At 41.4% G+C, this 144,179-nt stretch overlaps 1 protein-coding gene and 1 non-coding gene across 4 annotated transcripts; both read left to right on the top strand.

Annotated features, from left to right (window-relative positions):
• The first annotated feature begins 26,402 nt into the window (after positions 1–26,402).
• On the top strand, positions 26,403–133,817 carry CCDC6 (coiled-coil domain containing 6). Of its 3 annotated transcripts, none has more exons than XM_042907482.1 (9): positions 26,406–26,902; positions 76,229–76,378; positions 94,208–94,336; positions 108,836–108,939; positions 110,771–110,931; positions 116,333–116,489; positions 117,816–117,916; positions 129,038–129,162; positions 130,202–133,817. In XM_042907482.1, the coding sequence occupies exons 1-9, from the start codon at positions 26,600–26,602 to the stop codon at positions 130,394–130,396; spliced, it is 1,425 nt and encodes a 474-aa protein (XP_042763416.1). In that variant the 5' UTR covers positions 26,406–26,599; the 3' UTR covers positions 130,397–133,817. The 3 variants fall into 3 exon arrangements, with proteins under 3 accessions (XP_042763418.1, XP_042763416.1, XP_042763417.1); XM_042907483.1 differs by lacking the exon at positions 26,406–26,902 and adding an exon at positions 74,961–75,181; XM_042907484.1 differs by lacking the exons at positions 129,038–129,162; positions 130,202–133,817 and adding an exon at positions 119,801–120,084 and having other exon boundaries at positions 26,403–26,902.
• Positions 125,242–125,345, top strand: LOC122202870. Its single transcript, XR_006194926.1, has one exon. It is a non-coding gene; the product is annotated as a U6 spliceosomal RNA (small nuclear RNA).
• Positions 133,818–144,179: the final 10,362 nt, after the last annotated feature.

Raw genomic sequence — 144,179 nt, 5'->3', positions numbered from 1 at the left:
GTGGAACTTTGCTATTCTGTCTGTTCTTCTGTTATGCTTGTTTTGAAACTAAGAATTTATTCCAGTGCAACTGATAAGGGAATAATTCAACCATAATGCAAATTTTGCGTTTGCTTATGTGTAATTTTGTCTGTGAAAACACTAGGTGAATGTAGAAAACTGTATCCAGCTGACATGCACTCTGAAACTGACTCATCACCAGTTTCTACAGAGGCCATGATTCTCACAGAGTATTGCCAGCCAATGACTAAGTGCAGCAGAGATCTAAGGCAGGCCCATTCCTAGGAGACCAGGGATTCCTTTGACATGTTACATTGGCTCAAGGATTCTCCATTGGCTTTGCTGAAAGTTTCTTAAAACTGTACTGATGTCTAAAACTTTTCCTACTGAAATTTCCTTCCTTCTTTCTCTACTCCACAAAGTTTGAACTTTGTATTGCACAGTCTAACAGTTCCCCTAGCCTCCTCTGGCTCCCTTCCCTCAGAGGTATTTTCCCCAATAAACCTGTTGTCCATCTAATCCTGTCTTCACATTTCCTTCTCAGGGTACCAAACCTAACACGGTGATCAATGGGGCTATTGATGAAGAAAAAAATTGCCCACGTATTGATAATTGTTGAAGGTAAGTGATGGGTATATCTGACTATCCACTATACTCTCAAACAAATAGGAAGTCCATTATACTACCTATTTTAAATCTTTCAAAACCTCCATTGTGAAAAGTTCAAAGTAAAATGAGGGAAGGAAGGATGGGAGGAAGGTGAGAGGGGAGGGAGGGAGAGAAAGGAGGAGGGAGTAGAGTAACGAACCTGGATAAGATGCCACTCAAACTCACCAGACCCTGCTTTGTGATTCTTGGCTTATCCTATGAGAATATGCATTTAAAATACGAACTGTGAAGCTTTCATTTTTGTGTATGTGGCCTTAATACTCATTACAGTCATCCTTTATTTCTCCCTCCCCCAAGTTCTTAGAAACCATGAATCTACTTTCTATCTCTATGGTTATCCTTATTCTGGACATTTTATAGAATTGGAATCATGTGTGCCTTTTATTATCTGACTTCTTTCAGTTAGCAAAATATTTTCAAGGTTCATCCGTGTCATAGCATGTCTCAGTATTTTATTCCTTTTAATGGCTGAATAATAGTCAATGTATGGATATACCACATTTATTTATTCATTCATCAGTTCATTGACATTTGGGTTGTTTTCAACTTTTTGACTATTATAAGTAATACTGCTATGAACGTCTGCATCCAATTTTCTATATGGACAGATGTTTTCAATTCTCTTGGATATATACCTAGAAATGAAATTGCTGGGTGACATAGTAACTCTATGTTTAACATTTTGAGAAACTTCCAACCTGTTTTCCAAAGTGGCTGCCAATTTTACAATCCAACCAGTGATGTATGAAGTTCCAATTTCTGCACTCCCTCAACAACACTTGATATGTCTGTTTTTGTTTATTTCTTTCTTAGTAGTGTAAAATACTATGTCACAATTTTGATTTGCAATTCCCTAATGACTAATGATAGTGAGCATTTTTCATGTGCTATTAGACATTTTTATATGTTCTTTAGAGATATATCTGTTCAAATCCTTTGCTCATATTACCCTCAGCCTGGCCCCATCTTTCCCACTTTAGGTTCCAACACTACACAGAGCTGCCACCCCACTCCCACAATACCTAAGCACCTGGAAGGTGAAGAGGGTAATAAACCACAAAGTTAGAAAGCCTGAGAAAAGCCAAGGTTGTACAACTCTCAAACAAGGAAACTGTAAGAAGGGCACAGTGATGGACACAGTGAGTGTGAGGTGGGCAACATTCCCTTGACATGGCCAAATGTATAAATACCTGGCTTCTTGGTCTCAATCACTGTCCAGGTTTGAGGCCAGCAGTGCCGTGGGCAGGCTTGGATTTCTATAGGGTCATGGGGCATCATCCACTATGTGATGGGCTCTACCAGGTTGGAGAGGCAGAGGGCCCATCTGGTTCAGGGTCTTGATGCCCTCACCAGGGCTTGGCTTCAGCAGCTTTGGCCTTGTCCTCCAGCTTACCTAGGAAATGCTCCTGGGACATGGAGTAGAAGGTATAACCACAAATAGCTAATACCAGGTCCCTGGTAACCACATCAGTCATGATATTCTAGTCTTCTGCCACTGGCGAGCTGCACTTGCTACCTGAATTACAGCTGAATCAGCTTCTCCCAAGTCATATGACATGCTGAGCTGGAGAAGCCTTCCAACTCTACATTTCCAGAGGGTCACCAGCAACCAGCACCGCCACATTGCCACTCTGCCCTTCTTCCTTTTGCTCATTTTTTAAGTTGAGTAATCCCCTTTTATTATTGATAGTAAGAGTTCTTTGCACATTCTAGATACATTCCATTATCAGATACATGATTTGCAAATATTTTCTCTCCTTATGTGGGAACTTGTATTTTTTGATGGTATTTTTTAAGGCATGAAACTTTCTAATTTTAATGAATTTCAGCTTTTCTACTTTTTTTTATGTCACTTGTGTATTTGTTGCCGTGTCTAAGAAACCAATGCCTAATCCAAATTCATGAAGATGTTCTCTTCAAGGAGCGTTATAGTTTTAGCCCTTATATTTAGGTCTGTGGCCCATTTTGAGTCAATTTTTCTATACGGTGTGAAGTAGGGGTCCAGCTTCATTCTTTTACCTATGGATATCCAGTTGTTTTAGCACCAGTTGTAGAAAACACAATTTTTTCCACATTGAATTGTCTTAGCATCCTTGTTGAAAACCAGCTATGTGTAAATATAAGTGTTTATTTCTGGACTCATAAATCTGTACTGTTAAGCTATACATCTATTTTTATGGCAGTATCATATTGTCTTTTTTTTTTTTTTTTTTTTTTTTGACAAAGAGAGAGACAGAGCATGAGAAGGGGAGGGGCAGAGAGAGAGAGATGGAAACACAGAATCTGAAGAGGTGGAAACACAGGCTCCAAGCTGTCAGCACAGAGTCCAAGGTGGGACTCAAACTCGTGAACTGCGAGATCATGACCTGAGCCAAAGTCAGCCGCTCAACTGACTGAGCCACCCAGGCATCCCTCATATTGTCTTGATTAATATAATTTTGCAGTAAGTTTGAAATTGGGAAATGTAACTGCTCCAAATTTGTTTTTCTTTTCAATATTGCTTTGGTATTCTGGATCCCTTGCATTTCCACATTAATTTTATGGTTACCTGGACAATTTCTATGGAAGAGAGAGCTGGGATTATGTTCGGCATCACATTGAATATGTAGATCAATTTGGGGAATATTGCCCAATATTGTCTTCTAATAGAATGATATCTTTCCATTTACATAGGTCTTCTTTAAGTTCTTTCAATAATGTCTTATAGTTTTAGTGTATAAGTTTTGTTCTTCTTTTGTTAAATTTATTCCTGATTATTTATTCTTTTTGATGCTATTGGAAATTTTATTAGTTTCATTTTTGGATTGTTCATTACTAGATTGTTCATTACTATATAGAAATACGATTGATTTTTTTAATGTTTATTTATTTTTGAGAGATAGAGACAGGGAGAGACAAAGAGAGACAGCATGGGGTGGGACAGAGAGAGAGGGAGACAGAGACTCTGAAGCAGGCTCCATGCTATTGGCACAGACCCCAGTGTGAGGCTCGAACCCACAAACCATGAGATCATGACCTGAGCTGAAACCAAGAGTTGGACGCTCAACTGAATGAGCCACCTAGGTGTCCCACAATTGATTTTTATATATTGATGTAGAATTCTGCAAATGTACTGAACTTATTAGTTCTGATAATTTATTAGTGGACACTTTTCTATATAAGAGCATGTCACCTGTGAATAGACATGTTTTTACTTCTTTCTTTCCAATCCAGATGCATTTTATTGCTTGTTCTTACCTGATTGCTCTGGCTAGTGCCTCTGGTATGATGTTTCTGAGTCAGTGTGAATGAACCTGTGTGGACTGGGAGGCTCTGCTTTAGCCTTTAGTTTAGTTGTGTTTGTCTGGGCTCAACTGGATTGGGTATCTCTTAGCACTGTAGAGATGCTCCAGACTCCAGATTGATTGCAAGTTGAATTTAGGCCCACTCCACATGTTTCCACATTCTGTTTGAACTTGCAGCTACCAATGATTGGTGAATCACAAGTGTGCAAGAGACCAAGCCCATACTATGAAAACACCTTTAAAGCCTCTGCTCATATTGTTGGGACAGGAAGTACATTCTGCTCATGGGGAGAGGACATTGTAAAGGTGAGTGGAAAAAGGGGTGAATGTATATTTTTATTAGAGAGGAATAAATAACTGGAACAGTAGGCCCAATTTTAAAAAATCTGGGCAGGGGCACCTGGGTGGCTCTGTCGGTTAAGCATCCAACTTTAGCTCAGGTCATGATCTCACAGTTCCCGAGTTCGAGCCCCACATCAGGCTCTGTGCTGATAGCTCAGAGCCTGGAGCCTGCTCCCAATTCTGTCTCCCTTTCTCTGTCCCTCCCCCACTCATGCTCTGTCTCTCTCTCTCTCAGAAATAAAGAAACATTAAAAAAATTTTTTTTTAAATCTGGGCATAAAGATGGAGTCAGGGACAGGTTAGAGAAAACTTATTAGATCCATAGAATTCTATTTTTCTCCTTATGTATTTTGCATGGGAAGTTTTTTTCAGATCTGCTATTTAATCAAATTAGTTCATTCATTCATTCAACAAATATTTACTGCTTCTCTCAGGTGGCTTCCTTCACAGCTCTCTCCTCACAGGTTCTGGGAATGACTTTCCTGCCTCTTCACATATAGGGGTGATAGGTTCCTGCACAAGACTTTGTGCACTGCCTTACACTCTGCCCACATCTCTGTAGTGTTTTTATTAAACTCTCCTCAGATTATCCTAATTTAAGATTGTTTTTTGCCAGAACCATGACTAATATATCTGCTAATAGTTTCCAATTAATAATGTCAAGGTAGTGGGACAGACTTCACTGCATTCTGGGGGATATGGACTGGGGGAGAAAAAAAGGGGTGCTTGGAAGTGGCCCTTGGTTCCCTCCCCTGGAAGCACTGAGGGAAGAGGCCTTGGCAAATGGTTTTCTTGCTGGCCACTTGTGGAGGTTTGGATTCAGGATTTGTTCCTAGTGTCCAAGACTTTGATAAGAAACTTACAGAGGTCAATGCTTACCTACAAATCTTGATAGAACAACTAAAGCTTTTTGATGACAAAATTCAAAACTGCAAAGATGATGAACAGAGAAAGAAAATTGAAACTCTCAAAGAAACAACAAATGAATTCACCCCAAAAGAAGGAGCAGGAAGAAACGACAGCCAGGAACTTAACCAACACAGATACAAGCAAGATTTCTGAGCCAGAATTTAGAATCATGATAATAAGAATACTGGCTGGAGTAAAAAATAGATTATAATCCCTTTCTGTGGAGATAAAAGAAGTAAAAGTTAGTCAGGATGAAATAAAAAATGCTATAACTGAGCTGCAATCACGGATGGATGCCACGGCAGCAAGGATGGATGAGGCAGAACAGAGAATCAGCTATATAGAGGACAAACTTATGGAGAATAATGAAGCAGAAAAAAAGAGGGAGATTAAGGCAAAAGAGCACGATTTAAGAATTAGAGAAATCAGTGACTCATTAAAAAAGAATGTCAGAATCATAGCGGTCCCAGAAGAGGAAGAAAGAGAAATAAGGGTAGAAGGGTTATGTGAGCAAATCATAGCAGGAAACTTTCCTAACCTGGGGAAAGACACAGACAACAAAATCCAGGAAGCACAGAGGACTCCCATTAGATTCAACAAAAACCGACCATCAACAGGCATATCATAGTCAAATTCACAAAATACTCAGGCAAGGAGAGAATCATGAAAGCAGCAAGGGAAAAAAAAGTCCTTAACATACAAAGGAAGACAGATCAGGTTTGCAGCAGACCTATCCACAGAAACTTGGCAGGCCAGAAAGGAGTGGCGGGATATATTCAATGTGCTCATCAGAAAAATATGCAGCCAAGAATTCTTTATCCAATAAGGTTGTCATTCAAAAAGAAGGAGAGATAAAAAGTTTTCTAGACAAACAAAAATTAAAGGAGTTTGTGACCACTAAACCAGCCCTAAGAGAAATTTTACAAGGACTCTCTGAGGGGAGAAAAGATGAAAATATTAAAAAAAAATAAATAAATGAAGACCAAAAGCAACAAAGATTACAAAGGACCAGAGAACACCACCAGAAACTCCCAACTCTACAAGCATCATAATGGCAATAAATTTATATCTTTCAGTACTCACTCTAAACATCAGTGGACTCAATGCTCCAATCAAAAGACATAGGGTAACAGAAAACAAGATCCATCTATATGCTGTTTATAAGGGACCCACTTTAGACCTAAAGACACCTTCAGATTGGAAGTAAAGGGATGGAGAACCATCTATCATGCTAATGGTCAACAAAAGAAAGCCAGAGTAGCCATACTTATAGCAGACAATCTAGACTTTAAAATAAAGACTGTATCAAGAGATGCAGAAGGGCATTATATCATAATCAAGGGGTCTGACCACCAAGAAGACCTAACAATTGTAAACATGTATGCGCCAAATGTGAGAGCACCCAAATATATAAATCAATTAATCACAAACATAAAGAAACTCATTGATAGTAATACCATAATAGTAAGAGACTTCCACACCCCACTCACAACAATGGACAGATCATCAAATCAAAAAACCAACAAGGAAACAATGGCTTTGAATGACACACTGGACCAGATGGACTTAACAGATATATTCAGAACATTTCATCCTAAAGCAGCAGAATATACATTCTTCTCCAGTGTACATGGAACATTCTCCAGAATAAACCACATACTGGGACACAAATCAGCCCTCAGCAAGTACAAAAAGATTGAGATCATACTGTGCATATTTTCAGACCACAATACTATCAAACTAAAAATCAACAACAAGAAAAAATTTGGGAAGGTAACAAGTACTTGGAGACTGAAGAAGATCCCACTAAAAATGAATGGGCTAACCAAGAAGTTAAAGAGGAAATTAAAAAGTATATGGAAGCCAATGAAAATGATAACACTACAACCCAAACCTCTGGGATGCAGCAAAGGTGGTCATAAGAGGAAAGTATATGGCATTCCAGGCCTTCCTAAAGAAGGAAGAAAGAGGGGCGCCTGGGTGGCTCAGTTGGTTAAGCGGCCGACTTCGGCTCAGGTCACGATCTTGCGGTCCGTGAGTTCGAGCCCTGCGTCGGGCTCTGTGCTGACGGTCAGAGCCTGGAGCCTGTTTCAGATTCTGTGTCTCCCTCTCTCTGACCCTCCCCCGTTCATGCTCTGTCTCTCTCTGTCTCAAAAATAAATAAACGTTAAAAAAAATTAAAAAAAAAAAGAAGGAAGAAAGATCTCAGATATACAACCTAACCTTATGCCTTAAAGAGCTGGAAAAAGAACAGCAAATAAAACCCCAAACCAGCAGAAGACAGGGAATAAAAAAGATTAGAGCAGAAATTAATGCTATCAAACCAAAAAACAGTAGAACAGATCAATGAAACCAGAAGCTGGTTCTTTGAAAGAATTAACAAAATTGATAAACCACTAGCCAGTTTGATCAAGAAGAAAAAGGAAAGGACCCAAATAAGTAAAATCAAGAATGAAAGAGGAGAAATCACAACAAACACAACAGAAATAAAAACAATAATAAGAGAATATTATGAGTAATTATATGCCAATAAAATGGGCAATCTGGAAGAAATGGACAAATTCCTAGAAACATATACACTACCAAAACTGAAACAGGAAGAAATACAAAATTTGAACAGACCCATAATCAGTAAGGAAATCGAATTAGTAATAAAAAATCTGCCAAAAAAACAAGAGTCCAGGGCCAGACGACTTTCCAGGGGAATTCTACCAAACATTTAAGGAAGAGTTAACACCTATTCTCTTGAAGTTGTTCCAAAAAATAGAAATGGAAGGAAAACTTCCAAACTCTTTCCATGAAGCCAGCATTACCCTGATTCCAAAACCAGACAGAGACAACCCCAAAAAGGAGAACTATAGACCAATTTCCCTGATGAACATGGATGCAAAAATCCTCAACAAGATATTAGCCAACCGGATCCAACAATACATTAAAAAAATTATTTACCACGACCAAGTGGGATTCATCCCTGGGATGCAGGGCAGGTTCAATATCCGTAAAACAATTAACGTGATTCATCACATCAATAAAAGAAAGGACAAGAACCATATGATCCTCTCAATAGATGCAGAGAAAGCATTTGACAAAATACAGCATCTTTCTTGGTAAAAACCCTCAAGAAAGTAGGCATAGAAGGATCATACCTCGAGATGATAAAAGCCATATACGAGCGACCCAATGTTAATATCATACTCAATGGGGAAAAACTGAGAGCTTTCCCCCTAAGGTCAGGAACAAGACAGGGATATCCACTCTCACCACTGTTATTCAACATAGGATTGGAAGTCTTAGCCTCTGCAATCAGACAACACAAAGAAATAAAAGGCATCCAAATCAGCCAGGAGGAGGTCAAACTTTCACTCTTCGCAGATGACATGATACTCTATATGGGAAACCCAAAAGATCCCACCAAAACACTGCTAGAACTGATTCATGAATTCAGCAAAGTTGCAGGATATAAAATCAATGCACAGAAATTGGTTGCATTCCTATACACCAACAATGAAGTGACAGAAAGAGAAATCAAGAAATCGATCCCATTTACGGTTGCACCAAAAATCATAAAATACCTAGGAATAAATCTAACCAAAGGGGTGAAAAATCTATACACTGAAAACTATAGAAAGCTTATGAAAGAAACTGAACAAGACAAAAAAATGGAAAAAGATCCTATGCTCCTGGATAGGAAGAACAAATATTGTTAAAATGTCAATACTACTCAAAGCAATCTACATATTCAGTGCAATCCCTATCAAAATAACTAGTATTCTTCACAGAGCTAGAACAAATAATCCTAAAATTTGTATAGAACCAGAAAAGACCCCAAATAGCCAAAGCGATCTTGTAAAAAAAACCAAAAACAAAAACAAAGCAGGAGGCATCACAATCCCGGACTTCAAGCTATACTACAAAGCTGTATCCATCAAGACAGTATGGTACTGGCACAAGAACAGACACTCAGATCAATGGAACTGAATAGAGAACCCACAAATGGACCCACAAACGTATGGCCAACTCATCTTTGATAAAGCAGAAAAGAATACCCAATGGAATAGAGACAGTCTCTTCAGCAAGTGGTGCTGGGAAAACTGGACAGTGACATGCAGAAGAATGAACCTGGACCACTTTCTTACACCATACACAAAAATAAACTAAAAATGGATGAAAGACCTAAATGTAAGACAGGAAACCATCAAAATCCTCGAGGAGAAAGCAGGCAAAAACCTCTTTGACGTTGGCCGCTGCATCTTCTTACTCAACACGTCTCCAGAGGCAAGGGAAACAAAAGCTAAAATGAACTACTGGGACCTCATCAAGATAAAAAGCTTTTGCACAGCGAAGTAAACAATCAGCAAAACTAAAAGGCAACCGACAGAATGGGAGAAGATATTTGCAAACGATGTATCAGAAAAGGGTTACTATCCAAAATCTATAAAGAACTTCTCAAACTCAACACCCAAAAAATAAATAATCCAGTGAAGAAATGGGCAAAAGGCATGAATAGACACTTCTCCAAAGAAGACATCCAACTGTCTTCTTTGTCAGATGGCCAACTGACACATGAAAATATGCTCAACATCACTCATCATCAGGGAAACACAAATCAAAACCACAATGAGATACCACCTCGTACCTGTCAGAATGGCTAACATTAACAACTCAGGCAACAACAGATGTTGGCAAGGATGCGGAGAAAGAGGATCCCTTTTGCATTGTTGGTGGGAATGCAAGCTCCTCCAGCCACTCTGGAAAACAGTATGGAGGTTCCTCAAAAAACTAAAAATAGAACTACCCTATGACTCAGCAATTGCACTAATAGGCATTTATCAACAGGATACAGGTATGCTGTTTCTAAGGGACACATGCACCCCCATGTTTACAGCAGCACTATCAATAATAGCCAAAGTATGGAAAGAGCCCAAATGTCCATCGATGGATGAATGGATAAAGAAGATGTGATACACACACACACACACACACACACACATACACACACACACACACACACACACACAATTGAGTATATATGAAAAAGAATGAAATCTGGCCATTTGCAACTATGTGGATAGAACTGGAGAGTATTATGCTAAGTGAAATTAGTCAGAGAAAGACAAATATCATATGACTTCACTCATATGAGGACTTTAAGAGACAATACAGATGAACATAAAGGACGGGAAGCAAAAATAATATAAAAACTGGGAGGAGGACAAAACATAAGGGACTGTTAAATATGGAGAACAAACAGAGGGTTACTGGAGGGGTTGCGGGAGGAAGGATGGGCTAAATGGGTAAGAGGCACTAAGGAATCTACTCCTAAAATCATTGTTGCATTATATGCTAACTAATTTGGATGTAAATTAAAAAATAAAATTAAATTAATAAAGAAAAATAATGCCAATGTAGTTACTAATAATAAGACTACTTCATATGAAGTTTCACAATTATTTTACTTCTTTTTGTCCTAACAATATATTCCTCCAGGTATATAGCCAAAATATAGTGCTTAATTTTTTAAATCTTTTAATATTTTTGAGAGAGAGAGCATGCACATAGGTTGGGTAGGGGCAGAGGGAGAAAGAGAATCCTAAGCAGGTTCCCCGCTCAGCTTGAAGCCTGATGTGGGGCTCGATCTCAGGACTGTGAGACCATGACCACAGTCCAAATCAAGAGACAGATGCTTAACTGTGCTACCCAGATGACCCCAAAATATAGCATTTTTATTGCTGCCATAATATATTGCCACAAATATAGCAGCTTAAAATAACACAAATTTCTCATCTCACAGTTCTGTAGGTCACAAGTCCAATTTGGTTTAGCTGGTTTCTCTGCTCCAGGTTTCACAAGTCCAAAATCAAGATGTTGGCCAGCTTGGATTCCTATCTGGGGGCTCTGGAGAAGAAGATCCACTTCTAACCTCATCCAGTTGTTGCACAAATCAGTTCCTTGTGACTGTAGAATTGAGGTACCCATTCTTTTGCTGGCTGTGGGCATTAGGCCGCTTTTAGCTTCCTGAAGCCTCTATTTACTTTGTGTGCCTGTGTCTCTCTATCTCAGTGCCAACAAAAATATGCTGAATCCTTGTCATTCTTGGAATCTCTCTGACATCCCTTTCAGCTCTTCTGTTTCCACCCAGACAAAGTTCTTCAGTTTAGGGGGTTGTGTGATTATACTGGACCCAGATAATCCAGGATAATTTCCCTATTATAAAGTCCATAATGTTCATCACACCCACAGTCTCTTTAGCCATTATAGTGTAACCTCTTCACAGGCTTCAGATATTAAAGTGAGGACATCTTCAAGGGGCTGTTGTTCTGCCTTCCATATATAGACATTTAAAGGTTCTCTTGTTGTGCCACCAGTTTGATATATAATTAAGATTATTTATTTTGGGGGGCACCTGTGTGGCTCAACTGGTTAAGCATCTGACTCTTGATTTGGCTCACGTAGTGATTTCATGGTTTGCGAGATCAAGCCCTGCATCGGGCTCTGCACTGACAGCACAGAGCCTGCTTAGGATTCTCTCTCTCCCTCTCTCTCTGCCACTTCCCTGCTTGTGCTTTCTCTCACTCTCAAGAGAAATAAACATTTTAAAAAAGGTTATTTTTTTACTTAGTTTTTTTTTAAACTTTTGGTTTCAAAATAATTTTAGACTTACAGAAGGGTTGTAGGGAGAGTCTAGAGGGTTTCTGTATTCCTTTGTGTGAATTAGTTTTTGATTTTTAGCAATTCTTTTTTAAAAAATTAAAACATTTTGTTTTGTTAGTTATACAAAGCATTTACATGTTTCCAAAGTCAAAATGATATAACCAGGTACATTACAAGATGTGGTTTTAATACCATCTCATCTTCCCGTGTTTTTTCTTCCCTTTAAGATCTCCTCCCCTGGGGCGCCTGGGTGGCTCAGTTGGTTAAGCATCCAACTCTTGATTTCAGTTCACGTCATGATCTCATGGTGGTGAGATGGAGCCCCGCATGAGCCTTGGGGATTCAGTCCCTCCTAGTCCCTCTGCCCCTCCCTCATTTTCATTCTCTCTCAAAAAAAAAAAAAAAAAATTAAAGAACGCCTCCTGTCTCTAATCTGGTAATACTCTGCATTGCTGTCACATCTCTCAGTCTTTCTTACCTGAGTTATTCTTCAGAGGCTCTTCCCTCTTTACTCCTAAGTCTTCCATCAGGAGATGGGAAAATGTAATGATGAAGCTTAGTTACATCTACTGCCCACATAGGGCAGAGTTTGGCAGAGGCTTCAGATGGAACATACATACAGGGTGTGTCCCTAATCACCAACCACTCACGTGTCCCTCCTTGAAATCATTGGATATCAATAAAACTGATCAGAATTACTTAAATGCACCATATTTACTATACTATGAAATTTCATCAATAGTACAACCTACCGTCAGTTTAATGACATTTTGAGGGAAATAAAAAGAACAATTCCACATGAAACAAACACATAGATTATAGGGTGCATCCCAGTTTCAAAAGTGTAAAGAGTGGATATAAAAACACACTTTAGAACCAGGAAATATAGTCCAAATCATTCCATAGTTAAATTAGATCCATCCTGTAAACTATCTTCTTTCTTACATTGGCATTCTTTTTCATTTTTTTTTTTTCAAATTTATCAGGGAGATACCACAGCCTGCATCTTTCTTGGAAATAGATACTATAATATTTTTAATTAAATACAGTTAATTGTTATTGTTCATGGTAGTTATTATCTATACTGTCTCTGTATACACTGAATTATTGAATTAGTAAACACTAAAGTAGGAGCCATTGCTTCTAGGAGAAATACAGATTTAGGTTCCTGTGAGCTTTTTGTCACAAAGTTTTCATCAACCTATCAGTATGTAATCTTATTTTATGTACGTATCTCTATAATGACACCTTATTTAATATATCTTGTTCATTCATTAACACTGAACTCACGGCCAACAGCCCTGTAACTCATACCCAAAAGCAGTTTATGTAACATGTTATTTTCTCCCTAAAGCACATCACAGCCTTATTGAGCTTAGGAACACTAAACAGTACCTCAGCACTACACTTGAGGGCCATTTAAATAGTGAAATTTTCAGCGGAAAGCACAAAAATGCAAAACATGAGGCACTAGACAGACCATGAGAGGGACACTTTATAGTATACAAGCTGAGACAGAAAGGTGGGGTGTTGTCTTGTTCTACCATAGCTGAGAACATGTGTACCAGGTGACTCAAATTTTCCACTTCTGCAATGTACCTCAACTGTACTACATGTATTGATTTGAGGGTTACAAATAAATTTTAGGGAGTAGACAAATAGACAAATATGGAATCCACAAATAATAATGATCAATTGTATTTGAAACACACAGAAAAGTATTAAAACAGCCTGCCATGCACAATCCAGCCTTGTCACATCTCAACATTTTGTTACATTGGCATCCAATTAAAAAAAAATAATGTTTATTTAGTTTTGGGAGAGAGAGTGTGTGAGAGGTTCAAGAGGGACAGGGAGAGAGGGAGACAGAGGATCTGTAGTGGGCTCTGTGCTGACAGCAGAAAGCCCAATGTGGGGCTTGAGCTCATGAACATCAAAATCATGATCTGAACCAAAGTCAGATGCTTAACCAACTGAGGCACCCAGGCTCAGTATATATATTTTTATACACTTAGTTTTTTAGTATATGTGCTACTGAAGCAAGCACTATATACTTCGGTTTTAAAGAAATAAAACATTATAGGGGTACCTGGGTGGCTCAGTTGGTTGAACATCCAGCTCTTGAGTTCGGCTCAGGTCATGATCCCAGGGGTTGTGGGATCAAGCCCTGCATCAGGCTCTGTACTTACAGCATGGAGCCCACTTAGGGTTCTCTCTTTTCCTCTCTCTTTGCCTCTCCCCCGCTCGTGGTCATGCTTTCTCTCTCTCAAAATAAATTTATAAACTTTTTAAAAAAAAGAAATAAAACTTTACAAAGTTGAAGCCCTTTTTTATCTTCTCTCCCTTTCTAGAGGCAATCTTGAAATTGGTGTTTATCTTGAAATTGGTGTTTATCAATATACATGTCTTTATATATTTAGTATATGTGCAAGTACTCACAAATGATCATTGTTTTGCCTACTTTTAAATTGTATTATATGTACTATGTTTCTGCTGTTTGTTTTGTTTCCTCTTTACAGGTTTTTTAGAATTATCTGTGTTGATACATATTGTTCTAGAGAATTTATTTTTCTAGCTGTATAGAATTAGTTTATCTGTCCACTGTCCTATTGATGAACATTTATTTGTTCCTATATTTTGCTGTTTCATATGATTCTGCAAATATTCTTGTTACTTTCATGTACTTAGTGTACATGTGTGGTTGTTTTCCAGAATGCATACTAAAGAATTGGTGGATTATAAGAAATATGCATTTTCAGTTTTATTGATATTACTAGATTGTTCTTCAGTTTACCATTCTATCAACAATGAATAAGAGAAGAGCGTTCTCATTGCTTAATTTTTTGCCTACATATGCTATTGTTAGATTTTTAAATTATTATTATTTCTTTAACTTTTAATTTTTTTTGAGAGAGAGACAGAGTGGGGAGCCATGGAGGGTAAGAGAGGGACAAGAATCCTAAGCAGGCTCCAGGCTCTGAGCTGTCAGCACAGAGCCCAATGCGGGGCTCGAACTCACAAACTGCAAGATCACAACCTGAACTGAAGTTGGACGCTTAACCACTGAGCCACCCGGGCTCCCCTAAATTATTATTTTAGAGAAAAACAGAGTGTGAGTGGGGGAGAGAGGCAGAGGGAAAGAGAGAGAGAATCTTAAGCAGGCTCCACACTCAGTGCAGAGCCTGATGCAGGGCTCGATCCCACAACCCCTAGGATCATGATCTGAGCCAAAATCAAGAGCTGGATGCTCAACCAACTGAGACATGCAGGTGCCCCACTACTGTTAGATTTAAATTTTGTTGCCAATTTGAAACCTATGCGAGGGTACTTCATAGTGGTATCATTTTGTATTTCAGTAGTAAAAGTGATCATTTTGTCAGTTGTTTATTGACAATTTGATTTTCTACTTCTGTTGAATTGTCTGATTAATATGGTTTGCCTTTTTTTCTTTCTTTTTTTTTTTTGTGCAATGTTTATTTATTTTATTTTATTTTTTTTTTTAAATTTTTTTTTTTCAACGTTTTTTATTTATTTTTGGGACAGAGAGAGACAGAGCATGAACGGGGGAGGGGCAGAGAGAGAGGGAGACACAGAATCGGAAACAGGCTCCAGGCTCCGAGCCATCAGCCCAGAGCCTGACGCGGGGCTCGAACTCACGGACCGCGAGATCGTGACCTGGCTGAAGTCGGACGCTTAACCGACTGCGCCACCCAGGCGCTCCTGTTTATTTATTTTTGAGAGAGTGAGACAGAGAGACAGAGCACGAGTTGGGGAGGAGCAGAGAGAGAAGGAGACACAGAATCTGAAGCAGAATCCAGGCTCTGAGCTATGAGTACAGAGCCCAACACGGGACTCGAGGTCAGCACAGAGACCAAGGCGGGGCTCGAACTCATGAACCTCATGAACGGCAGGATCATGGCCTGAGCAGAAGTTGGACACCTAATCGACTGAGCTACCTAGGCGCCGCCCCCCCCCCCCCCCCCGCCGCCTTTTAATGGACTGGTTTTTTTCTTATTCACATATAGGACTTGTTTATATAATGGATAATAATACTTTGTTAGTTATATGAGATGCAGGTATCTTTCCTGCTACATGTAGTCTTTTAGGGATCCAGGCTGACAGGGGATCAGCCACCTTGAATTCATGTTCTTTATGGTAGCCCTGGGGATTACCACTATGGTTAGTCATAAAACAGAAAAGCAAGGAGGATGGTGCTTAAATTTTTTATTTTTCATGTATGGCAGTGGCATATGTCACTTCCATTTGTATTCCACTCTGAGGAACACTGACCTATGCTCACACCCAGGGGCCAGGGAGGTTGGGAGACATTGATTGAGTACTTAAATAAGGAGAGAATAGTTTTGGTGAATAGTTAGCAGTCTAATAGCCTTTAACTGTTTTTTTTCTTTTTTCTTTTTCTTTTTACATGGCCCTTTATGGTTTTAGCATCAGGTTTATTGTCCTCATAAAATAGTTGTGAGTTATTTCCTTGTTTTTTTATTCTCTGGAACAGTTTGTGTAAGACAAGAATTATTTGTTCTCTGATTGTTTGGTAGCACTTTCTTATAAATCTTTCAGACCTCAGAGAAGAGTATTTTTTGGAGGAACATTTTAAACTTCTGATTCAATTTGCTCAATGGTTATATTTCAGGTTTTCTATTTGTTCTTGGCAAGTCATTTTTTTCATACAAAAATTGTATATTTTGCCTAAATTTTTTACTTCTTGACTTACAATTGCTTTTAGGTGTTTGCCCCTTATCTTTTTTCCTTGCTGAATCTTACTATTTGTTTATCTGGTGTTTTGCTACTTTAGCAGCATCCTACATTTTTGTAAGTAGATTTTAAATGATCATTGTTACAAATGTCTGTTAATTTTCGTATTTAATTCACTTCTGACCCACAATTAACTTAGAAACTATTTTAAATTTCTTAATATATATGTTATTTTAGTTGTATTTTATTAATAATTTATCATTTAATTGCATTATGATTGGAAAGCTTGATACTGATTCTTTGGCAAGGCAAGAAATCATGGCTGTTAGGAGTATATGTCTAGTAGGAATTGTGTATCAGGACAACCAAATAATCTTAGCTAATGGAAAAAGACTCTTCTTTACAAAAGAATGACAGCTGATACTGATATAGAAGAAATGGCAAAACTAGACAATTGCCATTTTGCAACCCTTCTAGAAATTACTGATTGAAACTAGGATCATCCACGGATGTTGAAACTATTAGGTTGTGATGATAGGAGACAAGATGACAATGAATCCATCGCCAAGATGCTCTGCCTGTTATTTGTTGGGAGGAAAAGATAAACCATAGCATTGCAATAGCAAACTGGATATCACCACTTTAACTCAGGGACTAATCTTAGCATCCATTTTTAGTCAACAGCCAGACATTATGTGCTTCCTGTATATGTTGCAGTGGGAAACACACAGCATCGCCAATGATGTATTCTTGCTAAGAATATTTAACCTGCACCTAAACAAGTTTTAGAGCTAAATTTTGGTATTTAGGAAACACAAAGGGCAGAGGGAAAAATTAAAACAATATCAAAAGAAAGAATTAGGCAAATCTAGAAGTGGGATATTCAAGTCTTCAGCATTTTAATGACATGAGAAAAGTAATGGAAGGGCTTTATTAAAATGAGACACTAAAGAGACAGAAAAATGCAATGCAATGGTGTGTGGTCTTTGATTAGATCTTGGTCTGAATAACACAATTGTAAAAGATGTGCTGGTGACAGTCAGGAAAATTATGATATCAACTGGGTACCAGGAGCATCTGGCTGGCTCAGGCAGCAGAGATGTGACTCTTGATCTTGGGGTCATGAGTTCAAGCCCCACAATGGGAGTAGAGCTTACCTGGAAATAATAAGGTACTGTATACTAGTAAGGGAATTACTGTTAATTTTATTGGTAATAATGATTGTATTGTGGTCATGCAGGAAAATTATTTGGAGTGAAACATTGTAATGTCTCTATTTTACTTCAAAATATCTAAACCTACCATTCTCTTCCTTAGCAAAGAAAAAGACAACTGTTCTGATTTATTTCCTACAGGATAAAATCCAAATTTATTCTTGTGACATGAAAAAAATAATGCTTCAAATCTGGTCACAATTTACATCTTTAGTCACTTGTTCTCATACAGCTCACGTTCTGGCCTCACTAAATGTTTTTGTTTTATACCATTAGCTATTTTTTCCTCATCAAAATGTCCTTTCCTTCCTTTCCCAAATAACTGAAAAAGTTGATTCCCACGTGTATGTGCACATTTGCATATGCATGCTCACCAAAACCAATGTAAGACATTTTTAACCCAAGTATTGGCCATTATAAATGTGTAAAATATAAACTGGAAGGAAACATATCTATCATGGAGAAGAGCCAGGGAATCAAACTGAGTTGTTAAGAGGGCTAACTATAAGTGTTCTCTGTCTTTTAGGAAAAAGAAAAATAGTAAAAGAAATATGACCAAATAGCAAAATTTATTAATTTATGGTGTTGAGAATTCATTCTTGTGTGTATCTTATAACATTTTCTCCCTAAGAGAAGGAAAGTGAATGTCTGCAGACTGCATTAGTTTGAACCCCAGTCTTCCAATTTATCATTTGATGATCTGGGACAATTTTCTTAATTTCTTTGAGCCTAAGTTTCTTCATCTTAAAAACAGGGCTAATCATAGTACCTATTTGAGTAGGGTTGTTGTGAGGATTAAACAAATTAATACATGTGAAGCACTGAAGTATTCAGCCAGCACCTGGCATGAGGTAAGCAGCTAGTAAATATGAGATACTGTGTGTTGAGACCTGCTTTGTGGCTTAGTTCCTTATCAGTTTTGGTAAACTGTGTGCCTGAATAAAATGCTTGCTTTATAATTATTGGGAACAGGTATACACACACATTTGACTGAGCTTGTTAATTATGTTCAGATCTTTCACATTCTTTGTAATTTTTCATTTGCTTAATCTTTCAATAGAGAGATGTGCTATGGTCACCTATGATGGATTTGTCAATTTATCCACATAATTCTGTTAGTTTTTAATACATACATTTGAGGCTATATTACTGGGCGCATGAAAATTGTAATTGTTTTGGGGCACCGAGTGGCTCAGTTGGTTAATCTGGCTCTTGATTTCAGCTCAGGTCATGATTTCACAGTTCTTAGGTTCGAGCCCCGCATCAGGCTCTGCGCTGACAGATTCTCTTGTTGGCTTGGGATTCTCTGTCTCCCTCGCTCTCTGCCCCTCTCCAATTCATGCTCTCTCTCTCTTTCTGAAAAATAAACATTCAAAAAAAATTTTTTTTAATTGTTTTATTTTTGTGGTTATTTGTTCCTTTAATTATGGGATGCCTACTTCCTTTTATATCTTGTAACACTTGATTTCTTTGAGGGGCCTATTTTAATATGGCTTCTTCAGTTTTCTTTTAATAGGTATTTGTAGAATATATCTTCATTCTTTTATTTTCAATTTTTTTAAGTTGTTGGCTTTAATGTCTTACAGGCTTATAAAAATATGATTGGATTTGTTTTTTTTATTCTGATTATCTCTGTGTTTCTATAGGTAAGTTCAATTACAGTTATTATGTTTCCTGATAAATTTCTACCATCTTTGTGTGTATGTGTGTGATTTCTATTTATACTGATTTTCTCTGGTTCTTTTCACCTTTTATTTATTTTTAAAATCTCCTTGTGGATTGAAGAAGTATTTGATGTTCTCCTTTGAACATTACAGTCTTTAGAATGCCTTAACTCCAATTCCTCTCTACCCATTTGTTGTTGTTTTCTAATATTTTAGTTCTCCTTAAAATAGTAATTATTATGATTATTGTTGGTTTTTAAACTCCCATTATTTATCATCATTATTTTTTATATTTATATAGTCAGTATTTGTTTAAATTTATCCACTTTCTTCCAAGTTTCTTTGCTCATGGTTCTTTCTTGTATCTTGCTACTTCTAGAAGAACATCTAGAAATTCTCTTCGTTAGTGGTAATACATTTGTCTTAAAATGTCTTTAATTTACTCTTATTCTTGAATAAGTATTATAGCTGTGAATACATTTCTAGTACAGCTATTTTCTCTTAGCCCTTTGATGTTATTACTGTATTGCCTTCTGGCTTCTATTATTGGTATTAAGAAATCTGCTGACACTCTAATTGTAGATAATTGTCCTTTCTAGATAGTTCTTGTTTTCTCTTTTCTCTCTGGTTTTACATAGAATTGTTTTAATTTTTTTGCACTTATTCTTCAGAGTTTTTACCAGCATATGTTTGAATTTCTCTTGCTATAGCTCTATTTTTATTTATCCTATTCCATTCTTTTTTTTTTTTTTTTTTTTAAGTAGGCTCCATGCCCAATGTGGGACTTAAACTCATGACTCTGAGATGAAGATTTGCACACTCTACCAACTGAGGCAGCCAGGGGCCCCTATCCTATTCCATTCTTATCTTACCTCCTGAATATGACCATTCATATTTGCTATCAATTATGGAAAGTTCTTAGCCATTATCACTTTAAATATTGCTTTTCTATTCTTTTGCTTTGTTTTCTAATTTCTGAATACCCCTTAGATGTGTATTGCACCTTGCTCTTCTAACTTCTGCTCTTATATCTCTGTGCTGCATTCTAATTTCCTCAGATCTATCTTCTACTTTGCTAATTCTTTCTTCAGCTGTGTCCAATCTGCTAATTAATTTACTCCTTGAGGGTTTTTAAAATTAATCACTTAATGAAATGAAAAACTGCTCACATGGCAGTTCAGGTGTTCCTAATTGAAAGAAGACAATGTTAACAGAATAAAAGCAATGATCAGATAAGGCCATTCCGTGTTGGTGTTTGGAACAAGACAGAAAGAAAGATACTCTGCAGCCATAAAAATAACTAAACATCCTACTATTTTTTTTAACAATTGTAAATATTTATTCACCCAACATGGAAGCACCCAAATACATAAAGCAACTGTTAACAAACATAAAGGAAGAAATTGATAGTGATACAATAAGAGTTGGGGTAAACATCCTACTCTTGATGAATATGAGTGACTACTGCTTTTTTCCAAATGATAACTCTAGCCCAACTTTCATACTCCTGTTTCTTAGATAAAAATTACCAAGATACTCAAGCACCAAATTTCATCCACTTTTTGACAGTATCTAATTCAGAACTGACACTTGCCTTCTTAAACCTTGCTTAGAATCACCCAGTTCAAGGACAAATCCTGTAATAAATCCCTCCCATAATTTCTGTGATGTACATTCTCCTTTATTGCAGCAAGCTAGATAAAGCTAGCTTTTTTGGCTGTAGATGTGTTCCTGGTCAACCTACTGAGCCACTCAGATGCCCTTATTTTTGCTAATTTTTATTTGAGAGGGATTATTTCTCTGTGTGTTTTATAATTTCCAGTTGTAACTCCATCTTCATTTTGAGTCTCTTTCCAGAGTAAATTTTTGTTGTTTCTGTCAGGTACACTGGAAATGCTACCATTTTTATGCCAATTTTTTTAATCAGTTTATTTTCTTGGTTGGATTTTACATAGAGTACAAACTCCCTTTTTAAGTATCTTTGATGATATTTGACAAATGCATACATTTGTGTAACCACTACCACAGTGAAACTATAGAACATTTCCATCACCCAAAAACTTCCCAAGCAAACCCAACTTTTAAGATACTATGTCAGTTTGGGGATTTTTGGACCATGTAGGTAGTATAAGTATACATGTGAAGTCCCTAACTTCATGAGGCTTAGGTTTAGAGATAACGTTTCCGAAGAGATTTTTTTTTTTTTAAACTCTGTATCTTCCTATTTGTCTTCCTGTTTGCTGGTAGGAAGACTTTCAGTGCAGTGTAGCTTTTTGACTATCTGGCATTTTGTAGGCATCTTAGTTACATCTTCCTTCCTGGTATGGCCACATGTCCTCATATTCTGTCTCTGATGGGTATTAAACTCGAACATTGTGATTAACAAGACCTACGATGCTGCTGTCCCAGTTTCAGCTGCCAGTTTACTACTCTGATTTATAGTGCCTCACTCTTCCCCTTTTTTGATTAATACATTTTGTTGAAGTGCAAGTTACATATGGTAAAGTACATAGATCATAAATAGCTCAATACCTTTTCACAAGAGAACATACCTATGTAACAAGTACCCAGAAAAAGAAAAAGAACATTGCTAGAAATCTTTTAGTATCCTTTCCAAACACTATCTCCTCCCAAAGAGTATCCTTATTCTGCCATCTAACCTCATAGATTAAGTTTGCACATTTTTGAACTTTATACAATTGCAATCATACAGCATATACTCTTTTGTGTCTGGCTTCCTTCACCAAGCAACTCATGTTGCTTCATTCATGTAGCTATAGTTTGCTCATTCACATTGCTGTATATTATTCCATTGCATGAATATAACAGGATTTATATTGTAGGTGGACATTTGGGTTATTTCTAGTTTTCCTCTTTGCTTTGGAGCCTGGGATTTCCCTTTACTTTTTTTCTAGTTCTGTATTTAGTACCATTTAAGAAGCATTTCTAGGTCAGCAATTCAATATGATCTGTGTCAAGACAAATTTTAGGTTTTGTAGGTTGTCAAATCTCCAGACATATAAATCATGTTTCATTTTTTGTTGAAATTCTTACTTGATTCTCATGTAATTTACTTTAGCTGATGACATATTTCTTTTGTCTGCCATTTGTATAAATGGTTTGTTTCCTTTGAACCAATAATGACTGAACACAAACAGGAGGCTAGAGATCATATATATAATTAATCTTGTAGTCATGGTCTCTTGCCAGGGTGGGATGCTGGATAGCAAGACTAGTTTGACATCAATTAGTGTAAAATATTGAAAAAGCCAATAGTATTAAGTGTGGATGTGGTTCTTTGGGTCCAAGATCTCCTGGTTAGTTGACACTGGAAATATGAGTTGAGAAGAAGGCTCTCTTCATGGCTCTGTGGTATGTAATCAACATGTTGCTAGAAAAGCCAGTCCAAAGTGGATCTGCTTTTGCCCTGCAAAAGTAATTGTTCTACTAGATTAGTGGTTCTCACTTTTGTCTCCAGGGGATATTTGGTAATGTCTGAAGACACTTTTGGTTAGCATGCTATTGGAATCTAGTGGGTGGAGGCCAGGGATGCTGCTAAACATCCTGCAGTGCACAGGACAACCCCCTCTGAACCCCAACCCGAACAAAGGATTTTCCAGATCCACGTGTCAGTAGTGCCAAGGTTATGAAGCCCTGAGCTAGACTCTGAGACCATAGATAGCCTCTAAATCAAAGCTATATTTCAATAAACAAGCTAAATTTCAATATCAACTACATTTCAAGAAATGATAACACCACAGTGGCTCATTATTCTATGATTCTATCCAAATTCTGGCACTCCGTAATAGCCATCTTATGCCTGGCTCATTCCAATTCTTTTCAAAACTGTAACAATGGAGGGGCGCCTGGGTGGCGCAGTCGGTTAAGCGTCCGACTTCAGCCAGGTCACCATCTCGCGGTCTGTGAGTTCGAGCCCCGCGTCAGGCTCTGGGCTGATGGCTCGGAGCCTGGAGCCTGTTTCAGATTCTGTGTCTCCCTCTCTCTCTGCCCCTCCCCCGTTCATGCTCTGTCTCTCTCTGTCCCAAAAATAAATAAAAAACGTTGAAAAAAAAAATTAAAAAAAAAAAAAAACACAAAACTGTAACAATGGAGACTGCAACCACCAAATCCATTCAGAGTTTGAATGAAATTACTAGTATGTGACAGTAATGTAACTAGATATGTACAGCAATTTATTTATAGCAATAAAAAATTAAACAAAAATTTCCCTATGATTTATGGCATTATTTTAGTTTTACTATTTGAAAGTTCAAGGCCATAGGGTAGATCAACTGCACAAATAGCATTAGACAAAGAAAGATTTTGACATTGTGCCTTGCAGTTAGACTATAAGGTATTTTTTCCTTTGTTGTTACATTTTGCAGCTTGACTTTAGGGCAAAGGTAAATTTCATTATTTCTCCAATGGAAGTGATTATCTAAATTTGTCTCTTCTTCCTCCAGGCAGCACACACTGCCATCTATTCTTCTGATTCATTTCCCCTAGATAGCTGAGAAGGAGTTTTATAATGATATTATTGGTTTTGTAACTAGTGTTTCCATTGTAATGCTATTACTGAACCAATGTTGTGATAAATGGTCTGTTTATAAGGGGAATCACTTTTACAAGAAGTAGAAAATTAGACACGCTTCTGCTTTGCAATAACAATAAAAACCACAGTGAAAAAATATTCCCCAGTTTATTCCCATCTGTATCAGCAGGGAAGCTTTAGAAGATGGCTTTCCCCCAAAGTCTTCTAAACACAATTACTGCCTACAAATACCATGTCAAAATGCAGTTTTCCTCCACATCCTATTCAAGACCAATACACTTTTAAGCTTATCATAATGTGGGCCCTTTAAGAAAGTCAGGCACTTTAAACCCCACCCCTATGCTGACTTGAAGGAGTCCGTCGGTCTTTCTGAAGCAGTTAGTTGGTGATAAAGCTAAGAGAGCCGACTTGCCCCTTGCTCTGCCTGGAAGGAATGTTTCTGTTGCAATAAGCTCTAAAAGTGGAAGTTTTAAGATAGTATGGGATAGGAAACAATAGGAACTTGTGAAGTATGGAAGCCAGACCTGCTCTAAGATTCTATCACGCTGCTGAATAAAGCGGAAAGAATGCTGTTAAATCTGAGTTTCTCCCTGTGGTGCTGCTCCCTGCGAGCTTTACTCTTCCATTTCACCCAGCAAGTGAGTTTTCCAGAAGCCGTTTCTAATTTAATGAGCTGCTGGTCTCATGTACCAGATCCCCAAAAAGAAAAGTGAGGGTGAGAAATAAGTTTCAATGAAAATTACACTGGATCACTTCTAACACTTTACATTGGCTATATTTCTTAAGAGCAAAGCCAATTCTTTTTCTTCTTTTCTCCTGCCACACCAACAACGACTAAATTCAGAAGTCCTTTAGCACTAAAAAATAACTAGGAGAAATCTGGGTGTTAATTGCAGTTGGCATTTCTCAGCTCTCTGCCAGAAGCAGCCATTTTGGTAAAAGATGATGTCATTTGGAACACTTGGGGTTTTAGTTTATTCCGAGGTACCAGTTTCCATTAGCCACAGAATAACAGCTTAATCATTAGATCAAATTTAGGTTTAAAGATAACAGAGGAGTAGGAATAAAAATCATTAAATTCCACCTCTTAATCCTTCATAGCACATTATAAACTTTTCCAAAAGTTCAAAGCAATAGAAAATTTTCACACCTTTTTTTTTTCTTTCCTGTTTTCTGTTTCCAAGTGTTTGTTCTTCCCTTGACTAAGCTTGGTAATAACTAGTCTGGTCAGTTTCACTTTCCAATTTTTATACATAAGTGAAAGCTGTTTTGTGTCAACAGTTTAAAGATGTTTAGAATCGTCTCACCTGCTGGGCGGATTTCCTGCAAGCCTTTCTTTGGGAGAGAAGAGGGGGAATAAAAGGTTATTTAGAATTTCTTATGCTTCAAAACTAGAACCCTGAATTAGATCACATCAGAGTAATTAATGCTTTATTTTTAACCTATTAAAGTTTTCTGGAAGTGGGCAAGAGGGTGATGGTTATGCTGTATTCCCACTTAATCATCATTATTTGTACAGCATAATGCTTTGTCTGCAGTTACCTTAGAAAACTGGCACTTAAAGAGATGGGTTTTAATCCACAGAAAGTGTTTCTTTTTTCTTTTTGGATTAGATAAACGCTAGTCTCTTAATCCTATTGCGTGACACGTCCTGGCACTGTTCTCAAGATGTGAAGAGAAAAAGAAAAGAAAGTTGCACCTTGTTTAAAGATTGAGCGCAGTGTGGTTTATGAGATTATTAGGAGGAGGAGCAAAGAGAGTGGCATGTCTCTTCCGCAAATTCTTAACGAGGTTAACCTGTGGCTGCTGTTGTTTCACCCTACTCGGGCTCCTGGCAGGGGAACTTTCTGTTCTCTTAGCGCTATCCTAGGCTTCCCAGTTGAGCTCTCCGAGAAGATAAAACTCAAAGGGCTGCGTGTATGTTTCAAACAGACAGAGGGAGACAGGAGCACACGCAGTCGGCGGAAGACGGGGCCACGGCCCCGCCACGGCCCGGCCACGGCTGAATGCGGGAGCCGGCGTGACCTTTCCACGTGTCCCCGACACCTGCGAGGCTAGCGGGGCACCGGGTTTCCTTTTCCCGGGAGCCGGCGCGAGCCCGGAAGAGGCTGGGCGTCTGGGGGCTTAGGTCGGGGGGCCGGGAGGCCCTCCTTCGGAACACGTGCGGCCAGCGCGCAGCTGGTGCGAGGGCTGACCTGGCCTTCCCGCCCCGGCTGGGCCCGCGAGTCCCTGGCCCGCCGGCAGGCGCCGGGAGGCGGGCCGCGGCGGTGGCGGCGGGCGGGACCCGGAGCTTTCGGCCAGCTCTTTAGGGCGGCCTAGCGAGCGCGCCAGGCCCGGCTGGAGCGAGCCCCAGTGCAGTACTGCCCGAGCCCGGGCGGGGTCTCTGTTCTCTGGCAGAGGAGGTCCCTTGGCAGCGGGAAGCTCCCTCTCTTTCTCTCGCCGCCGCTCGGAGTCTGCGCCCTGCTGCCAGGCGCCCAGCTCGGCGCTCCCCTGTGCTCGCCCGGCGCCCACTCATTCGCAGCCCGGCCTTCGTCGCCGCCGCCTCCCTGCTCCTCCTCCTCCTCCTCCTCCTCCTCCTCCTTTCCCCAGCCCGCCGCGGCCATGGCGGACAGCGCCAGCGAGAGCGACACGGACGGGGCGGGGGGCAACAGCAGCAGCTCGGCCGCCATGCAGTCGTCCTGCTCATCGACCTCGGGCGGCGGCGGTGGCGGTGGGGGAGGCGGCGGCGGTGGGAAGTCGGGGGGCATTGTCATCTCGCCGTTCCGCCTGGAGGAGCTCACCAACCGCCTGGCCTCGCTGCAGCAGGAGAACAAGGTGCTGAAGATCGAGCTGGAGACCTACAAACTCAAGTGCAAGGCGCTGCAGGAGGAAAACCGCGACCTGCGCAAAGCCAGCGTGACCATCGTGAGTTGCTCCCCCGGGGGGCGCGCCGCGGCGCCGACCTCCGCCCGCCTCCGGGAGAGGTTGCACCTGGACCGGGCAGCCCCCGAACTCCCCGAGCCTTCCGGGGACCTGCAGCGAGCACACTCTGCCAAGAACTGCTGGCCCCTGGAGGGTCGGGGAGAGGGAGGTGTCCCTTTGGGGCCACGCGAGTCTGGCCTCCCTCAGGGGTCAGGCCCCTCGCGGGGTGCGGGAGAAAGCTGCTGGGACAACCACCCACATTTTCTTTTCGCCACTGGGGAGGAGGCCCCTCCCGGGCAGTGCTGGAGACTGGTGGCGTGGCTGGGGGGCGGGGTGGGACTTTTTTTTTTTTTTTTTTTTTTTTTCCAGTCACAGCGTGCCTGAGGTGTACGTCCAGAATCTGGGGACCCCTAGGCTGTGGGAGAGGGAGGAAGCCGGATTAGGTTCCGGGGGCCTGCCTTAGGGTGCGGGGGTTGCGTAGCTGGGCTGGGCACTTCGCTGGCATCTGTACGGCGCTAGCTTGATCGCCCGGGGAGGGGGCGGGAGAGAGTGGCTGGGAATCCGGGAAGTGGAGTTTTCTGGCCAGGATTGAGAGGGAAGGGCGGGTACCGGAGCTGATGCTCCCACCTCCGTTGGAAGTCCTTTCCTTGGTTCGGGTTGAGTGTAGGGGGTGCCAGCGGCAGTGCACAGCCTGGAGAATGCAGCATCTTACACTAAACCTGGACAGAGTGAAGGGTGTGCAGCTTGGACAGGCTGAAACCGTGAAGGGTATCGACTGACTCCTTTTCCCTTGCGGAGGAGGATGTACGTGTGTTTGCTTCATTGGTGGTGGAGTGTCTAGGGATATTTAGCCTCTGAGTCCAGATACTTGATGAGAGAACAGACTGTTCTGTTTCCACCTGGCGCCCGAGGCTCACCCGAAGAGGGTAAGATTAGGTGTGTAGTCTCCCTCCTAGCGAAGCAGGCGGTTAGAAAGGCCACTATAGCCGTGATGAGGCGAAACATAACTGGAAAAAGTACACCGTGTGCTCTCACCTAATATCCCTGCCAGCTAGCCACATCATTAACATGCAGAATCCCCATACAGACAACTCTATTCATATCAAAACAGTTTCCCAGCCAGGAGCTGAGAAGAAAATGTCAAGAAATCAAGGGCATAAATTACCATAGAGTTGCTGCACCATAGCTGATGAGACTGAACCTTCAGATGGAGAAAAAAGCATGAATTTGGGAATGGATCAAAGATGACAGTCTGGAAATGAAACGGGGCAAGTTTAGGATGCCCCTGTGCCAGAAAAAGTCTTCAGCAGAGAAGTGAGTGTGTATGTGTGAGTGGGTGTGTATGCTCCCCCAGTGCTAGCTCATACATGGGACCTGGATGGCATTCTGAATTTGCTTTAGAAGCAGATTTCCACCAAAGTTTCAGTGTGATTGGCAGCCTAAATAGAAATTGATTATAGAAAGACACTTTGCATGCTCAAATCCAGTCCTGGTGAATGGAATGGGAACAACATTCACGCGTTTCCAGACTGTCAAGTTCTTGAAGTGCCCTTTTGGTTAGGAAGAGGGAGGAATTTGCAGAGGCAGCCACTTCCAAGCCTTCTCTAGCTTTCTTGGCCAAGAGAGAGGTCTCTGCTGAGTGGGGGTTTGAGAAGAGGGGGAAGTTGGTGGAAGCAGTTTATTTAAGGTTTGAGTTAGTAAATGAGAGGGTTAGTCTCTCGGAGAATGTGAACCATAGAAAGTAGTAAAACTTATATGAAACAGAATCTCTAGCCTCTTGTATACAGTGAGCAATTCAGGCTGTTTTTGTTTGTTTGGGAGAGAGGATTAGGGGTGGAGATACTGTGAAAGGGTATCTGTTTGACAGTTGACCGTATTATAAGTAGGTCTGTAAATTATACACAAACACGTTGGCTTCACATGGACAAATGTGTTCATTCCTGGTGCATAAGATCGGAGGCCTTCTGAACACTTGGTTTGAAGAGTGTGTGAGGTGGTAGCTTTATTTCTTAGCACTTACCCTCAGCTAAAACTGACACCCCACCAGATATACTTTGTGAAATGTGGCCGTACTGAGTAGAGTTTTAATATTGTTTTAGATGACAGCCTACAAGTACCTTTTGGTACTCAGTTCTTCTTTGATCTCTAATTCATACTTTCAAGGAAACAAAAATGCTTGTCGTTTACCTGGTTCCTTAGTATTTGACAGGTGTTATTAAGGCAAATGCAGAGAAGAGTTCTTTTAAGCTTTTGAGAATTTTGGACCCAGGTTGTGTTGAAGTGGGCTTGACCTCTCATGTATGCAATATGGGAGGAGAGATGTGTGTGACTATGTGAAATGGGTCTGTGGGTGTAAGGAGCCCATTGAACAATACTGTGTCGTAATTTCTGTCAAGGTTAAGCTGGACAACTCCTAACAACTCTAAGTTAAACATAGCCCTTATTAGTAGTTGCCTAGAAAGTTTGTGATAAGGCCTATATTCAATTCAATGAAGGCCTTGCTAGATTTTTCATATTTTAGTTAATTTAAAGGGAAGATGGTGTCCTAATCCTATTACTTGCTCTCCTGGTGCTTATTAGTTCCTTTACTTACAATATTAACTTTAATATTCTTGAGCACTAAAGGTGATTGTGAGTGTCTTTCCTTTTCCCTGCATATGTCCAGGAAGGTACACTGCTAATCAGCCACACTGTGGAAGAGTGTGGCTCTTTTTTTTTTTTTTTTTTTTTAGCAGCTTATTTTTTTAGAGTAGTTTTAGGTTTGCAGCAAAATTGAGGGGAAAGGGGGAAAGTACAGAGATTTCTCACATATTCCTTGTCCTTCCCCTCCCCCATTATCAACACTCTCCACCAGAGTGGTGCATTTGTTCCAACTGATGAACCAACTTTGACCCATCATAATCACCCAAAGTCCTTAGTTTACATTAGGGTTCATCTTGGTGTTTGTACATTCTGTGGGTTTGGACAAATGTATAATGACACATATCTACTATTGTAGTATCCTGCAGAGTAGACCAAGTACTTTAAAACTCCTCTGTGCTTTGCCTTCTCATCCCTCCCTAACCTAGCACCCACTGATTTTTTTTTTACTGTCTTCATAGTAATCCATTAACCTGTGAAGGACTTAGTTGTTTCCAAGTTTTGGCAATTAAGAGTAGAGCTGCACCAGACATCTGTGTGCAGGGCATTGTGTGGACAAAAGATTTCAGCTGTTTTGAGTAAATACCAAAGAGTGCAATTACTGGATTGTATGGTTAGAGTATTTTTGTTAAGCAGCGGCTCAATTGTCTTTCCAAAGTGGCTGTACCATGTTGCATTCCTACCAGGAGTGAGTGAGCATTCCTGTTGATCCACATACTTGTCAGCTTTTGCTGTTGTCATTGTTTTGGATTTTGGCCATTCTGATAGGTGTGTAGGTACCTCATTGTTGTGCCCTCTTTTAAAAACCAGTCCAAAGGCTAGTAGAAATCTTAACTAGTGATCATTTCTGTGTATTTTGGTATATAAATGCTTACTTGGATCAAGCTGCCTATTTAATAAAGGACTGGTTTCATGGGTCCCTGTTCTCAGCATCTGTATGATAAAGTTAAACATTATCTCTAGGGAAGAATCAACTGGATGAGGCCTTTCATCCGTGTGTCCAAGTGCCTGGTGCATCTGGGAGTCACGAGCTTGCCCCTAGTATGTTTCACTTGGGGCTTACGCGAAGAGTGGAATGTTTTGAGTGATTATCCAATTTCTCCCAGTAAATCAGCAGTGGAACCAGGATGCTGATTATAGCTCATAATTTCTTCTTTGGCGTGGAGAAAATACACAAAAAGCAAATGCTCAGTCAGTCTGTTGAATAGCTTTTATATGTTAGGCTAGATTTATCCTGCTTTTATTGTGGGTGAAAATGTAATTGGAGATGATCTGATTCATTGTAGTAAGAGGTGTCCAGCGGTGGTGGTCTCTGAGATGAGGAAGTGCTATAATGGGCGTTAGTTGGATGGTTTTACAGTTCTAGATGAGCTGCTAGTATTCTCAGTATAAGTGGAGCTTTCACCTGGCATGGCTGGTCTCTAAGGCGTATGCCTTTTCTAGACTGGTTCAGACCTAATAGCATGTGTCTGGTTTGAAAATAAAGGCCTAGTATTTGAGTATCTTTCTCTAACTATAAAGTTAGTTCTTTATTATAGAACTTTAGGGAAATACAGAAATACAAAGGAATTTTGAAGTTACAGTAGAAAAACAGGTTTGTATGGCATGATTAGAAAGCCTGGCTATTTTAAACATCAACAGTGTAATCGTTTCATTAACCAATAAAATCTTCCATATAGTAAATGTTGTGGATTTGGGGTTATTTACTCTGGAAGCTTAATACACTATTTTCCATTTTTAAGACTTCATTTTGGCAGACTCTGAAGCTGTCAGATTGACATTGCCCTTGTAAAGAGGTGTGGTGTATGTCTTTTTTTGTTGTTGTTAAAATTTTCCCCCCTTAGATTCTTAATGGAAAACACCCAGCTTTAGACAGAACTTTGAGAACGTCTGACCTCACAGTTAGGTCTAATTATACATGGTTCAGTTTTGTTACAAAGGCTGTATGGTTAGTTTTCTTCTGCAGTTGAAATTCTTCATGTTGATGTCTCTTCTGTTTCATAATGTAATTGTATTTGATTAAAAAAACCCAGAATGTTGGAGGAGATTGTGACAGTCTTTTGCAGTGTTCCTTTTGTTTTGCTGGGGTGGGAGAATCACCAGTACCTGGTTTGCAGTGACTCTTGTTCAAGACCAGAGACACTGGCCTACAGCAAAAATCTGAAACTAGTCATTGCCTGTTTAAAAACATTCAGTGGCTCTCCATTACCCTCTGGATCCAGGTAAACTTTCTGTGGTTTACCAGGCCCTTCTTGCTCTGGCCCCTGCTTGCTTCACACACCTACCCCTCAACGTCTAGAAGCTCTCACTTGGTTGAACTGCTAGTTGCTGGAATTTCAATAGGTCTCTCTGACTCCTCTGGGATAGACTTCCTGCCCTTAATCCTATCCCTGACTCCTCCCTTCCCTTCTACCTCGTAGATCCTAGTAGACTATACTACCTTTTCCACCCCCACCCCAGTGCGCATTGCCACTGCCTCTGTACCAGCCACACAGTGGGCTTTGTGCCCATTCATGTGCTCCCACAGGACCCATCTGTCACTCCCTCTACCACCCCATCACATAGGTGCCCCTCAGCAGGGGTATACATTCTTCCAGGGGCAGATTTTGCTTTGTTCACTCCCATTTCTCAGTGCCTGGCATGTGGTAGATACTCAAGGGTATGTTGAGTTGACTCAGGAGGCCCTGGGTAGTGCAGTGGTTGTTGTTTTGTGCCCATTCTGTCTTGACCTTGTACTAATAGGGTCATTCTCCTGCTGCATGTGTTCTGAACAACAGCACATATGGTCTTCGCAGGGGTTGGTTAAAGAGGCTAGATGGATGAATGAATACAGTGTATACTTTGGGGAACCATTACAATCAATGCAACCCAAGCTCTTGTTTTCTAAGGGTGGGTGAGGTTATAGGTTACCTTGTAGCTATATCTAGATGTTCAAGATACACTTCACCTCTGAAAGGGGGACAAAGTGTCTTCAGTTTCACCTTTCCAAGGATTTTTGAGCCAGGCTTTTAGGGGGAAAATGTGGTTCTGTTGGCATGTTCAGATTTACCACTTCAGTTTTGGTAATGGTGACCGATCATTTCAGTGTTTTCTCATGACTTTCGTTAGTTTTGAAATGCCCCACAGCTGCCTCTGGGAAACAGTGTGCTATCGTGCATCTCTGCAAGTACCCGTGACCTGAAGCTCTGTTTGGGGAAGTATCTGCAAAGGAGATTGGGAGACTTGGCTGAATCCTTGTAGATGTCCATGGGAGGCTTGCAGGGTGGAGTTGCAGGAGCTTGGTAATGGTGTCACACACAGTGTGCTTGCATTTCTTCTTAAATGCTTTGCAGTGATCGTTGCATTTACACCTAGAAATGCTCATCTGACCTTTTCAACTACAGCCAGGCTGAACCAGGAGTAACCTTCCTCTTCCTCTTTCCCTCCCATACTTCTTCCCTCAGTGGGTAGGTGTTGCTTTTTGTTTTCAATCACAATGCAGCTGCTTTTAGATAGATTGAATTATTGTCAAAGCTGGTGAAGTCAGTGTTCACAGGTTCAGTGTGTTCTTGCTTGGTGGTGGTTCAAATTTTTTGACAGGGAAACTAATGCTCTGGAAAATGTTTCTAATCATCAGGATCTCAGAGTGGTGTTAACTTGCAAACTCTTCCTTCCCCAATATTGTCAAATTTTCTTATCTTTCATGGGTGTGAAACTCACAGCTGTGAGTTTTATTTCAGTGTTCATTCCAGTAAATTACAAACCTTACTTTGCAGAGGTGTTCTCGTTTAGGTGAGAAGAATGTTCAAAAAAGACTAATTGTTTGATTTATGGTTTATTTAGAAATAACCACCCCCTTATTATTGGTCCCTAGCTCTAATGTATGGGGTACAGTTTAGTGATTAAAATTCTTTATAATACTTATTTAATGATGGGAAATTTTCTGTGATTTCTTTCTCCCTTTGCCTTGTCAGTAAGGCACAAAATGGTATGTGAGGAGTACAGCCTGAAAAATAGGCACGATTCAACCTCCCAGTACTTCTCGGAGTACTGGCCTCCTGGGTGCCAGTGCTCTGAAGCACTCAGAAGCAGTGTAAGGGCTTCTCTAGCAGCTTCCCAAGCATTACACTAGACTTGCCGTCAGCTTGGCCCTGGCTTGCTGATGTAGCGAACTCAGCAGAGGAACAGCCATTCCCTCTCCAGCACTTTCCAGTCCAGAGAGTGGTGAAGTGCAGGTGCAAGCAAGAAAGGAGGTTCAGCAGACTCTTGTAGGGGTTCCAGGGAGGGCTATGTCACCCTCTTTGTCTTGTTGAGTCCCTTCAAGGGAAATGATGTGCCCTCTTCACTCACAGTTTAATTAGCTTGTAGTTGGTTTTATAAGGCCAAGATGGGGAGAACGGGTTGCTCAGTTTGTCTATGTTGAGGTGGTACTGGGAGGTTTTTGTTTGTTTTTAATTTTTTTTTTTTTTTTTTTTTTTTTTTTTGTGGTGATTGAAAAGAAATGCCACTGATGTCTTAATTTTATAATTTGCATCTGCCGGTAGATTGAAATGATCTAGGTGGTTTTTCCTCTATTCCTGTTATTCCCTGAGGCCCACCCACATTCCTTTCATGGAATATTGTTGGATGGATCGAATTTCCTAAGTCTTTAATCCCAAACCATGTGAAAGTAAAGACTTCATACAGTAAAGTTAATTAGAGATACTAGTTTATGGGCAATTCCAAATTCCAGTTGTTTTTTTTTTTTTTTTTTTAAGCAGTGTTGATTGACGGGATAATCTTCCATGCATCTGTTCCAGATCAGACCAGCCTCCTGTGGGTGCCAGGTGTGTGTCCAGGGTGATCTGGCTAATACCCTCCAGGGCATCTCAGGGCACTTCGGATCAAATGAGGCCATTTGGTACTGAGGAGCAGAGTTAGGATATTTAGCCAGACATTGGTCATGATTCAAAAAAGTTTTCCATAGAAGGAAAGAGGAAAGTGACAGAGTGAAAACAACATGGAAGTCTGTATGAGCTAAAGAAAGTTCTTCGAAATCTAGTACCTGCAGTAGATGAAACACTTCATGTGTTGCTTTCCTAAGCAAAGAGTCTTTTTTGTGCAGTTGGCTTTTTGTGACTGAATTAGAAAGGTTAAAATAGTCTTGAGAAAAATAATTTATTTGGTGTTTAATTATAGAAAGAGCTTCTCAACTTGTGACATTATTTTCATGTAAGTGGTGATTGTTTTTCTGTTATCCTAATATAGCAACTCAAATAATAACTTTTATTCTATTGAGATTTTTGTTTTTGGTGGTTTTTTTTTTTTCCTTTTTTTTTTTTTTTTTTTTTGGTCTTCACTAGACAGGCCTTAATTTATCTAAACAAAGACATTTGCTGAGAGTCAAAACATTGTGTCTCTGCTTCATTTAGGAGCTTCTGATTATAGAAACACTAAAATTTGAGGAGAAAAAAATTGGCTAGATGCTTTTAACATCTTTGCTAACCAGAGTACAATTTAAACATATACACCATAGTGGCGCCTGGGTGGCGCAGTCGGGTAATCGTCTGACTTCAGCTCAGGTCATGATCTTGCAGTTTGTGAGTTTGAGCCCACTCAGGATCAGTGCTGACAGCAGGGAGCTTGCTTGGGGTTCTCTCTCTCCCTCTCTCTCTTTGCCCCTCCCCCCCATACACTTTTCAAAATAAATAAATAAACATTAAAAAAATACAGTAAAATATACACAACATTAAGTTACCAGTTTAACCATAAGTGTACAATCCAGTGGCATTAAGTGCATTCACAGTGTTGTGCAACCATCACCATTATCCATTTCCAGAACTTACTATCCCAAACAGAAACTGTCTCTATTAAATAATACCTCCTCATTTCCCTTTACCTCTAGGCCCTAATAACCTCTATTCTTAGTGACTTAAAAATTACTTTTAAAAATGTTTTAAAGGAAAAGTTTATAGTGATCTACAGAAGCAGCTAGCTGTTTTTTATTATCCTGGTGTTAAAGTTATGAATTGGGACTGAAAAGATTTTAAAGTGCTGTTATCTTTCTCCATCTCCAGTTTTTATTGTTATTGGGGCTTTTCCCTCATCGGGTTTTCTGTCATTCAGCAAACATGGATGGTACCCCAGCCCTGGGCTCAGCACTTTTTGTCCTACTTTGCATTTAGAGGAGGCACCCTCTCAAGAAGAACCTTGGGAGGGAGTAACCCACTGTCAGGGGACAGGACTTTGCCCTGACTCCTCATGAATCATGGGTGCTTTTTTTTTTTTTTTTTTTTTTTTTTAATTTAAATTTTGTATTTTTTAAAATTAATTAACTTTTAAAAAGATTTTATTTTTAAGTGATGTTTACACCCAGCGTGGGACTCAACCCTGAGATCAAGTCGCATGCTCCACCTACTGAACTACCCAGGCGCCCCTCTTTGTGTGTGTGTGTGTGTTGGAAGCATTTAATTTCCTTGATGGCATTTTGAATAGATCACGATTTAAGAAAGGTTGAAAAAACCCAAAAGATTGAAAAAATTAATTAACAATTCTTATTTACCAGCATTGCTCTATTTCCAAAGCAGATTGTGTTGCTGTGATAACAGCTAATATTCATGCAACACTTACTGTGGGGTTAGGTACTGTTGGGAGGGATCTGCTTGTATTTTCTTATTTAACCCTTAGCACCATCCTGTGGGGTCAGTACTGCTGTAATGCATCGCTATGCAGGTTTAGGCTCAGACAGGTTATATAACTTGCCAGCTTTCCAACGCAGGCCGCGGGTGGAGCGGGGGGCGGAATTTGAATGCAGGCCTGTCCTCAGAGCATAAGTGCAGGCTGCACAGCCTGGGGAGGGTGGGGTACAAGTCAATTTATGATCAGTTTTGTCTTTATTTTGTTGTGGGCGTTTTCCTCCTTGTTTTCTGCACTCCTGTTCCTTCAGTGAGAGCAGTCACGGCTGCCCTGTCACCACGGCAAATTCCCGGGATGCCAGGCCTAAGGGAGTGTTTCCAGGGTAGCAGCCTTGGAAGAGAAATGGTGATGGGAGGGGGCAGCCTGTGGCCTATCCAGGGAACCCTGGTAGGTTGCCCCTGTGCTTATAGCACAGCCATCTGGGCTCCCCTCTCCTCCCTCCCTTTGCTCCTGTCCCAGTCTGGAATCAGTCTCTTTGTACTTCTTTTATAACCTCTACTTAAAAATAGTCTGACAAGCGCAGTCATAGTGGATTTTTTTTCTTTTTTAAACAAACGTATTGATCACCTGCTGTATACTAGGCAATGTGCCATATATATCAGTGGGATGAGACAGCACTTGGGAAGTTGGTGAAGGGCCCCTGACTCAATCTGCAAGTGGGGACCGTAGTCCAGGTTGTGACTTTTAAGCTACAGCCTGAAGGATAAATGGAAGTTAATCTAGAGGAAGATGGGGGCAGAGGCGTGGCAAGACGGGCATTCCTCCCTGACTCAGAACCTGAGTGTTGGGGAAAGGAGGCAAACTGGGGAGGAGAGCAGGACCCTGCTAGGCAAGCCTGGTGGGTGCCATTTCTGGCTCCCATCCAGGAGCTGACTGCAGAAGGGGGGTGGGGAGGGGGCAGGGGAACAATAGGAACAGTTCTGTATTTTCATAATCTGCTCTGGCTGCTTAGTGCCGACATTTCTTCGTGTTTTCCTCCTAAGCTATTTGAAGGCACGTACTTTGTCATTTATCACCTGTGAGATGATCTGTCTTATTCCATGGTAGTAGCTACATGGTACTGTCTTTTACTGTGTGCCTGGTACATTTCAAAACACTTTTTGTGGGAACTCCTAGCAACCCTTTGCCATCTCCACGTCTCGGAGGAAGAAATGAGGTGTAGGTGTCAGTGACACCTTGAGGGTCACAGTAAGTGGTAGAACAGGGATTTGAACATAGGCAATCTGAGGGTACCTCACATGCGACTGGTGCAGAAAAGTTCTGCCATTTGAAGGATCATTTTTCCCACAGCCTTGACGCTGTAGGAGATGCTCCGTAAACTTTGTGGGATTTGTTTTGGGGGTGCCCAGGTTTTCATAAACTCTAATGGAGTATGACATGCTTACAGTGAAGTGCACAAGGTTTGAATGCACAAATTTATGCTCTATGAACTTAACAAATGAATTCACCAGTGTCATCATCACCCTGCTCAAGCTACATGCTATTATCATCATTTCCTTCACCATCCTCCCCTGTCCTCTGTTCTAGTCATCACACCCCAAAAAATAACCTTGCACTGACTTCTGTCACTGTAGATTTGTTTTGCTTATTTTTAAACTTCCCATAAGTGGTTTTATATGGAAGGTTTTTATTGTGTGTCTGGATTCTTTGCTTTGATATCCTAGTTTGTATATTTACTGATATTAAACAGTATCTCTGTTGTTGCATATAGAGGTAGGGTATTTTAAAGCTGTGCAGTATCCCCATTTTGTGTGTCTATGGAACTGTTCTGGCGTGTGCCCTCTGGGTCACCCCACCCCTTCCCTCAGCAGTGCTCACTGGGCAGTGGGAAAGGAGGGTGGCACACCAGAGGATGTGAGGCCCTGCGGGACGTGGCTCCCAGTCGTTGGAGGCTCCGGCCACCTTACTAGCTAAGTTACATTGCGTTCAGAGCCTGTGAACCTTGGTGGGCTTACTACCTTCTTTAGCATACCTCTATCCTACTGCTGTTGTAGGTGTGAAATGAGAGCATGCACATCAGAGTGTTTTGATAATTTGTGACCTAATATTCCTGTGGAATATGGTAGATTATTAGTACCCCCATACTTCCTATTGTTTTCCAAAATATATTTCAGAATCAAAACTTTTCTTCGTAAGATGGTGTTATCAAAATAACATTTGGAAAGCTGAGGGGGGAGGCGATTGAGGCCCCATGCCCTGAGCTGTCTGGAGGCCTTAAGTTGGGGAGCTCTGCATCCTGGCTTTTTAGGGCCTGTGTTTCTCTGGCAGTTTGGGATGCCTGGGAACCTGGCCGGTTTCCTAGGGTTTGGTGAGTCAGGAGTAAGCCAGCCTGTGTGGTGGCGTAAAAATAAAAGGAGAGCAAGAGGCAAACATGTTTCCTAAAAGAGATGCATTTTTCCTTGTAGGTCGGTTGTAGGGCTCTTTCCGTCATTTCTTGAAATAGGAGCCGACGTGTGCCTTTTCCTAGTTTTCTGTCTTTAGCACTGTGGGCAGCAGACAGTCAAAGCTTGCTTCTCTGTTTTGTGACTTCTGACCCTGTTTCAAGGGAGTGTGGATTCCAGAGGGTGGGCTTTGATGGCTGAGACACCAGTGCCACTCCTGTTTAGCTGCTGGTCTAAAGAACAGAAGCCAAAACATGAATGTCTTTGAAATTGACTGACTTTGCAGGTTTGCGGTTCCTGAATGATGAAGGACAGCTCCAGCTTGTGAGCCAGGACCAGTCTGTGGGAGGCCGGTAGTTTTCTGTCTGCAGGGGACTCCTCAAGTGACCTGTACTCTTTCTGTTGCCTCTGGATCTCTCTCTCTAGCAATAGAAATGGGACTTTTTGAAGGATGAAGGAACATGCTTTTCACCAGGGCACGGTTGTGGTTTTATTGTCCCAGTGTGAAGGCTTTTGGTATAATGGAAGGGGGGCAAGGAGGACAGTTGGTATAATTCAGGGACTCAGCCAGCATTGTAAATAAGTTAAAGTAAGCCTTCTTGAACCCAGGAAAGCCCTTACTACTTTTGCTGAGGAGGTGTGGCCATAAGCCAAGACTGTTGGAGTCTTTTGGTCTGTCTCAGTCCCCCTCCCAAAGTACTTTGAATGCCTTCCCATTCTTTTTCAGGTAAGGGAGATTAGCACTAATGACTTTAATCCTTTATTTGGTTCGCTCTTGCTCGGCCCAGAGCCTTGTAGCTCTGGGTCATTGGAATTTCTGTTGGGTGATGTGAAAAGGCAATTGGAATGCACTTGTTAGCCCACAGATGAAAACCATTTAGGCTTTGCCACACAGCACTGCCACAGTGTATTCTTTCTCTAGTTCTTACTTTCCTGTGGGTCCCACTGCTCACCTTTTTTCGTTTTTATGCTCTCAATTTTATGTGTTGCAGAACAGCATTCTCCGCTAGGCCATCTGTGTGGATTATCCCTCCTTTCAGTTTTATTCATAAGCTCCTTTGTTTTTCCACCCCAAGGTTCTTTGAGTGAACTTGATATAATGGAGAGAGATTTGGAAACCAGATAGGGTGGCCAGATTTGGCAAATAAAAACAGGATGAGGAACCATATTTGAATTTCAGATAAACAATGAATACTTTTTTAGTATATGTATGTTCCAAGTGTTGCATGGAACGAGGTATACTAAGAAATTATATGAAATGCAGATTTAATGACGCATCCTGTATTTTATCCAGCAGTCTTAAAACCCATAGGACTTAAAAATATCTCCATTTTGCTTCTTCCTGGTTCTGTGATCATTTGGCCTTTTACCTGACCCCAAAGACAACATGCCTTCTTTAAAAACAGATCATATTATCTTAGCTCTCAGGTTTGCCTCATGAATGAGGTGACTTCTGAAAGCCCTCAGGACACAGGCACCACGTGACTTCCTTTTCCCTCTTTGTCCAGTTATTATGGATTGGCCCATCTTCTTTTTCTTTCACAAAGCCAACCCAGTGCCCTTTCCTTAGTGTGGCTTGTCGGGGTTTTCAGGACCTCAGCCCTTCTTCTTCCTCAACTACTCTGTTTGCTTTCACTTTTTCTGCCCTTCCACATTTATTTGTTCCTGTCTGGAAGCCACCTTTGTGTGCATCAGGTGTCCCTTCTCTTTGGCCACGTGTTACCAATCCTCTCATTTCATTTTTCCTTTCCTTCTCAACCTGAGATGGCATGGGAAGAATGGGGCCTCTTGGCTTCTCACAGTTCCTGGGGCCAGGCGATGATCGCGTATTATTTTGGGGCCTCAGTCTTCTCCTGTTCCCTGGGAAGTCTTGTTTAGGATTCAGGGATGACTCACTGGCAGCCTGCGTGTGGCCCACAGCAAGTGGTTTAGCTTTGGAGATTTAGAAGACTTCTGAAAGAGAATGTGGTGGGACAGGCACGGATGCTCTGGTTGTCTTGGGCATCACTTCTGCTGCTTCTCACGCCTACAGCAGCTGCACTTGCTTATTTCCTTCCTGTTCCGAAGGTACTTGGATTGGAGACCCTGGAACTATGCTGTGGATAGTGACTGATGGCACTGTGCGCCCTGTTTAATTGAGTTAGCTCCAGAAACAAAGCCACAGGGCACAATCGTGCCACTTTACAGGCTGAGGGAGCTGAGGTCTGGGGTCAGTCAGCTCATAGGTGGGGGGGCCAGGACTTGGCAGCCTGCCCCTAGAGCCCCTGCTCTTAGCCACTGGGTTGTATTCCTGCAGCTATAAGGGTCTGTGAAAGTTCTTGTAGGAGCTGGGAACATAGCAGAGTTTTGTTTTTTAAATTCATAACCTTAGTCCTTGGCCTGTTGTCTGGGAAGTTGCTGTAATTCATGGGTGGTGAATCCGTAGAATCAGTTTCCTCTCAAAAGCATCCTTCTTTCTGTCCCTTAAAGATGTTTCTGAGAGTTTTCTTGTGACCTTCTTCTATCTTTTAAAAGATTATGAGGTATCCTTGGTGTTTATTTAACTCAGCCGATTTTGGATATCTACCAAGTGCTGGCTCTACGCTTGAGACGTCCTTTTAGGAGCACGGCGGGGTATGATGAATAACTGAGTGCCTGGCCCTGAGCTAAGGGCATCGAAGGGGCCTGCTGTGAAGAGGCTAAGAGGCTGGTAGGAGGGACTGGTGAGAAAGCAGCGACCATGGCACAGTCGAAGGAAGATGGCGAGTCACCCATGCAGGGCTCACACAGTAAAGAGGAAACCGAGTGGAATGAGAGGAAGCGGATGTAATCCAGGGCCTGGTTGCCCCAGTAGGGGAGCTGTAGAGAAGACCACTCCTTGGGGGTGCAGAGAGTTTGGAACAGCAGGATATCACTCCCATCCTCCTCTGGAGGACAGAGGGAGGAGGAAGTGTTATCAACCCAGGGGCAGGGGGCACCAAGAGAAAGCTGGAGCCAGCTGGGCCTTGAGACAGGAATGCTGCCTAGGGTGGATAAGAAGGGGAAGAACACCCCGATTCTCCCTTCTCCCAGCCTCCGGTCTCTTGCCAGTACCTCTGCCTGGCTGCACCCAGGGGCAGTTAGCTGGCTTCAGGGGACTGGGAGTTTCAGCCTTCAGAGGTCACCCCGTGCAGAGTGGGAGGAGGGCAGTGGGGATCTGGGGCCAGTCAGACCTGGGACTGGCTCAGGAAGAAATGAAAATGGACTGGCTATGTTTGGCCTGGGCTGTTGTCGAACACTTCACAGATGACAGAGTGTTGGCGGACTTGTAGGTTTTTATTTCCCCAGGAGGATGTGAGTGAAGGACATGCCAGGGAGATCTGCATGGACGGAGGCATGGCCGCTGGAAACCACAGGCTCCGCTTGCAGCCGCTCCTGCAGCTCTGAATGGCTGAATCGACACTTGCGGCCTTTCCTGTGTGTCTTTCTTGAGCCTCAGAAGCCCCTCTCCTAGAATGCTTTCTTGTGTGTTCATGTCGTCCTTTATGGCTGACATGAATTTTCTCACAGAGGAGAGACAGGTGGGGAGCTGACACCTTGAATATCCTCAAGACCAGCCGCTTCTGATAGAGCATGCGGCATTCAACAGTGGGAAACAGCTCGGGATGCCTGGCCAGCACCAGAAAGGAGTTCATGGCCAGTGGCAGTCCTGTCACGGGCCCCAGGGCTCTGATGAGGAGGCTGATGCCTTGGGAGGAAAAATAGCTGCTCAAGTTAGTGGCTTAGTGGCCTTGTCTCCCTGCTGAATGTCTGGCACTTGATCATGCTGTTAGAATACATTTCTCACATTCTCCTGCTGTGAAATTTGTTTTTATGATGTTAGAGGATTTTGTTTAAACTTTTATTATGGAAAATTTTAAGCATACACAAAAGGAAAATGAATTTGCAAACCATCCAGCTTGACCAATTATCAACATGTGGTCAGTCTTGAGATTGTTTCACCTATAAATAGTTGAGTTTGCATCGCTGATAAGGATTTATAACCACATACCATTATGTATCACATCTAAGAAAAAAAAGTATTTCCTGTAGTAAATTTGTGTTTGAAAGGTAAACAGGAGAGACTTTTCTGGAATCAAATGTGTTATCCTTGCTTCTCTGCTTTAAGCCTTTACCCCTGTGCCTTGAGCCTGCTAGCCCTAGATCTAAATCTCTTCCTGCTAAGTGTGCTGGCAGCTGGTATTGGGACCTTTTACCTGCTGCTCTGCTTCTTGGTGCTTAGTCCCCAAGCATCCCAATCATGTGTTCTGCTCTCAGGAAGGTATGCAGTCTGGCTTCCCAGCCCTCATGTTGCCCAGTGGTGTGGACTTCTGGTCACTGTCTGGTGTGTGTGCGGCAAGAATCACAGCTTTTGCAGGTCTGCTGCAAGGAGGTATGAAGTGAGGCGTCCTTTGCAGTCTTCCCTGGTTTTTCGCTAGGAAGTGTCTGATGAGCTTTCTGGAGAAATCATGCCTTAGGAAGATGGGCTGGCATCTAGGGCTTCTAGAAAGTCTGGTGTAGTGTCTTATGTGAAGCCATGCAGGGCTGGAGAGCACCAGACAGGAAGCTGTGGGCAGTGTGTGCAGACAGATGTCTTCTGGACAGGTAGAAAAATGAGCATCTTTGCCCAGAGTCTGCAGCTCTGAAATCTGCAGCTTGTGCAGCAGATACAGAATGGTGTTAACACGGTTATTTCATTTGAGCCTCACAGGAAGTCTGTGTGTGTAAGAGGGTGGTGGTGGTGGGGTAGTGGGAGTCTCAACTTAAAAATAAAGAATCAGGTGAAATGTGATTAAATTATTGGCCGTGCAGCAGTGCTGACAAATGGGATGGGCAGATAGCAGGGTAGATGGCCTGGGTTGTTAGCTCCTTGGCTGAAGTTTGGTGAAGGGAGTGAGTCTCCTTTTACCAGAAGTTATCCAAATGTGTGCTGGGCTCTGCAGGAGGGCCACTCCATGTGATAAGAGGCCTCAGTGGGGGCTGGTGCAGGGTGGCCAAGCCCTGGGCATAGAAAAAGAAGTGTGTGGAGTCCTGGCTGTTGAAATCACCTCCATGGGATGGTCTAGACAATTTTACCTTGCTCTTAATTTGCTTAAGTCAGCTAGTGTTTGAAGCGGGCTGCTGACCTGGGGGCTTGGGACTTCGTTTATTTTCAGAGCAGTGGCTCTCTGTTGGGATGCTCATCTGACCTCTCTAACTAGTAGCCTCTCACCTTCCAGTCTGTGGATTCCAGACTTTCCTCTCCAAATCACCTGGAGAATTTTAAAAGTTGTGATACCCAGGGTCCCATACTTCAGTGTCTGAGGATAGGAGCCAGGCATTAGTAATTTTAAAGATTCCCAGGTAATTCCAGAATTACCAGCAACAAAGTTTGGGAATCGTTGGTGTATACAATTGTGAGTAGATATTAATTTCACCTAAGGTTTGAAAAAGATGCTGCCATTAAAAATGTTCTTTTTCTCCCCCTGTTCTTTTTTTTTTTTTTTTTTTTTTTTTTTTTAGTGCTTATTTATTTTTGAGAGAGACAGACAGAATGCTAGTGGGTTAGGGGCAGAGAGAGAGGGAGACACAGAATCCAAAGCAGGCTCCAGGCTCTGAGCTGTCAGCACAGAGCCCGACGCGGGGCTCAAACTCACGAGCTGTGAGATCATGACCTGAGCTGAAGTTGGTTGCTCAACCGACTGAGCCACCCAGGTGCCCCTTCCCTGTTCTTTTTTTCGGCTTTCTTGAGACCTAATTGACAGAAAGCATTGTGTAAGTTTAAGGTGTACCTGTTGATTTGGTAGACTTCTAAATCGTGAAATGATTACCACCATGGCATTAGCTAATGTCTGTATCACGTCACATAATTACCTAAAAAATTCTAATTTTTTAATTGGCATTTTTTTTTTTTAATAGAAAGGCATCTCATGATATGCGCTCCCCTTCCCTTTTACACAAAAGGTGGTACAGATGATTTTTTGTTCTGTGCCTTTTCTCTGTTCTACCTAACTATATGTTGGAGAATTTTCCATAACAGTACATTCATTAACTTCTTCATTCTTTCTTACAGTTGCATTGTCATTCATTGTCTGGCTGTCTCTTGGGCATCCAGTTTGTTTTCAGTCTTTGGTCTCATGTTGTTACAGTAACCTTGAACATGGATCATTTTGCATATGGGTGAATGTATCTAAGAGGATACACTGCATTTGCTAATGCTTATCTAGTGCATCTTACGTACCAGCCACTCTCTTAAACCTTTTCCTTAAATTGGCTCAGTCCTCAAATTAGGCCTGTGAAGTAGCCAGTATTGTCTCCATTTTACAGATGAGGAAACTGAGGCTCACCAAGGATTAGGTAACTTGTCTAAAGTCCTAAACCAGAGAGGGGCAGAGCCAGAAATCACACCTGTGCAAAATGACTCCACTTTACAGTACTGAATTCCTGGGTAAATTCCCAGAAGTGATGTTGCTGCTTCAGATGTACTGTCGATGTGTAATAGAACAGATGTAGCCAAATCGCCCTTGATAGCGCTTGTACTCATTTACACTTCCATTAGTAGGATATGAGTGAGATAATGGTGGCCCCATACCATGCTTTTATCAAACCTGGATTTTGCTGGTCTGGGGAAAAATAGCATCTTGGTGCAGTCTGCATTTCTCTCAAGGGGATGGGTAAGCATATGCGTTTCTTTTTCTGCAAATGCCCACTTCACAGTTTTTAATTGTCTACTGGGGTGTTGGTCTTTCCCTTGGCCATTTTCTTAGCACTCCATATATTACAGGGACTTGACCTTTTTTCTAGTTTTGAGTAGGAAAAAAATTCCCCATTTTCATTTATCTTTTGACTTGGCTTTTGGCATTGGGTCTTTTTTTGTTTTTGTTTTTGTTTGCCACAGTGAAGTTTCTTTACGCTTTCTTAATGTCATAATGTACAGGAAAAATTACCTTTATGCTTTCTTAATGTTATAATCTACAGGAAATATTATTACCATATTAGGTAAAACTTTGCTGTGTATTTACTCCTTTGGAAAAAAGCGTAGGGTGGCTACTACTGTGTTTTTATTGAAATGGTAACATAGTGCATTTAAGAGAGATTCATGGGCGCCTGGCTGGCTCAGTCAGGAGAGTGTGCAACTTTTGATCTCAGAGTTGTAAGTTAGAGCCCCATGTGGTGTAGAGATTACTTAAAAAATTAAAATCTTAAAGAGAGATTCAGAAGAAATCCTAGAGGTAACAATGCTAGGTATTCTTTCAGATTGCATTCAATGACTTGAATTCATGGCTGAATATTAGGGGCACATCTCCTGGTATCCTTTTTCTCCCTTGTCTGTCTTTATACTATCACTTCATTTGTTGTCTACGATCTTGAATTACGATAAGTCTCCTGTGATGAATTGATCAGTTACTGAGTTGTTTGCATTTTGGGTATTATGAGGGTAGCCTTTCCTCTCTCCAGAACCTTCTTAAATGGACTTGTTTAATTGTCATTATTTCTCTCTCCTGGTTAGTTTCAGACTCTTTATCTGGTGGTTTTATTTTACTTTGCAGTATTTTCCATTTCCCCTACTTAAAGATAGGTTGAAAGCTCTGGACCTTAAATTGAATTTAACCTTCTTTCACATTTAGCCAGTCATTTTTGTTCATCTCATAAGTAATTCTGAGGATATTTTGTGTGCCAGGTACTGTGATAGGGTCTAGGGGACATTCCCTGCCTCTTGGGGCTTGTGTTCTAGCTGGGTGTGGGGTGGGGGTGAGGCAGAAGGGGATAGACATCAGACAACTAATTTCACATTGCACAGTTAAGACTGTGATAGATGCCTTGAAAGATAATGCAGGGGCACTTGGGTGGCTTAAGTTGGTCGAGTATCTGTCTGACTCCTGACTTGGACTCAAGTCATGATCTCGCAGTTTGTGAGTTCGAACCCCACATCAGGCTCTGTGAAGACAGTGCAGAGCCTACTTGGGATTTTCTCTTTCCCTTGCTCTGTCTTTCCCCTGCTCGCACACGTGCTCTCTTCTCTTGCTCTCTGTCAAAAGTAAATGAATAAACTTAAAAACAACAAAAAAAGAAACATGCATATGGTTTTCAGAGGATACAATCAGGAACTCGACTAGTTTAGGGCAGCCAGGGAGACCTTTTCTGTGGTGACATTTGGGCTGCTATTATATGAATGATAAATAAAAGTCAACCATGGAGAGGATTGGTAAAAACATGTTCTGGGCCAAGGGAACAGGCCATGCAAAAATCCTGATGGCCACAGAAGCATGGTAAGTTTGAGGAACTGAGAGATTGTGGTCAGGGTGCGATCTGGATGTGGCCTGAGGAAGGATCTGGAAGTAGGTGGGGCAGATTTTGACAGGGTTCATAGTCTGTCTTCTGATGCTACTGTGAATAAAACCTGAACCAGTGGTGAAATATGTAAGGCATCCATTTGAAGGGAAGAGACTTCCTTAGCTTTAGCTCTTGCCGTCTTCAAATTTTGGAGCTGAGAATACCTTAAATGCCATTTACTGCTAGTCTAATGCTTATTTTTTACAAATGATAGACCAGGGAAATGACTTATCCAAGTCCACAATGGAAGCCAGTAGTAGTGTCTGTCAGAACTTCAACCCAGGTCTCTTGGTTTGTAAACTGTTCTTTGTACTCTACACTTCCTCTTCTTTCAGAAAACACATGTTCTGACTAAAAACTGAAATGTGTTGTGATGGGTGGTTTTATTCTGATTTGTATGACAAATCTTATGAGGATATACAAATTAAATCAGTTGAGAATTTTGTTGAATAACATGTATTAAAAATGTCACACAAAAGAGGAGACTGTCTTCTAGAATGTGGGCTCTGCCGAGGCCACGTCCATGCTTCTCATCCTGCAGCTTCAGGACAACATTTAGTATCTAGAGCTTCTACTTCAAGGAGCAGTGCTGGCATAGGTGCTTTTAAGTTAGGAGTAGTCTTTATTCCAGTGACTATGCCATTCTAGAACTTTCTTCAGATGAATTAATTTGGTTTGCAAAAATACCATTTTAATCCATTCCTTTTTAGTTTTTCATTAGGATGTGTTTTTGCCAGTAGTCTTCATGTTTTAATATCCAAATATGGCAAAAAGATTTACTGCTTGTTCAGCAAACTTTCTGACTTGGTTGGAGGATTAGAGAAGGAATGAAGGTGGAGAATCTGTAGATACAGGACTAAATGTATCCAAAATGGATTTTTCCCTTCTGCCCCGGGTCACATTTTATTCTGTGCTCATTCTAGATGAAAGGTGAGTAGCCTGTTTTGTGCTTTCGTTGTACAAGGGAAGAAAAAAAGGCGGAGATGGCAGAGGGTATGTTCTCACATCTGTTAGAATCTTAGATCCTTAGGTGGTAGACTCTTCACATGTCCTCAGTGGTATTTCTTAGAATCTTAGAAATGTGTCGAGGATCCCTTTAATCTGTACACTGAAGGAGTCAGAGACTTTAGACATTCCTTATTGGAGCCTGTGCATTTTTGTGTTGTAACTGTCTCTGAAATGTCTCCTGTGCATATTTCAGACTTTGACTGCTTATGTTGGGGATGGAAAGAGAGCCTGGATGAAAAGGTGGATTCGCTCGTACTACCAGTGAGGTAGGCTAGAGGCTGGGGCCAGAGTGGAGGTTAAAGGTGAGTGGGGAGGATCAGTTAATATTAGAGTCTTGGACTGGGCCTCAGTAAGGGTCAGATGTAGGAAAATTCCCTTCCTTATGCAAGCATTAGTGCCTGGGGAGAGGAATGGAGAAGAATTGGGTTATCTAGGGTGTGGTCTGGGTCTGCAGAGGGCACCAGGAACCCCACCCCACAGGGCTTGCTTATATAGCAAGTTTGTAAGGTAGAGAGCTCTTCTGTGTTTCCTGCTCACGGCTGTTCTGTCTCTTTGCACTTGGTGGGTTTAAGTCTGTAGATGACGATAAGCAGGAACATCCTACTGGCATTTTCCCCAAAATGCGTCCTGTGTTCTTTCTTTATTCAGTCATTAAATAATACTAACTGCTCATCACTTGTCCCCAACCACTGAGCCTGCTTGCTGTTACTCTTTGTGGAGATCACCTGAGACTTCTGTTCCTCCAACATAAAATGCATACGTTGATCCATGTTAAAACTGAAAGACCTAGTTTTATGTTTTTTGGAAAGGTAGGTTTAAAACATGTAATTGGTGCATGTGGAATTCAAGCCATATTAAAATGAAAGGTAGTTTCTTTAAAAAAAAAAATTAAAAAAAAATTTTTAAATGTTTTATTCATTTTTTGAGAGAGAGACACAGAGCATGAGCTGGGGAGGGGCAGAGAGAGAGGGAGACACACAGTCTGAAGCAAGCTCCAGGCTGTCAGCACAGAGCCCGACCCCGGGCTTGAACTCGCGAACCGTGAGATCATGACCTAAGCTGAAGTCGGATGCTTAACTGACTGAGCCACCCAGGCGCCCCAGAGTAGGTAGTTTCTTATCCTTGACCCTGGTTTGTCTTCATAGATGTAACTACTGTTAATCTTTTCTTAGTTGTTAAGTGTTTTTCTGGATATCGTTTATGCACATAGTTTATGTGGGGCTATATTTGCTGAGCCCGTAAGAAAACATACAGCGGTGGGAACACATTGCATGTGTTCTTCTCTATCCTGCTTTTTCACCTAATGACATACCTCTCATTCTTTCAAACTGTTTTTGGAGTAGCACTAAAGACCTATCTTTGGCTAGCATAGATCACTCCCTTGGGTCATATAAGAAGGTGACAGTCTTTGTAAAATGGTGGGAAGTATTATGATTGTTCAAAGTTTGGGGCTCTCTGTTGAGGGTTTTGAACTCTAACAACAGTACATGACACTTTCTGGCATGTACTGTGTTCAGAGTCTATAGATCCGTTTTCTTAAGACAGGCTTTCCATTCCAGTCACCATCAGTTCACATGATAGGTCCTAGCCCACGTTCTCAAATCTGTTTTAGAAGTTTAAGAATAAAATGGATTTCCCCATGAAACACACAATCAATTGAGTTCACTCCACTTTCTGTAAGTAGAACCAATAAAAGGAACACAGGCTTTTAATACAGTCTCGTTGGACAAGATTTATAATTTGAGCAACCTTGCAATGGAATGTACTGATTAGTTAGATTTTTCCTATCATTCACCTGTGCTTCCATGAGTTCAGTTGATAGAATAGGGAAGAGTGAAGGGAAGAAAAGGGGAGCCGGGTTTCTAAATACAGAGCCTCGGGAAGGAGGTGACGGCTCCCACCAAGGCTGGTGCTGTTTCCAGTTTCACTCCTGGTACTTGTGTCATCTGCTACACCTGAGTGCATCTTAGTGTTTGACCCTTTCATCCTCTGCAGGGTATTGATGCCATTGTCTCACCTGGAAGTCACAAAAGGGGAGTTTATTTCTTTTCCTAGTTCCTTGTCGCCACCTTCCAGTATCACTTTGGACTTGTTGTACGTTTAGTCTTTTGCAGGACTGATAATGCTGTGTGGCTGTTGCAAAGACACGTGGTGTTTAACTCAAAGACTAGGGTGCTGAGGGGAGTTGTTAATACAGAGTAAGGAGATGAGAGAGTGGGCAGTGAACTCAACTGCTTACTTAAAAGTTGATGGGACCCTTTAGAATCCCTGTTACTGTGCTTTGGGAGTAACAATATATCCTCTTTTTTTCTTTTTCCTTCTGAATTAAAAAAAATTTTTTTTTTTTTCAGTTAAAATGTAGACAGATCAATGAGTACCCTTATACTCCTCACTTAACTTAAATTCACCAGTTTTTGGTGTCCTACAACTCACATGTCACACAAACCTCTCCCTGCCCCTCCTCCCCCCACCCCCTTTTGCCCAACCATCTGAGAGGAGGTTTCAGATATCAGGTCACTCCATTCCTGAGTATTCAGTGTGTATCTCAGGAACAGGGACATGGGAGGGCACATATTTTTGAGTGCTATCTGCCCTGTCACAGTGTTGCTTTTATGAGGACTCACGTAAGAAACTATTTTCTCATGTCTTATTACCAAGTAAAGTTCTTCAGTTTTGGGGCAGCAAACACTACTAGGCATCTAGGACACTCAGAGCTAAAATTTCAAAATGTAAAAAGACCTGTTGATGAGCACCTGTGTAACTTTTAGTTTTATTTGGCTGTTAGACTTTCTCTTTTTCCCCTCCGGCCATCCATGCTTCCTTCCCTTTTAAAATCTTACATATTTATGCGAAGAACCCCAGTAAATTTTGGAGTAAATCAGTGTATAAAAAGAAGCTCAGAGTGACTCTGCAGTTGCAGTAGACCTCAGCTGGCCCCGAAGAGAGGAGTGGGTCAGAGTTGTCTGACCTCGTTTTGCCCTTCTGGGACACCCAGACAGAGCAGGCGGAATTTCCCCCACGTGAAGCCCCAATACTTTCCTTTTTCTTTTGAATATGCTGCCTTGATGTTCATTTTAAAAGCATTTCATCTGTAGTCTTCCAGGCCGTGCTGCACTTGGGTGCACGCCTACCCCTCACAGAGGGCCCTGGCCTCACATTCTCTTAAGGGCAGCTCTGCCTCTCTAACCCAATGTGACCCTCGGTACCAGGGGTCATGGACATTGCTGGGAGGCAAGCACCCCTTAAACGGTTGTGTCTGTGAGAACAAAGGGAAGACCACAGAAAGGTATTGCTTGAATGGTACAGCACAGTTGGAGTGTTGAGGACAGAATTCGTGCTCTCTGAAATGGTAGATGTTGTGAGAAGTAGTGAGGAGAGAAGGCACGGGTGACTGGAAGAGCCTCATGAGACCCGAATGGGCCTAGAAGGCGAGAATGGGCAAGGAGGGGATAGTTAAAGGGAGGGCAGAAGCGGTCATCCGGACGTTGATCTGCTCTGTGCCATCCCCTCTGGTCATGTCAGAGATGACCCCTCCTCCCCAAGCTGTACAGAGATGATGCTGGGCAAAGCCTGGTAGGCAGGACATCCGCCTGGTTGAATTACCATGTACTGTGCACCAGGTGTGGCATCCTCTCCTGTGCCCTCAGAAGAACCCTATGGAGTGTAATCAGTTATCCTCATTTACAGCTGGACAGAGAGGCTTGGAGAGGTTGAGAACCTGGCCCGAATGGTGGGCATGTGCTACCTCTAGAGTCTCAGTTAAGTGGATGCTGCTCTCTGATATGCTGACACTTCATCCTTCCCCCGCCCCCCCTGCTTTTTTTTTTGAAACTCTTTTTGAATCCTAACTTGTTTAGTATGCGTGTGTGCTAAATGTAAGCTTGGTAAATTTCCACAGGTTGAAGGCACTTGTATAACTTGTGCCCAGATCAAGAAACAACATAACTAACACCCAGGACCCTGCTTTGCTCCCTGCAGTCACCATCCCTACAAGACTAACCCCTGTCCTGAGTTTGAATTCTGTTTAGCTGGACTCCTACAGTATGTGTTCCTTAGTGTTTGAGTCCTTTCCCCCAGCATTAATGTCTGTGAGATTCATCTATGCTGTTGATATCTTCTTTTCTGAAATGAGGTCTCAGGATCTAGAGTGTCTAGAAAAACCATTTATGCTACAGGGCTATACAATCCCGTGTGTGTGTGTAGTTTCAAAACTTGAAGATTTGGAAAGTGTAGTCTGTGAGGTGTCGTCCCAGTTTGCTTTGCCTTGAACTTGAGAAGAAAAAGCTGTCTGAATTTTCAGAGTCCTTGGTAGGAAAGATTCTGTTATTAATAATGAAATGCATTTCTGTATTTTTAAAAGAATGGAGTAAAACTCTTGATGGGATTAATGTTTCTGCCAGACACATTTTGTCTTGTGGATGTAATGTGCTTTTATGCAGTAGCTAGGATTCTGAAAAGTTTGTTAATGAAGTTAAATTTGGTGTTACCAAGATGTAAGCGTAGGTGGGAAAAGAAATTAGAAATTTTGCAAAATGGAATTTGTGCCCTTTAGCCAAAGACCAGCAGGAACACACCTGTCAAGGAACAGGTGAGTATATTACCCCTGGTGGTGAGAGAGAACATTGCCTGGGAGTGAGAGGGTGTTAGACCCTACTATAAGATTTGGGTTTTGGTTGGGTAATCTTGGGAGGGTCTGCAAAAGCACAGGTTCTCTCTAGATCGGGTGTTTTCAAAACGCGGGGGCACTTTTCTGATTGGCTGTGTCAGGAAATATTACCAGTGGAGAGGGCAGTTTAGAGTCGATGACAGCTGTAATTGGTAAAGAAGCTGGAGTCACTCATTTTATTTATTTATTTTTAATTTTTTTAATGTTTATTTATTTTTGAGAGACAGAGAGGGGCAGCATGAGCAAGGGAGGGGCAGAGAGAGAGGGAGACCCAGACTGTGAAGCAGGCTGCAGGCTCTGAGCTGTCAGCACAGAGCTCGATGTAGGCCTTGAACTCACAGGCCGTGAGATCATGAGCCAAAGTCGGATGCTCAACCGACGGAGCCACCCAGGTGCCCCTGCAGTCACTCATTTTAGCTGAGAGAGGGGGATGTTTGGCATCTTGTGGGCTTCACTGGGATCTTGTTTTGTCTCATTTTGTCATGGTCCCAGAGTGGCCTTGTTTGATGTGGATGTTCTGTGGGATTGTTTATCCTCCAGGAGAACAACATGACCTCACTGTGTCAGATGAGTTTGTAGTAATACAGAGATTTAGCTATGAGTGTCACACACCAGCTCCTGGATATCAGAGACTGATGCTTTTTTTTTTTTTTCTTTCTTTCTTTCTCAAGGAAAGTTTGTAGGTTTTGTTTTTCAGAAATCTGCACTTATAATAGGGGTGTTTTTAAAATAGGATTGACTTGGGGTGCCTGGGTGGCTCAGTTGGTTAAGTGTCTGACTTTGGCTTAGGTCATGATCTCACAGCTTGTGGGTTCGAGCCCTGCATCGGGCTCTATGCTGACAGCTTGGAGCCTGGAGCCTTTTTCTGATTCTGTGTCTCCCTCTCTCTCTGCCCCTCTCCTGCTCACGCTCTGTCTCTGTCTCTCAAAAATAAATAAATGTAAAAAAAAAAAAAAATAGGATTGACTTTCAGCAGATAACTTATTCCTTAAAATACTAAATAAGAATTCTGAACAGAAAGTGTATTTAGAACGTTACCCTTTAGATCCCTGTTTTCAAGCTGCTTAGGTGACTGGGGTTGCCCTGTGTGGACTGGTTTTTAGGGGTTTTAGGTAATCTTTGTGCAGTCACATGGCCCTTTGGCAATTGCTTAATCACACTTGACCCTTCTCTCCTTACCTGTTGAGTGAGGGTAATTATAACAGGGTCCCAAATTTATTAATGACCCCTTGTGATGTAATGGTTTGATCTCACAATGAGAAGGTATCTGCTAATTTGTACCGTACCTGCTTCTGAAAGAGATTTGCGGTGGCCAAGATGATGTGCAAAACTTTCTCTGAGCACTGTAGCCACATCTTTTCCTTTTCTTTCCCACAAAGAGAAACATTTTCTGGAAAGGGGTGGTCTTCATCTAAGAAAACTTCATCCGGGGATGCCCGGTGGAGGTACTGAAATATCTCATGTGATTGCTTTTTAAAGGAGGGTGAGCACAAGACTTGCACTTTGGTGAGCCCAGCATTCTGGTTAGGAAGAGTTAGGGGCTTGGATGTCACATTTTGGGTCACCTTAGACTCCTGACCCTGTCACAAGGACTAGGAATGGGACTTAACTAGCACATGCTTTTCTCATTTTCTTGTCTAACACAGCGTTTAACCTTCTGATTTCTGGCACCTTCTGTTTTGCTTCTTGAATGCTTATAAACGTAGCCTTATCTGTGAGCTGCAGCTGTGTATGAATGGAACAGAATGTGAAACTGGCTAGTGAGAATGGTGAGTTTTACCTTGCAGCGTCCCCCTGACAATAAAGAAAAGGACGGGAAAAAGATGAGGCGTGCTTGGATCAGTTGTCCAAGAGCTTCAAACCAATGCAAGTGGGTGAAAAAAAAAAGAGGAGCTAGGAAGTAGACACTTCTGCCAGGTGTGGCACTTCTTGTGCATGTTTTGGGATGCTGTCTAGTTTTGTTTTTGTTTAAATATATGGTCATTTATCCTATTGAAATGCTTTGAAATAGCATCTAAATCACGTAAGTATCCAGATTTAGTTATGAACACTCTTTTCCGATTCCTTAATCTCTATTCCTGTGTTAATAACTGTTCAGATTATTACAACCTTATAGTAGGTTTCACTATATGGCAAGTTCTGACCTTTTGTTTTCAGTACTGTCTGGCTGTTAGGATTTCCCTCCCACATGTCACACCCCTTAAATCCTGTGGGGATTTTAGGTTGGGGAGAATTTTTATCTTCTAAATCTCCTATATATCCATTTGTTAAGGTTTGTGTTTCTTTATTTTAACCCTCTGGTGACACTTTTAAAAATACTTGGTTTAGCATGTGCAGGCTTCAGTCTTTTTTCTTAGGTACCTTGTTCTTGCCAATGTGAGCAGGATTTTTTCTATTTTACATTCTCATATTTATGAATGATTTTGTTTTGTGTTTTTAATGTGTTGCTTGACCTCTAGTTACCTGCTAAACAGTTAGTTACTGGTTGGTTCTTTAGCACCTTCTAGGTGGATGTCATCTGGAATGACAGATTTCTAGTCCCTCCTTTTCTAGCATCTCACAGTGTCTTACCATAGAATTAGATCATACTCATTTTTTTTTAATGTTTTATTTATTTTTGAGAGAGACACAGAGTGCGAGTGGGGAAGGGGCAGAGAGGAGTCACAGAATCTGAAGCAGGCTCCAGGCTCTGAGCTGTCAGCACAGAGCCCGATGCAGGGCTCGAACTCACGGACCATGAGATCATGACCTGAGATGAAGTTGGACTCTTAACCAACTGAACCACCCAAGTGCCCCAGGTCATACTCATTTTTAACTTGACATGTTTGGCTATTTATACCTAGTAAACAGAAGAGACTACTAATTTAAACAGTGTTGGCCTCTTCATTCTTACTCCATGAGCCTTGTGGCCCTGGTCTGTCTCTCCTCTTGCCAGTTGGCTATGCATATTTTCTTGTACCTTTCCACTGCTGCATTTTTTTTTTTTTTAATAATAGAACAGGGTTCCCTAGCCCCACCCTGACCATATCGTAATCAAAGGAAAACTGACTTTATGCCATTTCCCACTTGCATGCTGGCCTTGGGAGCTAACCCTAACATAAGAAGCATCTCGGCCGTATTTCCTTTCTGTTTATTGCATTAGCTAGGACGTTCTGTACAACCTTGAATAATATTGATGATAGCAGGCATCCATCTCTTGTTCCCAGCTTTAATGGGAGTGCTTCTAGTACTTTATTCTTTTAAGAAAAAAATTTTTTTTGGGGCGCCTGGGTGGCGCAGTCGGTTAAGCGTCCGACTTCAGCCAGGTCACGATCTCGCGGTCCGTGAGTTCGAGCCCCGCGTCGGGCTCTGGGCTGATGGCTCGGAGCCTGGAGCCTGTTTCCGATTCTGTGTCTCCCTCTCTCTCTCTGCCCCTCCCCCGTTCATGCTCTGTCTCTCTCTGTCCCAAAAATAAATAAAAAACGTTGAAAAAAAAAATTAAAAAAAAAAAAAAAAAAAAAAAGAAAAAAAATTTTTTTAACGTTTATTTATTTTTGAGACAGAGACAGAGCATGAACGGGGGAGGGGCAGAGAGAGAGGGAGACACAGAATCTGAAGCAGGCTCCAGGCTCTGAGCCATCAGCCCAGAGCCCGACGCGGGTCTCGAACTCACGGACTGCGAGATCGTGACCTGAGTTGAAGTCGGACACTTAACCGACTGAGCCACCCAGGCGCCCTAGTACTTTATTCTTTTTTTTTTTCAACATTTTTTATTTATATTTGGGACAGAGAGAGACAGAGCATGAACGGGGGAGGGTCAGAGAGAGAGGGAGACACAGAATCGGAAGCAGGCTCCAGGCTCCGAGCCATCAGCCCAGAGCCTGACGCGGGGCTCGAACTCACGGACCGCGAGATCGTGACCTGGCTGAAGTCGGACGCTTAACCGACTGCGCCACCCAGGCGCCCCAGTACTTTATTCTTAAATATGGTGTCTGATGAAAGCTTTTGGTGGAAGCTTGGACATAGGATGTTGGCTTTGTTTTGTCTGTTCTCACGAGCTAGTGGAGTTTTGTCAAATGTTTTGCATCTGTTGAGATGATATTTACAAAACCTTAATGTAATGAAATACAATAATACATCATCTAATGTTGAACTAGCCTCTTACTCCTGGGATAAGCCCTTCTAGGTAATTTTTAAATTTTAATACATTACTGTATTCATATGCATTCTGCTAATATATTCAAGATATCTGCACGTGTATTACGTATAGGTGGCCTTTAGCTTTTTCTTGTACAGTTTTGGAAGCGGGGTCACTTTTGGGTAGCTTTCTTAGATTTTTTTGTTTGTTTTTAATAGGTATAGTTTGTATAACACAGCGCTTCCTGTCAAAAACATGTGGGGCTGGTATCCTTCCTAGGTAGAGGAGAGGCTTTAAAAAAAAATGCCATATTGGGAGAATAGTGGTGGCAAGTAGCCCATTCAGTGAGGCAGCTGGCATGTCACACATGAGTGGTGCTGCTTTGAAAGAAACAACAGGTCTGCACACATCTGTGTCTGTACGTGCACACTGCTCACGTACGTGCTTGTGATGGTGAAACTGCTCTTCAGGATTTTGTAGTAACCACTATTTTTTCAGGACTGCAGAACTTATTTGAGTATTCTGGTAGAAGTACAGAGTACGAAATTATGCCCAAATATCAATGTTCTTTGCATAGTATCATCAAACACATTCAGAATGCCCTGTGGCAGGCATGGAGTGGCCAGAGGTTTGGGCTGGGTCTGTTTCAGCCAGTTTGGTGCCTACATAGGTCTTAAAACATCAAATGGAATATAGGGGTTTCTGCCCTGACATGATATATGTGTTCCTGAAAGACTTTGCATTCTGCAAAATCACTAAAAATATTAGGGCTTGAGGGAACAATAGCGTTGGGGCAGACCCCTCAAACTGTGCAACGTTGTCACTGGAGAACTAAGCAGACCGTTTTTGTGCCTTGGAGAGCCTCAGTTGGATGTGGGGAGTAGAGTTCGGCATGTCAGCAACTTCCAGATGATCTGCCAGTGCTTGGGGCACCTGCTGTGTACCCGAGACTCGGAAAGATTCAGTAAAGGTCTTTGTTCTTGAAGTTCACCTGGACGAGAATCTTTCAGCTTTGTGCTCTTTGAACCTCCTTTTTCCTCTGCATGTTCTTCCTCATCCCTCAGAGTTTGTCCATCCCAGGCCTTCCCTGGTTCAGTCACCAAGGAGCCTGTCACAGCTGCCTTGGTTGAGCAGATCTCTGCCAGACTAAATATTTTTTTCTGATGACAAATAACTATTTATTGCAGCAACTTTGAAAACCGGCTTCACTCTACAAAGACTGTCATCAGTGCCATGCCTCAGAACCACCTCAATTGCTTGAGCTTCTGGTTCTTTCTAACTCATTTGAGGGCTGGGGTGAAGTTTTTAAGCAAAATTGGGGTCACGGTGTGGCTCCCAGCCTGTTCTTTCTTGTTGAAGGTGTATCATCACAATTGTCCCTTGTTCTTAATTATGGCAGCATAATTATTCCATTGTTAGGATAAATGACCATTTATCAGTGCCTGTATTTCCTGTTTCTGCTGTAACAAATGACCACAGATTACTAAGAGACTTGAAACCACACAAATTTATTTTCTTCTAGTTAGGTTAGAAGTCCAACATGGGTCTCACTGGACTGAAATCAAGATGTGGCAAAGCTGCCTTCCATTCTGGAGGCTATAGAGGAGAAACCATTCCCTTGCCTTGTCCAATTTCTAGAGGTCACTTGTATTTCTTGGCTGCTGGTCCCTTCTTCCATCTTTAAGGCCAACAATGGCAGGAGGAGCCCTTCTCATGTGGTGTCACTCTGACCACTGTGCAAGGACTGCTGTGATGACACTGAGCCCACCCAGATATCTCAGGATAATTTCCTTGTTTTAAGTCAGTTGATTAGCAACCTGAATTCCATCTCTTCCCTTAATTCCAATTGGTCATGTAAGTAATATGGACACAGGTTCTCAGATTTGGGATAAGGACATCTTTTTTTTTTTTTTTTTTTTTGGTAGAGGAAGGCATTATTCTGCCCATGTTAATCTCTTGTTCCTAGATGAATTGGTTCTTTGCATTTGTGTGGATGACAATTCAGTGAACACCTTCATACATCAGTCTCTGTGTATCTCTCTGGTTGACACATGGACCACCTTTCTATAAATGGAATATTTCAGTGTGATTATTGTAATATGTTTGACAGAAATTATCAAATTACTAGAATTCCAGTCTTGAGTGGTAGGAAAACAGAAGGCAAAGAGAAGTTTTCAGAACTGGGAGGAGACCAATTTGTTCCTTTGTTGCATTCCTGCTAGAGTTTAAGGTTCTGTCTCTCATTATAGCTTTGTTATATTCCCTATATCTTTGGCACTTGTGTACACGTTTATTAGTAAGGAAATGAGTATATACACTGATTACATATGCATACACTTCATTATTAAACTCTCTTCTTTCACCTTGTTTCCTTTCCGGTATTACATGTCAATAAGGACTCTGAAAGACTAACCTCAGTTAATTTTGCAGCATTTTGGATGTTGGCAGCTGTTTGTGTTTAAGTATAATACTGCCTCCATATCACTGAAATGGGGGACATTTATTCTTGTGAAAAGCAGTTAAGATGTATCTGGATGGTTTTAGCTGTTCTGTCTTGCTAATTTTGAAGGTTAACTATGTGTCCTGTATATTCTCTTCCTGCTTCTCCCCCCCCCCCCCCTTAATACAAAAACAGTTTCTATATAAATTTGTGAAGATTTTATAAATACCAGTTGCCAGAAACCGTGAATGGAACCTAGAGTTACTTTGAAGTGGGCAGAATAAAATGGCACATGAAAGTACAGTCCTACCGTCTCTTGTCCATGCGGCCAGATGTGTTTTAGAGTTCAGGATTTTTGGTGGCAAGGATGGGGGTGCGTTAGTTTCCTACGGCTGGCGTAACAAAGCACCACAAGCTTCGTGGCTTAAAACAACAGAAATTTATTCTCTCACAGGATTCTAGAGGTTGCAAGTCTGAAACCAAGATGTTGTAGGGTTGGGCTCCCTCAGAACCTTTAGGAGAGGACAGTTCCATGCCTCTGCCAGCTTCTGGTAGTTCTGGGCGCTCCTGGCTGCGGCCGCAACGCTTCAGTCTCTGCTCCACAGTCACATGGCACATCCTTGTTCGGTGCGTTTTCCCTTCTTATAACGATGCCAGTCATACTGGATTAGGGCCCACCCTAATGACCTCCTCTTCATCTGATTGTATCTGCAAAGACCCTATTTCCAAATAAGGTCACATTCACAGGTAATTGGAGAAAGGATTTCGGCATATCTTTTGTCAGGGGGGCAGGGAGACAGTTCAGCTCCTAACAGGTGGGGTGTGGAAAGGTAGTGTTGGGCACCTGCCGTATATGACCCCTCTGAATGGGTTGGCATCACAGTCCATCAGCAAACACATCAGCGGAACATGCGACGAGCCACACTAAGTGATAAAGCTGCATGCTGCCTCATGTCGTTTTAGATCAGGCTTTGCCCCCAAGCAAATGCAGTTCAGGCTACTTGGCTTCCTGCCCAATGGTTGCAGCTTTCGGTTTGCAGAGTGTTTTGGATTTGGAGTCGCGTTTAAAAGATTGAGGACCCGTGCTAGGTTTTCACCTTAATTGCTGACAGCAGGTTAGTGAGCTTTCTTGGAAGTTGTTATCAGGGGAAGTGACTACTCGTGTATTACTTAAGGGTTATACTCTTTGACCAGACACAACAGACTTAGGCCTGGGTATCAAGGAGGTAATGTAGTTTGACCACTGTATCTTCATGTGCAACCAGATTAGAAATTTTATGCTGCACGGTAAACCCTTGTTAGAAGCTAAACCAGCTCTCTCTCCTCCCTCACAGAAAAATAGAGACCCTTCATATATCAACCCCCAAATCCAAAGCCATTCTTCAGTTTAACCAAAGCATCATGCCTTTCCCCTCTTAAGAGGAATTGGCTTCTGTAGAAAGTCAGCGTAGAAACCAAACCCCCAGACACATTTGAAGGAGCAAGCAAATGACAAACGGGGGAGTAAATTGGCTACCCCTCTCTCACCTGCAACTGCGCAGGAAGCAGACACAGCTTTGTAGCTGCGAAGAATGTCGGAAGCAGTTTGCTTTAAATCCCCATATCTTAACTCTGTATTGAAATCCAGTGCTGGGGAATCTGCTGGAAGGAGCATCCAGCTTAGTACAGTATTGGATACTGTCCAAGCATGTTCACTGTAACGGTTCTTAGGGTAGAAGCATTGGAAACATCTGGAATGTCAGGGAGATTGTTTGGGCACATCAGTGAGCTAGTATATTTCCAACATCAAAAATCATTGGAGGAACATTTAATCACAGAGAATACTTACAACATAGTAAGCAGGGTGAAGTGATGTGGTGTGCCTATAATGTGAACTGATTTTATCAAATTGTATAGGCATAGAGTTTAGAAGGAATGGATAACCGTGTTAACAGCACTTTTCATAATGGACTAATTTTCTTGGAAGTATTTTCTATTTTGTAAGAAATCTATTTTCTTTCTCTATCTCAACCCCCCTCCCCCCCCTTCTCCCCTCTAAGTCCCTTGATCCAGGAGCCTTTTACTTTTGGGGGAGAATTGTATTCCCTTATGGTTTAATCAGAGTACTATGTTTACTTAGGGTTTAATCAGAGTGCTACTCTTTTGCTGCCAATTGTCCACTGAGTTTGGAGGATACTTTGTAAGAGTTGCTGTTCAAAGCAGAGTAAGGGCCAGGGCAGGACGAGGAGGATGTGGGAAGAGCACTGAATGGGGGAATAATTTGGTTCTCATTCCCCACTGACTGGCTGTCTTTCTTGTCCTTAGTGTCCTCTGATGACAAAAGGTTTTCCCTAGAGTTCTTCTGGAGAATGTGACTGATTTTTGTCAGTTGCTGTGTCATAAGGGACTTACGATTCTCTCACGTTTTATAGAGAAAGAAATGCAGGCTTAGGGAAGAAGGAAGCTTGCCAAGGTTAATTAGGAGTTAACAGCAAAGCCAGGACCAGAGCCAAAGTTTCCCAACTGCTAGTGCAGTGTCCTTTCCTCTGCTCAGAACCCCAGGGCCCCCCTGCTCAGAGCTGGCCCACTGTGTCAGGAGAGGGGTAGTTTATCTTTTCTTTTCTTTTCTTTTCTTTTCTTTTCTTTTCTTTTCTTTTCTTTTTTTTTTAATGTTTGTTTATTTCTGAGACACACAAAGACAGAGCATGAGTGGGGGAGGGGCAGAGAGAGAGGGAGACACAGACTCCGAAGCAGGCTCCAGGCTCTGAGCTGTCAGCACCGAGTCCAACGTGGGGCTTGAACTCACAAACCGTGAGACTGTGACCTGAGCTGAAGTTGGTTGCTCAACTGACTGAGCCACCCAGGTGCCCCATCTTTTTTTTTTTTTTTTTTTTTTTTTTTTTTTTTTTTTTTTTTTAATAATAGGTGATGTTAATGTAATGTTGGTACTGGGCTTGTAGGCAGGGCAGCCCCTCCCAGTGTGTGTGTGTGTGTGTCTACACATACAAATGCAAAGTGAATAGTCATATTTACAGAACTTAGTGCTTAGTATGCACAAAGCAGTGTTCTCAGCCCTGTGGATGTTGTGTGACAAATTAGCCTCTTAATTCCAGAGGCTCTGTTAACATTTCTTGGGTGCAATTCTATTAATTTTTAAAATATTTACAATGATTTATATGCAAGATGTTTATATGCATTTATATAGTATAATAAAGTTACAATTTTTATTTATTATTAGATGAATGCATTTTATGTATCCTTATTAAATAAAGCTTTACTCATGGGATCATAATATACATCCTCTTGCCTTTTGCCATTTTAATTTACTGTATCTTGTGGGAGCTTTTAATTTCTAAACTTAGATCTGCTTCTCTCATGCCAATGAGTTTGCATCTCAGGAATTGTACTGGGGCAGCATCTAAATTGCTGAAAGGGAGACCCAGAATATGGAGGCAGTGTCACTCACCAGCCCCGGGCTCCACAGTGTTCACCAGCCTGTGTGTCCTGTGTTACTGCTCCACCATCTTGTGTGGGGTTCGCCTGCCTCTGGGGCAGGAGCTGCCTCATAACCACCAGGTCTGAGTCCAACTTGAGGGAAGGAGGAATGTGAATGACAACACTTCCTTTTTGAAGATGTGACTCCAGAGTCGCATGCTGCTTCCATTCACCTCCTCTAGACCAGAAATTGGTCTCAGGGCTCAGGCTCACCTCACTCACAGAGAGGCAGGGAAATTCAGTCTGGCTGGATAGTCACGGGTCAAACTAGAGTGTGAGGAGGTCCTGCTGTGGAAAGGAGGAAGAAGAAAGTTCAGGCTGGGGGGACAGTCCCCTACGGCCAGCCATCCCGAGCAGTGTGTAGCAGTGGGGCTAGGAGGGGAGAATGGAAGTCAGAGCTGCCAAGTACAGGGCTGTGTTTTGGTATCACTGGCATCTGTGGAAGCTGATGTGGGGTGTGGAAGGCTGTGAAGGATATAGAATTACTAGACCAGCTGCTCCAAAGGCAGTGATAGTACCGTATTCATTTTTTGGTCACAAGAACTTGACTCGCTGCGGTGGTCATCAGCTAGCCAAGAGAAGAGTGAGAAGGTTCAGAGATTCAGAGAAGGCTTTTCCTGCATTTTAGAAGGTGCCCATGTGTCCAGCATTTGAGTGCTTGCCATATGCCAGGCACGGATCTAGACTCTGAAGCTGCAGCAGTCACCAGCAGATCCGCTGTGCTTCATAAGCCCACATTCTGGTGAGCAGTGACAGGGAGACAGAGAAGGAAAAACATTCGAGTGGCAGTGGATACTCTGATGAAAAGGAAGCCATGTGATGGGCTGGGTGACTGAGGGCTGACTTTAGGTTTGGTGACAGGGGCAGCCTCTTTGGGGGGGAGGTGAAATGACAGATAGCCGGTCCGCCATGTGGCAGAGGGGTCCCACTCAGGAATCATGAGCTGGGCATGTGTGGGAGTAGATGTGCTGGGTGGCGGTAATGTCATGAGCATGGTGGGAGAGGCAGGTGGGGACTCCCATCATGGAGGGTTGGTAGATTACGGGAAGGAATCACTATTTCTGAGTATCCTGGGAAGCCCCTGGAGGGCCTGAACCAAGACAGTGATGTGCTCAGTTTTCTGCCTCTAAAATCACTTTGGATGCCAAGAGCATAGATTGTTCGAGAGCAAGAGGGGAAGAATCAACAGGGCTGGCTAGCTGGCTGTTGTCTGTCAGTTGGGTAAAAGATGGTGGCTGCAACAAAGGCAACTGCAAGAATAGAAAAACATTCTAGATCTATTTCAGTTAGAAACAAGGTGTTCTGATGGATTGAATGGGCACAAGGCAGCGAGGGAAAGAAGAACCAAGGTTTACTCAAGATGTGTTTGGTTGGTGTTGGTTATGTTTGAGGTAACAGTTCCATGATCTCCAGTTGAAGCTGGTAAGTAGGCAGTTGGTTAAGAGTCTGGAGATCTGGGGGAGATTTTTCTGGCTAAGTAGTGTCATGGCTCTCTTAGTCAGGGTGCACTTAAATTCAGACTTTGGGTTATAGCTTATACCACTACACCAAAATCATTAGGGTGTGACGGGTGTGAGGTGTGTCCCTTTCTGTGGCTCCCATGGTTTTTGAAAGACAGATGAAAGATTATTTTTAGATGCAGGGTAAGTCATTGGTTGCCAAGACTACCCCCAGGTTTGATAATTTGCTAGGAGAACTCACAGGATTCAGTATTCAGTCTTGATGCCTAAGTGAGAGGCTACAAAGCAAAATCAGCACAAGGGAGAAGGTACAGGGGTGAAGTCTGCAGGAAACCAGCATGAGCTTCCAAGAGTTTTCTCCCAGTAGTCCTACATGATGTACTTCCTTTGCCCCGGTGACAGGTGAGAACACACGTGGAATGTTTTCTATCGGGGAAGCTCAACAGAGACTCAGCACCCAGGGTTTCACTGGGACTGATCACATAGGTACCCTCCGCTTAGCATGTACCAAAATCCCAGTCTCCCAGAGGAAAGCAGGTGCTCATCACAAACGATATTGTTTGTAAAGTTTTGACACAATGAGCCCCTTTTATCAGGGTGGTGGGGATCCTTTCCAAATTCAAGTTTTCCGTCACCAGTCAAGGGCTGAGCTTGTAAACAGCCTTTAAAAGGATAGTGGTTAGGGCTGCTGCTACGTTAGCTCTTTTCTACACATAGAGAGGGTGACTTCTTATCTTGCAGTTTCCCAATAAACTTGAATCTATATCCTCACTGGCCTGCTTATGGCCGAACTGCTCCCATGATTTCTTTGACCTGTTTTCCCTCACCCTGACACATACACCCTTATTCACCCTGAAAGATTAGGGGAGAACACATGTGGATGGAGTAAAGCTAAATTGCCAGAGCGTGCTGTGAGCGTGACATGCGCGGGAACAACAGTGTGTGTACCATCAGGAAATGTGTGGTCTCCCACTTGGAGCAGTGGTGGGTAGCTGTAGCAAACAGTGGCTCTTGTGCCTTTCTTAAAGATTACCTGTTAGTCACCCAACATTCAGTTACTTTGTTTGGGGAAGGAAATTACAGGGTATCTCCTCCCAAAGAGGAGTTGCTTTGTGGTTCTCAGGCTCTGTGAATGACACGTGTTGGCTTTAATAGTGAGCTGGAGAGTTTTGACTTCTTTCTGGATCATGATGCTACATCCCTTGCACCAGGGGAAGACATTGTCACTGGAAAGGTGGAGCAGGCTGTAAAAGGACCAGGAGCTTTGGAGCCAGTCCAGGGTTTAGGTTAAATTGTATTCCTGATACTTAGTAGCTTGGATCCTTGGGCAAGTTGCTTGACCTCTCTCAGCTCTTGTTTTTATGTGGGGCTGAAATGTGTGAAGCCCATGTATGGATCAAATGAGATAATTCTGGAAGGGGTCTCTTCAGTGCCAGAAATATAATCGATACTTAAATATTGACTGACGTTACCATATAGTATAGGAGTTAATTCCTGCCATAGAGTTAATTCCTCATTATAAATACACATATACGTATATTTATGTACATACGTATATATGTATATAATATAAAGTTTGTATATTTGTGTACATTTATACATAACCCTTAGCACGTGTTTGAGTGCTTATGTGCTGGCCATTTCTTCTGTTACTGTAGTGGATAAAATACTTAACCTTTTTCTTCTGTGCAGCTTAATCTCCTTTTAAATCCCTTGATTCTTTAGGCTATTTTATGCAGCCAAGATCACTCCAAGGCCAACTGCTAAATGTATAGATTAATGATGTTACTTTCCTTTAATTGCTAGGAGGATTATGTACCCCTTCAGGCTAGGGACAAGGTCAGTGGTATTCACTGCCATATCCATAGAGTGCTTGCCATGTAGGATTTTCTGTCATATGTATTGAATTAAATTTAAAAACTTGAATCACTAGTTTCTGCTTCTACTTGTCAGGTATTCTGGTTGGGAACTTTAGTATTGAGGGGGAAGCCTATTACTGACAAGGGATGACTTCTAGGAGTAGTGTTGAGGCTCACCCCTGCCCATGTCAGAAATAGTGGGGACATGTTTAATCATGCAGGGTTCCTGGTACAAGGAAACTGTGAGTTTAGGCACACAGTGAATGGTGCATGTCCAGCATTCAATCTGGGATAATAATCATCTGCAGTGAACTTTACCTGTATTGTGAAATTGACTACCAGTGACCTTAGTCTTTGCTCGAAGAACAACTTGTTTTATCATTTTTAATTTTCTTCATTATGCCTCTGTCTTTGGGAATTTACCTTTGGGAGGAAGGATACCTGTCTTTCTGTCTGTAGTGGGCCTGCCATCCTGTTCCATTGAGACCACTGTACCATAGCTCCCCCTGTGGATCCTTTGGAGTAGGACGTGCTTGCTGCTCACCTTTTCTCTCAGGTTGGCAACTGAGTAGTAATGCTCCTTTTCTGAGCATGTCGAGCTGTGTATATTTCAAATTCCTGTTCTCCAGGTCTCAGTTACTGCCCCAGCACTAAATTTGGAAACCTCGAGCTGTTTGGAGATCAGTAGAGGTATAAAGGGTGTGGCATTAGTGGTTTTCTTGGGAAAAAATGACAGAGGCCTCAGTTGGTTTTTGTTTTTAAGATTTTATTTATTTAGTTAGTTAGTTCTTTAGTTAGGTTTTTGAGTAATTTCTACAACCAATGTGTGGCTCGAGCTTACAAGCCTGAAATCAGGAGTCACATGCCATACAGACTAAGCCAGCCAGTGCCCCTAGAGGCTCAGTTTTAAGAACATGTCTCCCAAGAGTGGTGGATAACTTTCCCCTTGACTTCTGAGCCACGATGTACCCTGGTGGTAGTAATATCTTCAAGGTGAAGAAGACAATGGGTGTAAGTTGATGAGTGATGGGAGTCACAACAGAACACTGATGTGGTCATTTCTCTCTTTGTATTTCTGTTCTGTCTAGTTTATGACAGTTCTTACAGATGTGTGTGCCTTGAGACTCAGGCATGGACTTTTTTTGGTCTGATCTCTTTCTATATATTCCTTAAGGATCTGAGGACATTACCCATCATGCTATTGCAGGACCAGTTCCTGTGTTTATAATTGGGAAAATACGTTGTTATTCCAGTGTGAGACTCTATGTCCTCTAGTGCTGTCAACAAGCAAGGAAATGAGTCTTAGCAGGAAGAATTGATCGTGTATGATCCAAAAAAAAAAAAAAAAAGGCTCTGACTATATTTAGTTAGGTCATTGACAATCCAGGTGGTCCAACTTAACACTGACCTAAAGTACTAACCAAATTCTAGAGTTGTTTTCTCTCTCATGCCAATCATTTACAGAAAAACTTCGAGAGATTTTAGGAAATCTGTGTCTTCAAAAGAAGGGAAGAAGCTTTGAAAAAAGGGAAGTATCCTGATTGAGTAACATTTTACTGCTTCTCTCATTAAGAGATGAAATCTGGGGCGCCTGGGTGGCTCAGTCGGTTGGGCGTCCGACTTCGGCTCAGGTCACAGTCTCATGGTCCATGAGTTCGAGCCCTGCGTCGGGCTCTGTGCTGACAGCTCAGAGCCTGGAGCCTGCTTCGGATTCTGTGTCTCCCTCTCTCTCTGTCTGCTCCTCCCCCGTTCATGCTCTGTCTCTCTCTGTCTCAAAAATAAATAAACATTAAAAAAAGAAAAAAAAGATGAAATCTTTTTCTACTCCCTTGATCTTGGATCATACTAGCTCAGCTGAACTTCTGGCTGAATGCAGCAGCATGACCAAGCTCACTGAAACCAGCCAAGGGAACACCTATAGAATGATGACAAATAATATATTGTTCTTTATGAGTATTGTGTTTTGTGATGGTTTGTTACATAGTGTAGCAAGATAATTGATGGAATGAACTTCTCAGTGAAAGTACTCAGCCAGGGATCGTATTATATTCTCCTTTCCTCTCATAGGAAATCCTCAGGGTAAGGAAAACAGTCTTTCATATTTTAGTATAATTTAGGTCAGTCCGATTGCTTCTCAGTTGTCAGTTGAAAGGGCTGCTAAGTGCTCAGAGCTTTGTTTTATAAGGAAAGGAAGGCAGCTGATTTGGTGTCGTGATTTCATTTGGGAGAAAGTACTGTTTGGGAATTGTGCTGTACCAGGGCGGGGCCTTGAGAGCACTTTGAATGTACTACCAATATGGATCAATAGGAGAGAAAATGAGAAAATACAAGATACTTTTGAAAACTGTGCCTTGAATTGGTTCCATACGTAAAGAGGGGGGAAAAAAACCTTTATCCTACTTGTATAGGATCTTTTTACTTTTTTTAAAGTAATCTCTACACCCAACATGGGGCTTGAGCCCTGAGATCAAGAGTCGTACGTTCTTCTGACTGAGCCAGCCCAGCACCCCTAATTTTTTTTGTAATTTTTGATTGACTACAGACATTGTCTGTAAAAGACTGAGAAAATTATTTATGCCCAGAAATGAGCATGTCTCTTTGTTAGCCCATCAGTGTGCGATTGAGTCAGTCTAATCAGTAATTGAACTGGGTTTGAGTTTTCTTGGTGGTTGTATTTCTGTCCTTTTACCACAGGCTTTATTTATTTATTTATTTATTTTAATTTTTTTTTTTTTTAACGTTTATTTATTTTTTTGAGACTGAGAGAGACAGAGCATGAATGGGGGAGGGTCAGAGAGAGGGAAACACAGAATCTGAAACAGGCTCCAGGCTCTGAGCTGTCAGCACAGAACCCGGCACAGGGCTCAAACTCAGGAACCGTGAGATCACAACCTGAGCCGAACTTGGATGCTTAACCAACTGAGCCACCCAGGCTGAAACTTTCTTTTTTAAAAAAAATTTTTTTTTTTAACGTTTATTTCTGAGACAGAGAGAGACAGAGCAACCTAGGAGGTTGAGTTGTATTGGTGACTCTAGGTTTAACTTGGAGAAACGTCCCGACTGTTTTTGCAAAGTGGTAGCAGCATTCTGCCTCCTCTCCAGCACTGTGTGAGGTGATAGCTGTAGTTTCCATAGGAGGGTCCTTCAAGAAGGGAGGCAGGGAGCACATGGTCATGGGTGGGGGTTGGTCTGTGTTCAGCCATGATTAGGGGCAGGGAAGGTGATTTGGTGGGGTGTGGTCTTCTGGGCACTCTCTCCTAGCCTGGTGGTCGGAATGCTGTGGTCCTTGTAGAATGGCTTTGTCAATGCTGCAAGAAAGTGCAGTAAGAAATGAACACCATGGGTTATATAGTTAGAGCATGAGTTAGGCGGGCTTGTCTATTTCTGGTTTTAACTATTGGGGTCTGTAGGTGAGCAAAAGGGGTCACTGACATTTTCACCTCACAGACTAGACACTGTTTTTGTTGAGATTGTCCTTCATTTTTACTGATTTGTTTGCTCTCCAGTTTTTTGTGCACTACAGACCTTTCTTCTGGGGTAAGTCCATCCTGTAGAAGCCTTATTAGTGTAGGTCTGTCGGTGATAAACCCAGTTATGGTTTATATGAGAAATATGGGTTTTGTTTCTTTCTTGGAAGATAGTTTTTCTTGATAACCTTGTATATAGTTTGCCAGTTTTAGCATTTTGAGAATTCTCCATTGTCTCCTTTCTCTATTGATGTTGAGGAGTGATGGCCAGTCTACTTGATTATTTATGGATCATCTGTCATTTCTTTAGACTCTTTTTAGGATTTTGTCTTAATGCTGTACAGTTTGATTAAAATGTGTCTAGGCACCAATTCTTGGTGCTCTCTGTATCTATAGGTCCATGTTTTTCATTAGTTCTGGGAGATTCTCAGGTAGTATTTCTGAGATATACCATCTGAAGCCATCATCTCTTCCGATATTCTTTCCTTCTTGATCTTTAGTAAGATGTGTGTTAAATCTTCTCATTTCCTTCCTGTATCTATTGCTATCCTTCACATTTTCCATTTTCTTGTTTCTTTGTGTTACATTCTGGATTGATTCTTAAGTCTTTCTTTCAGTCTTTGTGATTCAACTGTGTCAAATTTGCTATTGAAATACAAAATGCAAGATGAATTTAAACATTGATTTCAAGAAGTTCTGTTTTCTTTTTCAAATCTGCCTGATCTATTCTCTTGCTGCTTGTTCATATTTTATCTCTTTGAAACATTTCAGATAATACTGTTTTATACTTTATGAGAATTTGAATATCTGAAACCTTAGCTGATCTGAGGGTAGGGTGGTTAGTACGAATGTGTAGAGCTGTAAATAGATCGTTTCTGTTAACTTATTCATAATGCACTGTGTCCTTGATATGTGGTTTTTCTTTGGGAACTCAACATAGTTTTGTTCCACCTTCAATACAAACATTCAACTTTGGTATTTCACTTAACGTTTTGTGGTTGGACATCTTTTCATGACAGTAAGTGCAGACCATGTATTTTTGATGGTTCCACTATGTGTTTTTCTATGGATGTACCATAATTATGTCCATTTCAACTTTTTAGTTAAATGGAGAGAGACTCTGTAAGACTTGACTGTTTTGTCATCAATCCTCCATGTAATCCTTCCATGCTTCTCCCCAAGCCTTTTTGTAAGTGTCTTTTGAGTGCTTTCTTATGCAAGATACTGTGCTAATAAACTCTTTCTGTGAGTTATATGCATATATCTTTACAGACAACCCAGAGGGAGGTGCCGTTATTTTCACTTTACAGAGGAGAAGGCAGTGGTCCAGAGAGGTCACATGGCTCTCCTGGGGGTCACACAGCTGGATGTGGGCAAAGGCATCTTGTAAACCAAGCAGCCTGACACCAGAATGGTGAGGACTGGTCTTCCACTACAGCTGGTTTGTGAGGCACTGTAGGTTGATTGATAAAAAAACTTGGTAACAATTAGAGTCCTTCATAACCTCGAGATCCTCGAGTTCTTCTGTCCTGCAGGTCACCCTTTGTTGCTTTTTGCTCTCTCAGCCTGCAGTCCTGTAAGTGACCTAAGCATCTGGGTTACAGTAGCACAGTTGCAAGGGCTAATAAAGATTCTGCTGTGATGCCTGTGTGCTTACTGATTGGCTGGCAATACTGGAATGGAACAGATAAGCTCTTTAATTTACCGATTATTCATTGTTTTTACGATAGGCCTGGAGTGCAGTGTGTATGTAACCTTGTGCTCCCACAGACTAGGTGGTAAATTCCAGTTCTGACACCTGTAATTGAAATCATCTCTCTCATTCTCCTAGTCAAAGAAACAAACGTACTTCATGGACTGTGTCACCTGCCACCCACCCCTCCCTTGCTGGTGCTGGTGCAGAACCACTGCAGGACTGTGTTTGGTGTTGACAAACCCACTGGCATGCCTGGTACTTGACTGATCCCTGAAGAGGCACCAGCCATCAGTCATGAGTTCTGTTGAACTCTGAGCGTCATCCAGAGCAAGCCACGTGTGCTCTGGTGAACCTAGTGGAGGGACAGTGGACGGAGCGCAGGGTTTTATTCACTTCCCTGGCTTTGTGCTGGGTTGGTTCCTGCTATCGTAACAGTTTGGTTTCCAATGCCCTTTCAAACTGAGATGTTAAGATCATTAAATTGTGGGTCATTAAAATGTGACTAGGCAACAGAATAGTCAATTTAAATTAATAATACATTTAAATAGATTCCTAAATTTAAATAATTAAAATAATAAATAGAGCCTGCCTGGGCTCTTAAGCGTGAGAGCTTCAAGGTATCTTAGTTTTATGGCTTTTTGTTATTAAAACAATTAAGCAGTCAACTTAAAAGTAATTTTTAAAAACAAATGCTAATGTTGGGGCTCCTGTGTGGCTCAGTGGGTTGAGCATCCAACTTCAGCTCAGGTCTTGTGGTTCGTGATCTTGTGGTTCGTGAGTTTGAGCCCTGTGTTGGGCTCTGTGCTGAGGGTTCAGAGTCTGGAGCCTGCTTTGGGTTGTGTCTCCCTCTTTCTCTGCCCCTTCCCCACTTGTGCTTGCGCTCTCTCTCTCTCTCTCTCTCTCTGTCTCTCTTTCTCAGAAATAAATAAAACATTAAAAAAAAACACAAATACTAATGTGTAATCTTGGTAGTCATTTGTATCTTCTCTTGATTGTATCTTTTACCTATGGCTGCTATTAAATATTGCCTGCATTTCTTGCTTTGGAGAACTGTTCTCTTCCTTGTGCTTGATAGATCATGAATTGCATCATCCCACATGATTTTGGTTTTGGCACTTGGATTTTCTTGTCAGCAGTGAGTGGTGCTGCTGAGAGTTTTTGAATTCTGCTTTCTCCGCCTACCCTTGATCTCCAAAGTACTGTTGATAAAGAACAGAAGAACTAAACAATCACCCTGAAATATCCTATGAAATTTGTGCTCTGATCATAATAGCAGTGGGTCAGAATGAGCTGTGTTTTCCTTATTCACAGAAAATCTAAGTGCTTACTTAGAGTATGGTTGCCTGAATATGTGGTGACTCAGGAGAAGATAATTTTTCTAAGAATTTTGGTGTTTGTTTTTCCCACAGTACTTGGTAAATTTCTCCTGTCCTGCCCCCTTCCCTATTTCTCTTCTGTACCCCCCCCCCTTTTTTTTTTTAACATTGGACTTCTGGTAGGATGGGGAAGGAATGGTGGAGACCTGCTTTCTGCTCTGGTCCTCATATTTATAGATCCCAATGGTTACTGCTAGGAGAGTGTCAAAATAGCCGGTGCAAATATGTGAGTACAGTATACAGAGTCGCCCAGTTTCTACACACAGCATCTAGAACCATATTGAACATGCAGATATGGTTACAGATATTTTAAAATTTTTCCCCAGATTTCCCCAGTTCTCAACTTTACAGACATATACAGAACACAACCTCCTTCAGAGCATTCCTAAGTTTTCATATTTTCTTTTCAGAGTTTATGGAGTTATAGGTGAACCATGATTCACTTATTTAGCTTTTGAAATACAATTTTGTTTTTGAATTTGGATGTCTTTAAGTATGTTGACATTGTCAAGCATTTCAGATAAAAAGGGAGATAGATTGGTAAAACCGATGAGATTTTTTTGAGGTAGCCTGTTTTATCTCTGCTCTGTCCCCCTGTTTTTCTGACTGCTAGTGCCTGGGGCTTGCTTCTTAGCACCTGGGCCACTCTTTACTGAGCTCTTGGCTTTTCTGTGGGGGGAACACACTGGGAAGATAATTCATTTACAGCTTAAAAGGCTTGTTTTGGAATTAGGGGAAGAAAAAGCCAGGACTAAGGCTGAAATTGGGCCCCTGATGCATGTGGCATGGGAGAAAGCTGCGTGGGGAAGTCAGTGGCTACTGACTGCCTGTGTGACTCACGGCTCATACTCTGATAATCAAGTTTTTTTTACCCCTGGTTGTCAGTACACTCTGTCTGATCTTTCAGAAATTTCCTCTGAGGCTATATTGGATACAGCATCTTATCTTTTTCCTCATTTATGTGTTCCTTCCTAAAGTGACCTGTGACCAACCAGAAAAAGGGTGAGTGAGGTTTTACAGCTTGGGCACCTGGACTCCTGTGCTCCCGTATCTTCTCCTCTGGATGTCAGATGCTGTGGGAGGCAGGGTAACACACAGAACCAAAAAGTGCCAGAAACTTCGCTAAAGGAGGCCTTTGATGGAATCTGTGTAACCCCCGGTAACCCCTGTGAAGTTAGATAGGCTGTAACCAGCTTCCACCAGCAGTTCCTCCTGTTATTCAGGGCTCCTTGAGCGCGCATTTTCCATTAATGGGCTTTGCCTAGAATTAAGCAGCTATTCTAAATGGTGAATAATTTTGTTAGCTAAAGCCTCAGCCTCTCATGACCAGCGATGTGTCACTTACTTTGGAAGGCACTTTAGAGCAGATCCAGTGCTCCTCAACACTTCCCCGCCCCCATCCTTTTAACATTTTGCTGCTTTCCCTGGGAAGAATTGCAAAGGAGACCAGGTGCCCCGGGAAATACAGGCCCTGCTAATTATCAGAGTGCTTTTTCTTAATCGAGATATAATTCACATACAATAAAATTCATCCTTTTAAAGTGTACACCTCATTGATTTTTAGTATATTCACGAGGTTGTGTAAACTGTTAGCACTAATTTCAGAACATTTTCATCACCCCAAAAAGAAATTCTGCACTCATTAGCAGTCATTCCCCATCTCCCACGCATCCCCTCCCCCAGCCCCTGGCAACCACTAATCTACTTTTTATCCCAGAGTACTGTTTTATATTACACTGAAATCTGTTGTCCCTGCAACTTAATGGTTAGATGGAGGGGGAGGCAGGGGTGGAAGCTACAAGAACACACACTTGGGGCTTAGCCTCTTATTTCCAGCTTCTTACTTCCAGGCCTCAAGTGCAGAAGGGGAGGGTGGTCTGCTGAGCCTGAGTCTGGCTCTTCTTGCTTGTGATCATATACACCAGTTGTCTAAAATACTGAGTGTGTGGCAACACGCAAGAAAGTTGAGTCTGACCTGATAAGAAAAATAATTTATGGCAAACACCCTTTTAAATAGTAAGTGCGGTATCACTAGCAAAAGCCTTACAGTTCCCCTCTACCTTTTTGTTCTGTAACTTTTAGAATAATCAGAAATCAAATTGTGTAGGATGTTGTCAGTCAAAACCAGAAAAACAAGTAGCTTAAACAGATTGCAGGCTTATATATGTGAGTTAAGTGTGCCTCCATACATACTTGGGATTCCTGCCCATTGGCCCACCTGGAAGTGTGTGACTTGTAAAGAGGAGTGGGGACTCATTTCAAGGGGGAGAGTAAGTACCTTCGGCCGTGGAGTGGAGGGGAGAGGAGAGTAGGGCCCTGGGAAGGGCTAACAAAATATCAAGTGTCTGGGAGCCCTCGGGAACCTAGGGATATCTCCCTGGGCGCTCTTGGATGGAAATAAACATTTATTAGCTATGTTCAGCTCTCCGGGCATATCCCAAATGGTTTCTTAAAGAACTTGAGTGCTGGACCTGGTCCCAAAGTTCTCACTTTTTCTATAGCTCTGTTTCTCAGTTGAAATACGACGTGCTACTCTCTTTTGTAGAATTGTTTGACAAGCAGTTCTGGGGACTGAAGGACTTCCTTTCGGCCACTGACAGGAGAGCACAGAGGACAGACTCAGAAACCCAGTCTGTTTGGGCATGGATGCTGGATGCTGGGGAAGCTAGAGAATATGTCCAGAAATCTAAGCCACCAGATTTTGGGAGTGGTTGTCAGAGGCTGTACAATAAAGGTGGTAATTGTTTAGTGCTGGTGCCCTTTTGTCTCCTGCTCTCTGGCTTTCATATTCTTGAAGTGACAGGTGCTGGCAACTTGGAATTGATATAGTTCTTTCTCCCTTGACTTGGCTGATAAAACAGGAACACATTGTTTGGGATTAATGCCTCAAAATGATGGGGTTTAAAAAGTGCATTGAGTAGAGTTGAGTTCACTTGAAACAAGTTTCCTATTTCTGAAAAGATTAATTTCCTTCAAGGATGGTTAGTTTTTTGGTGTGTATTCTGTTAAAATATAGGTTTGGGGAAGTGGTTCAGAAGAATATTTTCTTCTCGAATTATTCTGACCCTCTTTTCTTCTGTTCTTAAAATTCAGTAATGTCTGTCCTTGCTCTCACCTCCAAAAAATGCCCAGTAGGGAAATTAATAAAGTAAAAAATAAAACTCCTCTCATCCACCCTTACTTTTCACCCATTGGATTCCTACCTCAGTAGCTACTTTATCACCATTTGGTGTATTTCCTTCCAATTACTATTCGTTGAGCATGCAGTGTGCATTGCTTTTACAATTGCTTATCCAAATCCTTTCAGTAACATCCTCAAAAGGTGAACTCTGCTTCAGTAAAAAAATGTTGCCTAGATATTTCAGCTTTATTACAAACCTTTGAGATGTAGTGACTTGCAGAGAGTTATCATGAATTGATGCACAGAATTGGACCTGTGTGCCATCTGATGAGCTCTCTGTATTCTACTGATTGGGGATTGATTCTAAAAACAGTAAAACAGTCTTTATGAATTTCTTCAAAACGTCAATTTAAGAAGAAGGCCATCTGTAGTTCAGGGAGGCTCTTTGGGGGAATAGCCAGATTTTCTTCTGGGTTGCCGCTCAGCCCCTCTGGTTTATGTGTCTTGGGGTGCACTGGTTCACAGGTAAAAATAGAGATCTAATTAAAATGAGTGCCCTTTCTGCAAATAAGAACATTATTTCCATTGTAAATTTCCTGTTTGTTTAACATATTTTTTTGTTGTTGCTCTGTTTTAATTTTTTTTTTTTTTTTTTAACAGCAAGCCAGGGCTGAGCAAGAAGAAGAATTCATCAGTAACACTTTATTCAAGAAAATTCAGGCTTTGCAGAAGGAGAAAGAAACCCTTGCTGTAAATTATGAGAAGGAAGAAGAGTTCCTCACTAATGAGCTCTCCAGAAAGTTGATGCAGGTAAATTTATCTTTTCTTGCCTTACATCTTCTCTGCCTGTTTTCCTCTCTAGGAAAAAATGACTTTGATAGAGTACTTTGCTTGAAACATTTATAGCCAAAGTTTTTTGGAGATTAAAAAGACCAGGTAAAGATGGAAGCAGTGTAATACTCCAGACTGGTTCTGTGACTCATCTGCTTGGGTAAGGGATTTTATGCTATGGGCACCTGAAGAAGTTTCTGATGAGCCTGAAGCCTTAGCACAGGAGTAATTGCTGTCAGTAGTGTTTTGGAAATAGGATTAACAGTAAATGTGGAATTTTTTCCTCCTTTTATGTTGATTCTGTAAGGAATAAATCAACATTTGTGTAGCAAAAATGGGTCTTCTGCATTAAAATATGAGGCTGTAAAGTGAAATGTCAGTTTGGGGGGTGGAAATACAAGATATCCGTGATCGGTAGTTAAAATTACATACAATCAGGTGTGTTCAAATGGGTGAGTAATATGTTACTGAGCAAATAAGTATCAGACAGCTATTAAAACAGCATTAATCTCGGATAGGTTATAGAAGACACAACACAAAACATACAGGAAGGTTTGATTTTTCTCACCCAGAGTGTCCTTCCTTTTCTCCTTTCTTTTCCCCTCAAAGCTTATAAATTACAAAAGTAAAATTTGTTTAGGGCAAATATTTTGTATGCTACTTACCATGAACTTAAGAATAAGTAGGAGGGGTGCCTGGGTGGCTCAGTCGGTTGAGCTACCGACTTCAGCTCAGGTCATGGTCTCATGGCTCATGGGTTTGAGCCCCACGGGGGGCTCTGCTGACAGCTCAGAGCCTGGAGCTGCTTTGGATTCTGTGTCTCCCTCTCTCTGCCCCTCCCCTCTTTGCGCTCTCACTCTCTCAAAAATAAACACTAAAAATTTTTTTAAAAGAATAAGTAGGATATTAAGTTTTCATTACTGAGCACAGATTGTCCAAAATCACTAGCAGATATAAAATTATTCCGGGAGGATGAACTTTGTCAGGTGAGTGTGGAAGCTAGGTAGACGCGCCCCTTGTACCCTCCATGCAACGGCATTGCTGACTGTTTCACTCATTGATTTGGTTGAAGTATGTATTTTAGTGAAGTTATAATAAAAGGATATTTGAGGCTTTTAAAAAACTTCCCAAATCCTTTTCTTACCTTCCAACATGGACAGTCCTGTAAGAGAAAGCCGGAAGCTTTGGTAAAGAAACTTTAATGTTAAGACTGGACAGTGCTTCAGTCAACTTTGACCCCATCTTTCTGCCTAATTACTGAACAAAGATACTGTTACCGTCTCACACAAAATTCGGTTTCGATGGCCGCTGTTGAAATGTGAAGTGTAGAGGTAGCCAGGCATTATTGTCCTGCAGAGATTTATGGCACAGTTTCTGTGTGGAACTCGTTATTGATTCATGTGCATTCAGATTTAGAGGAAAAAATGAGGGACAAGGTTAGTTTGACCTCTGGCTCTCTCTCACCTTGGCAGCATCAGACAACTTACTCTGCATATTGCTTCTAGAACTAGAGGGATGCAATTACAGTTTGTTTTTCTTAGTTTAGCGTGTAATCAGGTGCTCTAATTTTTAACACTGGAAGAAGCAGTGTTTGCTTTCAACTTAAATGGCTATTAGTATTTAGAGTCTTTTACCAAATTATTTAGAAAGCAGCCAAAACCTAGCCAGATCATGCTTCTGTTCTCTATAAAGGTTCATCTTCACTGTGAATGGTTCTATAGTGTGTAGTTTATTATCATAACCCACCTTTTTCCCAAAGACATTGATATCCCTTAAAATAAGGCACTAAAAGAACAGAAGAGCCATGTGCAACAGAAAAAGGAGGTGAATTTAAAGCTAGCTATAACCTGGAGAAATACAGTAATTTTTCATAATTCTTATATCTAAAAAAAAAAATTGTTTGGAGCACCTGGGTGGCTCAGTCAGTTAAATATCCAACTTTGACTCGGGTCATGATCTCCCGGTCCATGGGTTCAAGCCTTGCATTGGGCTCTGTGCTGACAGCTTGGAGCCTGGAGCCTGCTTTGGATTCTTGTGTCTGCCCCTTCCTGCTTGTGCTCTCACTCTCAAAAATAAATAGACATTAAAAAAAAAAAGCGGGGGGCGGGCTTGCGTGGGTGGCTCAGTTGGTTGAGCGACAGACTTCAGCTCAGGTCATGATCTCACAGTTTGTGAGTTCAAGCCCTGCGTCGGGCTCTGTGCTGACAGCTCAGAGCCTGGAGCCTGCTTCAGAGTATGTGTCTCCCTCTCTCTCTGCTCCTCCCCCTCTCATGCTCTGTCTCTCTCTGTCTCAGAAATCAATAAACATTAAAAGAAAAAATTTTTTTTTTTTTTAAAAAAAGAGAGGGGGGCGCCTGGTGGCTCACTAGGTTAAGCGTCGGACTTCAGCTTAGGTCACCATCTCACAGTTTGTGGGTTTGAGCCAGGCATCAGGCTCTGTGCTGACGGCTTGGAGCCTGGAGCCTGCTTCAGATTCTGTCTTCCTCCCTCTCTGCCCCTCCTCGCCGACACACTCACGTGCTCTCTCTCTCTCTCTCTCTCTCTCTCAAAAATAAATAAATATTAAAAAAAATTAAAAAAAAATTTTTTTAAGTAGTTTTATACTTGATCAGGAGAAAAATAATTTTCATATATTAAAAACTTAAACTTTTCCAGAGGCATGGATCTTTCTACAGAGATTGAACAATATGCAGATGGAACAGTGCAATAAACTTTTTTTTACCAAAGTAGTATGTAACATGTAGCACTAGCCTTCATGTGGCCAAGTCAAAACAAGGAATATAGTATGAAGGTATGATTCTGTTGCTGGGGGAGCTCTTAGTAAGACTGTAGCTCGTTTGTGGTTGAACTTAAAGAATCTGGACAAATGAATACTTAGCATGTCTTCAAGACCATCTCTCAGGAATCCCAGCTTGGTTCTTAGGTGATACGTATGTGTATGTGTACACACACACATATATGTATATACACACATATATACATTGTAGCAAAATATACATAACATAAAATTTGTCATTTCAGCCATTTTTGAGTGTATAACGTGGTGGCATTAGGTACACTGTTGTGCACCCATCACGACTATTCATCCCCAGAACTTCTTGAAAACCAAACTCTCTGTACCCATTAAACAGATACTCCTCATGCCCCCTTCCTGGTTCTTAGGCCCTTGAAAGGAGATGGGTGGCAGGGAGTTGAGGTTGACGTCTCTGGCAAGTTCTAGACCTATGTGTGTTCTGTGGCATGACAGATGATCTCTCACTTTAGACTTCAGCTATCACAGCATACCTTTGTGGTAGAACCCCAAGGCCCTCCTCTGTTGTTGGCCAGTTGGAGAGAGCTCATTTGGCTGCGGGAGGGTCTGCCACCCTCTGTTACCCATCCTGAGGCTTGCCTCAGGATATCAGCCCCTTTGTTGAAGGCTCACATAATCTGCCACACAGTGTGGAAGAACTGATCTCCATCTGGAGATTTTTTAGGCTAATTGGTACCAGTAGACTTTTCTAATTTTGTAATTACTTTAACATGGCTCTCTAGGATGGTGCTTCTAGATAGACCTTTTTTGGAAAAGCCTGAGAAGAGAAACTGTATGCAGGTGTTCCTGATAGACAAAAGAGTGAATTGACCTGTTCACCATGGAAGAATTTTGCCTTTTTCACCCCAAGGCCACTGAGGCCATTTGTGGAACAATTTTGGTTTTGTCACCATGCTTTGACTGTTGTCTCTCATAGTGATTGGACAGTGCTTTTATGTGCATTTCAAAGGGATTCTTTGGATCTGAAAACAAACTGAGATCATTGCTGTGGGGGACACACTTCCCTTCCCTTCCCTTCCCTTCCCTTCCCTTCCCTCCCGATCTGCCATAACAGAACTGGTATCTAATACCTTTACAAATGGAAGTTTATTTAAGTGTGGATGAGAGGAAATCCTTTTGTCCTAGAAGATCAAGTTTGGGATATAGCCTAAATATTTTCACATATGTTAAGCATCACTGAAACAAAAACACACAAAAAGCATGCTTTCTCTCTTGCTTTTGTATATATCCCCTAGATGGCCAGAAAATTATACTTTCATGTTATGAAAACTTATTTGAAAAATCTGCATCCTTTTGAGCCCAGACCATAGAATTGATTATCTGATTGAGAACTGTCCCTAAAAGAACCTTCTGGTACTTTTGCTAAGTTCAGCACAAGCCTGCATCTGAACCAGATTCAGCTCTGGAATGCCTCAAACAGAAATTGTAGTTTAACCAGAATTTATAATTAAAATTTACAAGAAATGTTTTGTGAGCAAACTCTTCATCAGATTTTGATATATAACATGTACATTAGAAAAAGAATCTAAAAGACTATTTTCCAAAATGTTAGTTGTAATTATACTTGGGTGCTAAGCTTTGGGTTATATTAGTTTTCTTATATCCTTTTCCTTCTTATTTTGTAAAAGCAACCTGGATTACTTTTGTAAATAGAAAATGTCTTATTTCCTAAAAAGGAAATTAAAAAATTCTGATGCCTGTTTTGTCCTTACCTTTTGGAACCTTCTGTGTCATTGGCTTTGAGAGCTCAGAGTTCTTTTTTTAAATTTTTTTTTTTCAACGTTTTTTATTTATTTTTGGGACAGAGAGAGACAGAGCATGAACGGGGGAGGGGCAGAGAGAGAGGGAGACACAGAATCGGAAACAGGCTCCAGGCTCCGAGCCATCAGCCCAGAGCCTGACGCGGGGCTCGAACTCACGGACCGCGAGATCGTGACCTGGCTGAAGTCGGACGCTTAACCGACTGCGCCACCCAGGCGCCCCAAGAGCTCAGAGTTCTATCATAGCTGTGACTGTCATGCATCATAGTGCAGTGAAGCCTGCTGCAGTCTTGGGTGCGTTTGCAAGTGAAAGAAGATTCTGGAATGCTCAAATCATTAAGAACTAGTATTATCAGACTGCTTTAATACCTAGCTTAACTGTCTTGTCAGTCCTAATATGACTTATAACACACGCCCTCAGTCTTAAAACTATTTTTTAAAATAATTCTTAACTCCCCTGTTAACTACCAATCACCAATCATGCATATTGGAAGACCTGTCATTGCTGAGATTGATAATGGCTTTAGCAATCCTGGATTTTTTTCACTTGCTTTGATGCAAGCCTGATGCATCAAGTTTACTTCTGCTCTTTAGGAAGTCCTGTTTTTGTTTGCAATCTTCTCAACTGCTGCCAATTGCTAATGAATACTTTTTCTTTTTTTAAAGCCCTGGAGCAGGGCTAAGATAAGAAGGGTACTGGGTATTACATATATATCTCTGACTTTTTTCAATCTAATCCAACTTTTAAATTTTAGACCTTAAAATAACAAATAGGTTAATAGTTTTGTACTTAAAAAAATTTTTTTTTAACATTTATTTATTATTGAGAGACTAGAGAGAGACAGAGTATGAGCAGGGGTGGTGGCGAGAGAGGGGGAGACACAGAATCCGAAGCAGGCTCCAAGCTGTCAGCACAGAGCCCAACGTGGGGCTCAAACCCATAAACCGCGAGATCATGACCTGAGCCGAAGTCTGACGCTCAACCGATGGAGCCACCCAGGCACCCCAATAGTTTCGTACTTTTGATTCATATTTGAAATTGGATCTGGTCCTCAGAAAATAATGCCACTGTCGCTACAGTAGAGAGTATTATATTCTTATGGAAGGGCACATTCTTATTGATGATTCAAAGTACTTAAGAATAACACTTTTCTGGATCTCTTGTTTAATGCCATGGCTTTATTATTACTGACTTGGTCCTTGAGGTTAGAATGCCTTCTGGAACACATGTAGTTAATGTTTCCTAGCATCCATAGAAAGGTGAGACAGGAAAGGAAGGAAGTTGAGGGCAAAAGCCACTGCTGAAGCTGCCGCTACCAAGTGACTGATAGCCAAGCAGCTCAGAGGGACATCAGGCGACAGCGTTATTCCTCCGTCTCTTTGCACAGGAATAAAACTGACAGGAAGATTTCAAGTAAGTCCCTGAACCTGCCTGTTCATCTAGACAAAGGCTTACCACTTGGTTTACCCTTTCCTTCTCCTCGCCTCAGTTCTGGAGAAGCGGTTTCTCCTTCAAGTACCATCTTACTGGTTGTGCTCTCTGGAGTGCGTGCTTCCCCAGCCCCAGACAGGCTGTGTCTCAGGGTAGCAGGCATGCCCGCGGGCACAACCAGTGAGCATAGCGTCTCAGATCCCTTCTTGTGAAGCATGTGCACCAGAATGTGAGGCTGCCTGCCTCTCACCCCGAGTCTGCCTAGTTACTAGGATGGCAGTGTAGTGATTTTGTTTGGGCAGGCAGCAAAATCTCATGTCAGGGCAATAAATACACATGAGATACTCTAGTTAGCTTTAAAGGCACCTAGACTGGGATGGCCTTCGCATCAGTTCGGATGAACACTGTTTCTGCCCTCCCCATGGAAGAGGAGAAGAGACTGTGAAATATGTTCTTCATTAAGGTGGCCAGAGCAGTGGCCCTCCTGGCTTTTTTCAGGGCTATTAGTGCTGATCTGAAAAATTTGCTGTTACCTATAGCTCACAGAACAGTAGGGTCAGAGAGAGTGTGTGTGTGTGTGTGTGTGTGTGTGTGTGTGTGTGTGTGTGTTGTTTTTCATTACAAAAATTCTGAACTTCAGCGTTGTCTGTTCTTTTTTTCTTTTCACGGAGCAAGGGGCTTGTACATTGTGTTTCCCAATACATCTGCAAAGGCTCCCGGGATGTTTTTAATGCATTTTAAATGATGTAGCCTCCAGAGGCCAAATTATGAGCCAGAATTTTCCTGTTTAGTAGCCTGCCAGAAATCTCTGTCCAACACAATTTGCATTACGATTAGAAAATAAAATGAACGTGATACAGTTGTTTAGACTCTAAGAAATCATGGAGTTTCTTTCCAAGTGTATGCATGTGTGTTGACATTAGGTCTAGATTGGATGTGCCAGTGTGGACTCCAAAAATGTAAGGGCAAGAGTAGAGGCTTTCAGGCTTCCCATGCTGACTTCCTTTGAAAAGTGTGGGAAAACTCAGGTAGAGAGAAAACAAAAGTAGACAGACAATGAAATTAAAAATAATGAGATGAAGCTGGAGTGGGAGCTTACTTTATTCTCCAGGGTAGGAGTAAGCATGGTTATTTCTAGGTGAAAAGATGAGTCTGGCTCCACTGTAGATGGACTTGAGCCATCATTGGAAACATTTTTTAAATGACTTTAAAACACTGCAGTTATAAATGTTCCCTGTTTTGCACCTCTTGGGTAGGTTTTCTATTTCAAAACCGTTTACAGTCAGCCCAGTCAGTAATTACCTTAAAATACGGAGCTACCTTCACTTTCTTCCTCTTTATTCATAAAGGTGTGGCCTTGTTTTAGTTCACAGTAATGTCTCAAGTTAGAATGAATTCTTTATTTGTACTGAACACTCTATTCCTCAGAAGAAGGAAGTGTTAGGTTTTACAAATTGCATTTTCAATGCAGTAGGCCGACTCCAGGCCCTAAAGGATTTCTTTATATTATTCGTGGAGCATCTTTTAAAAATCTCCTAGGAGACCTGGGTGGCTCAGTCGGTTAAGTGTCCAACTTCAGCTCAGGTTATGATCTCGTAGTTTGTGGGTTCAAACCCCACATTGGGTCCTGTGCTGATGGCTCAGAACCTAGAGCCTGCTTTGGATTCTGTGTCTCCCTCTCTCTCTCTTTCTCTGCCCCTTTCCTTCCTGCTCATGCTCTGTCTCTCTCTGTCTCTCACAAAAAATGTTAAATTTTTTTTTTAAATTTTCTCCTAACCAGATTTCTCTAAAGGCGTTAATGCTTTAAACAGCTTTGTGCTGTGGGGAATCTGGCAAACTCAAACTTAGCCCACTAGGTATTCTGGGTAGATGGGAAGCCCCATGTTGTAGTGGAGCCATCTGTTCAGACATGAGGGCTTGTAGGGCTCCTGGGTGGCTCTGTCGGTTGAACATCTGACTCAATTTTGGGTCAAGTCATGATCCCAGGGTTGTGGGATCAAGCCCCGCATTGGGCTCCACACTGAACATGGAGCCTGCTTAAGATTCTCTCTCTTCTTCTCTCTCCCTCTGCTCCTTTCCCCTGCTTGTGTCCTCTCTCTCTCTCAAAAAAAAAAAAAAAAAAAAAAGGAAATATGAGGGCTTGTCCTTGATGTTGAGAATGTTGACAAGAAAATAGCATTTAAAAAATAATTTTCTGGAAGAGCCTAGCTATTGCCTTGCAAAAATTGCTTATACCTTCCCCTCTAGAAAATGACAGATTAGGTAATTCAGACAAACCTTACTGAGGATCAATAAAACCTACACAGAATGCTCTTAAATATTTTTTAAAGCATGAAGAACTAGCAAGATGGAGAAGGCCTGCTGGGCTATGATCTGGGGGAGGTGGGGATTAGGAAGACCCAAACTCCCAGGGCTGGTTTTGTCCTGAGCATTTGCTGCTTATTATGGAACAGCAGAGAAACTGAGCTGTGCTATGGTAGTTGTGTGGAGCTGAGGTTACAGAAGTTAAAGCTCAGCGTTGGCCAAAGATGGAGACAGCGATAAATGACCTACACTTTAATCATGAACCTTAGGATAAGAATAAACCAGGTTTTTTTAAAAAAAAATTTTTAATGTTTATTTTTGAGAGAGAAACAGAGCATGAGCAGGGGAGGGGCAGAGAGAGAGGGAGACACAGAATATGAAGCACGCTCCAGGCTCTGAGCTGTCAGCACAGAGCCCCATGCGGGGCTCAAACTCACAGACTGCAAGATCATGACTGGAACCGAAGTCAGACGCTCAACTGACTGAGCCACCCAGGTGCCCCAAGAACAAACTAGTTTTGTATCACCTGGTGAACGTAAATCATGAAGCTTTTGTTTTGGATTAAGGTAGACCCAGTCTTCTGGTGCCTGGCAGAAGAAAACAGAATTTTCTGGAAGAAGATACCATCATCCTAGACCACAAATTTCACCTATAAATACAATTTCAAATATGTTGCCCAGCACTCAAGGAGAACCAGGCACATGGAGATATGAGATTTCATGGATGTCAACCAGTAGAAATGAAAGAACAGAAATGGACTTCACAAATACTTTAGATACTGGAATTATCAGACACAGACTCCAGAGCAGCCATGCTTACTACATTCAAAGAAACAAAGATCAAGCTTGAAATCTTTGTTAGGAAATAGGAAACATATCACAGTTTTTCTTGTAGCTATTCAAAAGGAGAGTGAATAACTCATGAATAATCATATATGGCAATATGTTTGAAATTTTTAAATTGTTTTTAGTCTTTTTTTAATGTTTATTTTTGAGAGAGTGCCAAGTGGAGGAGGGGCAGAGAGAGGGGACAGAGGATCCAAAGCAGGCTCTGCACTGAGAGCAGCAAGCCCCATGTGGGACTTGAACTCATAAACTGTGAGATCATGACTTGAGCCAAAGTTGGACGGTTAATCAACTGAGCAACACAGGTGCCCAGTACATTTGAAATTTTAGATGGAATGGACAAATTAATAGAAAAACATACTGTCTACAACTGGCTGGGGAAGAAATAGAAAACATGAGCTTTGTAACCATTAGAGAAATTGAGTAGGTGAGAAACAACCTTTTGTAGTGAAAAATTGCAGGCTCAAATGGTTTTACTGCAAGTTGTATCAAACATTCAAGGAAAAAAATGCAGGTGATCTTTGCACAGCACAGGGCTTAGGGGTGCCACCTCCTCCTTCCCATCCTTCTCTCTCCTCCCCCCCATCCTTCTCTCTCCTCCCCCAATCAAAATCTGTGTATAACTTTTAGTTCCCCTGAAAAACTTAACCACTAATAGTGTGCCATTGACTGGAGGTCTTACCTATAACATAAATGGTCAATTAACACATATTTTTTATGTTATTTGTATTATATACCATCCTTTTACAGTAAAGTAAGCTAGAGAAAAAAATGTTCTTAAACAAATCATAAGAGGGACACTTGGGTGGCTCAGTCAGTTACGTGTCTGACTCTTAATTTCGGCTCAGGTCATGATCTCACAGTTTGTGAGAATTCGCCCTATATCACCGTCTGTGCTGAGAGCCTGGAGGCTGCTTGGGATTCTCCTTCTCCCTCTCTTTCTGCCCCTTCCCCACTTGGGCTTGCTCTCTTTCTCTTTCTTAAAATAAAAAAAATAAACTTAAAAGAAAATACATTTATAGTATGGTACTGTATTTGTTAGGGGGAAAAAAAAACCTATGCCTATAAGTGGATTTCAGAGAGAAGAGCATTGAAGCTGGAAGGGACAGGAAAGTGCTAAGGCCTTGGGTGGGATCGTGCCTGCCATGTTGGAGGAGCAGCAGAGAGGCCAATGTGGTTGGAGTGGAGTCTTGGAGGGAGAGGAGTAAGAGTTGAGATTGAGGAGGTAATGGGTACTGGGGGTTTGGTGGCCAGCATGCAGATCACGTAGAGCCATTGAGCCATAATCATGAGTTTGGCATTCACTCTGCAGTGGGAGCCATGGGGGGCAGGAAAGGGGTTTGAACAAAGTAGTGAAATGATCTTGCCTTGATTGCTATCTCAAGAAGAAATTATGGAGTGGAGGCAAGGTGGGAGCTAGGCTGTCTATTATAAGACTATTCCATAATCCACACTGAGATAGGGTTGATTGTTCTAGGATGTGGTAGTAAAGATGGTGATCATTGGGTTCTAGGTACATTTTGAAGGAATATCCTATTGGATTGAGGATGGATTAGAAGTGGGCATGAGCAAAAGACAGGCTCAAAACAGACTTGGAGATTTTGGCTTCCATGATTGGAAGAATATAGTTAACCATAATTTAAGATGGGAAAGACTTTAAGTGGAGTAGACTTGGAGTGAGAAGGTCAGAACTTCAGTCGAGTGGTCTAGACATCCATATGGAGATTACAGATAGGTAGCAGGGTAGATTTCTTTTAACAGAGAAATTTGGGAGTATTGCCATTAAGTAATGCCTAGAGAAGAACAAAGACATGTCATTGGAAATCACATAAAGAGAATGCAAAGACAGGCCACAGTGTGAGAGAAGGTGTTTGCAACTTGTATAACTAACATGAGACTACAAATCAGTATGAAAAATGGACTGCTCCAAAGAATGGATAGAGACTTGAACAGACTCTTTGCACAAGCAGGTAGGCATATGAGCAGGAAACAAATGAACAAGTACACATTAGTAATCAAGAAAGGCAAAATAAAACACAAGAAGATATTACTAGAGAAGTCTTCTGTATGCTCTCAGGGAATGGAAATGGTTGCTGCTTTTAGAGCAGTTTGGCATTACCTAATGATACTGGAAATATTCACGGTGTGTGACTCAGCAGTTTCAGTCCTGGATATATTCATGATGTTTGCATATGTACACCAGATGTATACAAGAATGTTTTTTGTGGCATTGCACGTAATAGTAAAAAACCAGAAATGACCCAAATACTCATTGTCCATAGAGTAGACAAATTGTGCTCATCCAGCGGGATATCATAGGGCAGTAAAAATACTGTTCAACTAAGTAATGCAGGTGAATGAAATCCTAAGTTTATCTAGCAGAGGAAGCTAGACAAAAAAGAATGCAAAACCAAGCAAAACTAATGTTTAGAAATACATAGGCAATAAAATTTCTTTTAAAGAAAAAAATGCAAGGAGTTCTTACTATGAGTGAGAATCAGGAGAGCCATCACCCCTCAGAGATGGAGAGCTGTGATTCGGAAGGATACACTAGGCTCTGGGAGAGAGCGGGCAGTGTTAACATTTGTTGACTTAGGTGATGGTCACCTGAGAGTACTATATATGTAGTAATGGCACCCTTTATATTTACCTAGTTGTCTTGTTCATCCTGAGGCTTACTCTAAGGGAACAGTGTAAAGGAAGTGAGTCAGTGTTTGCATGGACAAGAGATTTGTCCATGATCTGGAGTGGAATTCACTATGTTCTGGTCACTGCTGTTCATGGAGCTTGCAGTCCTGTAAGAGTGATCGAGAATGTATACAGGAGCTCGAGGATGGCAGCACACATCAGGGATAAGGACGAAGGCTGTGAAGTCAGAGACCTGTGTTTCAACCCTGGATCTACTCCTCATCAGCTGTGTGATTTTGAGCAAGTTACTTGACCTCCCTAAGCTGTGGTTTTCTTCTTGGTAAAATGCAAAAGATAGTATCTGCCACAGAGTTATGGCCATATAAAATGCTTGGTACATAGTAACTAGTGCCTTAAAGTATTAGCTGCTTTTAGAAGTAGCTAATAGAAAGATACGAAACATGAACTAGACGTTATCATGCACACAGGTACAATGTGCTCCTCACAGCTTAAAGAAAGGGAGGATACAGTATGTTGGGGGCATGTGGGAAGGTACTGTACTGTGGAAGATGTTTTCTGAGCCATCGCTCACTTTGAATAGGTTGGAGGGAGGGATTCAGGCACTCTACCAGAGGGTACAGCACGACCAGGGTTGTGGAGGCAGGGGTGTGCAACCCCTGGACTGGAGTGGTTTCCAGAAGTGTTTGCCCAGCATCATGGGTTTCAGTTTTTTAAATTTATTATTTTAGTAAAAGAGTCTTTACTCTTTTAAGAGTAAGAGTAAAAGACATGAACTTTGCCTTTAACACAGTTACAACCATGTGCTGTTTTTTGGCACATCCATTCTTTGTTAGGTGTCTGGACCCTGAAGGCATTTATACTCATGAACCTTAGACTGTCACTTGGGCAGAATGTGAAATAGCATGAGGAAAGCATGGGAAACTTGGATAGGATTGGATCATGGAAGGACTTGAATGTCATGCCAATGATGTTATACCTTTGCAGGTAAGTAGGGAACCATTGAAGGGTTTTGAGCAGAATGTTGATGTATTAATAGGGTTTGTCTGTCAGGATGATCTACACTGAATCTGGGGAGATTTATTAGGAGGCTTTGGCAGTGGCCCAGTGAAGAATAATAAAAGACTTGAACTAGATTGGGGCCATGAGCATACAAAGAAGAGGGTGGTTTGACAGCTGCTCTGGAGGCTGACTAAATGCCAACTGGTAACTGATATGAGGTGTTGATTGAGAACAATTGTACCAGTGACAGAAGGGGTTTGGAGGTGGGAATAAGTGTGGGCCCAAGAGGCATTTAGTGGTGATATAATGAATTTGAAACGGAAAGCTTTCTGCTCACACTCCTCAATAGAGTGGCTAAAAAGTTGGTTCATAAAAGACTCAATGTCTTTTCACCTAGTTTTGAACTTTTTTTTGCAAAGCTTCTATGAATAATATAATTGTGTTTGACATCCCAATGACTTCATGCAGTTATTGTCCTATGGTGGCCTTTACTTGGCCCAGTGCAGTTAGTTCTAGCTTTTGGTAGTTGTTGGTAAACCAAGGATGCTGGCTGTGGGATGGGGGTGTTGAGTACACAGAAGTATTAGCCTGGACTAGTGACAAAGAAGGTGGGAGCATCTTGGGTTTATTCTGAATTGCACTGAGAAAGCTGGGTCCTGGGGCTGGTGGCTGGAGGCTTGCCTCACTTGGCAGTAGCTAGATGGACAACAAACCCAGACTCGCAAACATGCTTCGCCCAGCCTGGGATTTGGCAAACTTGCTGCATGCCGGCTGGGAGGCTTGGCTCGACAGCCGACCTACATGTGCACCTGTGATGGTTCTCTTAGGTGAACAGTTTGCAGTGCTTCTACTTGCTAGTGAGAATTCGACCCAGAATAAAGGTCATGCAGTGAAGAATTCTGGAGTCTCTTACACAAGAGGGAGGCCTGGTTCACAGAAGTGGCTCCAGAAAGTCTTTATAAATTGTAAGATAGCAGTTGTGAGTGATCGAATGATGCTTAAGCCTAGCCTATTTGAGATCAAATTAATGTTATACTTGTCTTTTTTAACAGGCTGGAAGGTTGCTTTAGGGCTTCATATATAATGAGTTGATATGGTAACAAAATGCTCAAGTTTTAATACTTAGGAATTCATAGGTTTATAGTTTGTATCTTTGCTTATGGCTTTCAGTTATGTTGGTTTTGTTTTGTTTTTGATGGTGAAACCTAAGTAGCAAACTTATTCATATAGCCCTAATTCCATTGAAAATGTGCTGCCAGTGGATCATTTGTTACATAATATAATTTCCATTCTACACTTTTTTAAATTAATGTTAACTATATTGCACAAATAGTCATAAAACCCTTGCATAATCTTTGTGATTGACTTTATAAAGTGTATTTATAGAAAATTCTGATTAAAAAATTAATCTGCCTAAGCCTTTTGCTTTGGATATATTTAAGGCACACACGTGAGTTTATTTCAAACACATTAATAGAATTTGCTTGACTGTTTACTTCTCAGTTTGAATGACTTGTGCTCTAGTTTAGGATCACTGACCTTCTTGGAAGATTTAAAGTTGCTCATAAAATGTTAAGACCTTTGATTAGAAATTTAAAATCATGCCTTGAATTTTATGCCTACACGTAGGAAATTTATTTCTGAGAGCTGGCTTGTGTCAGCCTGAACGAGGCTCCTTTTAGGGTTTTTGGTGTCATGAGCTGTGGCTTCTAGGCAGGTGGATTTGGGATGTTGGTTCAAGCCCCGTTGGGGCCGAATGACTTGGATTTACATGGTATCTGTTAAAAAACCAACAATTTCTGAATGTTCCTCAGGCGGACTCTGCAGTTGTTAGTTCCTCAAGATCCCTTTCTGCTCTCTCACCTTCTTGCTCATCTGAACTCTCATGACTTTGAAGGGGGTGTCTCTGTATCTGTGTGTTTCTCTTTGTATTGGTGGTTTCTTTGTTCCAAGGAAGAACCTATTTCCTGTTTCTAATGCTCTGTTCAGAAACTCCACGCTCTGCCCCGAAATTGGCTGTCACCTGAGAGATGTCAGAACAAAGCAAGCAGCAAAGCTGTTTGTTCCAGCCCTGACTTTCGGGGAATGATGAACACGCGCATCTTTTGGGGGATGATGAACACGGGCATCTTTGGCAGACAGATCTCAAGATGGCTTGATCTTTCCCAAATGGGTTAGTGTAACCCAGGGATCTCACTTGAGTTCTGGTGACAACAGCTTTACCATCAAATTTTCCTTAGGGGATATCTCTTGAGAGGGAAAAGCCTCTTAAAATGGAGAGCTTTTATGAATTTTATTACTAGTTTAATCTGTATTCTTAAAGGAAATACCTCATCAGATATTGACAATGTAGACCATCTGTCTAAATAGGAATATTTTTCTGTAAGCCAATGACAGCCTTACCTTTTTCTCAGATTAACATTCTGGCTTTGTGGGCCAGACATGTTTCAATGTTAGATTGCATCCTTGATTGTTTTAATTTACCTCAGGGCAGAAGAATAATGCTAAAAAAAAGGGGGGGTTCTTTTAAATAAAAATGGCAGCAATTGAAAGCATATTGGAGGAAAACATACCTGGTGTAAAAACTACTATGCAGAATGTTTAAAGGTTTTAAGACTAAAGTTTATTTTTCTAAAACCAGTAGACACCATTTAAGCTTGGTGGTCATAAACTGTTCTAGGGCAAGGGTGACATCTTCACTCAAGATGTCCCCTGCGTCTAATGTAGTACCTACAGATGGAGGGTACACAGGTATGTTACAGAGTAAAAGTGTTAGGTGGGGATGGGCATGCTTTGCTGTTTCTTCCTCGTGAGTGGTCTTGTTGCATCAGGGTCTTTGTGTCTGAAGTGCCAGGAGCTCTTCTTGTTCTCTGTTGGTTTCTCTTGTTTCTTGTAATTACTGCTTGATCCTGCAGAACCTGAGTTTTAAAGAACGAGCTAAAAATAGACTTGTCACTGTAAGTGCTTCCTTGCATCTGCTTTTTTCCTGGGTTCCTGCAAGGTTGACCAGCTTTTCTTGAAGTTGCACATCAAAAACAGTTGGAGAAAGAAGCATCTGTTTCGTCAACATTTCCAGCTTAGAAAACTGTCAGACTTTAACCTTTTTTTTAACCAAGTATGTGCTTGCAGAGCAGTGGTAATTGTGTCGGTGTGGTGAGGGTTCGGTGCAGCCGTATAGAGGTTGCTCAGGCCTGGCTAATCTTTTTGGGTTGCCTGTCATGCCATATGCAGGGTTTACCCAGAGACACAGTGTCCTCCAGGCAAGTGTCTGTGGCGTCTTGTTTTCTGTTGGGTCGTTTGACTTTTTAAAAAAAAAAAAAAAAAAAAATTTTTTTTTTAACATTTATTTATTTTTGAGACAGAGAGAGACAGAGCATGAACAGGGGAGGGGCAGAGAGAGAGGGAGACACAGAATCTGAAACAGGCTCCAGGCTCTGAGCTGTCAGCACAGAGCCGGACGCGGGGCTCGAACTCACGGACCGCGAGATCGTGACCTGAGCTGAAGTCGGACGCTCAACCGACCAAGCCACCCAGGCGCCCTGGGTCGTTTGACTTTTTAAACGCTAAAGATGCACTAGATGCTAGCAGAGTCTGAAGCTGATTCCTCCTAGGTTTGCTCAGGATCCAGTGGGAGAATACTGGCTTGGGGTTCAGAGCAGAATGTGGGTCCCAGCCTCCACTGCCTTCAGCTGAATTATCTTGGTCCAGTCTCCTGTTTTGTCACATAGGAAATGGGAGTGATCACGCCTGCCTAATGCATATGAAGAACCTGGTACACAGTGTCTGCCTGAAGAAGTGATTTTGAGGGTGAAAGTAGGCAGCAGTGTCCTCTTAGACCCCCACATAAAAGTACATGTGTTTCATTGTTTTTAATGGCTTTTACTTAATCTCTCTTGGGCCCTGTTGCTGTCATTCTCTCCAACCCCTGCTGTGAATGAACACTCCCAATTGAGAATGTTAGAAATTAGAACCCCAGTTGTCATTTCCTCAATTCCCCTTTGGTTTTGATGGTTGGGGGACCTTTTAAAAATACTTTTCAGTGACACCATAACCTTATCTTTTGTTTCTTTTATTTTTTTAGAGAGAGCGTGAGCAGGGGGAGAGGGGCAGAGAGAGAGAGAGAGAGAGAGAGAAAGAAAGAAAGAAAGAATATCTTAATCAGTCTCAATGCAGAGCCCTGCATGGGATTTGATCCCATGACCTTGGGATCATGACCTGAACCAAAATCAAGAGTTGGACACTCAACCGACTGAGCCACACAGGCAACCCTAACCTTATGTTTTACCTGCATAAATAAGAAGCCTCCCTCCTGGGCTTTTAGGAAAGACGTAGGAGGTGTGATGTACAGTCTCATTATAGAAAGATAATTAATTCTACTGGTTTTTGCCAAAGGATGCTTATTAGTATATTGAGACATAGCATTCAGAATAATTTACTAAATATGTTTTGTGATTGTGACATCTCTTCCTTCTTTACACACATATAAATCTGAGTAAACTAATTCATTTAATTAAAACTGACTGTAAAATTTCTATTTTTAATATAATTTTTATGGTATATAGTTTGAAAAGTACTGAAGGGTGTGTGTGTGTGTGTGTTTTTGAATAGGGATATTTTTTGAAAACGTTAGTTTTATATTTGAAGTTTCCATCCTTACCTCATCCCTAGCTTCCCAATTCCTCTCTACAGAGGCAACAACTTCTATGTTTTTAAAAACTAAACAATCTGTATTTAATCATGGTTTGATGCTCAGGTGTATTTGCCCTGTCACTTGTGGCCTTTTGGCTCAGGCCAGGAGCTTATGTACGTGGACTCTAACTTGTGGTTGTGAATTAGAGGACCCTCGGAGCAGGTTACACACTAGGTGTGCACTTGGGTGTCAGCAGAAATGAGGATTGTAGCTTCTGTGATGATACTTCTTACTCGGTGTAATCAGCTTATGGAGCCGGTGTTTCCGTGGCTTTTGAGTGTCTCAATTCCCATGTCTGTGATTTTTCCATTTTCCAGTTGCAGCATGAGAAAGCCGAACTAGAACAGCATCTCGAACAAGAGCAGGAATTCCAGGTCAACAAACTGATGAAGAAAATTAAAAAACTGGAGAATGATACCATTTCGAAGCAGCTTACATTAGAGCAGGTAAGAATCTATAGTTTTCTCAATACACTTTTTTCCTCATATTATTCTCCCTCACCTTATTCTTTTTGGCCTCAGATACCCTGGGGCATGTGAGTGAAAAATATTTTTCAGCTGTTTCTTCCCACAGTGGAGACTTCATTTTTGTAGTAAGATTGACAAGTCTGTGGAGCACCTGCTCTCTCTGTCTCACACTTTCTCTTTTTTTAACTGCAATTAATAAAGTTTCTGGAGATATACTGTGATGTACTGACTTACAGGTAGGAAATGTTAGGTTCCTTTTACAAAGGGGGAACAATGTGTTTTTAACCACAGGATAGATTGTGTGAAAGTTCCTGAGACAGTGTTGCTGTGGAACTAAAACTTTTTTTTCAGGGATTCTTGAGAAGAGGCAATTAGCATTTTTCTTCTTTGAATTATTAGCAATATGATATGAACACTATCTTTTCCCAATGTGATTTGTTGGTACAGATATGGAGGCATAGATTTGGTTGCTTATCCTGACTCAGCCTCTCATTAGTTGTATGACCTTGCATTACCTTCTCTGGGCCCAGCTTTTCCATTTGTAAACAGAGAAGGGCAAACTAAAATCAGGAATGGAGAGCTTAACCAGGTACAAAAGGTGGCAAGTCATAGTGTACAATCCCTTTGTCCACTGCCCTCCGCACATGTTGGTGTTTGAGCCGGGTCCTCGCCTTGGGAGTCCAGACTGGGTCTTGTGCTCCTTCAACACACAGAACTGTGGGCAGCCATTGTCAGCCCATCTGCGTTAGTATGTTGACAAAAGTACCTGTTATCCCTAGGCTAGATGCTCCCTAATGCTTTTGCCCCAATCGAATGTCCTGAAATTTTACTTTCCCTAAGCTAATTATAAGAAGCTGACCATACTGTACAGCGATGTGGTTTCCATGTAAAATTCAGTGTATTGACGAAGGTCTTTTAGCTCTTTGTAATTTCAATCCTGATTGTCAGTTTGACGGTTTGGCTAAGCCTTTCATGCAAAGTTGTCTGATTTATCCCGACTTTAGGGTCTTTTTCTGTATCTTAGTTCATGCTGACTGATTGTGAAATCTACCCAGGGCCGTTCTAGTTCCATTATTTTACCTGAGAACGAAATGGTGATGGGAATGTCAGGTTTGGGAAGAAGTCCAGGTTGGCTTTAAACTCATCTAACTGACTTTTGTTTTCTGTGTTATTCTTGTATCTCCCTATATCAAAAGAAAGGGATGTCACTGGGTTTTCTAAGATTGTGAATAATGGTCCTAAAAACATTTTTCTATCCCTTCCAGGTAAAAGAAAAAAAAGGTCTATTTTCAAAGGTTGGCTATTTGATATACATCCAGAGTAATCTATATTTACCATTCATCTTTGGAATTCAGATGCAGTATCTAAATTTGGAAAAATCCACATGCTGTTGGAAAACATTTTGTTCCAGAGTTCACCTGTTTAATTCCTAGGATAGGGGACAACCAGTTCCGTTCAAGTTAAAGCTTTGAAGATTCTTGTTGAAGGTCTCTGACACACCAAATACTTGTTACTGATACTTGTTCATCAAGAGCTGACCAAGTGAAATTCTCAGTGCTTTGTATTGTGAGAACTTCATTTGGTCACAGCATTCATGGTGATGGCTGAGTGTAATGGCTTCTTTCTTGTATTTGCAGAAGTTCTTAAGGAGTCTGTGGGACAGGGGCTGTGATCCAGGGTTTAGTGTGGCCACAAGGTGGAGGTAGTGGTCTGGCATCAGAGAGAGGACAGTTTGGTCTTCTAGTCTATGGGAGAGAGAGAACGAGTTGTACTGTCTAAAGGCTCCAGCGACTTTCATAATGGAAACCCTTTAAAATGATTCCAAGGCATACATTCTTGCCAGGTTAATGACTTAATACACATTTAGGGTTATTTCAGACCTCAACAATTAAGAAATGGATTTCCACAATGGAATATATGCATTGTAAAGCCCTATCCTGAAAATAAGCCTCAGATCTGGGATGTAAAGTTTCTATTTAACATCTTTAAGTGTTTACTTATTTTTGAGAGAGAGTGCGTACATGCGTGCACACGAGTGGGAAGGGGCAGGGAGAGAGGGAGACACAGAATCAGAATCAGGCTCCAGGCTCTGAGCTTTCAGCACAGAGCCCCACACGGGGTTCAAACCCACAAAGGATGAGATCATGACCTGAGCCATAGTCGGACACTTAACCGACGGAGCCACCCAGGGGCCCCTCAAGGTCCTGTTTTAATTAAGATGAGAAACTGCCCCCACCCCGACCCCTGCTTTGTTTTAGTATGTCCAGGATGATTAAATGTTGGGGATCTTTTGCTGTATTTTGTTTAGCTACAAATAATTTTAGTCAATGCTTAGGCGGGAGCAGTTTTTTCCCCTCCAGTAGAAATAAATCTCTGTTTCTATGAATGTGATCTGATCCTCTCTTAGGATTATCATCCATATGATATACTATATGTCACAGTCTCTGTTATAGAATATATTCTGTATCATAGGTTATCAGAAGAGCAAAGGCATGTACTATATTATGTATTATATAGATTTATATGTAGTACATGGCTTTGCTCTTCTGACAATAAACATAGTTTTTAAACTGTAAGCTATTTGAAGGCAATTATCCCATGTGTCTTATGGTATACCACTGCTTTGCTGGAAGAGTTTAAGTGTAGATTTGGCCAGGTAACTGTCATTTGTGTTTTGGAAGGAGGTACAGTATAGTGTTCAGGGCCTGGATACTGGATTCAAGAGGAACTGGATGTGAACCTGGTTCTTCTGCTTAATATCTTAGTTCACTTTTCGGGGGTGGGTAGTAGTGGTGGTAGTGGCTTTATTGAGATATGATTCACATACCATAAAAATCATCCATTTAAAATGTACAACTCATTGGCTTTTAGTATATTCAGAGTTGTGTAGCCAAAACCACAAACAATTTTAGAGCATTTTCATTACCTCAAAAAGAAACCCTGTACCCTTCAGCTGTCACTCTGAATTTCCCATTCCCTTTAAGCAGCCACTACTCTGTATTTGCTCATGCTGGATACTCAATAAAAATGAAATCATATATAGTATGTCATCTTTTGTGAGTGGCTTCTTTCATTTAATAAAAGGCTTGTATCCATGTTATAGCATGTATCGGTACTTGACTCCTTTTCCTGATTGAATAATGTTTCACTGTGTGGATATATCCTATTTTGTGTATGTGTTCATCATTTGATGGACATTTTGGGTTGTTTCCATCTTTTGGTTATTAGGAATAATGCGGCTGTGAACATTCACGTACAGTTTTTCATGTGGATATATGTTTTCATTTTTCTTGGGCATATACCTAGGAGTGGACTTGCTGGATTACATGGTAACTCCATGTTTACCTTTTGGGGAGAGTGCTAGACTGTTTTTCAAAGTGGCTGTGCCATATTGATTATAGCATCCTGGTAAATGTGAACTGGTATCTCATTGTGGTTTTGTATTTCCCTGGTGACTAATGATTTTGAGAATCTTTTCATGTGCTAATTGGCTATTTTTTATATCTTTGAGAAAAATGCCCATTCATTTTATCATTGAATTCTAAGAGTTCCTTATATATTCTAGGTACAATTCCCTTATCACATATATCATTTGCAACTCACATGCCAGGGGACCCTCACTGTAGACTAGGATTAGTCTGGTCAACATGACTTTAGTCTTCTATGTTTTGTTTCGTTTTGTTTTTTTAACTGGTGGTCACTGCCTGCAAACCCTTATTTGAGAATTTTTGTTTAAACATGGTCATTGTTTGTCTCTTATTTGGAATTCACATTTTCTTAGGAGACAGTAAGAATATCTAGAACTTGGAATATTCTTTTAGTGTCAAGATATCTTAATCTTGAATATTTTCTGCCAACCAGGAAGAGTTTTTATTATTTCTCTGGAGAAAGATAACTAGCATCAAAAGGTAGTCCACATTAGCCTATTTAGTAAGTGAAGTTCAACTCAGCAGCTCTGGAGGGCCCTCTGTGCACTTGGCATGGAAAACTATGGGAAAGAAGAAAATAGTGGCCATAAGCAGGTGCACTAGATACTTAATCATTGTTAGGTAGTACAACAGAAAAAAGTGGAATAAGTTAATGGAGAATTAGTCCCATAATTCAGCTAACATTTACATCGTGAACAGGATTGCCTGCCAGGTACCAGATGCCTTACTCTTTTTCTTTTCTCTAGCTGGCATAGTGAGTATAGTTTTCTCTGTTACTTCTGGAATTTGGTCCATCATCTTTTATCTGAGCTATATCCTGTTCCCAAAGCAAAGACACTGTTTGTCTAAAACTGTATTCAGAATTTCATTCATTAGGATCCATTTTTTTAATCTATCTGTATTAAAGTTTATTTAAGTCATGTCTTCAACCGGTATGGGGCTCGAACTCACGACCTTGAGATGAAGAATTGCTCTTCTGACTGAGCCAGCCAGGCACCCCTCATTAGCATCCGTTTATAAACATCGTATCCCATGTAGTTCTTAGGGAAACTCTCACCTTGGTTCAAATCTTCCTTCCATCTGAATAAACTGTATGCCTTCAGGCAAGCAATTGAGCTCTTTTGTGAAATAGACATTAGTACCTAATTCCTAGGTGTGTTGAGGGGATTAATGTTGCATCCTGCCCTTCCTCACACTACATGCATATTGAAGTTCTTCATTCCTCCACTCAGAATCCTTCCAGTGTGGACTGCACAGCAAGAGATAAGTTAACATGGCGACCCAGTACACTGATGTTTTTGTACCCGTATATATGACTGGGACAAGTTCCATAAGACAACATTTCTTTTGATTCTCTATTGAATTCCATTTCATTTTTAGCAAAATGTAGGTCACAGTGGACTAATTTCACAATCCAATAATAGTTCATGATCTGCAGTTTGAAAATCATGTTCTGCTGTGTGCCATGCTTTCTTGCCCCCACATCTCCATGGATCTGTTTCCTCTGCCTGGACCGCTTTTCTCCCTCGACTGCCCCATTGTCCTTCATCTTACCTGACTTTCCTCCTCCAGGCAGTTAGGGGCGTTTGCTGTAAAAGTATTTACATAATGATCACTATTTCTCTTGTAATACTTGGTACACAAACAGCAACTAGCAAACAATTATACGAAGTGTTTCTTCCCTATAAGTTTTCTAATAAATTGAAGGAGGGAAAGCACAATGTTGACCTCACCACCGTATCCTGGTGACTCACATCTATTAAGCTCTCCAAAAATGGTAGCTGCTGCTGTTAATAATGAAAGTTTCCATCTAATTACTATGGTACTTTACCCTACCCATTTTCCAGCAAAATGAGAATGCATATTATTTGAGCCACAAATGTCTCACCACCTTCCTTGACCTTGTCTCCTCAGTTTATGAGTCAGAATGTGCTCAAGTGTCATTTGTGACCCAGCCCCTTTGGCTTTCTTTTGTGCCCATGCTATAGTTAGTGCATTTGTATGGTACATATCCTGTATTAATTCAGCACATCTTTGTTATGTGCCTGCTCTCTGCACAAACTCTGCTAACAAAGATGATGTTAGGTCCCAGCCTCATGCAGTCTGATCTCCTGTTCCAGGAAGGCCAGTGAAGAGGGATGCTGTATGCATGGCTGTGGTGGAGGGGAGCAGTGAGGCCTCTGTGGTGGCCCCGACCCCCTTTCCCCTACAACCACGGGAGACACCCCAAAGCTCCTTGGCACCGGGTTTAATTATTTGTTAATGGACACACGTGGTTGGATAGATCTAAATCCAGCCTTGTTGCGGAGAAGGAGAGACTGAGAGGAGACAATGGGAGAGAAGACATGCAGTAAAAAGTGAGTGTCAGCACTGTGTGGAGCAGAGATACTGGAGACAGAGAAGAGAGCTCATGAAGAAGATGTGAAATTGAATCCTTCCTCTTTGCTACTGGGCAAGGAAAGAGAAGGAGTTGCATCTTTGGTGTCTTTGAGGGCATAGTTTATCTTTAGAGTCAGCATTTTGCATGAGGCAACCACGTAGCTGTAGGCCTCAGTGGTTACCTTCAGCCTGGCAGCATCAGGTGCTTACAGAGGCTTGACAAGACCCCAGCTTACAGGATCATTGCAGAGGTGACACCCACTTATCCTGGTGTCTCTCACCATCTGTAACCAGCAAATGCAGAGGCTGGGGTTTATTTATTTATTTTTTTTTTTAATTATTTTTTTTTTTTTTTAACGTTTATTTATCTTTGAGACAGAGAGAGACAGAGCATGAACAGGGGAGGGGCAGAGAGAGAGGGAAACACAGAATCTGAAACAGGCTCCAGGCTCTGAGCTGTCAGCACAGAGCCCGACGCGGGGCTCGAACTCACGGACTGTGAGATCATGACCCGGAGGCTGGGGTTTAGAGTGATGCATTTCAATCCTTAGGACAAGATTTAATTTTGTTCTTTTTTTTTTTTTTTTTTTTTTAAGTGAAACAAGGACACATTTAGTGTATTTTAAGTTCTATTAGGAAGAAAGGAGGGGCACCTGGGTGGCTCAGTCGGTTGAGCATCTGACTCTTGATTTCAGTTCAGGTCATGATCCCAGGGTCATAGGATGGAGCCCTGCATTGGGCTCCATGCTGAATGTGGATCCAGCTTAAGATTCTCTGTCTCCCTCTCCCCTTCCCCTGCTTGAGCATGTGCGCGCGCTCTCTCTCTCTCTCTCTCTCTCTCTCTCAAATAAAAATTTAAAGAAAGAAAGGAAAGTTTTAGGTTTCCAACTCTTAGAATAGTTGCTCTTAGTCAAGGATACAAGATGGCCTTTCTGACTTACTTGTATACAAAATAATTCATTCAAAATACAAACCAGTTTTGCATCTTTGGTTGATCTTTTTTTAGTTGCTGTGGAGCCAAGGTATTTTTAAAATTCACAGGGAATGTGGCCCTACTGGGTTCTATTAGAATTCCATTCACATTAACTGCTGCCCTTGCAGATTCTGGCAGTGCGAGGAATCTGGGTAGTACCTGCTGATTTCTGTGTGCCGTTTTTCCCCCCAAAGAACAACCATGTTACTTGGGGTTTACTTCCATTAAAGAGATGAAATTTAGTGACCACTGCATACTTTGAAATTTGATTTCAAGTGCTAATCTCAAATTATGGAAATCATGGGAGTTTTTAATTAAATGTTTATATGAAAATAATCTTGCTCTTTCAAGAAAAATTGGAAGACACAGAAGTACACAAATGATAAAAACATTACCTGGATTACAATCCACCCCTCAAATAACTACTATTCATATTTCTTCTTCATCTTCCCCCTTTTTTTCTTTGTTCTTCTTTTAAAAAAAACTGTAGGGTATTACAATTTGCTACCCTGATTTTATTTTTTAATAAAACATCATAACTTGTGCCTGCACATTTATGCAAAATGCATTAGGGTACAGCCAGACGTAATCATAGTAAATCCTGAAGTTAGCTGGGTGGCAATTTGATTGTAGCAAATCCTTGAGGGTGTTTGGGTTGCTGGAGAAGCCTGGGTACAAGCATCTTACCTACTGCTTATTTGGGAAATCTGGGAAAAAGCCTCAAAGCATAACTGAAAAATTAGTGGAATTTTGTGCCTTGAAAGCAAGCAAGCTGGGGGCACTCCTCCAGTAGTCAAAGGAAGCATCAGTGGGCTCTCTTTTCAGTTGATTTGTAATCCAGAAAACAGGATGTCATGAAGCCAAGGATGTCATGAAGCCAACTGAGAGGTCCCAACTCCAGACTTGGGAAAGTAAACTCTGAGTTCTGTCAAGGACACAGATAAGGAAGTCTTTCTGCAGGATATGGGGGAAAAAATCCCTCAATTTCTTTGCTAGATCTCATTTCAATTAAGTAGAAAAACGCACTGTGTTTCATCTTGTTAGACTTTATTTTGAAGTATCAGATAACACCTGCTATGTGGATCAGTTGGTGCAAATGATGTTGCATAGTGGCAGGGAAAAAATTCGAAATGTGTTTCCTGTGTAAGGAAAGAGATACCTCCCCATGATCCAACAGTGTATTTCTGGTCATGCATGTATGTATGTAAAAACTCTCGCCAGTTAAATTGAAGTCCATTGGTATGTTACAGTAAGGGCAATAACATCCAGAGAGTACTGTACTCAGACTTTCTCGTTGCTTGTGATTTTGAGATGCATGAAATCTGTTTATGACCAGAGCAGTAATTTGGTTGATGACTTAGAAAGGGCATTTTCCTTAGCTAAACATGCATGGCTAATGAATGAATGTCTAAGTAAATCCAACATCTCTGCGTAAGGAAGTGGGATGGATGCAGTAATGACTTTTCATGGCAACTTCCATTTTGGATAAAGCATATCAAGAGAAGTTTCCCTAATGTTATTTTCTTAAGCTTATTTTAGATAATGGACTGGTGGTTGCCACTGATGTGATACTGTATCTACAACATACACTGTGTTATGACTTCTTTCCCAGGTCTTATCCACTGCAGTCTGGATGTGGCAAAAGAATGTACACCCTGTTCCATCAATGGTACTTATGTTAAAAGTCCCCTAGAATTATTTACCCACTATGCAAATTTGTATATTATCCCGGTTAAGTGATGAAAACTTAAGTCCAGAAACCATATGAATCTGAATAATTCTGTGTGTGTTTTTTTTTCATAAAAGGCCTTCATTTCTCAACATCACTGAATAAAAGTTTTAAACTTTAATAAAATTTATTAAACTGGTAAAATGATGAAATAATGTCATTTTTACATGTTAATATTGATGCGATATTAATATTGTCCTGAAGTTCAGTTCATCAGAAAACAAATCTAATTTTTATAGGAGAAGTCTTTGAGAAAATATATTTGGAAGCTGTAGTATAGAAGGTTGACTCTGGGTTATCTGGAAAATTCTCAGAGTATTTCAAGTAGCTGACACTTCACTATTATCCTCTGAGATTTTATTGGCTTATTCTGGATTTTGTATATATAAATTATCATCTTCAGTTAATGGATGTACTGTTAAATTGTACTGGGAACTTTCACTTTTAAGATCAGACATCTTTAAATTTCTTCTGTTACAAAAATAGTAAGTGTTCATTAAAGAATTGGGTGGGAGCAGGAAAAGGCAGGAAGAGAAATTATCACCAATATTCTGTTCACCCAAGGGGCAGCCCTAATTATCTTGCTGTATAGTTCTTTATGTTTTTTTTTTAACATCTTTTTCCTTTTTTTCCTCTATCAGTATATTCCTGATGTACATAGATAGATTTTTCCCTTGTGATTTTGACTTCTTGGACTTAAAAGTGAGCAGCCTTTCTCTCCTTTTTTGTTGCTCTTCACTGACCAGCTTCCCTCGGTTCTTATTTGGCTTTGCATTACACTAGCAGTGGTGATGACCTAGAACTTGGTTTTAATTTTGAAACCAGCCTGCAGCTTGGTTAATCAGATAGGTACCTGGGGGCTCGGTGGTTTATGAACACCTGTCTTAACTCATCTGTAATAAAATCTGTAATAAAAATTGGCAGTTCGGTTTCTTAAAAAAAAAAAAAAAAAAAATTTTTTTTTTTTTTTCTTCAGAAGGCAAGGGTCAGATATCTTCCACCTAGGAGGAGCATTGTCAGGGCTGGGCAAAATTCCAATGATTGCCTGAACAGACACCAAGAGAGGCACTAACAGAGTGTTTTTAAGTTTTACTCCATGTCTGTCGCTTTAATTTGCGAACAAGGCTTTGCCACAGAGTAAGGACCATGATGTATTATTATACTCAACTCTTTTAATGTGAGTTGCCCCTGATCTGTTTTAATAGCCCCCTCATGAATCCTGTTCTTTCCTATGTCTATGTAAAACCTTGATTAACTCGAATGTATTGGCAAAGTAGGATGGGATGAGATCTTTTATTGGCTCTACTCCTTGTAGTAGAAACAAAAGGGTCTTATCCCATTGGGGCTGCTAGAACAACATAGACTGGCTTTGTTTCTCATTTCTCATGGTTCTGGAAGTTGGATCTGGATCCTGGTGTGATGGAGTCCCGATGAGGACCTTCTTCCAAGTTGCAGTCTGCCCACTTCCCCTTGTATCCTCATGTGGGGGAGAGCAGACAGCAGCAAGCTTCAGGGTCTCTCTTGACTTCTAGAAAGGACATGAATCCCATCATCAAGGGGGTCATGACCTCATGACATCAACTAAACCTAATCACCTCCTAAAGGCCCCACCTCCAAATACCATCACATTGGTGGTTAAGGCTTTACCATATGAATTTGGGAGGGGGGGGGGGGACACAGACATTCAGCCATTGAAAAAATACATTTTGTTTTTTTTTTTTACTGTAATTTAGTCATTTTCTGAATATTTACTGTTATTTTCCCAAGTGGTTCTGTTGTATCTCCAGGGTCACCACTTTGAACATCTATAATGGTATTATATAACAAATTGATTGGCAATTGGGCTAAATTATCAATAGCCTTCAGATACTACCTAACTTGGAAAGTTCGGGGGGATTGTTGTGCTAATCCATAGTACCCACTTGTTTTCTTAGGATTTATCTTTCTCTTTTAGGAAAAAAAAATCTAGTCAACTAAGAGTTTGGTTAATATAGGTCTTCGAGGACTCTGTGATTTCTTTTTTATTTATTTATTTATTTATTTAAAAAAAATTTTTTTTAATGTTTATTTATTTTTGAGACAGAGAGAGACAGAGCATGAACAAGGGAGGGTCAGAGAGAGAGGGAGACACAGAATCTGAAGCAGGCTCCAGGTTCTGAGCTGTCAGCACAGAGCCCGACGCGGGGCTCGAACTCACAGACTGTGAGATCATGACCTGAGCCGAAGTCGGCCACTTAACCGACTGAGCCACCCAGGCACCCCTGTGATTTCTTTTTTAAACATGGGGTACTCTCCTTACATTGTCACCACCTAAACTACCCTCTCCTGTATGTTGTAACAAACTGTGTGTCTGTGTTCTGTTTGTATGATAGCTCTTATTTCATGGGCATTTCCCTCTCTTTTATTATCTTGGATTAGTTGTAATGGGCTGCCTTCCAAAATTTGTTTTTTAAGCCATAGGTTTGGGGCTCAAAATATATTTTCCCATGGAAACAAGGATAATATTGTTAGACTAAAACTTTTTAATATAGATTGAACAAAGTTCACTAAGACCTTCCAAGATTCTAGGATTGAACACGATGGTTGTTAGGCCGAAGTTCTCCTGAGGCTTTTTGGCTAACCATTTCTTTCTCATACCTCTGCCTCCAGTGTCCCAGTTCTCTTTAAATCGGAAAATGCTGCAGTGAGAAAGAAGTGTGATGGTGTTTGGAGCCATCTCTCGGCCACCCCCTACCTTTTGCTTTTTTGGTAATGGGTCAGTATCTGCCCACTGAGAAGATACAGATAGGATGGGCTGTGAATTCAGATGAGCCAGCTAGATTTATTATACTCAAAGTTTATCCACTAAAGTTTCTATATTTATTTTGGGAACATAATAAGAACTCCTGGTCTGACATTAATTAACTTGCAATGGAAAGGAGAGCTACTGAAGAGAAGAAAAGAATTTGGCAGTCCATTGAACTGACTTAATTATAAAGCAGGCTTTCAAATGAGTATTATACAAATCCGTGATATCCATTGGTGCTGAGTGCTCCCAGAATCAGCAGTCAGAGTGGCTTGGGTTTGCCCGAGAATTTGATGTTGGCGATAGATGAATGGGCGCCTGTTGTACGAACACTGAATGTAAAAAGCCCTCAGGTATTACTAGGAAGGAGTTGGGGAGAGGATGACAGTTAGAGACCAGCATAAGGAAAGCAGTGTGTCACTGGGCCGATGTTTCCATTCAGGCAAGACTCTCTGACTTCCTACTCTGTAAACTCAACATACACTGTCAGTTTTGAGGACTGTCTGGTATCAGGACAGTGCAAGCATGGAAAAATCTACTTCTGTCTGAATCGGCAGAGCTGGTGTGTATGCTCTGGCTCCAGATGTATAGGTTGTGGAATTAGACAAGAGGTGGAAGGGCAACTCTGATCCAGAACTTAAGAGAGTATTAATCATAATCATAATTAATCATGATAATATCATTTCCTCTAACTTCTTTGCCCTTTAGTGTCAGAGCTCCTCAGCAATGCAGAAAAGTTGAGATTTTTAATTTTTTAAAAGCATTCATTCATTCATAATTCATTTATTGAAAAGTTGAGATTTTTTTAAAACTGAAAAAACCCTGAAAGACCCTACCCTTTCTAAGGCTTAAAGATAATGTGGACTCCTACAGCACTGCCCGCCTGTGTAATGAAACCCCTGCGTCTGAGCCATTGAGCTGCGGCCTCCTGTGTCGTCTGCTTCGTGGAAGTAAGTTCATAGAGCATTGGTACAGCAAACCCAGCTTTCACAGGAAGCCTTGGTTCACTGAAGGCAGTAAATTGATAACTTGTAGCTCAACCAGTAGGTGCTGAAAAGAACCTGAGACTCACGTACCTTTTCTGCTTGTTTCTCCCGCTCTCTTACCTGTGTCGGCATCGTGTCAGACTCCTAAACTACCCTCTGCTCTGCTGCTCCCAAGAATTGTTGGCTCGCAAATCAGAATAACTTACCCTAAATCTTACTTTCCCTTCAGGATCCCCATAGTTGAGGGTTGGACAGGACCCAGTTCTTTTGGCCACCGTGGTAACTGCTCCCACTCCTATCCTGGTGATATCGCTTTGCCAGAGTCACATGATCTCCCAGGGCAGTGGTCCCTTGGCGCTGAAATGAAAGGATGGCCTTAGATGGTTCTCTTGCTCCCCCCATCTCTAAGGGTCTGGAGCTGAACTGGCTCAGACTGAAGACAGCTGCCATCTTAAGCCTCACAGAGAATGATAGTGGCTAGTCCTGGAGGGAACCACACAGGTCAGGTAGGCCAGGCTTCTCATTTAGTGGATAAGGATCTGCTCACAGCCACATGCTTAGTAAGTTGTACACGGGTAGAGACAGCTTTGTCTTGATTTTGCTTTTCAGAGTTATTGATTAGCATTATGCATGATTACTCTAAAATTAAAAGCAATTTGGTATAAGTTTACTAGGCATCCCTATGGTAAAACAATTCCTAGCTTGAAATTTTCCTTGCTTGCCAAGTACTCTCTATAATGCTTTTAGTTAAACATGGGAACAGGATCCTTACAGGGTAAATGCCTTGGAATTTTGTTTCTTTAAAAAAATGGCTGTAAATTGTACTTCAAAGCTTGGCTAAACATGTGGTCAGTGCAGAGAATCACGCAGTTTAATAGGTGTTCCATGAGCTGCTCCAGGGTTTCTCCCGGTTGCTGCAGGTTGAAAGTATCTGACATTCCGAAGAGCATTTGTGCATTCGCGTGCTCCCAGCTTCACTGCACAGAATGCTTCTGACTTGTTCTGAGTCCCCACCACCCTCCCCACCCCCATGCAGGGAAGGTATTTCTAAGCTGTATTTTCATTTGACCATGTGATCTTGGTTTATTCACTGTTAATAAGATCTGCTCTGGTTGCTTTAAAAGCCTACGGTTTATACATGGTACTGGTCTCATTTTACTGTGTACACAGGGACCTCTGATCAGTGAGGAGTCTCTGTGACCTGCTAAGGACATCTTTGCAGCTGTGCAATCAGAAATAATTTGTTGACTCGGTGATTGAAAAAGTGAATTGCTACTGGTTGAAGAGACAGCACAGGGGCAGTACCATAGCCATTCTCTCTTAAAAAAAAAAAAAATCTGTTACAATTATTTAATATCTCAAACATGTAGAGAAGTGTAAGAATGATATAACACATTCTCTCTACTGTGGCTGTGGAATTTAGCATTGCACTCTCTATCCCTCTTGCCAGCCTTGTTTTTCTTCATCTCTCTTTTGCTCTCCACCAAAGTATATAACTTATTTCACTTACTATCTATGCCCCCACTAAAATGTAAGTGTCATGAAGGGCAGAAAATTCTGATTTTTTGGTTCCCTGCCAGTGGCCTTGTTCACAGTATTCACATATTGTCCAGTATTGATTGATTAAATGAATTTTTCCATGTTTGCTTCTTTTCATGGAGTAGAGTGATTTGGGGGTTTCCTTTGCAGCTGCATACTTTCCCCCAAATCAGATCTTTCTCTTCCCTACCTCCTCAGAAGTTACTAGTATTGTGCATCCTTTAATCAGTATGTAGAATTGTCTTGAGGTGTTTGAGTTCTTTATATACATGGTAATATAACCTTTCTGGTTTAACATTGAGCTACATGCAGAACCTGGGGGGGGACAGACCCAGATAAATCCTGGTGTGAGTGGTAAGCACAGCTCCCCCAGACCCTCTTTAAAGAAGATTTTCGTGTGTCTTGACTAAATGCTGAAACAAGCAGTGTGATTCATGTACCAGAGGGCAATGAAGCATTCACATCAAAGAGTGAACCTGTCTCAGTTTTCCCAGTTGAAATTTAAGAACTAGATGCGCTTAATGTGTCTGTGCCAGGAAACTGGCCATTTCTTTGCAGATTTCTCCAAGCGAGGGAGTCCTAATGGTCCAATCAAAAAACCTCATTAACAAGGTTTAAATGGCCTACTATTCTCAGTAAAACTTTTTCCCTTCCTTTAGTTGAGACGAGAGAAGATCGACCTTGAAAATACTTTGGAACAAGAACAAGAAGCACTAGTTAATCGTCTCTGGAAAAGGATGGACAAACTTGAAGCGGAAAAGCGGTTTGTTTAGTCTTGCTGTTCAGTACGGTGTGTGTGCATGTCTGGGGTGCTGAGCTGGGTGTGACAAGGATAACAGAAGGGGCATTGTGATGCCCTGGGTGATGCACTCATTCATTAATTTGCCAAACCAAAAAAGTGTTAACAGCTTTCTGAACTCTTCTCATGCTGGTCACCTCTTTATATTTCTCTCTTATCGTCCCAGTAAAATTTCCTTTCATTTGGGGTTAAAGGTTATGAAGAGATTAGCTAAGGTGCTATTTTTCACCTTTAAATTGTTTGAAAGATGGTTGCAATTTCAACTTTTTACCTTGTTGAACTGGCTCCCCCAGTTTTCTAAAGTGGTTAGGATGTATATTGTGTACAGTTAATGATTACACATCTCTAGAATGTATTTCATGAGGAAGGCTGAGATTTTAACAGGAAAATTATCGATTTTAAAACTTACTGTGAAAAACTTGATGTAGTTAAGGTTAGGAATTGTGCTAAAAGTAGGTACATGGATGTGAAATGTCATTCAACAGCAAATGTTTCTTGAACCGCTTTATGCAAAACACTGTCAGGCCCTAATTTCTAAGTACTATGTACTTTGCGGGGGTGATGGAGCAGGGCTTGAAGAATGGCAGGGAGGTTCTGTATGTGGGATGTGTTCATGGGTATGGAAAGGGAGTTTTTTAAAAATGTTCATTAAGCTACTTCACTAGGATCTTTTGTTTGCTAACCAGAGTCCTTTTGCCGTAACTATTTGGTCTGCATGAACATCCATAAGTTATTTTGAGTTCATCTCTAAATTTGCAAAATATAGTCCTGTCTTTAAGTGAAAAATAGAGCTCTATCCCTGGGGGAAATATTCAAGCTGTAGGTGAATTGGCTGTTTTGCATTATTGTAGTGGTACTAATAAATTGAATTATTAAAAGTTACTTAAAATAATAAATGCAGGGATCATTACAGTATTTAACATACCAGTTTTCTCAACAAGGGCAGGCCTGAAGGTGATTCACAGTTTGCATTTGGGCAAATTTAAAGGTGAAAAGTTAAAAACCAAACCAAAACCCTAGCAACTTATAAAAGGGGACTTGGAGGTCCATTGTCAGTCTGCCTTCCTTTGCAGAATGCAGCTGGAGGTTTTGTATAGATAAGTACCAGAGTATTGTGTTAAGTAATATGAAATTATCATCTGTAGGTCAAAAGTTGTTGAATATTCACATTCCATGTGCTTCAAACTAATGATAATTGGTAGAGAAGGTGGGACCACCAATTATTAACCCAGTGATTTTGGTTTTATTTTGTTCTTTATCTTTTTGCCTCTGCTATGGCCAAAAGCAAAGGGCCTTCAGCCCAGTTTGTCATGCCGTTAGGATTGGTTTTTCAGGAGGGAATTTTATAAGTGGAGTCTATGTGAAGCCACCTTCCAAGGGGGTTCATAATATGGAGATTGTAAGTTTCACCAGCACTGAGTGAAATTTCTTTAGTCAACCATACAAATCAATATGATGAATGTTTAGGTAGCAGATAATTCTGAGTGCCTACTGTATGCCAGGCATAATAAGCAGACGCAGACATTGCAGACTTTCTCGCTAATGCTTAATTATCAGTGGTCCCTGAAAAGAAAAAAAAGGGTGGATCCTACAGCCCTGCCCTTTGACCTTGACTGGATCCTACTAGGTAAGGGAGCTCAGAAGTAGATATAAAATGGGCAGAGGAGTTTGGCAACCCTGTGAATTCCGGTGATTTACAGGAGTTTGCTATTAAAACAAACCCTCCAGCTAGTAGGTTGTTTTGTCTTTTAAGGCAACCTGTTTTTCATTGTTGGAATTTTTCTTTTCACTGAAGAATCCTGCAGGAGAAATTAGACCAGCCGGTCTCTGCGCCCCCGTCGCCTAGAGACATCTCCATGGAGATAGACTCTCCAGAAAACATGATGCGCCACATCAGGTTTTTAAAGAATGAAGTGGAGAGGCTGAAGAAGCAGCTGAGAGCCGCTCAGTTACAGCGTATGTAGCCTCTGATTTCACTGGTCTTCTGAGTACAGAATTAATCCATTTCCCAGTTGCAGGATTTTACCAGTATTTACCATTGAATTTGCATAAATCAAATCCATACTGTATTTCATTACCAGTACATGTGTCTAGAAATCTTTCTATCATCCTGGAATAGATTATTTTTGAAAGTATTATAGTGGGACAAGGCAAATAGTTTAGAATACTTCTAGAAAATCAAATAATTTGAGGAGAGTCCAGAATCAGGCACTATTATTAATCTTCTGTCCCATGTTCATCTCTAAGATTGCAGTAACAAATGTACTTTTGGGGAATTAAGGCAGAGAATATAGTATTTATTTTCCTTACTACTAAACTTTAGCATCAGATAACATCTGTTCATCATACTTGAGGAATAAATGCTTTAAAAATTTATACTGATTATTTTGGAAAAGGTCAAGATGTTGAGTTAGAAATCAAAGGAACTAGATTTCTGAACACTTGCCTAGGGCACTATGTATTTGCTTGGGCTTCTCCTGTTTATGCAGTTGGGTTGCTCATATGGGTCTGAATAGACCTTGTAGTGAAAGGTATGCAGGGAAAAGTAGCTGTCCTTCTCACCCCTGACCCCAACCACCCAGGTCTCACAATTACACAGTTTTTATTTATTTCTTCTTCCAGATAAACTTATTTTATACAAAAAGTAGCACAATGAACACACTCTTGTATTTTTCTTTTTTTTACTTACTGTATCTTGTAATTTTTTCCTTGCTAATACATAGAGATGTCTTACTCCTTTTCTAAAAGGATGCTTGGTATTTGGTTAAGTGGATATACTAGTGTCCCCGTACCCCCAGTTTCACTTCCCGTGGTGTCCATTACCTGTGGTCAACTGCAGTCCAGAGGCAGATGGTTCTCCTCCTGACTTAGCGTCAGAAGGTCAGTAGTAGCCTGATGATATGTCACATGCCTGTGTCATTCACCTCACTTCCATCTCCTCATGTAGGCATTTTATCATGTCACATCATCACAAGAAGGGTGAGTACACACAGTAAGATATTTTGAGAGTGTCAGAGACGAAGACCTTCCCTTGCCCTTCAAGGTCCTTCTAGTCGGACTAAGAATCAAATTGACATGAGACAGATTAACAGGAGAAAATCAAATTTAATAGCATACGTACGGGAAATCTACAGGCAACATGAAGCTTATTTGGACAAAGGGAGGAGGGTTCTGAAGATACAAAGGAGAGACAGACCATCAGGAGGAAGGTGAGAGGAGATGTTTGGAAAACAAAGCCCTATTATGTAGAGAAGTTTCTTAGGTAAAGAGGAATCTCTGTTTATAGCTCTCTTTCTGGTACAAGCAGGCATTGGAGGGGAAGGTAAAGAGCTTTTCCTAAATCTGCTGGGTTTGGATTGCTTTTACTTCAAAGTAATGTTCGTGCCAAAGTGGCCCATCTTGGGTGGCCTACCCTCCCTACAAGAGAGACGGAGACAACTTCATGTAGCTATAATTGTTGTTATAATTGTTCTGTTTTGTTTTTACTTTGTTGACCTCTTACTGTGCCTAATTTAGAAATTAAACTTTATCATAGGTGTGTATATTGAGGAAAACACCTAGTATATGTAGGGTTTGGTGCCCTCCTTGGTTTCAGGCATCCACTGTGGGATCTTAGAGTACATCACCCTTGGATACCTTATACCATAATTTAGTTAACACCAGTTGTGATGCTGCAACCACAGTGGACATCTGTGTCCACACATTTGATACCTGAGCAAGAGCATCTTCAGGAGAAACTCCAGAAGTGGATTTGTTGAGTCACGTGAATATGCATTTAAAATTTTGGTGATTCATACCTTAACATTGTCTTCTCTAAAGTTCACTGCAGATTCTAGTCCAGTAGTGCATCTGGGATGGTGACTCAGGATCATCCTTGGAACCTTTAAAAAACAATGTTCATTTCCTCTTGTTGCTGTAACAAATGACTGCAAATTTAGTAGCTAAAAACAACACAAATATATTACCTTCCAGTTCTGGAGGTCTATAGTCCAAGATATCTCTCACTGGGCTAAACTCAGGCTGTCAGCAGGGCTGGTTTCTGGTAAAAGGCTCTAGAGAGACTCTGTTTCCTTGTTTTTTTCCAGCTTCTAGAAGCTGCCTGTACTTTTGGGTCATAGTTCCTTCTTGCATTGGCATCACTTCTACCTGCATCTAGGATTGCATCTTTTCACTCCTGCTCCCCTGCCTCCTTCTTACAAGGACCCTTTGATTACCTTGGGCCCAGCCAGATAATCCACGATAAATTCCCACCCCAAGGTCCTTAACTTCGTCACAGCTACCAAGTCCCTTTTGCCATGTAAAGTGACATAATCCCAGGCTTCAGGGATTAGGATGTGGACATCTTTTGAGGGTCCATTATTCTGTCTAACCTCATACAGGATTCTGGGCTTACTCTAGGAGTAGAACCTGGTCCTCCATTTGTTTTAATACAAAGAATTCTGATGTGTACCTCGGGTTGAAAACCACTACATATATTACATGAAAACAAATCAGTTTTCAAATACTAGTTATGTTAGGATATTTTTTGAGTTTTTGGTGTGTCAGACAGATGTCTTTTAGCCCCTTTCTGAACTTCCTCCAGTGCTGTCAGTTTACAGTTCTTTCTCATGTATACTTATGCCCCAGACAAAACTTTTAGAAGAAATTGGGGAAGAATTTTTCATTCCCATAACTTTCTTCGTAGGGCACTATTTGGTCTTTGAAGAGACTGCAGATGACTACAGGAGCATCCATAAGTGCTATTTCAATTTCATGTGGGCAGAGAAAGCTGAATGGAAGAAGGGGCATGTGGCTCCCTGCTGCTCACATTTGGTCTGGATTGGTTGAGAAGATGAGTTAGTGACTTTCCTTCATCCTCCAGAGGTCAGATACCCACCCCACCTCTCTGCCATGCTGCTGGGACAGTTGGCTCCTTACGCTCCAAGGCCAGCGGTATCAAAACTTGAACCTCTCTCCCAATAGTTCTTCAGCTCTGGATAAACATGAAAATCCCCTGGGGGCTTTTCAATATCCAGTGGAGAGGCTTTATCCTCAGGATTCAGATTTGTTTGGGGTAGGATCCGGGCATCAGCATTTTCTAAAAGTGTAAACTTGAAAGGGGATGCAAAATGTACAGGCCACCTTTGGATCATATGGGAACTGCCTCTTTGGAGTCTGTCTGGAAGTCATCCTCTATTGATGCTAACTTTGTGACTAAGTGTTCCAAGATGGCTGAAAATGGGGGAAGCATCGACTGTGCCCCCTGAGTCCTGGGAACTCTGTGAGAGAGCGTGAGAGGGTGGTGACTCACTCATGGGAGTAAATCCAGTCTCTTGAAATCCAGTGTGGTGGTGTGCCAGCAGAGGGCACCCAAGGAATACCGTGGTGTCAGCCATCTGCTGCTAGCGCTGTAACACTCAGAGGTGTTGGGCCTGGTGCTTTCTCTGTCCTCTAGCTTCTGGGTTAATTGCCCAACTGCCATGAAAGTCCTCCAGCCATCACTCCTGCTGACTGATGTTCTTGTGTATAGATTATTAAGTATTCCCCTACTGATTTCCTCGGATGCTAAAGGATTGCATCTGAAAGACAGTGTTTCTTTAAATGATTGTTCTTGAAGCCTCATAAATCCTCAGTTCTCTGAAGCTTTCCTATTTATGGAAAAGAAAGGCAACTTGCTCCAACAGCCATCCCTCTTGTTCTAGAAACAATAATACTCCAAGGGGCCAATCTAGTGCTTCCTGTAGAGCTAGTGAAAAATTCTGCATGCTTGCATATTTGGGATGAAATAATTTAAATCATTTATATTAAAAGTGTACTTTGTAAATATTTTCCCAGCATGCCTTCAATTAAAGAGATTTTTGCATCTGGATTAGACAGCAGGGTTTCTGGTTATATTGAAAACAACTGAGGGATTTAGTGTTTAGTGCACATAACTGTTTAATAATTTTGGTATTTTTATTTGTATTTCTAAAATAAGGGTATTCAAGAACTTTTATATGTTCTGTAATGATGTGGTCTTAGAAATCATTGAATACTTAGCATCAAAAGTCATTATTTGCTAAAACATCAGAACTTCATAGAAGTGCTTAAAACTGAAAGTAATTTGGACTGGAGAGTTGAAGTAGGGTCACTTTGTGGGGAAGAGGTGGTCAGTGTGGCATTCCACACCTTCCTTCCTTCTTAAATTTGGAGTGGGCTAGTAATATGGAGCAATAGTTTATAGGACTGTTTCCTCAGCATGACCATGACCGCTCTGAGTTTGTAGCTATTTTTTAGAAATGAGAAATAGGTGGAGATTTTATTTTTCCCAGGATGTTCATTGGCTGAGGGAGGGAAAAAGGATGGAAGCAAGAAGATGGGTTGACCCTACATTTTGTATTAACATTATTTTGGTGACTTAGTAACAACACATTCTGTCAGATGTAAACCAGCAAAGGGCTGGGGTGGTCACGTTTTACTGTTAATTGGAATGGTGCCAGAAAGTACCCCACAGTCCTGCACAGAGTGATCTCAGAAGGGCGGGGGTTGTGAAAGCTCCAGAGAATTCAGCACAAGGACATTGTAGAGCCCCATGAAGATGTCAGTTCCACATTTCAGATTTCTGTATGGAGAATCTGATGGGCTTGGCTTGGGTCCATCTAGCCCTGAGGCTAATTGACCCTGGTCCAGGAGAGGGTACTGTAGCAGAGGCCTCGCTCTGTGGGGCAGCTCCTGAGGAACGGGAATTTGTCATAAGCAGGACTCCGTTCCTGGAGCCTACCTGCACACGGGTCTGTACCTGCAGTCTGACTCAGGCTGTGCATGAGTCAGGGAAGTAGAGTCACACACACCCGGAAAGTTAGACGTGACCTATTCATCTAAAGCTATTCACTACGTCAATTTCTATTTTTATAAAGAGAATTCTAACCTACCGCGTGTTCTAGTAGCCTGGTTCTCACTGGTGTGCTAACAGGCTGATGGGCTCCCTCTGTGTCTGGAGCTGAGGGGCAGCAGAATTGGTGCCTCCTCGAGGGGAGCCCAGGGCTGACGCAGTTTCCCTGGGTGGCCCCCTCCCCCCTCGGCTCCAGCGGCGCCCTTACTTGGCTCCAGCTCCACCATTTCCTCTTCCACAAACATCACTTTAGAAGGCAAGTAAGTGGGAGTGAAGGTACCTAACTACTCCGAGTGCCGCTTTGTATGCATGTGTTTTTCTAAATGCAAACCGTGGGTAAACTTCAACATGAAGGGGAAGCCTTAGATCCAGATCTCCCCGGGCAAGAGGGTAGGGGTGGGGAGAGCCGCTGCCTCAGCATTGCTGCTGGGCGGCCTTCACAGTACACGTGGGGGTGTGACGGCGCCTGCTCTGGCCGTGGTCTAATGGAGAGCTCTGGCCTTTCAGATTCCGAGAAGATGGCGCAGTATCTGGAGGAGGAGCGCCACATGCGGGAAGAGAACTTACGGCTGCAGAGGAAGCTGCAGAGGGAAATGGAGAGAAGGGAAGCCCTCTGTCGGCAGCTCTCTGAGAGCGAGTCCAGCCTGGAAATGGATGATGAAAGGTGTGCACGTCCTCTGAGCCTTGTGGAAAAATAAAGGAAACCAGGCCCCCGAGAGGTCTCCCTTTGCATCCCGCTGGATGTGGAAGGAGATGGCTCGCGCTCGCCGCGGTGACCGCCGCATCCAAGCAGATGCTGAGGATGGGGAAGTGAAGAGCATTGGCCATTTTCCTTAATCACAGACCGAAAAAAAAAAAAAAAAAAAAAAAAGGTCTTTTCAAAGTTACTACTTGGTAGTAGTAGTCTTAGTTGAGCAGCTATACTCTATACTGAACTAGGAATGACAATGTCACATTTGAGAGAAAGAAAATAGTTGGAAACTTGAGATGTCTCCAAGTTGTTTATTCCTTAGAGATGAAGAGGTGTTTTTCATTGCCGAGCAGGATGTAGGTGCCACCACGGTGGGCTGCCCTGGAGGGACAGGAAGAGTCAACAGTGGGTAGCTGAGAGATGCATGTGAAATTTCGGAGCCTGGTTTTCTTTAAGCCAAATAAACCAGCATGGAAGTGGCTGTGTTCATGTTCTCATAAACTGATTGACAACCAGGGCTGAGATCTTCCCTGGCATAAAGATGTCTGCACACACGGCCATTTCTTCCTTTGGCTGTATGGCCTCAGAAGGTTAGCTTACTGGGAGGTCTCCCAAGCAGAAATGTCTCCTTGTCAGCATTCTGTGCTTGTTCACAGCATAAAGGCTGACTTCCCTAACAATCACGCCTGAGTATTCTCAGGTCTGATGTGACTTCCACATCCAGGAGGAATGGCGTGGCCAAGTGTGGCTGCGGTACCTGTGCTGTGCTAGTGTCTGTTACTACATTCTAGCGTGTGACTGTTTGTTAAGCAAAGCTTGTCTTGTAAATGACTTCCAGTTCATGGGAATACCATTATCTTTAAGCTTTAATTTGATGACATAAATCTTAGAGGGCTTGTTTGGTTTTGAGTTTCAAATAATAATTTAAATGTAGCCATTAAAGCATGGATGTGTCTGTAATTCTTGGGATAGCAGAGGTAGACTTCTACATAGCTGTTGTGTGAGGAAGGAGAGCCCAGTCCTCTCTGTTGACTGGAGCAGCTCTGTTGGCAAGCCTCCACCTGGAGCTAGAACATTCCAAATTCCCTAGCCCGTACCCCTAGAGAGAGGACTTTGCCAAGCGGTGGAGCTGTGTGACCCCCAAGTCCACTTTATACATGTCTCCTAGCTTTATACATCACTCTCTAAATACCCAGAGTTTGACCTCAAAATATGAACCCCCAACATTTTCTCATAGGAGCTCTCTTAGGAACTACTGAAGTGCAGACTGTTCTGATAATCTCCCCCCTCTCCTCTTAGGTATTTCAATGAGATGTCTGCACAAGGATTAAGACCTCGCACTGTGTCAAGCCCGATCCCTTACACACCTTCTCCAAGTTCCAGCAGGCCTATATCACCCGGTAAGTACACGTCCTCAGCTACTTCTGTGACTGATATCTGGGACATCTAATAGGCATCTCCAAATATGTTCCCCTCCAGCGTATAAAAATCTTGTAAACAGAGGGAGAATGGTCCTGTGTTTTTCAGAAACAGCTAAAACAAATCACTATCAAGACTGAGTTTTAATCTGAAATTTTTAAGCATAAATTTTATTGTGCCAGCTGGTGTTTTTAGATTGTTTGTTATTGTTTAAAAAGAATTTAACTCCAAAAATTCTTTTTAAAAAGACAGTCTTAGACTGATTTTAAGTGCCTGTGGATTGACAAAGCATTGGATAGATGTTTTCTAAGATGGATCATAGCATATCTCCTGTGGGTTCTATTGTTGTACGTATGTTATCTCATTTTTATCCTCAGAATAGTTCATGTAGGCATCATTTTTCTCATGTTAAAATTGAGGAAGCAGTGATTCAGAAATTCATTGGCTATTGGTCTTAGATCCAAGGAAATGGCAAGGCAGGGTGGCTCTTATTTCCAAAGGTTGTATTCTTTTGAGCACAAGCTGCCTCCTGATAGTCCCACTGATGGGTGAGTGGGACCGGGCCCTAGTAGGCAGGCCATGCAAGAAGGAACTGGCCTTGCTTTTGGCTTTGCTTCTGCATCTGGCTTTGCTCCTCAGAAGCCTTTCCCTCAAAGGCGTGCTTGTCTTCATCTGACCCCGAAAACTCTCTCCCCGCAGGGTCTCTGGCTCAGAACCAGCACAGCGTGGGGCTCTCGGGCCAGGAGGGCAAGTAAATGATCCAGCAAGGAAGAAAGAGGAAGCCGGGGGCGGGGGTGGGTGAGTGGAGCGGAGGGAGGAAAGAAAAGGTAGCAAGCCAAAGGATTGTGTCTTGTGACTGAGGGGACGAGTCTGAGTTTCTTGTCCTTGCTGGTAAACAGATTTTAAACAGAGTTGGGGAAAAAGAGTGTGGGGGGGAGGAGTTTCACAGCGGAATAACGCGAGGTGTCTGCTTGGAAGAGTGGCACAGGAAAGGCTTTGTGATTTTGGAAAGTAAAACAGCTACATGTTAGGTACAGCCTCACCTTGTCTGTTGCAACACTGACAAAGAGGAATGCCCTTCAGGTGGATGAGGGGAAATGCTACAGTAATGCACGTTGCCACAGACATGCTGTGAGGTTAGGATCTCAGCCCTGTGCTATACTGCTGTGACCTTTTTTTGTCTGTTTTTTAAGAGGAGAAATCAAAAGCATGTCCAGCACAAAGCATGGCAACTTTTGTCTGGTTCAGGCAGGGTAAAGAGGAGCTGTTTGCAAACCAAAAGGACTTCGTATCATAGATCAATGCATGATCATCTCCCCCTTGTTCTTGCCCAAAAGGATGTTCTGGAATCTGTTTCTCCTGTTCTCTCGTGGCCTTTAAATCTCTCCAAAAGCTCCTCTGCCTTGCTGCCTCTCAGTTTTCCCCAAATAATGCTTGGGTTTCATTACCATGATAAAAGTCTTTGCCTTCTGATTTATTGATATAAAAGGAAGGCATGCATTAGGAAGAAGCAAGATGGGGGTAGCTTTTATAGTTGATGGTGATGTTGATTCATATGAAGTATAATTTAGCCTTCTGTTTGATTTATTTAAACCTGAAGAAATCCTTAGAGACATGTATTTTCCAATTCATTAAACCTAATGTGGTCATTGAATAAAAAAAAAAAAAAGCAAAAGTCAGACCTTGGCTGGGAATATTAACTTTTATTGTAACAGATCTTCTATAGGAAGATCTTACTCTGTGTACATAATTTTGACTGTCACTGCACCTGTCCTTGTAGTGTGGGACGTGCCTGTATAGATAAGCCATTTGCTCTTTCCTTAAACTAAGTAATAAGTAACACCTAGATTTTTTTTTTCTTTCAGCCAGCCTAAGTGAGAAGAACATGTGTGTCTTATTTTAAGCTCGATAATATCATCGAAGTTGATTTTATCTCGTACTTGGCAACAGAATTACTCCTAATCTAGTCCCTTGCTGTCCCATACGTAGTTCATCAGCAGAACGTGAATTTTCAAGTTTGCTTTTCAATTTAGTTTTTATTGGAAGAAGTTGTGGTTCTTTGTATTAAGAATCTGTAATCACTTTCTTAGTAGAATTATATTATTCATAAAAATAGTTTCCATTTCCATGCTAAGCATTTTGGCTCGTTTCTTCCTTTACCATTTCTGATTAACATTGGCAATCTCGGGTTTCATCAAGCTGTTGAAATGTTTTAAGTTCTCTTTCAGTTTGACTGAAAAGTGTATTTCCTAGAATTTATGAAAGATCCTTTTAATAATATGTGGTGTTACATATGTGGATTATATATGAGCAAAGTATTACTTGTCAACAGTTATCTTTCAGGTTGTCCATTATTTGATGCAGCCTGACAAAAGACACTCCCAATTAGCATATTTTGATGTGCCTAAATCAGAGATGGGGACTAAGGAAGTTTGAAAAAGGGTCTACACCCCAGTAGCAACAAGCATACTCACTGCTCAGATCTTGGTTTTTAATTCCATTCTCCAATGAAAAGAACTGGATGTTTCTAGGGTTTAGAGAAGGGGATATACAGGATGAACCTGAAAAATCTGATAATGCTGCCAAGTAAGGAGGTGCTCAAGAAACAAGATGAAAGTATGTGAAAGAGATCCAGGAGCCAACCAAAAGAGCTCCCTGAGGCCAAAGCTGGAACCGTTGGAGCAACACAAGAAATAATGTCATGCTGGGTTATAACCCAAACATAAAACAAACATCCATGAGTTCATACTAATATAAATAAGTGACTGAATAAGTAAATAAGGGAGAAGAGACAAATCTCCCATACAGAAGAATTCCAAATAATTTTTGGATACTCTATTGTCAAGGCAGTGGAAATAACTCTTCACTCTTTTAAGCGTGGGCTGCACATAAGGTCTTCCTTCCAAAGAATAAGTATGGAAAGGGGAAAAAAAGAGTAACATTACCATGGAGGAACCTGATATATGTGACCTCAGCCAGGCCATCGGGGTCCACATCGACAATGGGGAGCCTTGTCGGGAGTGTGTATCCTTGATGTGAAAATGGCATTTCACCTCTGTGGTCTTACTCTGTAAACACCCGTAACCCCAGCTGAGCCATGTGGAAAACATCAGACACATCCTGATTGAAGGATAGTTTGTCTATAAAATACCTCATCAGTATACCCCAAATCTAACAAGCTCCTCAAAAACAGGGAAAATTGAGGAACAGTCTCAGCCAAGAGGCGCCTAAGGAGATGTGGCAATTAAATATAAAGTGTCATCCTAAATGGGGTCCTGGAACAAAAAAAAGGACATTAGGTAAAACCTCAGGAAGTCCAGAAAAGTATGGACCTGAGCTAATAATAATAATAATAATAATAATATTAATAATTACTAATGTATCAGTAATAGTTTACTAGTTGTGAAAAGTGTGTCATATTGGCATAAGATGTTAATAGGGAAATCAGAATGTGGTCTATACAGGAATTCTCTGTACTGTTTTTGCCACTTTTCTGTAAACCTAAAACTATTCTAAAATTAGAAGCTTACTTAAAGTTTTTTTAATGTTTATGTTATTTTTGAGAGACAGAGCACGAGTGGGGGAGGGGCAGAGAGAGGGAGACATAGAATCCAAAGCAGGCTCCAGGCTCTGAGCTGTCAGCACAGAGCCTGATGTGGGGCTCGAACTCACAAGCCGTGAGATCACGCCCTAAGCCGAAGTTGGATGCCCAACCGACTGACCAACCCAGGTGCTGCATTTACTTACTTATTTTAAATGTTTGTTTATTTTGAGAGGGAGAAAGAGTGTGTGAGTGGGAGAGGGGTAGAGGGAGTGAGAGAGACAATCTTATGCAGGCTCTACCCTGTCAGTGCAGAGCCCAACATGGGGCTCAGTCTCAGCAACTGTGAGATCATGACCTGAACTGAAATCAAAAGTTAGGCACTTAACTGACCTAAGCCACCCAAATGCCCCTAAAAGTTAATTAAAAAACAAAACAAACAACTGCAGAAATAGATGAGATCTCACCTAGTCATAATAGATAAAAGGAGCAGAGAAACACCCTCCTGTCTGATCCTGAAGCAACTGCAATATTTAGAGGTCAAGTTCAGGAGGAAAAACTGGCAAAGGAGATTGGGAAGTGGTTACCAGGGGAGTGGAAGGAAAAAATAGGAATACGATCTCACAGAGTCTTTCAACAAGAAGAGAGTGGTCAGCTTCATCAGATGTTCTCCAAGGTCAAGTAAAATGAGGAGTGGAGAATGGTTATTGCAGCTGGCAGAGCAGAAACACTGCTGACATTGCAGGAGCAGTCTTGATGGAGGGATGGAGACAGAGCCACATTAGGGAGATTTAAAGAGGAAATCCTGTCTATATTGTCTGTGTTTTTGCAAAGACAATGTTTTTATGTGTGATTTGTAGAACTACAATGTCTTAAAATTGTAATTTAAAATAATCTTAAAAGGAAGAAAAGGTATATCTGCCTTTAGTCCAGTTTTACATTTCTTTTTTCATTAGCAAAAAGATACTAAAGAAAATTTGGGGACAATCGGAAGGATATAAGCAGAAATAAAGTCCCTCTTTCCAGAGTCCAGAATCCCTCTATCCAAAGGTGGAGTTAATATTTTAGTGTTTCCAGGTGTGTCCTTTCCCTACCCCCCTCCTCTTACAGTGTTCCTTTGGAGAGGTGGTTTCATACAGATTATATATATTTTGTGTTTGCCTCATTTTGCTTAGTAGTTTTTCTCATGAACTGCTTTTAATTAATCATCTTTTAATTTTGCAGCCTTGAGCTTGTGGACAGTGAAATAAGTCTTAACATTTTTACTTTTTAGTTAATGCATTTCTGTGAGAGCCAGAGAAATTTATCGTAGCAATAACTTTGAAAAGCCATAGTATTCGATTTAGTAGACTGGTATTTGGGGGTTGGCATTTTCAACCTAGGTATTTGTGTTCTCATCCTGTATTTTTTCTTTTGTTTTTTATTTTTTGTTTTTTTGTGCAAGCATGGGAGAAGGACAGAGAGAAAGAGAAAATCCCAAGCAAACTCCATGCTTAGCACGGAGCCTGACAGGGGGCTCAGACCTAAGGCAAAATCAAGAGTCAGATGCCCAACCGACTGAGCCACCCAGGCACGCCATCTCCTCCTGTGCTGTGTTCACACACGGGTCAGATGCAAGATGATTAGAACTTAAGGGAAAACAAAAAGTACTAAGACCTGGTCTCTGGCCTCTAAGAGCTTATCATCAACAAACAATAGGGCCTGGGGAAGGGGGTGAAATACAATAAACAAATTCTTTGCAAGAAACTTTATAAGGCCAAGCATAATGAATTTATGTAAAAATTGAGTAGTTGAACAGTGGTACATCTACTCTGTGGAATACTTACTACTCAGCAGTAAAAAGGAACCAACCTGATAACGTGTGAGAACTTGGATGGAGCATGGGGAGTGTTATGATGGATGAAAAAAGCCATTCTCAAAGGGTTATATGCTGTACGATTTCATTTCTAGAACATTCTCAAAATGACACCATTACTGTGATGGGGGAACAGGCCAGTCATTGCCAGGGTGTAGGATGAGGAGGAGGGTGTGACCAGGGAAAGGATGGGCATGACCGGCTTTCTTTGTGATGTTGGAGCAGTTTTGCATCTGGTTGTGGTGAGTTACTTGGATCTACACATGTGATAAAATTACTTTGAGTTGTGTACACACATGCACACAGGAAGAGCACAATAAAAACTGATGAAATCCAACTCAAGTCTCTGCCTTGGTCACTAGTGGTGGACCTGTGTTCGTGTTCTGGGTTGACACTGTGCTGTGCTTATGGAAGATGTTCCTGGGGAGGCTAGCTGCAGGGTCCACAGGACCCATGTAGTGTGTGTGCAACTTCATGTGGATGGTAAATGGTTTCAAAATAAAAAGTTATAATTGAAAAAAATATAGTTTAAGAAGAGATTAAACAAAGAGAGCTACCAGCTTAGAGCACTTTAGAGATGGGCCTTAAAGGAGCTTAATGAGCTGAAGCTTAATGAGGCCATAGTTGGCCAGGCACTCTGAGCACTTTGTGATATTTACTCATTTCATCCCCACAGCAACCTTATGAGGCCACTACAGTAATCTCATTTTACAGTTGATGGATCTGAAGTCCACTGTCACTTGGTGCCAAGAGGCAGAACTAGAGTCTGAGCTAATATGACAGTCGGCTCTAGAGTGTCTGGGCCGTTTGCCTCTTCAGAGGCTGATCGAGGTCCTGACTGACATGAGAGAAGGTACAGAGAAGACATCCCAGGCAAAGGGCTGGTGTGAACTGAGCAGTAGAGGTGAGAATCAAGAGTGATAAGGTCACTGTGCTTCTTACCACAGGCTGTTCTGGGTCCTGCTCCCATGGATTCTGATTTCATTGGATATGGGGCTGGGCAAGGGCTTTGATACTCAAGAGATAGTTTGGAGCCAAGTGCAGAGGCCTTTATAATAGCCAGAGAAGACATTCTTTTTCTTCAATTTAGGTAGGCAACAGGGAGTCTTTGAAGATTCTTGATTAGCGTTTAACATACCAATAACCTTGTAATGCTACAAAATAGGCTAGATATTTATTATTATTATTATTATTACTATTATTATTATTATTATTATGAGTTTCTCTGTCTTGGGATAAGGATCCATAGTTTATCTCTTAAATTTCATCACTTGCATAAGAAACAGAACCTCTTCTTTCCTCCTCCAGCTGAACAAAGCCCTTATGGTTAAAAATAAACATGATCACTTAGTTTCCAAAGACTTATACTTTACTCTAGCCCTCCATTTTTTTTAAGATTGTTTGTTTGTTTGTTTATTTATTTGTGTTTATTTTTGAGAGAGACAGAGACAGAATGTGAGTGGGTTAGGGGCAGAGAGAGAGGGAGACACAGAATCCAAAGCAGGCACCAGGCTCTGAGCTGTCAGCACAGAGCCTGATGTGGGGCTCGAACTCAAGCCGTGAGATCTTGACCTGAGCTGAAGTCGGACACTCAACCCACTAAGCCACCCAGGCACCCTCAGCCCTCCATTTTTTAAATGTCAACTCAAGGTCCACAAATGGAATAGAAACATGTGAAATAGCACTAGTTGATGGTCAAACCAAGAAATAACCTTTATTTTATATAAATAAAGACAACTAAAGGTAGGCTTGGTGGCTGCATGTCTCAGCCATGGAAGCCAAAAAAAAAAAAAAAAAAAAAAGCATACTTAACAGCTTCTTGTTTTGATGTAATTCAGAAAAGAGGCTAAGTGGAGTTCATGTTGCTTGACATCCGTTGGCTGATCTTAGATTCAAAGTGATTGAAAATGGCACTCATTTCAGCAGCACATATACTAAAACTGGAATGATACAGAGATTAGCATGCCCCCTGCACAAGGATGACATGCAAATTTATGGAGTGCCCGTATTTTTTAGCCAAAGCAAATCTGAGAAAGAAAAAGCAAAGCTGGAGGCATCACAGTTCCAGACTTCCAAGTTATATTATAAAGCCATAGTAATCAAAAAAGTATAGTAATCAAAAAATCAAAAACTGGCCCCAAAATAGACACATGGATCAACGAAACAGATTAGAAAACCCAGAAGAAGTAAACCCACGATGATATGGTGAGTTAATCTTCAACAAAGCAGGAAAGAATATCCAATGGGAAAAAGTCTCTTCAACAAATCAGTGTTGGGAAAATTGGACAGCTGCATGCCAAAGAATGAAACTGGACCATTTGCTTACACCATACACAAAAATAAATTCAAGATGGATTAAAAACCTAATAGTAAGACCTGAGACCATAGAAATCCTAGAAGAGAAAGTAGGCAATAATGTCTCAGATACTGGCAAGAGCAACTTCTTTCTAGATATATCCTATATCCCCTGAGGCAAGTGAAATGAAAGCAAAAATAAACTATGGGGACTACCTCAAAATAAAATCTTCTGTACCACAAGGGAAACAACAAAACTAAAACGCAGCCTATGGAAGGGAGAAGATATTTGCAAATGACCTTTCCGATAAAGGGTCAATATCCAAAATATATAAAGAACTTATAAAAGAACACCCAGGGGCACCTGGGTGGCTCAGTCAGTTGAGGATCTGACTTCTGCTCAAGTCATGATCTCATGGCTTGTGAGTTTGAGCCCTGAGTCAGGCTCTGTGCTGACAGCTCAGAGCCTGGAGCCTGTTTCATATTCTCTCTCTCTCTCTCTCTCTCTCTCTCTCTCTCTCTCTCTCTGCCCCTCCCCCACTTGCTCCGTCTCTTTCTCAAAAATTAATACAAACATTAAAAATTTTTTTAATTAAAAAACCTCAACACTCAAAAAACAAATAATCCAATTTAAAATGGGTAGAAGATATGAACAGACATTTCTCCAGAGAAGACATACAGATGGCCAACAGACATGTGAACAGATGCTCAACATCACTCATTATTAGAGATGCACAACAATTGCAAATCAAAAACTACAATAAGAGATCACATCAAATCTATCAGAATGGCTAAAATCAACAACACCAGAAATAAAAGGTGAGAGGATGTGGAGAAAAAGGAATCCTCTTTCACTGTTGGTGGGAATGCAGCTGGTGCAGCTTCTGTGGAAAACAGTATGGAAGTTCCTCAAAAAGTTAAAAGTAAAACTACCCTATGATCCAGTAATTGTACTACTGAGAACCCAAAAATACAAAAACACTAATTCGGAGGTGTACATGCACCTCTATGTTGATAGCAGCCTTATTTACCATGGCCAAGATACGGAAACATCCCAAGTGTCCATCGATTGATGAATGGATAAAGAAGATCGGTATATATACATACAATGTAAGATTATTCAGCCATAAAAAGGAATGAAATCTTGCCATTTGCAATGATACGGATGGCTCTAAGAGAGTATAATGCTAAGTGAAATAAGTCAGAGAAAGACAAATACCATATGATATCACTTATATGTGGAATTTAAGAAACAAAACAAATGAGCAAAGGAAAAAAGAGAGACAAAAACCAAGAAACAGACTATAGAGAACAAACTGATGGCTATCAGAAGAGAAGTTGGTTGGAGATTGGTGAAATAGGTGATGGGGGGATTAAGGAGTGCAGTTGTTGTGATGAGAACAGGGTGATGTGTGGAGTTGTTGAATCACTATAGTGTACACCTGAAACTAATATACCAGTGTATGTTAACGATATGGGAGTTAACAACAAAACCAAAGTGATTGAAAATAGGTTGTTCTGCCCAAACTCCCCGAATTGCCCCTTTGTTTCCATTTTCATTCCATTGATTCATATGGGATGTACTCTGTGCTGGATAACCCTGGTAGATGCTGGGAACTCAAAGATGTAAAGATAGCTGTATTTATTCATTGATAAATAAGCAATGCCCCAGACCACTAGACCAGTAGTTCCTGAGCTGCTTAGGTTGAACATTTGGATTATTTGAAAAACACAGCTGTTTGCTCCCCAACCCAAACCTATCTAAGGAAAAGTCTGGGCTTGAGTATTTTAAAAACACTTTGGAGATGATTCTGGGGTCCTAGATGGAGACCATGTAGAACGTGATAGTGGGCTGGGGGTTGTTTATTTCCTAAATATCAGCTGCTTTGGGGGAGCAGTGACATATATAGGGCTTCTGTTTTCTTTGTTGAGTATCTTCAAGTTGCGAAGTTCTCCGTGGTGATTTTTTGTTTTTTTTTGTTTGCCTTTATAACAGCTACACACACACACACACACACACACACACACACACACACACACACACACACAGTGGTTTTGTCTCATTGTTGGTGTCTCTTTTGACACTTCCTGTTTTCTTGAATCTGATTTTTACCCCTTTGCTCTGTGTTTCTCCTTGATTTTTATTTCTTCTCCTGTCTTTTCACTACTTCCCTACATCTTATTTGGACTCCTAACAAGGTCTGGTTTTGTTTTGTTTTTTTTTAATTGGGATAAGAACACTTACCATGAGATCTACTTTTAACAAAAATTTAACTATAACTATAGGCACAGTGTTGTACAGTAGATCTTCAGAACTTACTCTTCTTGTATAATTGAAACTTTATGCCTGTTGAGCAATAATTCTCTTTCTACTCTTAGCCCTTCACAACTACCTCTGTATTCTCCCTCTATGAGTTGACTTAAATGCCTCATATAATTGGTATCATGCAGTATTTGCCCTTCTGTGACTAGCTTATATTAGCATAATGTCCTCCAAGTTCATCCGTGTTCTCCTTAAAAAGAATTTCATTCATTTTAAAGGCTGAGTAATATTCCATTGTATGTATATACTATGTTTTCTTTATTCACTTATCTGTTGATAGACATTTAGGTTGTTTATACATCTTTGCTCTTGCAACATTATGTTGCATGATGTTGAGCATCTTTTCATATGCCTTTGACTATTTGTATGTCTTTGGAGAAATGTCTACTCAAATCCTTTGCCCATTTTTTAATTGGATTATTTATTTGATATTGAACTGTAGGAGTTCTTTATATATTTTGAATACTAATCCCTTATCTGATACATAGCTTGTAAATATTTTCTCATATTCCATAGGTTCCCTTTCTGTTGACTATTTCTTTCGTTCTGGAAGCTTTTGAGTTTGATATAGTCCCACTTGTCTATTTTCTGCTTTTGTGGCTGTGCTTTTGGTGTCACATCTGAGAAATCATTGCTAAGACCAATGTCATGAAGGTTTTCCTCTGTGTTTTCTTCTCAGGGTTTTACAGTTTCAGGTTTTATGTTTGAGTCTTTGGTCCATTTTGAGTTGATTTTTGTGTATGATATTTGATAGAGGTCTAGTTTCGTTCTTTTGCATGTGGATATCCAATTTTCTCCGTACCATTTGGTGAAGAAGCTAGGCTTTCCCCATTATGAATTCTTGGCCCCTTTGTTGAAGATTATTTGACCGTTTATGCATGGACCTATCTCTGGGCACTGTGTTCTGTTCCAGGACTTGACTATCATTTCCCCTTTGACCCAGCAGGCCATTCAGTGAGCCCAGCACTCTTCTCATATGTGTTCATTTTTATTGGTGATGGAGAACTTTTGCATTTTAAGGTCTTCTAGATGGTTGAAGACAGCAGATAATTGAGTTTGAAATAATACTTGTTATTGTCATATTTCAGGTCTATCATATGCAAGTCACACAGTTGGCTTCACGCCACCAACTTCACTGACTAGAGCCGGAATGTCTTACTACAATTCCCCGGGTCTTCATGTGCAGCACATGGGAGCATCCCATGGCATCACAGTAAGTAGCCATAGGGCAGGAAGCCACACTTTACTCCTGCTGCTGATAGCAACAGGACCTCCTCAGGAGACCAGGCCCGCTGCCCTTAGACATTTACTTTTCTTCTCCCTCCCACCATCAGTTCACCTTCAAACTGTAGAGACTTCCAGCAGTTTATTACTAAGTTCTGGTGTTGAAAGTAAAATCCTTCCTGGGAGACAAAAATTTCAGCTTCACTTTCTGTGAAAAATTGCCCTTTGTGAAATGTTATTTGAACTCTGGCCAATGCCTCGATTAGATTCTGGCCGGCTCTTTGCCATAACGAATCATTGCTGGTTGCCACAATATCTGCATCTTCACAGTTCACTGATCCCCAGTATTCTTTCTGAAATTAGTCTTGTTTCTTGTTTCACTCAGAATTTTCTCTCCTGGGATTAGAAGGAAACTTAAGTGCATTTGGTTAGGACTTCACTCGGGAGTTTTTTCTTTAGACCTGGTTATTTAGTTGACTAATAGAGCAGTTGGAAATGTAGCTAATGGGTTTGAGAATAGGAGAGATGTGAGGGTATGTCCAGTAAGGGAATCTTTAAAAGAAGACTTTTATTCTGGAAAAGCAGTAAGGTATTTCTGAAGTTGTTTTTATTGGTTTGATGGCTTTATGTAAAAGCAGAAACATTTGGTTGAGCTGTAGCTCATAGGAGGTTGAAAACTTACTTTGAGTAATGAAAGGAACTTGGGGACATACAATGGACAGAAAAGATTTAAGTGGAGAATGAGACAGCTGTTTTTTAATTCTAGGGCTGTCTCCTGGAAGGGCCCAAGTCCAATTGTTTGGTCAATGCAAGTTTCATAGTAATTATGTATAGCTTTTTCGTGAGTGTAGGTGCAAACTCCACCTTGTTTTCATCAGTAGTTCAGAAACCAGTAGGGATAGACTAGGAAATCCCTAGTTTCTGGTCTTTGTTGCTCCCCTTTTTCACTAGCTCCTGCTTGTCAGGCTGTGTTAGAAATGAGCTATCTGGACCCAGATTGACCTCCTGTTGTTCTGTCCTGTCTACAGAGGCCTTCACCACGGAGAAGCAACAGTCCTGACAAATTCAAACGGCCTACGCCTCCTCCGTCTCCCAACACACAGACCCCAGTGCAGCCCCCTCCACCTCCACCTCCGCCGCCCATGCAGCCTGCGGCCCCCTCGGCAGCCACCTCGCAACCCGCCCCTTCGCAACATCCGGGGCACCCCTCCTCCCAGCCTTAATGCATGTGCTTGGTCTGCATCTCACGTTGGGACTCGTACAGTGGAGCCGTCTCCTCGACGCCAAAGGCTTCCTTCCCTGGCATATTTGGATCTGACTTATTTGCACTGAGGTTATCTAGGCTTCACTATTAATTGTGTTGTAAGTGTTTGTCGGAAACGCAGCCAGTGTTGTGGGTCTACAACACTAAACAGACGACTTTTTCCATCAGTGTTTTACTTGAATCTACATGTACGTCCATTCCCTGGCTGGAGCATCTGCTAGTCAATATTTGGTAATTCAGAAGCAGCGTGCAATTTTTGCTTGGCCCCAGAGCTTCATTTTCCTGGCTTTTAGGTTTGTAAAATAAAAAGGGATATCTTTTTTATGTTTGTTTTCATAAATTTGCAGAAAATTACTGAGCTGTTAATCCCACCCCCAACCCCCATTATAATGGTGTTTACCAAACATCCCAGTAATTCAGCACTACAATTCAGACCTTTGAAAATCTAGCTTTCGGTGTAGAATGGAAAGTTAGATGGATCAGTGCCCAAGACCATAAACTCTTTAATAGAGCTTTTTACAGATACACTTTTTATAGGTTATTTTCAGTATATGTCAACATCCGTTCTCTTGTAAAACAGGCCGAAGTGATGGATCACGTGGCTGTACCTTTTCCACATGTGGGATGGATAATTATTGTAGATTAAGGTGTGATTCTTTCCTTATCTTTAGTGTTAATCTACCCAGACCGGGCCCCTCTAACATGAGTCGATAAATGTTGTCCTACCAACCAATGGTTTTGATGGCTGGTTAGAACATGCTATTTGATTTCTGCTGCAAAGGGCAATGTGATTGTAACAAAAACAGCTATTTACCTTTCCATTCTTTGTGTTCCCCTAAAATAGAGTTTGAACAAATATTTTAAAGGTGCAAAATATTAGAAAATACTATTTGAAATGAACATTATAGGAATATCTTGGCATAATGGCCACAGAATACTTTATTGCTTGGCAGGAAAGAGAAGAGTTGTAGAAGAAAGTAGCACATTAGCATTGATGACCGCTTACGTCGCCCAGTATAAGCAAGTGCAGTGTACAAAGAAGTATACTCTGAATACATTATTTCCATTCATTCAGCACAAATAAATTGTTTGGTTTCACTTTGAAGTGGAACACTGTGAGTCACTCTTTTCTTAATACTTGCAACATCTTTATTTTTTGCTTTTCAGCAGTTACTGTTTTGTACTTTGGTAGTAAAGTGATTTTTACCACTTGTGTTTGCATATTTATATATGCTGTGGATGAAAATAACTTACTAGAGAATGTATATTTTATGATGAGAATGTGTATCTGTTGGATATAATCAGAGAACTGAAAATTAATTTATCAGTAATTTTTAAGAGTCCCTGTTTTGTGACAACCATCTCTAATAGCTAGCTCTTTATTGAACACACTCCTAAAAATAAGGAACCATGACATTGTAGATATTTAATAGTGTACAGTATAGAAACTTCCATTTTTGCCTTCGAATGCATATTTAAGAATTACAGAATGAAACAAGTCTTGTTGGATAATAGTGTTTGACTAGCATTTTAAGAACTTGAGAGTAAAAGCAACAGTAGGATTTTTCACCTCTTCCTGCTTCCACCCCTGAACTGAGAACTTCTCTCCCCAGTTGGTCTATATAAATGTTATTTATAATGTGTACGTAATATGCATAATCATAGTGCAGTTCTCAAATATGGGGAAGAAGTTCGGCATTTAATTATTGAGGCTTTAGGTTTTTAATTCGATCAGACGAGGTCATATCAAACCCGGGGATCTCACCAACAGCCCGCTGTCCCTCCCGGTACATTGCCATTCCGAGGAATTCTGAGAAGGGGCAAACAAGGTTTGCCTTCATGGTACAGTTCTTGGTTTTTCTCCTAGGAAAAGCGTGGTCTGTGTTTACAAGAGTCTTGCGTGAGATGATAGAATTCAATGCTGTTGAATAGCAGCTTGCACTCTCATCGGAACGTCCATAAAGCAACGAGTTTCCTCTGCTTCCTGTCCATTGAGTTACCTCCTGAAAGCATACTAGTCCAGACATTGCCGTGTGGTGAACGGAAAGCACTTGGCGTGAGCAGACCGTTCCTGACAAATGCCTTTTAGAAACAGGTTCTTGATATTCAGACTTTGCAGAACTGTAGTGCTGGTGCCCCTGGACTAGTCAGTTCCTTTCAATATAGACCACAGCTCCTTCAAACAGCCCTTTTCAACATAAATCTTGTTGCCTCTCCCTGCAGACATTCAGAATTGAGAGAACAAACACTACTATTTTGAATTTATGCTGTTTTGTGTCCTTCTAAAGGGTTTTTGACCCCACGTAGAGCCTGTCCCGCATGGGCGGTACACATGCTAGGGCCATTTCTTAGTGATTGTTTAGCCATGAGGGACCCATAAAATTCAGACCCCAAGCCCGTAGAGGCAGGAGTCCCCTCACCCATGGGAAGCTGCCTTACCTCAGGCTCTTCTCTTTGGGGCTAAATATGGTTCCTGCCATTCCTGTTGCTCACTCACCCAGGGTAACCCTGGACTGATGCCCCGAAGGCCTTTGTAAAATCCGTAGCCATCATGAAGGCAGGCGGGAACAGCAGTAGCTTCAGTAACTTCCTTTTCCTGTCTTGCTGACAGAGACCCTTGGCTACCACTGTGCTGCTAATAGGATAAGTACTCTGTTGCCAGACTACCATGCCTTCTATACAAAACCAAATTAACTTCTGTAATACCTGACACCTCTCTGGGCTCTGAACTGCTTTCTCTCATCAAGCGTGCTGGCATTCTGGGCAGAATTCTAGAAATTTGGCAGAGGGTGGAAGTATTTAAGGTTTAATTTAACTTGCTCCTTTGTTAATTGAAAGGAGTTTTAAATTCTGAGCTCCTGAGATACCACAACCATGGAATGAATGTGTGACCAGAATGTGGCTTTGACACCAAGTGCTGCTGTCCCTTTGTAATTGGCTTCTAACTGATTTGACCAGAGATAATTGATAATGTGAATTTTTGTTAACTGTTCAATTGTAGGAAAATAGAGTATGTATCGCCCTTTGTTAGGTAGACATGAACTTTTCCTGCACGAAGCCTTGCTTATAGAGGATGCTCAATAAGGCAAGAAAAAGCATAGTAACTGTGCTTTGAGAGCGCAATATTTTTATCTTACCAGTACAGAAGAGTCATTTCTGTGTAACTTGATCTTCTGTCTAGTACTTGTCTTATAGGTAACCAACACTGAAAACTTTGTAGTGATAACTACCAAAGAAATACATAGTGAAACAACCTTTTATTTCCAACTTTATTAAAGAACCAGCCATTGACGCTGCTACATGAGTTCCATGCTCAAGAGCCATTGTAAGAGATTAAGGGGTTTTTAGTTTGTTTTTGTTTTTTTCTTGTTTTCTTTTTTCTATTTTTTTAAAAACATACACACACACCTGTTAGCATAAAATGAGGAGCATCTTCCAGAATGCTCAGCAGTTACGGTTAACTGCCAAGCTCTGGTTGTCTCTCATTAGGCAGTGGAAGGAATCCTGCGTTCATGATCGCGTGGGTGCTGTGTGTGTGCACATGTGTGTGTGTGTGTGCATTCATGCCTTAACTCGAGTTACTGCTCAACTTTAGTTCTTGACTTGGTCTGCACCGTCATCGAGATTGTACTGTACATCTCGATCTGAACTTCATCCTGGCAAAAACAAAGTTGCAGGCACAACAGTTTGAGAATGCATTCCTCCAGAAGAGTGTTTGATCAGGTTGACCCTGAGCCTTTGGACTTCATTTGGAACTTAGCATGGAAAACAAAAGTGGACTGTCAAATAGAAAGACATCAACAAGGAAGAGAGGAGAGCCAAGTGCTAGCATTGTCTTTTGCCTCTGCATCTCCGTGCACACTGTATGTTGTTCATGATAGCTTGTTTACAACTTGACTAGGTTGGAGTTCTGGTGATAGTGGCAATCTTGACATACTTGGTCAGAGTTTAGAGAGCTGTAAGACTTCCAATTAATGTCTTATTTACTTCTTTATGTTGATTAGTCTTTGATACATGTGCTGAATCAGAAACCTAAATAAAGATAATTTTTTAAAATGTAACTATTGAGCCTTAAAACCTGTCTCTTTGTTTCTGGTCTTTGAGTCAGAAAATGAACATTGTTTCCATGTTGATTCTGATGGACATCTAACTTTGATTCTAGATACTAAAGGCTGCCTTGGAAAGTAGACTTTTTTTAAAACTCTTTTTAAAGTTTATTTATTTTGAGAGAGAGAGTGCACCACCAGCGGAGTGACAGAGAGAGAGGAAGATAGTGAGAATCCCAAGCAGGCTCCACACTGTCAGCGCAGAGCCCAACAGGAGGCATGCACTCATGAACCGTGAGATCATGACCTGAGCCAAAGCCAAGAGTCCAACACTGACTGAGCCACCCAGGCACCCCTAGAAAGTAAACTTAAGGACAGGACACAAAAGGAGCTAGGACTGTTCTTGTCTCTTAAATGGGGTGCTGGTTACCTAGATGTATTGAGTTTTTCTGAAAATTCGCTGAGCTGTATACTTATGATTTGTGTGCACTGCTCCATAACTGTTATATTTCAATTTAAAACCATAAACCTAGGAAATTATGAAAAGTGACACTCATTCCCAAAATGTTACACAAATATATATATGTGTGTTTATATTGTGTGTAGATTCATACATATATAGACACCCACATGCACACACATTGAGGCTTTGGATATTACATCTGGTATATTTGTGAGCTTATTCTTAAAGTCTCTTGTGATTTACTCTTCTACTCTTTTACTTTTTTAGGAAGCATGGCTCCAGAATCACTTCCAGGTTTGAGTACCAGCTCTTTAACTGGGCCAGTTACTTAACCACTCTGGAACTCCAGTCCCTCACCTGTGAAATACCATTATCTGCCTTACTAACATGAGAAGATGAAGATGGGAGCCTCTAGTGTTGTCCTTCACACAATAAGATACAGATTAGCCCCACAGCCATTCATTTGGGAAGAAATTTAGAATGGGTGTTTGGGGTTGACTTTTCACACATTTGGGGGCAGTATCATTTGTCAGTTGCATTTTTGTGAGCCCCTAGCATCCAATGGGGGAAAGCGCAGTACTGAGCAGAATCCTGCCTTAGGAGCATAGTTCTAATTAGGAGTCTAGTTTTCAAGAACCCAGGTGCGGTACAGTCTTCTGAGGGCAGACTTTGAATCTAGGCCTTTTTCTGTATAAAAGTGCTAAATGAATTGAGTAATTTCTGACTCACTCTGGCTTAAGGCAGATTCCATGTTAACTATTAGTTAATGAAAGAGTTTTTAATTTGGTTAGCCCTTTGATGAAGACCTCTGTACTCCTGGCAGCTAGGTCTTAGCAGAAAATGTTACCCGAGGAGTTACCCAGGACCTTGGAATTCAAGTCCTGGCTTCATTTGCAAGCTTCATTTTTTGAATCTGTATAATGGGGATAGCCATTCTTATTTTAGGTAGAATTTGATGAAAACAGGATTTAAACAAAGTGCTTTAACAACAAGTAAGTAAAGTTTAAGCTACATGTGTGCTTTTTTTCTTCTGATATCTTTTAGAGGCGGTATGCCCACCTGGTGCATCTGAAATTGAAACAGTTTTGATAGAAACTTTGTGTTTAGGTAAATAAAACTACATAAATCTGGGGTTTTGTTTTTAACATTTGAGTATTAAAAATTTTGTGGAAATGCAATTGTATTCAGTCACTAATGTCTAATCCAGGCCCAAACGTTTTTAATATTCTCTTTGGAAATAGAGGAAGAAGTCAGTGTGTGATAGATTATATTTTGTGTCTAATGTTTATGTTGACATGAGAGATTGAATTCTTGCCCTTTGAAGTTTTCTGGTATCATCCCTAATTCCATAGTACATTGAATGCTATTGAACTAAATATATTTAGACCTTTTTCTGAAGATCATATTTTCTGGTACTCTATAAATGGTTTAGTGCAACTTTCAAGATAACTAATTATCCCCAAAAGAGATCTTAGTAATTACTTAATTTTTTTTTCATCTTAAAAAGGAAAAGCCAGACTCAGAAGTGAAATGGACAATAGAATTAGTAGACAGGAATATGAGAACCTTCTCCATGTGTTTAGGAAGGCAGAAGAAAGCATGAGCATGATGAGAAAAATGAAAAATATATAACCAAATTGAATTTCTAGAGACAAAAAAAATACAATATCTGGAATTTAAAACAACAACAAACTTGCTACTTACATCTTTTGTGGATTTCTGTTTGTGCTCTTTATTCCTTTAAAAGGCCACTCCTAGGGGTGCCTGGGTGGCTCAGTCGGTTGAGCGTCCAACTCTTGACTTCGGGTCAGGCCGTGATCTCATGCTTCATGGGTTCCAGCCCTGCGTTGGGCTTCATGCTGAGCATGGAGAGTGCTTGGGATTCTTTCTCAGTCTCTGTCTCTCTCTCTCAAAATAAATAAACAAAAAAATAAAATAAAAGGCCACTCCTAAAATTCAAGTTCAGCCTAATTGACCTACCTTTTTCCTCCCCCCTTCCCTGGTGTGTGTGTTGCTGGGGTGGTGGTGAGTCGCTCTTGGGGGATCTTCAACTTTGGGAACTGACTGTTCCTATTAGTCACTGCAGTGCTGGGCAGCAAGCCTCAGGTTTAAGGGAGCCAGTACACTAGCAGGTGTCCTGTGAGTTCAAGTCTGGCCCAACTCTGGTTTTCTCAGCTTTGGATTCCTCACCTATAAAAGAGGAATGGGAATGGGGTCAGTAGGATCCAATGAAGATGTTAAAACTTTAGAGAGTACAAGGTTCTTTGTATCGCAACTTCATGACAGTTTGCAAGTCTGGGAGTGTTGTGCTCTTGGGGAACAGCGCAGCAGACTCCCACAGCATTTGAAGAGATGAGGGTCAGAGAAGACTTCCAGAGGAACTGGTCTTCAGGCACATTCTTGAAGAACAGGTGGGAATGAAATGGAGTGTTTGGAATAGAGGAAACAGCATGTGGGAAAACCTGGAGTAAGAGCATCCATCCACGTGGTGTTGGTTTGGGTTCCTTGAAAACAAACTAAGTCAAGGACTTGGGTGTAGGAAGCTTGCTTGGGGATGATTCCAGGGCGTGGAATGAGAGTTCAGAGAAAGTTAAGACCAGCGAAGGGTGTGTTGATGAGCCTGTTGGCCTTATAGGAAACGAGTTCAACCCCAGGGGTCTGAGACATAATTTAGAATGTGCCTCAGAGTTATCCCACCAGAGAGCAGGAATGTCGGGACTCGAAGTTACCAACTCCTTTTTTCTGTTTACTAAAGGCATCCTGGAGAGAATGACCCCCACATTTGAACTTTCTAGGTTGTGCATGAGACTTTCTCAAAAGCCTGAGGCAGCAAAGCAAGAAAGACAAGGTGAGTAAGTGTTCTTGGTGAAATCAGGTGGGCTGAGAGGATATGAGGTCTTGCATTGGTGGCCTCAGAGCTCAATACCTCACACAAGCATTTGATTTAGCCTGGAGTATTGATGAAAAAAAATTTTTTCCCCCAGGAGTTGAAAATGCAATGTGTTTTATTTCCCACTTTTTCCCCTCCAGCTTTATTGAGAAATAATCAACATATAACATTGTGTAAGTTTAAGAAGTACAGTGCAATGATTTGATATGTGTATATGTTATAAAATGATTACCTCAATAAGGCTAGTTAGCCTATCCATCACCTCACATAGTTACAATTTATGAAAACTGGAAATACTTTTTAACTTAAAATGAGGGAAATTTTTGTTTAAAAAGTTTTATTTAAAAGTCCAGATTCCTAATTTCTCTTGAAAAAATAAGATCACAGCAGGGCCTCATCTCTCCATTGCACAATCAGATTGGGCTGAGCATTAGCTGTACCAGAAAGCAGGGAATGCCAGTCCCTCTTCAGAGCCTCGGGGGTCCCTCTGCCCATCATACAAGTTATTACTGTGGGGTCCCCACAGTCTTCTGAGTTTGTACACCCCTGGCGTAAGGTATTTGAAGAATTGAAGTTTGATGTGGCTAAAGGCTATGTCTGTGCAGAAGAAAGAAGGGCAAGGAGTGGGTGAGTGGGAGGTGGACACGGAAGCCCAGTTTGGAAGGAGGCCCACACCGGAAGTTCCTGGCACAAGTCCAACGGATAATGATAAAGTGGTCTAAGGACACCCAATGGGCTGTGAATCAATCCTTCTTGTGAGGCCCATCGGGAAGGCTGGCCAAGATTGGAGCTAGGATTAAAGTGTTCCTGGATTCTCTTAGCTGTGATACTATCTGAATTGTCCCTTGCTCTCTCTAAATTCAGTACACAGCATGGTCTTAGCAGGCTGAGAAGAGGGTGTGCCCAGGGGTCTAGAATTCTAGCAATGAGTCAGACAGGCCTGTATTTATAAGTGTTTAACATTCTGCTGTCTCAAAATTAAGCCCTTCTTTGTATTGCTTGCCAATTTTTGTGGTGTAAATACTCCCCACCATGTGCTTTCATGCCACCAAGGGGAAGATCACTGGAGAGAAGCGTGCAGTAGCACACCATTTATGTGGTATTTTCACCACAGAGACATGCTAGTTGTAAATAACCTTAAAAGCATACTAATAGTGAAATGTAGCAAAACAATTAGGATATAAGATATTTTCAGTATTTATTAACTGCTTCAATACAGTCTTTTAAATTATAAATTTGTATACTTTAATTTTTAATAGTGTCTGTGTTTAACAGCCAGCTGACAGAATTCCTGGAAATGTGACAGTCGGCTCTTGTGAGCCTGTTGAGGCAGTTGTAGGGCACCTCTGGCTGGGAGCATGGAGGGATGGGGATAGGGGGCAATCAGAGGAGGCTCCAGCCTCTTCTGTGTGTGTGTGTCCTATTGCAAAAGCAGTGGTGACAGTGGGGAAAGTCATTTATTTGGGGGACCCCAAACCCCAAGCCCAGCTGCAGGCTTGAGAACAGGCTGGGGTCTGGACTCAGCAGAGGACAAAAGATGGGTGAGAGTCCCTCAGGAGTCTCAAGGCTGTGAGGCAGCTGCTCTTGTGGGAAGCATCCCACGTGTCAAGTACAAGACTGTTGCTTAGATCCAGCACACTCACCTCAGGAGCCTGAGCACGTGGGTTCTAAGGCACCACGGGTCTTTTCCACTCAACTCTGCCTTTACCTTCCCTCCCCACCACCCTATCCTGCAGCCAAGACAGGAGGCCAGGACTTTATTCCGCAGAAGCAGACGCATCATGAGGGGGGCTGAGGAGCCTTGCAGTGTGCTCATTTTCCCCTGACTTGTTGGAAGCCAGTCTAGACTAGACAGGCTGCCCTGTATAGTGTTCCCTTTTGTTGGACTATAAACTAAGACACATGTTTAATGAACTTGGGGTGAATCAAGCTGTTAAGTGGCAAGGCCAAGTCATCTGGCTCTAGGACATGTGATCTCTTGATGGAAAAGAAATGTGGGGACAAAGTGGACATATGATTGTGAGGCAGACCTCACAGACAAGGGATTCTAGAGCCATGGTCATTGGCAGCTGCTACAAAATTTTTGGGAAGTTGTCTAGAGTATAGTAGCAAAACAGGTTGGGGGTGGTTCAGACTGGAAGGAAGGAAAACCTGTGAACTTTATTTACCGAGGCCCCTGACCTATGTGTATGCATATGTGCAAGAGACCAAGGTGCCTGAATCAAAGGGGAAATGAACACTCCCTGGTTAGTTGGTATGAAAGATGTGCTGTTAATTTCTTTTCCAGCTATGATAATGGTATTGTGGCTATTGCCTTTTTTTTTTTCTTTCAGGTTTTTATCTTTGTCAGTGGCTATTTCCCTGAGAACTTGGGCCCCAGATCCCTGAGAAATGTCAGGACTCTGGAAGGAAGGTGCCGGGGAAGGCCACAGAAACAGAAATCCATCTGGGGAAGATTCTGCAGGGCTTTAGGCAGATTATGCACCTGGCAGAGATTTCCACTTAAATATGAGTCCAAAGGCTGACTCGGCAGAGCCATCAGGGCTGTGACAGGGTTGCCAGCGGGGCCCCAGAGTATGGCTGGAAAAGGGAAGACCTTGAAGCAGCAGAAGATGTGGGTTTGAGGTGGGCTAACTCTTACCTGAGTCCTGAATTATGGGGTTTCTAAATCCCTCTACTTTTCCTTTGCTATTTTTTTCCTTCTTCTTATTGATGTATATAATATATTTGGCCTATTTCTTTTCTGTAAATAAAAGTAGCATTTCTAAAAGGTCTGCATCTTTTAGATGCATCTTTTAGAGCAGACCTTTTAGAAATACATAAATAAAATATTTACAAATGCAATGATAGGGTATTTGAGGTTTGCTTTAAAATAATTTATGGGGGAGGGTGAGGAAGTGGGTGTGAGTGTAGAGAAAACAAGATGGGCAGTATGTTGATTGCCTAAATTACGAGATAATTATTCCATTATCCACTTTTGTATGTTTAAGATCTTTACAGTAAAATTTTCAGAAATAGAGGCAAGGGGATCAAGAGATTTTAAGGATGGAAAGGAAGAAGGGAGTTTTGAGAAAGTGCTAGAGATGCTACCATAGGAAATTCTAATTTTTGCAATCAAGTGAAAGTATTTCATATACCACCCTCCCAAAATAAGGAACATGGTGATCCTGGGTTCCTCAGGTGGCCTCCCCAGTGGGCACACACCCAGATGCCACTCCTGCCCTGCACTCCCTCCCTCTGCCTTTCACTTCCTAGCTGCCAAGATCTTAGAAGCTTTGAAGCTCAGCAGAGAAGGAAAATCCATTGAGAACAGTCTGTAAAGCTGCTGTATAAATGCAACTGATGTCTATTGTGTCATGGCTAAAAATGCTAAGTGGAGGATGTGCACCTGAGAAGGAAACAGAGGGTTACTTCAATGAACAAATCAAAGCACACCTGGTGGAGAGTCCAAAACAAACTATGAGTAGGGAGATAAAGCAACCAGAGTCACAAAAACAGAGAGCAAGTAACACACTCCAAAAAACACCTCCTGAAGGGCCAGGCCCTGGGCAGTGTATGACCACTCTTTAATATAGCAGAGCTCTCAGGTGCAGGACATATAACAAACTTTGAAAACACATAAGGGACAGAAAACTAGTGAAAATGACAAAACGGAAGAATTCTCCTCAAAAGAAATTCCAAGAAGAAATGACAGCTAGAGAATTGCTCAAAACAGATTTAAACAATATATCTGAGCAAGAATTTAGAATAATAGTCATAATATTAATCACTGGGCTTGAAAACATAGAAGACAGCAAAGAATCTGTTGCTGCAGAGATCAAGGAACAAAAAATAGTCATGATGAATTAAAAAATGTTGTAAATGAGGTGCAAAATAAACTAGAGGTGGTGACAGCGAGGATTGAAGACGCAGAGGGGAGAATAAGTGAAAAAGAAGATAGAATTATGGAAAAAGATGAAGCTGAGAAAAAGAGAAAAAAATTCTGGACTACGAGGGGAGAATTAGAGAACTAAGTGATTCCATGAAACATAATAATATTTGTATCATGGGAGTTCCAGAAGAAGAAGAAGAGAGAAAGGGGCAGAAGGTGTAGTTAACAAATCATAGCTGAGAACTTCCCCAATCTGGGGAAGGAAACAGACATTGAAATCCAGGAGGCACAGAGAACTCCCTTCAGACGTAACAGGAATCGATCTTCTGCATGACACATCATAGTGAAACTGGGAAAATACAAAGATAAAGAGAACATTCTGAAAGCAGCTAGGGACAAATGGGTCTTAACCTACAAGGGTAGACACATAAGGGTAGTAGAAGACCTATCTACTGAAACTTGGCAGGCCAGAAGAGAGTAGCATGAAATATTCAATGTGTTGAATAGGAAAAATATGCAGCCAAGAATCCTTTATCCAGCAAGCCTGTCATTCAGAATAGAAGGAGAGAGAAAGGTTTTCCCAGACAAAAACTGAAGGAGTTCATCACTACTAAAACAGTCCTACAAGAGATCCTAAGGGGAACTCTGTAAGTGGAATGATGCAAAGACCACAAATTACCAGAGACATAACTACAAACATGAAACCTACAGATAACACAATGACTCTAAATCCATATCTTTCAATAACACTGAATGTAAATGGACTAAAATGCTCCTATCAAAAGACAAAGGGTATCATAATGTATTAAAAAAACCAAGACCTATCTATTTTCTGTCTTCAAGAGACCCATTTTAGACATGAGAACACCTTCAGATTGAAAGTGAACGGATGGAGAAACATCTACCATGCTACTGGAAGTCAAAAGAAAGCTGGAGTAGCCATACTTAGACAAACTAGATTTTAAACTAAAGGCGGTAACAAGAGATAAAGAAGGGCATTATATCATAATTACAAGGTGTATCCATCAAGAAGAGCTAACAATTATAAATGTCTATGCATCGAATTCGGGAGCACCCAAATATATAAAACAATAAACATAAGCAATCTTATTAGTAAGAATGTGGTAATTGCAGGGGACTTTAATACTCCACTTACAACAATGAACAGATCATCTAGACAGAAAATGAATAAAGAAACAATGGCCTTGAGGGGCGCCTGGGTGGCTCAGTCAGTTGAGTGTCTGACTTCAGCTCAGGTCATGATCTCACGGTTTGTGAGTTCGAGCTCCGCATTGGGCTCTGTGCTGATAGCTCAGGGCCTGGAGCCTGCTTCGGATTCTGTGTCTCCCTCTCTCTCTGCTCCTCCCCTGCTCACACTCTGTCTGTCTCTCAAAAATAAATGAAGATTAAAAAAAGAAAGAAAGAAAGACACAATGGCCCTGAATGATACACTCGACCAGATGGGCTTGATGGATATATTCAGAGCTTTTCATCCTAAAGGAGCAGAATTCTTCTTGAGTGAATGTGGAACATTCTCCAAGATAGATCACATTCTGGGTCACAAAACTACCCTCAATAAATATAAAAGAATTGAGATCATATCATTCACATTTCCAGATCACCATGCTATGAAACTTGAAATCAACCACAGGAAAAAGTTTGGAAAACCTCCAAATGCGTGGAGGTTAAAGAACATCCTACTGGGGCGCCTGGGTGGCTCAGTCAGTTGAGCATCCGACTTCAGCTCGGGTCACGATCTCGTGGTCTGTGAGTTCGAGCCCCGCGTCAGGCTCTGGGCTGATGGCTCAGAGCCTGGAGCCTGCTTCCGATTCTGTGTCTCCCTCTCTCTCTGCCCCTCCCCCGTTCATGCTCTGTCTCTCTCTGCCTCAAAAATAAATAAATGTTAAAAAAAAAATTTTAAAGAACATCCTACTAAAGAATGAATGGGTCAACTAGGCAATTAAGGAAGAATTTAAAAAATATGCAGAAACAAATGAAAGGAAAACAGTCCAACAGTCCAAACTCTTTGGAATGCAGCAAAGGCAGTCCTAAGAGGAAAATGCATTGCAATCCAGGCCTATCTCAAGAAACAAGAAAAATCTCAAATACAAAATCTAACAGCACACCTAAAGGAACTCCAAGCAGAACAACAAAGAAACCGCAAGGCCACCAGAAGAAGAGAAACAATAAAGATCAGAGCAGAAATAAACAATATAGTATCGAAACAAACAGTAGAACAGATCAATGAAACTCAGAGTTGGTTTTTGGAAAAAGTAAACAAAATTGATAAGCCCCTAGCCAGATTTCTCAAAAAGAAAAGAGGACCCAAATAGATAAAAATCACAAATGAAAATGGACTTACTATAACCAATCCCTCAGAAATACAAGCAATTATCAGAGAATACTATGAAAACTTATATGCCAACAAACTGGGCAACTTGGAAGAAATGGAAAAATTCCTAGACACCCACA

This window comes from Panthera leo, chromosome D2 (genome assembly GCF_018350215.1).
Source record: "Panthera leo isolate Ple1 chromosome D2, P.leo_Ple1_pat1.1, whole genome shotgun sequence".
Classification (NCBI taxonomy): Eukaryota; Metazoa; Chordata; class Mammalia; order Carnivora; family Felidae; genus Panthera; species Panthera leo.
Note: the sequence above shows the minus strand (reverse complement) of the source record. Positions and strands in the feature narration are given on the sequence as shown.

Excerpts from the sequence above, each read along its gene's own strand:
- CCDC6 (XM_042907482.1), top strand. The coding sequence starts at position 26,600 with ATGGCGGACAGCGCCAGCGAGAGCGACACGGACGGGGCGGGGGGCAAC. Across the intron at positions 76,379-94,207 it reads TCTCCAGAAAGTTGATGCAG|TTGCAGCATGAGAAAGCCGA; the intron begins GTAAATTTATCT and ends TCCATTTTCCAG. Across the intron at positions 129,163-130,201 it reads GAGCATCCCATGGCATCACA|AGGCCTTCACCACGGAGAAG; the intron begins GTAAGTAGCCAT and ends TCCTGTCTACAG.